The sequence below is a fragment of the Heteronotia binoei genome, chromosome 15 (genome assembly GCF_032191835.1).
Source record: "Heteronotia binoei isolate CCM8104 ecotype False Entrance Well chromosome 15, APGP_CSIRO_Hbin_v1, whole genome shotgun sequence".
Classification (NCBI taxonomy): Eukaryota; Metazoa; Chordata; class Lepidosauria; order Squamata; family Gekkonidae; genus Heteronotia; species Heteronotia binoei.
In genome coordinates, this window is record NC_083237.1 from 6,689,011 (window position 1) to 6,829,860 (window position 140,850).

The 140,850-nt window shown below is 51.3% G+C and overlaps 3 protein-coding genes and 2 non-coding genes across 5 annotated transcripts; 2 read left to right on the forward strand and 3 right to left on the reverse strand.

Annotated features, from left to right (window-relative positions):
- The first annotated feature begins 5,855 nt into the window (after positions 1–5,855).
- On the forward strand, positions 5,856–59,713 carry AP1G2 (adaptor related protein complex 1 subunit gamma 2). The gene is made up of 22 exons (XM_060255360.1): positions 5,856–5,965; positions 7,686–7,890; positions 8,988–9,112; positions 13,854–13,995; positions 17,622–17,718; positions 19,401–19,477; positions 20,849–20,944; positions 22,236–22,316; positions 24,792–24,890; positions 25,294–25,349; positions 27,733–27,846; positions 28,522–28,662; positions 28,772–28,826; positions 30,433–30,555; positions 39,464–39,553; positions 39,676–39,806; positions 43,330–43,434; positions 48,914–49,067; positions 51,756–51,876; positions 56,233–56,399; positions 56,535–56,633; positions 59,566–59,713. The coding sequence occupies exons 2-22, from the start codon at positions 7,687–7,689 to the stop codon at positions 59,668–59,670; spliced, it is 2,382 nt and encodes a 793-aa protein (XP_060111343.1). The 5' UTR covers positions 5,856–5,965; position 7,686; the 3' UTR covers positions 59,671–59,713.
- A 1,533-nt stretch (positions 59,714–61,246) lies between these two features.
- THTPA (thiamine triphosphatase) lies at positions 61,247–66,194 on the reverse strand. Its single transcript, XM_060255393.1, has 3 exons — positions 65,996–66,194; positions 63,406–64,047; positions 61,247–61,533 (listed from the first exon to the last, which is right to left on the reverse strand). Exons 1-3 carry the CDS (start codon positions 66,054–66,056, stop codon positions 61,391–61,393), a joined length of 846 nt encoding a protein of 281 aa, XP_060111376.1. The 5' UTR covers positions 66,057–66,194; the 3' UTR covers positions 61,247–61,390.
- A 21,242-nt stretch (positions 66,195–87,436) lies between these two features.
- Positions 87,437–105,151, forward strand: ZFHX2 (zinc finger homeobox 2). The gene is made up of 9 exons (XM_060255350.1): positions 87,437–89,878; positions 90,383–90,852; positions 91,709–91,964; positions 93,344–93,409; positions 94,817–94,863; positions 97,424–97,624; positions 97,995–98,130; positions 99,691–103,164; positions 104,094–105,151. The coding sequence occupies exons 1-9, from the start codon at positions 87,487–87,489 to the stop codon at positions 104,924–104,926; spliced, it is 7,875 nt and encodes a 2,624-aa protein (XP_060111333.1). The 5' UTR covers positions 87,437–87,486; the 3' UTR covers positions 104,927–105,151.
- Positions 105,152–127,098: 21,947 nt separating this feature from the next.
- On the reverse strand, positions 127,099–127,167 carry TRNAA-AGC (transfer RNA alanine (anticodon AGC)). Its single transcript has one exon. It is a non-coding gene; the product is annotated as a tRNA-Ala (tRNA).
- A 69-nt stretch (positions 127,168–127,236) lies between these two features.
- On the reverse strand, positions 127,237–127,305 carry TRNAA-AGC (transfer RNA alanine (anticodon AGC)). Its single transcript has one exon. It is a non-coding gene; the product is annotated as a tRNA-Ala (tRNA).
- Between the last annotated feature and the right edge of the window lie 13,545 nt (positions 127,306–140,850).

The following is a 140,850-nucleotide window of genomic DNA, read 5'->3' on the forward strand; positions in this document are numbered from 1 at the left end:
CATAGTGTTTTTCCTTCCCAAATTGCTAGACCGTCCGGCGCGTGATGTCACCAGCGCGATGTCACTTCCATGGGATGTCATCACGCCGGCGATGTCAGGGGAAGATCCCCCCACCAGCCCAATGTGGGCTGGTGGGTTAGGAACCTCCAGGGCGGGAGAACTTGGTAGCCCTACATAAGAGGCACATTAAAAAAACATCAGATGTTTGAGAGCCAAAAGACAAGAACGTCAGATGTTTGAGAGATGCAAGACAGGAAGGAAGGAAGGCTAATATATGGGGAAATGAGAGGTAGAAAGAAAGCAACTTTCACTTGAAATGCCTTCTCCAAGCTGGCCGACAGGGTGGTGGGGGCTTTGGGAGCCGCACAATATCTATGAAAGAGCCACATGTGGCTTTCAAGCCGCAGTTTGGCCACCCACCCCTGGTATAGTGCCTGGTATCTTTGCAGCTGAAATAGCTGCTTTAACACATCATAGCCAAAGCTGCAACCCCCTTTTTGATCCACCTCTCTGATTCATCCACTGACGTTTTCTTCACCGATTAAAACGTGGCCCCTTATGACTGGCATCGTGTCGGACCACGGTGCCAATTGAGAACATTCATCGGCACCAAAACACATACTTTTCCTGGAACATAGCATCTTTGCGAAGTGAGTTGCAACCCAGAATCGAAGGGTCAAACGGCTCATCCTGTGGAGGATCCGCCATCCAATGGGCTACCTGTTTTGTAATGTCAGGCAGTCCTCTCGGAGGCAAACTCCAGTGGTTCTGTGGTAGAAGGGGTGAACCGTTCCAACCTATGCCATTTCACCCCATCCACAAACTTCTACCAGTTTCCTAGGAGGCACTCTTTGTATTTCTCCCATGGGACCCAGGGAACTGGGCAAAGGAAGCTCTGGCTCTCCGGTGGACCAGGAGGGGGAGGGGCCTCAGCCAATAGAGGGAAAAGAGGCTTGGCTCAGTAGCTTTGCTGTGGGATTGAGAGCCTGGCAAAGCAAGCTCTGCCTCCCCCCCCTCCTCCCCAAGGGAGGAACCTCAGCCAATGGAGAAAACTGAGGTTTTGCTCTGCAACTTCTATGTGATTGAGCAAGCCTTGCAAAACAAGCTGTCATGCAGAAGCAAGAGGGAGAAGGAAGCAGATGACAGCCAGTTGCTTGGGGACCTGATAGGAGCCCTCCCTTTAGACACCACTCTTGTCTTCAATCGGGAACCCCAAGCGGCTGACGTCGTTCTCTCCTCCATTTGATCCTCACAACAACCCTTAGAGCAGAAATTGAATTCTAGCAGGAGCTCCTTTGCATATTAGGCCACACACCCCCTCATGTAGCCAGTCCTCCAAGAGCTTACAAGGCTCTTTTTTTTGTAAGCTCTTGGAGGATTGGCTACATCAGGGGTGTGTGGCCTAATATGCAAAGGAGCTCCTGCTAGAATTCCAAGCTCTTGGAGGATTGGCTACATCAGGGGTGTGTGGCCTAATATGCAAAGGAGCCCCTGCTAGAATTCCAAGCTCTTGGAGGATTGGCTACATCAGGGGTGTGTGGCCTAATATGCAAAGGAGCCCCTGCTAGAATTCCAAGTTCTTGGAGGATTGGCTACATCAGGGGTGCGTGGCCTAATATGCAAAGGAGCCCCTGCTAGAATTCCAAGCTCTTGGAGGATTGGCTACATCAGGGGGGCATGGCCTAATATGCAAAGGAGCCCCTGCTAGAATTCCAAGCTCTTGGAGGATTGGCTACATCAGGGGGGCATGGCCTAATATGCAAAGGAGCCCCTGCTAGAATTCCAAGCTCTTGGAGGATTGGCTACATCAGGGGTGTGTGGCCTAATATGCAAAGGAGCTCCTGCTAGAATTCCAAGCTCTTGGAGGATTGACTACATCAGGGGTGTGTGGCCTAATATGCAAAGGAGCTCCTGCTAGAATTCCAAGCTCTTGAAGGATTGACTACATCAGGGGTGTGTGGCCTAATATGCAAAGGAGCTCTGCTAGAATTCCAAGCTCTTGGAGGATTGGCTACATCAGGGGTGTGTGGCCTAATATGCAAAGGAGCCCCTGCTAGAATTCCAAGCTCTTGGAGGATTGGCTACATCAGGGGGTGTGTGGCCTAATATGCAAAGAAGCTCCTGCTAGAATTCCATCTCTGCTCTAATTCCACCCCTGCCTAAGAGGTAGGTTCGGCCAAGAGCGTGTGGCTGGCCCAAGACCATCCAGCCAAACATCCGTGGCAGGGTGGGGATTCAAACGCAGGCCCCCCAGGTGATAGTCTGACACTCTACTCACTATGCATTTTGCAGGGGGTGGGGAGGAACACTTGGGTCCATTAACACTACACTAAGCAATGCAATTCGCAGCTGGATTTTTACTGCACAAGGCTCCGATTACACCCACTAAATCAGGGGCTGCCAAACTTGCTTAGCATAAAAGCCACCTAGAATAAACGTCAGATGTTTGAGAGCCGCAAGACATGATTTTCAGATAGATCCAAGCTGGCAGCCGTGTCCGTCTGAAGCAATAGAACAAAACAGGAGTCAAGTTGCACCTTTTAAGACCAACAAAAGTTTTATTCAGAATGTAAGCTTTCGTATGCATGCGTCCTTCTTCGGACGAGGGGAGAGGGTACAGTTTTCAAATGTTTTTAGAGACACAAGACATGAGCGCGGATGTTTGAGAGCAGGAAGGCAGGCGGGCAAAGAGATGAGGGAGGAAGATATGGAAAGAAAGCAACTTGAAATGCATTCTCCAAGCAGCTGTCTGGGTTGCCTTGGAAAAGTGACTCAAACAGAGAAACGGCCTCCCCAAGCTGGCCGAAGGGGTGCTGGGGCCATTGAGAGCCACACAATATGTACGAAAGAGCCACATGGGGCTCCCGAGCCGTAGTTTGACCACCCCTGCACTAAATAACGCACTTTCAATCCACTTTCCAACCGGATTTTGTCAGTTGTTGAGTGGCTTGAAAGCGCATTTATTTAGCGTGCCCGATTGCAAGGTAAGAATAGCAAAAACCCACTTGCAAAACACACTATAGAGCACAGGGTTAACAACGCCCCCTGTTAGAACGCCCCAGAAAGGGCAGAATTCTCAAAGTCGCTGAGATCCTGGACGGGCAGGGGGTTGGGGTAGGGTTGACAAGTCCAAGCCAAGAAACAGCTGGAGACTTTGGGGGTGGAGCCAGGAGCAAGGGTGCGACAAGCAGAATTGAACTCCGAAGGGAGTTCTGGCCACCACATTTAAAGGGACCGCACAGCCTTTGGAAATAAGGAAGGATAGGGGCACCTTCTTCTGGAGCTCATAGGAATTGGACCTCCTGGTCCGATCCTTTTGAAACTTGGAGGGTCTTTTGAGGAGAGTTGTTGTATTCTACGCTGCAAATTTAGCGCCTCTACCTGATAAAACAGCCCCCTCAGAGACCCATGGGTCAATTCTCTATTCTTCCCTATGGGAATCAGTTTCCCTAGGGAATAACAGGATTCCCGGCATTAAATTTCCCTCTCCTCCTCCTGCTTTCTGATTACCCTAAAGGGGGGGGGGGCTCCAAACCGGGGGATCCCCCGCCCCCAACTGGGGATTGGCAACCCTAGTGGGGAGGGGGAGCTGCACGCGCTCTTCCCACCCCGCGCTCTTCCACTTGATCTTTTGCAGCAACGCAACTGCGGGGGGAAAGCACCGCGGCGGAAAACTCTTTTCCTTCCCTGCGCCACTCCTCGCCCCCGCCCGGGCAGTTTGCAAAGGACGCTTCCTTCTAGCCCTGCCTTTTGGGCTACCGAGCATAGGAGAGACGCTCTAGTCGCCTTCCCGGGGAAAAGAGAAACTTTTTTTTTCCTAGGAGGAGCCTTCAGGGAAGAAGAGGCGGGCTTTGGAGAGTCCTAGAGAGGCTCCCTAGGTGGCTCCGCTCTAGGCATCTCTTTGCGGCTTTGTGTGTGTGTCCGGCTGGTCATTGCCTGTCCTTCTCCCAGAGCTGCGCTCTCGCTGTCCCCGCTGGAGGACTGAATCCAGCCGTGCCTTGCTGGCTGCTAGCAGTTCCAAAGGGGTGGCGTGGCGGCGTCCAATAGCTGGAGGGCTGCCGGGTCCAATTCAAGAAATAGCTGGGGACTTTGGGGGTGGAGCCAGGAGCAAGGTTGCAACAAGCATAATTGAATGCCAAAGGGAGTTCTCGCAATCACATTTTTTTGTAAGGGACCAGGCTCCTTTTAAATGCCTTCCCTCTATTGGAAATAATGGAGAGGGGCACCTTCTTTGGGGGCTCATAAAACTGGACCCCCTGGCCCGATCCTTTTGAAACCTGGAGGGTATTTTGAGGAGACGCATTGGATGCTATGCTGAAAATTTGGTGCCTCTACCTCAAAGAACAGTCCCCTCCCAGAGCCCCGGATACTCGCAGATCAATTTTCCATTATACCCTATGGGAATCAGTCTCCATAGGGAATAATGGAGTGCCCAGCAGACATTTCCTTCCACCCACCCCCCACTGCTTTCTGATGACCCTGAAGCGGGGGAAGGGCCTCCAAGCCGGGGGATCCCCTGCCCCCACCTGGGGATTGGCAGCCCTAAGAAGCCCCCACTCAGGATCAAACTTTGGCCATCTAGTGATCTAGATTTCATAGTAGGGGAAATCCCAGCGCTGCCAAGCCCCGTCTTGGTTGCTAACATCCCCTGGAGATCTGGAATTGCAGTTGATTTCCAGAAATAGGGATCTATTTGCCTGGAGTTCGATCTCTGGTGGAAGCTGGATTTTCAGGTAGCTGGCTCAAGGTTGACTCAGCCTTCCATTCTTCCAAGGTGGGTAAAATGAGGATCCAGCTTGCTGGGGGGGGAAGTGTAGATGACTGGGGAAGGCAATGGCAAGGAAAGGAAAGGTCCCCTGCGCAAGCACCAGCCATTTCCGACTCTGGGGTGACGTTGCTTTCACAATGTTTTCACGGCAGACCTTTGACGGGGTGGTTTGCCATTGCCTTCCTCAGTCATCTACGCTTTCCCCCCAGCAAGCTGGGGACTTATTTGACCAACCTCGGAAGGATGGAAGGCTGAGTCGACCTGGAGCCAGCTACCTGAACCAGCTTCCGCTGGGATCAAACTTAGGTCGTGAGCAGAGGGCTCCGACTGCAGTACCGCAGCTTTACCACTCTGCGCCACGGGAACAAATCATACCCAGGGTGGCAAAGAAAGGACATGGGCAGGGGTGAACACTCTGAATTTCAGCCAGGTTTGCAGCTACAAGAGGCACATCGGCTGCTGTTAGGGAAAGGAAAAGGACAAACCGTCAAGTTGGCCGATCAAAACTCAGCCTGAGCAATGGACGGTGGGTGACCGAAAGCCTTCTGTCCGCAAAAGAAGACTGAGGGTGACATTTCTGGACTAAACCAAGATTCCTCCAGTCCTGCATCCTGTTCTGAGAAGTTCACACACAAGGCATCAAGGTGATTCCACCCCACCCGCACCCCCATTTGTACACAGTACCTGACAGGGCTTTTTTTGTAGCAAGAACTCCCTTGCTTATTAGGCCACACACCCCTGATGTAACCAATCCTCCAAGAGCTTACAGGGCTCTTCTTGCAGGGCCTGCTCTAAGCTCCAGGAGGATTGGCTACATCAGGGGTGTGTGGCCTAATCTGCAAAGAAGTTCCTGCTACAAAAAAAGCCCTTCATTTATCTGCATCAGCTCATTGGCACGTCCCTCACTGTATTGTTTTGGAACCGAAAGACGGTGATGCTTCAGTTGATATTTAGCAGGCCCTCCAGATAAAAGTACCTGCACGAGTCCTTTCCCAGATGTGCCCAGCAGAGGGCTCTCCCGAGCCCAGAAACTTTCCATGGCTCAGGTGAGTTCACCTGGCTGGTAAACCGTCCGGTTTTCCGGAAATGCAAGAAGTTGACCGGGCAGAAGGGGGGGCATAGAAGGGGGGGGTGGCCAGCTGCCCGTGTGCCCCACAACCATCGGGAGCCCCGAGAGCAAACTGGACTTCTGGACAGGTGATGAATGGAGGGGAAACCTTGGGAGATGAAAGGAAAGAAAAACTGAATCTTGGTGGGAGTTACAATGGGGAAGTGGAAGTCCTAAAAGAACGTGGTGCTTGCATGGGAATGTGGATTAGCATTCATGGATTGGCATTTGTGGGCCGTGTGTGTAGTGGCCAATCCCACAAACTGTGTAAAATGCTTTATCTGTGTAAAATGCTTAATTTAATATTTTTATGTTAGATTTTATGTGCTGTGAGCCGCCCTGAGCCACCTTGGTGGGAAGGGCGGGATATAAATCATAACTAAACTAAACTAAACACACACTATCTTTGTCTGCCACAGTTTTGCATAAACTGATTCATTCCAGACATGCCAATTTTAATCTGTTCATCAAAACGGAACAAAAACTTCAGAACAGGGAGCAGAAAACCTGTTCAGTTTGACTGAGAAACCCTGGTGGAGACTTGATTTGTGGGCAAAATTCTTAGGGTCCACTGTTTAAGGGAAGAAGGAAAGGGCGGGGGACAGGGAGAAATGTTCTGACTGAGGTTCTGGGGAACAGTCGCTAATTTCTGACGCCGCATGGCATGCGTATCATTTCGCCCTTGTATTGTACTTCAGTTGCTGACGAATAACTACCATCTGCCATTGCCGAACATAAAAAAGGTAAAGTAAAGGTAGTCCCCTGTGCAAGGACCAGTCGTTTCCGACTCTGTGGTGACGTTGCTTTCACAACATATTCATGGCAGACTTTTTTAACGGGATGGTTTGCCGTTGCCTTCCCCGGTCATCTACACATCACCCCCAACAAGCTGGGGACTCATTTTACCAACCTCGGAAAGATGGAAGGCTGAGTCAACCTTGAGCCGGCTACCTGAACCCAGCTTCCGCCAGGATCAAACGCAGGTCGTGAGCAGAGCTTAGGACTGCGGCACTGCAGTTTTTCCACTCTGCACCACGGGACTGCCAAACATACTAGACGATTAAAGTGGATTAGATCCTTAGTGTCTACTGTAAATGTTTTCTGAAAGGGAGGGGCGCTCTGTTGTTTGATCAGAGTAATCTGTGGAATAATCTAGAGCTCCAGAAAATATCAAGTTTGCATCCTAAACAGACAGGGCTTCTGCTTTACTGAAAGTCAGAAACGGACATGGAAAGACAGAGGCACTCTGGACATTCCCAAAGGCACCCGTGTTCCAGCCTGGATTCCTGGGTTTGGAAAGCAATTGTGCCGCTCTGCCTGAATTGCTTCTGACTCCAGTTAGACTGGGAGTGGCCAAAAGCAAAATAGAATAAACGCCAGATGTTTGAGAGCCACAAGATATAAGCGTTAGATGTTTGAGATCCGCAAGGAAGGAAGGAAGGAAGGAAAATAGATGAGAGGGAGGAGAGGTGGAAAGAAAGCAACTTGAAATGCATTCTCCAAGCTGCTGACAGAGGGAGGAGAGGTGGAATGAAAGCAACTTTAAATGCATTCTCCAAGACGTCAACTGGCTTGTTTTGGAGAAGTGATTTAAAGAGATTAAGACATGCCTTCTCCAAGCCAGCAGATGGGGTGCTGGGGTCTTCAAGAGCCACCCAATATGTGTGAAAGACTCACACGTGGCTCCCGAGCCACAGTTTGGCCACCCCTGAGTTAGACCTTCTTCCCCAAATAATGGGGAATCGAGCTGGGGTGTCCCAGGACCGCACTGTGCATTCCCCACACCTTTATTCCACTCCCCCTCTCTAGGATGCCGGAAGCACCATTGACATTACCCATCCTAATCCGGACCATAAGGAATGCCCGGACCCAAGCAGAGGAACGGGAGCTGGTCCAGCAAGAGAGCGCCAAGATCCGGGGGGCCTTTCGGGGTGACGAACCAGACAGCCGGGCCTCCAATTTAGCCAAGCTGCTCTACATCCACATGCTGGGCTATCCTGCATATTTTGGACAGGTACAATAGATATTCCGGCTGCTGATGCCCCGAATAGCATTGGGCGGCTCTGGTTTGGGAAATTCCTAGAAATTTGGAGTCGTTGTCTGGGAAGGGACTTTAGTTTCTTTGAGATTCTATGGTTAAACGTAGAATTTACTCTGTGAGAAGGGACTTCAGTGAGATCTAGGGTTGCCAATCCCCAGGTGGGGGCAGGGGATCCCCTGGTTTGGAGGCCCTCCCCCTGCTTCAGGGTCATCAGAAAGCGGGTGGGGGGAGGGAAATGTCTGCTGGGCACTCCATTACTCCCTATGGAGACCCAATCCCATAGGGCAGGGGTGGCCAACGGTAGCTCTCCAGATTTTTTTTTGCCTACAACTCCCATCAGCCCCAGCCAGCATGGCCAATGGCTAGGGCTGATGGGAGTTGTAGGCAAAAAACATCTGGAGAGCTACCATTGGCCACCCCTGCCATAGGGTATAATGGAGAATTGATCTGCATGTATCTGTGGCCCTGGGGGGGGCGGGGGCCCTGTTTTTTGCACCAAATATTCAGCATAGCATCTGATGTCTCTCCCCAAAATACCCTCCAAATTTCAAAAGGATTGGACCAGGGGGTCCAATTCCATGAGCCCCCCCCAAAAGGTGCCCCTATCCTTCATCATTTCCAATGGAGGGAAGGCATTTAAAAGGTGGGCGGTCCCTTTAAGTGTGATGGTCAACACTCCCTTTGGAGTTCAATTCTGCTTGTCACAACCTTGCTCCTGGCTCCGCCCCCAAACTCTCCTGGCTCCACCCCCAGCTATTTCTTGAATTGGACTTGGCAATCCTAGAAGATACAATGCCCCAGAGCCCTCCCCACCAAAGCTGCCATTTTCTCCAGGGGAACTGATCTCTGTAGTCAGAAATCAGTTGTCACCCTACCTCTCTTGCTCGTGTTAGAGTATTCAGCTGTGGCACTGAAACACAACTTCGGAGGGGAAAGATTGGAATGTTTGCACTTAATTGGAGCCCTACGCCCGAGCTAAGGAATCTCGGTTCTGGCACGGGAATGGTATTTGAGCAGAATAATCGGTGAAATTTGAAAAAACTCTTGCTCTCTTTTCTGCCTCAAATCAGATGGAGTGCCTGAAGCTCATTGCCTCTCAGAAATTCCATGAGAAACGGATCGGCTACCTCGGCGCTGCCCTCCTGTTGGATGAGAAGCAAGACACCCACCTTCTACTGACCAATAGCATCAAGAAGTGAGAGACTGGAATTAAAGGGTGCTTGTGGCGGTGAGGGGGCGGCGGGGGGCGAGATGGCATCCCTAAGTGGGCAAGACCAAACACGGGGAACTGACTCTTCTATTCGTGTTCTGCGGTTTGCTTAAAGAAAGAAATCGGGAATCGTTGGGGAGGGGCAGAAAATTCAAGGGCTCCAGCAGACGGTAGATAGCCCAGGCCAGCCTGATCTCTTTGGATCTTTTAAGCTAAGCAAGACCGGGTTTAGTTAGTACTTGGAGGGAAGTCCAGGGATGCTACACAGAGGCAGGCAATGGCAAAACCATCCTAGTAGAATCATAGAGTTGGAAGGGACCTAGGGTTGCCGAGTCCAATTCAAGAAATATCTGGGGACTTTGGGGGTGGGGCCAGGAGACATTGGGGGCGGAGCCAGGAGCAAGGGGGTCACAAGCAGAATTGAACTCCAAGGGAGTGCTGGCCATCACATTTAACGGGACAGCACACCTTTTAAAATGCCTTCCTTCCATAGAAAATAATGAAGGATAGGGGCACCTTCTTTGGGGGCTCGTAGAATTGGACCCCCTGGTCCAATACTTTTGAAACTTGGGGGGCATTTTGGGAAGAGGCACTGGATGCTATACTGAAAATTTGGCACCTCTACCTCAAAAAACAGCCCCCCCCCAGAGCCCCCGATACCCGCGGATCAATTCCCCATCATTCCTTATGGGAATTGTTCATGGAGGTGGATAATGGCTGTGGGGGTGGGGCTTCCCGCGCTGGCCAGCTGGCTGGGGGAGGGGGGAAGCCTGTAAAACCGGGGGATCCCCCGCTGGGACCTGGGGATTGGGAAGCCTAAAGGAACCGCCAGGGTCAGCTAGTCTGGTCCAAGCCCCTGCACAATGCAGGAAATTCACAAATACCTCCCTTCCCCACACAGCCCTGCTCTATGCCCAAAAGATGGCAAAAAAAACCTCTTGGATCCCTGGCCAAACTGGCCTGGAGAATAATCGCTTCCTAGGGTTGCCAAGCCCCTCTGCTGCTGCGGTGTGGACTCCTCTCTCACATGCACTTTGTGCACAGGGCCCAATGACGTTGCCTGGAAGCGACATCATCGCGCTGGGGAAGCTCTAGGGTTTGCAGTGAGACTCTATGGTACCATAGAGCTCTGCCACAAATCCTAGAGCGTCCCCAGGGCAATGGCGTCGCTACTGGGTGACGTCATCACTCAGGGCACATCGTGCGATGACGGGGCTCTTTGGGGGATGGGGATCCCTCTGGAGACCTGCCCCATGCCGGCGGGTTGGGGACCCCAAAACTGGGGGATCCCCCACCATCTACGGGAGCTTGGCAACCCTATTGTTTCCTGACCCCAAAGTGGCACTTAGCATTTCCCTGAGCTTGTAAGTAATTACAGCATGGAGTTTGGGAAGCCAAGCAGGGTCGGAAACCACCAAGGAAGTCCAGGGTTGCTACGCAGAGACAGGCGAGGGCAAACCACCTCTCGAAATCCCTTCCGGGTCACCAGAAGTCGGTTGCGACTTGACGGTGCTTTCCGCCACCGCAGCAGAAGGTACCTGCAACGTGGGTGTTATTTCGTGAACGATAATTCATTTCAATGATTCTCCTGCTGCCTCATAGCCTAGACTCCTGCAAGGGGGTTCCAATCAAACACACGCTAGGAACGCTCCATCGTCATAATAATAAGAAGAACCCATCCAAGTTCGCGAAAGCAACCGAGCCAACTGTGAATCACTAAAATAATCCAAGCGAGCGGCAGTAAATTTTCTGAAATGCAATCGGGAATTGTTGCAGCTGTTTCCCGGACTCTTCAAGTCCGCTGCCTGGAGCCTAGAGGCAGTAGTAGGGTTGCCAACTCCAGGCTGGGAAATACCTGGAGATGTGTGTGGGGGGGTGGATCCTGAGAAGGGTGGGGTTTGGGGAGGGACTTCAGTGGTGTATTAGGCCACCTTCCAAGGTGACCACTTTCTCCAGGGGAACTGCTCTCTGTCACCTGGCGATCGAGTTGTAACAGCGGGAGATCCCCAGCCACCCCCTGGAGGCTGGCAACCCTATAATTAGCCCTCTTCTCTCCTCCCCTAAGAAGACGGTATTGAAGCTGGCACCTGCTTCCTGGGTATCACCTGGCTCTTCCCCCCTTCTCCCATTGGTCCATCACTGAATAGTTGGTCGGCAGGTGGAGGTTCCTTAAGCATCTCTGCTCAGCTGGGAGACGGACTGGGCACGAAGGGGCCTGTTCCCGGCAGCGGCTGTCAAAACGGGTACCACAGTGGCTTCCCCCACCTCTGGGGTTCCCTGCTAGAGCTCTGTGTGTGTGGATCAAACCACCCCCTAAGAACATAAGAGAAGCCATGTTGGATCAGGCCAGTGGCCCATCCAGTCCAACACTCTGTGTCATATAAGAACATAGGAGAAGCCATGTTGGATCAGGCCAATGGCCCATCCAGTCCAACACTTTGTGTCATATAAGAACATAGGAGAAGCCATGTTGGATCAGGCCAATGGCCCATCCAGTCCAACACTCTGTGTCATATAAGAACATAAGAGAAGCCATGTTGGATCAGGCCAATGGCCCATCCAGTCCAACACTCTGTGTCACATAAGAACATAAGAGAAGCCATGTTGGATCAGGCCAGTGGCCCATCCAGTCCAACACTCTGTGTCACATAAGAACATAAGAGAAGCCATGTTGGATCAGGCCAATGGCCCATCCAGTCCAACACTCTGTGTCATATAAGAACATAGGAGAAGCCATGTTGGATCAGGCCAATGGCCCATCCAGTCCAACACTCTGTGTCATATAAGAACATAAGAGAAGCCATGTTGGATCAGGCCAATGGCCCATCCAGTCCATCACTCTGTGTCACATAAGAACATAAGAGAAGCCATGTTGGATCAGGCCAGTGGCCCCTCCAGTCCAACACTCTGTGTCACATAAGAACATAAGAGAAGCCCTGTTGGATCAGGCCAGTGGCCCCTCCAGTCCAACACTCTGTGTCACATAAGAACATAAGAGAAGCCCTGTTGGATCAGGCCAGTGGCCCCTCCAGTCCAACACTCTGTGTCACATAAGAACATAAGAGAAGCCATGTTGGATCAGGCCAGTGGCCCATCCAGTCCAACACTCTGTGTCACATAAGAACATAAGAGAAGCCATGTTGGATCAGGCCAGTGGCCCATCCAGTCCAACACTCTGTGTCACATAAGAACATAAGAGAAGCCCTGTTGGATCAGGCCAGTGGCCCATCCAGTCCAACACTCTGTGTCACATAAGAACATAAGAGAAGCCATGTTGGATCAGGCCAGTGGCCCCTCCAGTCCAACTCTCTGTGTCACATAAGAACATGAGAGAAGCCATGTTGGATCAGGCCAGTGGCCCCTCCAGTCCAACACTCTGTGTCACATAAGAACATGAGAGAAGCCATGTTGGATCAGGCCAATGCCCCATCCAGTCCAACTCTCTGTGTCACATAAGAACATGAGAGAAGCCATGTTGGATCAGGCCAATGCCCCATCCAGTCCAACTCTCTGTGTCACATAAGAACATGAGAGAAGCCATGTTAGATCAGGCCAATGCCCCATCCAGTCCAACTCTCTGTGTCACATAAGAACATGAGAGAAGCCATGTTGGATCAGGCCAATGCCCCATCCAGTCCAACTCTTTGTGTCACATAAGAACATGAGAGAAGCCATGTTGGATCAGGCCAATGGCTCATCCAGTCCAACACTGTGTCACATAGTGGCCAAATTTTTATATATATATATATATATACACACACACACACTGTGGCTAATAGCCACTGATGGACCTCTGCTCCATATTTTTATCTAACCCCCTCTTGAAGCTGGCTGTGCTTGTAGCCGCCGCCACCTCCTGTGGCAGTGAATTCACCTTTGGGTGAAGAAGTACTTCCTTTTAGCCAAAAAGGAAAAGTGGGGTACAAATACTTTAATAAAGGAACAAATCAACTTTGCTCTATGGAGCAGTAGCATCAGGATAGGATAGGTTTGCCAGGTTCAATTCAAGAATTATCTGGGGACTTTGGAGGTGGAGCCAGGAGACTTTGGGGGTGGAGCCAGGAGCAAGGTTGCGACAAGCACGACTGAACTCGAGAGGGAGTTCTGGCCATCACATTTAAAGGGACTGCACACCTTTTAAACACCTTCCCTCCACTGGAAATCATGAAGGATAGGGGCACCTACTTTGGGGGTTCATAGAATTGGACCCCGCAGTCCAATCTTTTTGAAACTTGGAGGGCGTTTTAAAGAGAGGCACTGGATGCTTTGCTGAAAATTTGGTGCCTCTACCTCAGAAAAACAGCCCTCCCGCGAGCCTCAGATACCCACAGATCAATTCACCATTATACCCTATGGAAATCAGTCTCCATAGGGAATAACGAAGTGCCCAGCAGACATTTCCTTCCTCCCCGCCACTTTCTGATGACCCTGGAGTGGGGGGAGGGCCTCCAAACTGGGGGGTCCCCTGCCCCCACCTGGGGATTCGCTACCCTAGAATAGGATCCCCCTCTCCTGAAACCCCTCTTTCATTCCCACGTGACTCCCCATTCCAACTTTGACATCAGAAGATGAGCATTGGGAAATGTGGACGGTGGGCTTTGGGGCTGGAAGGAGGGCCTGTAGGAAGGTTCTTGGGGGAGATGGGGGCCCAGTGGGGGGCGAGAGAGAGTGTCTGGGAGTGTCTTCCCCCTGGTTCACAGCCTCCCCCCCTTTCTGTCGATTTCAGTGACCTCTTGCACCCCAGCGCGTGGGTGCAGTGTTTGGCTCTGAGCACCCTCGGGTCTCTGGGCTCGGCGGCCATGTTTCAGGACCTGGCTGGAGAAGTGGAACAGCTGGCCCGGGTGGGGCAGCCCTCGGTGCGGAGGAAGGTGAGAGGCTGCAGATCTTCCGTCCATTTAAAAAGCATCTGCCTCGTACACGGGATCGCCATACCCTTCCGCCATCTGTATGTGGTAGTATATGCCAAAGTCTTTCTTTTCACTGAAAAAAAGGAAACCTTGCGGAGAGCAAGTTTGGTGTAGTGGTTAAGTGTGCGGACTCTTATCTGGGAGAACCAGGTTTGATTCCCCACTCCTCCACTTGCACCTGCTGGCATGGCCTTGGGTCAGCCATAGCTCTGGCAGAGGTTGTCCTTGAAAGGGCAGCTGCTGTGAGAGCCCTCTCCAGCCCCACCCACCTCACAGGGTGTCTGTTGGGGGGGAGGAAGGTAAAGGAGATTGTGAGCCGCTCTGAGACTCTTAGGAGTGGAGGGCGGGATATAAATCCAATATCTTCATCTACCTCACAGGGTGTCTGTTGTGGGGGAGGAAGGGAAAGGAGATTGTGAGCCGCTCTGAGACTCTTCGGAGTGGAGGGCGGGATATAAATCCAATATCTTCTTCTGTCCTCCAAGGTATAGGCCAAATTCATTTGTTACGAGAGCCGGATCTGACAGAAACGAGACCTTGTCGGGGCCGGCCATGTGTGTCTTAATGGCCTTAAGGGCCCTGCGGGATCTTTCCACTTTCCGCAGGGCCTGTAAGACCGAACTGTTCCGACAGGCCTGTGATATCTAACCGGGAGAGAACTGCCACCCGACATCATTATAGAGTTCTAGGTGATCACCGTCCGAAAAGAAGGCTTATATTGTAGTGTAGGCTTCCCAATCCCCAGGTCCCAGAGGGGGATCCCCCGGTTTTACAGGCTTCCCCCCTCCCCCAGCCAGCTGGCCAGCAGGGGAAGCCCCACCCCCAGAGCCATCATGCACCTCCATGAACGATTCCCATAGGGAATGATGGGGAATTGATCTGCGGGCATCGGGGGCTCTGGGGGGGGCTGTTTTTTGAGATAGAGGCACCAAATTTTCAGTATAGCATCTAGTGCCTCTCCCCAAAATACCCCCCAAATTTCAAAAAGATTGGACCAGGGGGTCCAATTCTATGAGCCCCAAAAGAAGATGCCCCTATCCTTCATTATTTCCTATGGAAGGAAGGCATTTAAAAGGTGTGCTGTCCCTTTAAATGTGATGGCCAGAACTCCCTTGGAGTTCAATTATGCTTGTCACACCCTTGCTCTTGGCTCCACCCCAATGTCTCCTGGCTCCACCCCCAAAGTCCCCAGATATCTGTTAAGCCAAATGCTCTCAAAATGAGATTGGGGAATTAGTTAGATGGACATCTGGCTTAATAGGAATCTTTTTACCAATGTATACCAGGCTCAACCATCCAGAGAGTAAATGCTCAATAAAAGGACTCTAATTTAATAAAACCAATTGTAATTTATTGTGAAAAATAGTTCTCTCATACAAGATAAAATACAAAACAATCACACATTCACACAGGTCTAGGAAATACAGATAGATTGATAGGGGAACATGTATGGGTAGACAGACAGGGCGATAATTACCTCTCGCAGGCTCCAAGGAAGACTCCGATGGCGACAGTTGAGGGAATGGGGGAGGACCCGAAACTGATCAGGAATCGGGGATGGATCTATACAGCGGGGAGTGGGTTGCTGAATAGAAGCACACCTGAGTGGAGTTGGGTCAGAGGTTAAATAGACTCCCTTAGACCCCTCAGGGGCTGGGAGGTCTTGGGGAGGAGCAGGGGGAGGCTCTGTGATGACCAAGGAGGCTGGACATTAGCAGAGCCAATGGTGAGTTCCTTGGTAACCTGAAGGACCGTCTCTCCCCGTACGAGCCCCAGAGAGCACTGAGGTCAGTAGGAAAAAACAGACTGACTACCCCTGGGCCAAGAGAAGTTAAACTACAGAACACCCGCTCACGGGCCTTCTCGGCTGCGGCCCCATATCTCTGGAACCAACTCCCAGAGGAGGTGCGGGCCCTGCGGAACCTTGATCAGTTCCGCAGGGCCTGCAAGACCACTCTTTTTAAATTAGCTTTTATGAATAGCTGAAGTACAATTTTACAACGAAGAAAATCCGCCATTAGCACTAACTAGAATAGCGTCAATGATAATGTTATAGTTTGTTTTTATTAATGTTCTACTGGTTTTTAAGGTCAAATTAATGCTTAATTTAATGTTCTTAATGTAATTGTTTTATTAATGCACCATTGGTTACTATGTTGTTTATTAATGTTTTATTTATTAATATACCATTGGTCATTGTGTTGTTAGCCGCCCTGAGCCTGCTTCGGCGGGGGAGGGCGGAGTACAAATAAAATTTATTATTATTATTAATTGGATGCCAGCTTTTACCAATGAACTACACCTTAGTCCGGTGAACCTGGAAATTTCCAAGCTTCAATATTGCCTGAGGCGGCTCCAAGGTATTAGACTGGGGTGAGAATGGGAATGGCTGGATACTTGAGGTTAAATGGGATTATCTGGGAAGGTGACAATAGGGAATCAAATATTGACCTAGGTATCCCTGGTGTAGACAAAAGAGCTGGTAATGACAGGAGATGTCCTTCCTCTTATTCCATCATCTTCTGGGCAGGAAACATTGTTTAAGGTTTTGCTAGACAATCAGGAACATTAGTTGAGCTGTTAATCCATTCATGGGGCAGATGGGTTGCTTGCAGGCCAAGGGTGACACAGGGTGTGTACGTGATCTTCCCACTAAGAAGGAATGGAGTCCAGTCTGGCAGGGTATGCTTGGATAAGCTTATGCAAAGCTGAAGCAGATGCTGGAGATGAAATCAGGAAAGCACGATGGATCCTGGTGTTGTTAGCCTTAGGTTCATGGAGGCAGGCTGGAAACATGGTGGCCTGGCGTCTCCCACTGCAGCGGCCAAGACTGGGCACACAAGGAGCAGAGTTCTGGCTAACACGCATCCAGAGGTGTAGAATGCAAAGCTGCCACATAAGCCTTAGAAGCTGTGGGCAAAGTCCACTTCTTAGAGCAGATGTGTGAGATTCAAAACTCCAGGCACCCTGGCAACCATACTGGTGATCACGATGTCCATATGTATGAAAAGTAGGGGGCTTTTCCTCACATATTTCTTAAATTGGACTTGGCAACCCTATTGTAGTGATACAGCGGCACAAAATGTTTTTAAAATCTTAAATTGTAATTATGTTTTATTCGCTTTTAACTTGTGAATACGAATGTTGTCAGCCGCCCTGAGTCCACTTGCGGAGAGGGCGGGATAGAAATTTAAAGTAATAAATAAAATGGAATGCCGGTAGTGGAGGCATGAACTTTAAAAAGGACACAAATGCAATTAAAGATTTTTTTAAAAAAATTAAATAATACATGCTTAAAAGATTAGCACTCTTGCAATATTTCGTTTAACAGTCTCCAGTATCTGAAGGAAGCGAGAGAGAGAGAGAGACGGAAGCAAACTTGCTTGCGGACCTGATAGGAGCCCTCCGGGGGCCTGATTTGGCCCCTCGGCCACACGTTTGACACCCCTGGTATAGGCAGGAGTTCCTGTCCTTGCAGCTGTCACTCATATGAGCTTGCCCCTCCGCTTTAACGGCCCAGTCTGCCCCCCAACCCCATATTTTTTCCCCACTGTAAACCCTTCTTTTCGTTCTGCCAACTTTTGTAGGCAGTGGTCTGTGCTGTACATATTACCCGGAAGGTGCCAGATCTCACAGACAGATTCATTGCACTTGGAGAGCACCTGTTGACTGACCGAAGTCACGGTAAGCGTCCTCATCCCTTTGCTTTGCTAATGCCGCTAACGAGCAACTGACTAGATGCAAGAATAGCCGTTTTGAGCACTGGTTCCAAAATTCAAGTATTGCAGTCGAGAAGAAGTGAATGTCGAAACACGTGATTATCTAGAACAGGGGTGGCCAACGATAGCTCTCCAGATGTTTTTTGCCTACAACAATGTGTGTCCTACTTTGCTCTCTGCTCTGAAGTGGGTCAGTCTTTGGTGGAGACAACAGCCTGGATTGCAGTGTTTAAATTCTGGCTCAAAATTCACTTTAGAACAGATCCTAACAGCCTTCTTGATTGTATGAAAAGAGACCCATATATTTCATCCTGGTCACCAGTTCTTATGCCCCAACTTAACCAGTTGGGGATAGAGGTTGATGATTTTTTTACTTCTGACGAGTCATATATCTTCAGATGTATTAAATTGAGACTGTTGGAGTTGGAGGAAACGAAACTATGTCCAACAGACCCTTATATTTGCTCCTCAGCTTCCTTAGGTCTTTATGCTTTCTGCGGCAAAATGCCCCATTATCTATAAGACTTAACCATTCCAAGGCATCACAGGGCATTTATGTTGGCTAGACTAAATGCGTTTCCCTCCAAAGTTTTACAAGGCAGATATCATCGAGTCCCTTTAGGCGATAGACTCTGTTCCTGTGGAACAAATATTCCCGACTCAATTCAGCATACATTGCTTGATTGTTCCTTTTATCATAATCTCCGTAAAGATTTATTTTGCAAGCTTTCTTTCTCCCCAGATTTGTCTATTCTGCAACCCTGTTATTATTTATTGAACGATACAGAGGGGGAGGTTAGCGAGGCTGTGGCAAAATTTTTGGCCAACATCCTTAAATTTAAATCTGACCACGTATGAATGCATCTGTAAGCTCAGTTTCATTTTGATTTTATCTCCAATGTTTAAATTTTTATATTCTGTGTATTTTTATTTGCAGCTGTTATGCCATTAAAGGTTTGGTATGGTATGGCCTACAACTCCCATCAGCTCCAGCCATTGGCCATGTTGGCTGGGGCTGAAGGGCGTTGTAGGCAAAAAACATCTGGAGAGCTACCGTTGGCCACCCCTGATCTAGAATACGTGTCATCTTATATACTTCAATACGGTTTCTAAGTCCTGTCTATTACAGTACCTTCTTGTTACTTTGGAGAACATTGGGACTCTGGCCCAGCTGTATAGCTACGTCTACTGCAGGATTTATTAAAGTATAGCAACTTCGACAGATGAAATAAGAAGTCTTCAAAGCAAACCAGATATCGAGTACAGACCTTGCTGTCTGCTGGACTCTTCAGCATTTCTTTTTGTTAGCGATCCGAGCGTGTGTGAAATGACCAAAAGATTTATGTGTAAAAATTCGATGGTGATTTTATTTTTTTGGATCAGTATAATCGCGTCGAAAAATTTATAAAAATAAATATTAACTGAACGAGATATTATATCAGGTAACCGTTTCTTAAAATCAATGCCCATTGTTGAAATAATTCCTTGTGCGTAAGAATTTCGGGAGCGCAGGTGTTTCCTTTTTAGCTACCCACCTGGGGACTGGCAGCCCTAGTGAACCGTGAGGGATCTGAAATGTAGTTCTCCCGTCGTGTCAAGTGATTCGGGATCCGGGAAGTGACGGCCTCCTCTCCGATCTCTCCTTAGGCATTCTGCACGGAGCCGTCATGTTGATCGGGGAGATGTGTGAACGAAAACCCCAGGCCTTGGAACACTTCTGCAAGGTGGGCGGCTGTGAACTTAGGCTCCTCCCAGCTTCTCCTGCTGCTAATTCGCCTTGTCGCAACTGCCTGCCAGGAGAGGGGCTTGGTGTAGTGGTTAAGTGCGTGGACTCTTATCTGGGAGAACCGGGTTTGATTCCCCACTCCTGTCAGGAGAGGAGTTTGGTGTAGTGGTTAAGTGCCTGGACTCTTATCTGGGAGGACCCGGTTTGATTCCCCACTCCTCCACTTGCACCTACTGGAATGGCCTTGGGTTAGCCATTAGCTTTGGCAGAGGTTGTCCTTGAAAGGGCAGCTTCCGTGAGAGCCCTCTCAGCCCCATCCACCTCACAGGGTGTCTGTTGTGGGGGGAGAAGATATAGGAGGTTGTAAGCGGCTCTGAGTCTCTGATTCAGAGAGAAGGGCCGGGTAAAATTTGCAAGTCCTGCCAAGCCGTCTTGCTAGGCTTGGTGATGCCTCTTGAAGGAAAGGAAAGGTCCCCTGTGCAAGCACCAGTTGTTTCCGACTCTGGGGTGACATTGCTTTCACAACGTTTTCATGGCAGACTTTTTACGGGGTGGTTTGCCATTGCCTTCCCCAGTCATCTACGCTTTCCCCTCAGCAAGCTGGGGACACCTTTGACCGACCTCGGAAGGATGGAACGCTGAGTCAACCTCAAGCCGGCTATCTGAAAACCCAGCTTCCGCCGGGGATCGAACTCAGGTCGTGAGCAGAGCTTAGGACTGCAGCACTGCAGCTTTAACACTCTGCGCCACGGGGCTCTTCATATACCCTAATAAGCGGGGTAGCTTCCTATGTGCTCCTTCCATACCTTGCTACATTCAGTCTAAGGCAGGGTGGCCAAACTGGCTTGGAAGCCACATCTGGCTCTTTCACACATATCGTGTGGCTCTTGAACAGGGCCGGATTAAACCCTGTGGAGGCCCCTAGGCAGTCAAAAATCTCAGGGGCCCCTTGCAGATTTTCTCAGCCTGCAGGCACCTTCTCAAAAGTGACAAAGCTGCGGGGGAGAGGCAGAGAGAGGCAAACTTGGCGAGGACGCCAGCAGCAGCCGCACCAGGCAAGTCGAAGAAAGATCGGCTCAATTGCTGGCTGCGTGTGCAGGCTGGGAGGAGGGGAGAAACCAAGGGGGAAAGCCGCCCAGGGTCCCTAAAGGCATGGGGGCCCATAGACCAGTGTCTACTTGGCCTAATTGTTAATCTGGCCCTGCTCTTGAAACCCCACCCCCATCTTTGGGTGCTGTGAGATCCCCTGGGGAGGAAACTTGAGGTCCCCAGAGGAGAGACCACCAAGTTTAGATTGTGGCTTTGAGGACGCCCATGAGTATCTACAGGGACTCACCAGCTCCATCACCTGTCTCCACGTTTCCTGCAGTGCGTGTCCCGGTTGGTAGAAATCCTGCGCAACCTTGTGGTGGCCGGTTACTCTCCGGACAACAGCATCTCCGGCATCAACGACCCCTTCCTTCAGGTAACAGCATCCTTCTCTCCTTGCAAACACCAGTCTTCCTCGTCGTTTCCTTCAAGAGGAGCAAATGTTATTACATTCAACAATGTGACTCGCACCCCAGACAATCAAAACTCTTCAAGCGGTCTCATTCATCAGCTTCGTTGCAACCCACGACTTTCAACCTCACAATTCAGGCTATCTTAAACTGACTTATCTCTAATATTCATCCTTTCGTCCTGATTTTCTTTCCCTTGTTCTTCACTTGGGCTAGCTGCAGTCTGAACGCTGATACAGAACCCTCATAAAGTACTTTGTTATCACTGGGTTTCAACTTCCTCTCTACACAAATTTGTTGTTATCTGTTATAGTAGCATTTAGGGCTTTTTTCCTGGGGGAACGTGCCGGAAAGGAGTTCCGGAACCACAGTTGCTTCAAAGGTCATCGTTCAGCGTCAGACACCAAAAGTAAGATCTGAGGAAGTTGGTGGCAAGTTTAAAGCCTGGAAACTGCTTTAAAGTAGGGGCACATGGAAATAATATTGTTTCAAAGAATCCAGTGTGCATTTCTCCTTTATTTCCCTCTTGAGAGTTCCGGTTCTGGCACCTCTTTTTCAGAAATAAGAACATAAGAGAAGCCATGTTGGATCAGGCCAATGGCCCATCCAGTCCAACACTCTGTGTCACACAGTGGCCAAAATACACACACGCACACACACACACACACACACACTGTGGCTAACAGCCACTGATGGACCTCTGCTCCATATTTTATCTAATCCCCTCTTGAAGCTGGCTATGCTTGTAGCCGCCACCACCTCCTGTGGCAGTGAATTCCACGTGTTAATAAAGCCAAATTACAGTTTAATATGGACTTTGTCAACATTGTTGGCACTTATTTTTCATCAATAGACCTATTCAGTAGCGGCTGCAGGTACACAGTATCAAATTGTTCCCCCTTCAAGCTCATAATCTTTTTGCTGTATGTGAATATATGCTTATACGATACTGTTTATATAACTTCTAATTTCAAAATTCAATAAACGGTGAATTACCAATAGGAGCAAACGTTAATCCTCAGTGACTGCCTCAGAGGACGATTCTCAGTTTTGCACGTTTTTTGCACACACAACAGCATAAGCGGACAAGGTGGAAAGGAAGAAGACAGGGAGGGACCACAGCTCAAAGGGGAAAATTATACATCATATACAGAGAGCTCCTATCCAAGTACAAGGCCCCCACTGAAGACTAAATAAGACAAGACAGAGTTCCTCCCTTCATGGTCTAATCCCATCATTTATCACCACCTCTTTCAGGTCCAGATCCTGAGGCTGCTAAGGATTCTGGGACGTGACAACGAAGAGATTAGCGACGCCATGAATGACGCCTTGGCCCAGGTGAAAGCAGATAGGGATTTGGGATTTGGAGCAAGGGACCAAGGCAAGAGAGAAATGCTCAGGCCTAGAGCAAGGGTCCTCAACCCTTTTGAGCCTGTAGCATGTTTGGAATGCTGACACAGTGACAGGTGCGGCCACAAAATGGCCGCTGCAAGAGGCAGAGCCAGCTACAAAATGGCTGCCGTAGCTTCAGTCACACAGTGAAGATTCTTGTGCTGTGGTGGCAGCTGCCGTCAAAGCAACCTTCTAAACAAACTAAACAGCCAATCAAATCTCCAGTGACCAGTTAGAAGACCCGCTGGGCAAAAGCCCCACCTGAACCTGCCCTTTTTCTAAAAACACTTGTTGGGCACAAGGAAAGGCTTCAGTAGGCTCTATGGTGCCTCTGGCCTAGAGGGCTTTTGAGAGCAATTCTTTCTCTGAGGAGCAGATGGACTTATCCTATTTTGAATAGGGTTGCCAAGTCCAATTCAAGAAATATCTGGAGACTTTGGGGGTGGAGCCAGGAGACATAGGGGGTGGAGCAAGGGTGTGACAAGCAGAACTGAACTCCAAAGGGAGTTCTGGCCACCACATTTAAAGGGACCGCACAGCTTTGTTTGGTGTCGTGGTTAAGTGTGCGGACTCTTATCTGGGAGAACCGGGTCTGATTCCCCCACTCCTCCACTTTCACTTGCTGGAATGGCCTTGGGTCAGCCATAGCTCTGGCAGAGGTTGTCCCTGAAAGGGCAGCTGCTGTGAGAGCTCTCTCAGCCCCACCCACCTCCCAGGGTGTCTGTTGTGGGGGAGGAAGATAAAGGAGATTGTGAGCCGCTCTGAGACTCTGAGATTCAGAGTGGAGGGCGGAATATAAATCCAATATCATCATCATCATCATCATCATCATCATCATCATCATCATCATCTTCTTCTTCTTCTTTAAATGCCTTCTCTCCTTTGGAAATAATGAAGGATAGGGGCACCTTCTTTGGGGGCTCCTAGAATTGGATCCCCTGGTCCAATCCTTTCGAAACGTGGAGGGTATTTTGGGGAGAGGCACGGGATGCTATGCTGAAAATTTGGTGCCTCTATCTCAAACAACAGCCCCTTCAGAGCCCCCAGATACCCGTGGATCAATTCTCCATTATAACCTACGGTAATCGAGCCAGTTTGGTGTGGAGAGCCAGTTTGGTGTAGTGGTTAAGTGTGTGGACTCTTATCTGGAAGAACCGGGTTTGATTCCCCACTCCTCTACTTGCACCTGCTAGCATGGCCTTGGGTCAGCCATAGCTCTGGCAGAGGTTGTCCTTGAAAGGGCAGCTGCTGTGAGAGCCCTCTCAGCCCCACCCACCTCACAGGGTGTCTGTTGTGGGGGAGGAAGGGAAAGGAGATTGTGAGCTGCTCTGAGACTCTTCGGAGTGGAGGGCGGGATATAAATCCAATATCTTCATCTACCTCACAGGGTGTCTGTTGTGGGGGAGGAAGGGAAAGGAGATTGTGAGCCCCTCTGAGACTCTTCGGAGTGGAGGGCGGGATATAAATCCAATATCTTCATCTACCTCACAGGGTGTCTGTTGTGGGGGAGGAAGGGAAAGGAGATTGTGAGCCCCTCTGAGACTCTTCGGAGTGGAGGGCGGGATATAAATCCAATATCTTCATCTACCTCACAGGGTGTCTGTTGTGGGGGAGGAAGGTAAAGGAGATTGTGAGCCGCTCTGAGACTCTTCGGAGTGGAGGGTGGGATATAAATCCAATATCTTCTTCTTCTATCTTCTTCTTCTTCATAGAGAATAATGGAGTGCAGACATTTCCCTCCCCCCTCCTGCTTTCTGATGACCCTGAAGTAGGGGGAGGGCCTCCAAACCGGGGTATCCCCTGCCCCCACCTGTGGATTGGCCGCCCTAACCTGCCCGGCTCTTTCTAAAAACACTCGTTGGGCCCAAGGAAAGGCTTCAGTAGGTTCCATGGTGCCTCTGGCCTAGAGGGCTTTTGAGAGCAATTCTTTCTCTGAGGAGCAGATGGACTTATCCCATTTTGATTACAGCGTGGAGAGGTGCTGGGTGGGGCTAGATAAAATGCATGTGGGGAGGGCTGACGTGGGCCGTGGGCCACCTGGTAACTGTTGCTGGTCTAGATCACGTATTTTGCAAAGTCTTTGGGAAGGGAGCGCTGTCATTTTTGCCACACTGTTGGCCATATAGATCTGCCATGGGCTCCATATTCAGAGGTAGTCAACCTCTGAATTCCTTTGCCAAGAAGCCACATCAGGGGAAGGCCTTGGCCTCTGTGCCCTGCTTGTTTGATCTCCCAGGGCGACTCGTCGTCCACCGTGTGAGACAGTTGGACTAGACAGACCACTGGTCTGATCCAGCAAGGCTGTTCTGATGTTCACAAGGAAGTAAAAGAGGAAGATTTGAAGGCGAAGCTTTGGAGGAGGAGAGAGAGAGGATCCTGATGGCAAGGCATTGATGCCCCGTCTTCTCTGCTTTTCCTCAGGTGGCCACCAACACGGAGACAGCACGGAACGTGGGCAGCGCCATCTTGTATGAGACGGTTCTAACAATCATGGGCGTGCACTCTGCCAGCGGACTCCGGGTAAAGTGAAATGGCATGATACAAACCTTGACTCTTGAGTCTTTTCTGAGATCCATCTACATTTTGGTGGATCCTTTGCCGACAGCCGTCTTGAAGGTCCCGGAGATAGAAATCAAAAATTTCAGATACTGCCTGGTGTAGTTGTGGTGGTGCCCACTTCTAGACCTCCCTGAATAGAACAAACCAGAATTTACTCAGGTTGGTGACAGGTCTCCAGTTTCCAACTGCTGCCGGAGCCATCCTTGGTTCCTTGCACCTGATTGTGTTGCGCTACGATCAAGAGTCAGGTAGTTCCAGAGACTAACACCAGTTGGCTTGCAGCTCAGTCTGTTGCTGTCTGCCCTTACTCTTTCGCTTCTAAACGTGGTCATGTTTTTAAGGCTTTTCTCTTTTCCACACACAGGTTCTTGCAGTCAATATCCTCGGCCGATTTCTCGTTAACAAGGATCGGAATATCAGGTAAAAATAAAAGGAGTGGCTGGTGGGGAGGGGTGGAAACTGGACTCCTGCTGGCCTGACATTTGTGATTAGCACACAGGAATGTGGTTTTTGGGGTTTTTTAATGGTTCCTCGGCCTCTGGCTTTGTAAAGGTTTGAAGTTGTTCCCAGAAAGTGGAAGTGTTTTTGAGTTTGAGACTCAGGACAGCGTTTCATGAGCCAGGAAGGGGGGAAATCTAATAAGAAATAGTCACTTGAGGCATTAAACAATGTCTTGACCCTCCAATCCTTCGGAGAGGGGATGCCTCAGCTTCTTTTGGGGTAAATTACACACCAGAGGATGTGATCATAGAAACCTCTCCCTCAGTGTCATGTGAAATTTCACCAGAGATCTTTGTTTCTGGGGGCAGAAGATCTCTCCCCTTGCCAGTCTATTCTGGATCCTGCTGATCACCGGTGTAAGTATGAGGAAGGGCCAGCATCTTTGGGCCCACCGGTCACCTCACACTGGGATTCCCAGATCCAGGTTGGGAAGTTTCTGGAGATTTTGTGAGTGGACCTGAGGAGGGCATGGCTACGGGAGGGGAAGGAATTCAGTTAGGGTTGCCAATCCCCAGGTGGGGGCAGGGGATCCCCCGGTTTGGAGGCCCTCCCCCTGCTTCAGGGTCGTCAGAAAGCGGAGGGAGGGGAGGGAAATGTCTGCTGGGAACTCTGTTATTCCCTATGGAGATTTATTCCCATAGAAAATCATGGAGAATTGATCCACGGGTATCTGGGGCTCTGGGGGGCTGTTTTTTCGGGTAGAGGCACAAAATTTTCAGTATAGCATCTAGTGCCTCTCCCCAAAATACCCCCCAAGTTTCAAAAAGATTGGACCGGGGGTCCAATTCTATGAGCCCCAAAAGAAGGTGCCCCTATCCTTCATTATTTCCTATGGAAGGAAGGCATTGAAAAGGTGTGCCGTCCCTTTAAATGTGATGGCCAGAACTCCCTTTGGAGTTCAATGATGATTGTCACAGCCTTGATCTTGGCTCCACCCCTAATGTCTCCTGGCTCCACCCCCAAAGTGGACTTGGCAACCTTAACTTCAGTGGAATATAATGCTGTCAGATCTACCTTCCCAAATGGCCATTTTATCCATGGGAACTGATTTCTGTTACTTGGAGATCAGTCGTAATAGCTGGAAATCTCCAGCCACCACCTGGAGGTTGGCAGCCATACTTCAAGCTTGTGAGGCGCGTGTTCCCAGATGCTTAGGAAGGCCTAAACTTTTTGGGTGGGGAGACTGAGGGAAGAATCTGTTTCCTGACATAGAGCCAGTGTGAGGCAGGGGTTCGAGGGTCATACCAAGCATGTGGAGGCTACATGGCAGACTGGAGATTCAAACCTGGGAGCTGGCAGGGTGACTTTGGGTCAGTCTCACACTCTCAGCCTAACCGCCCTCAAAGGGCTGCTGTGAGATAAAATAGAGGCAAAGGAAATGATGTAAACTCCCATGGGGGAGATTGGAAGACTGGATATAAATGAATTAAACAAATCGATAAATCCCCTCAGAAGAGAGTGGCAGGAGACAGTCATGCAAGGAAAAGGAAAGGTCCCCTGTGCAAGCACCAGTCATTTCCCACTCTGGGGTGACGTGGCTTTTCACAACGTTTTCACGGCAGACTTTTTACGGGGTGGTTTGCCATTGCCTTCCCCAGTCTTTGACACTTTCCCCCCAGCAAGCTGGGGACTCATTTGACCGACCTCAGAAGGATGGAAGGCTGAGTCAACCTTGGGCTGGCTACCTGAACCAGCTTCCGCCGGGGATTGAACTCGGGTCGTGAGCAGAGAGTTTAGATCACAGTACTGCTGCTTTACCACTCTGCGCCACGGGGCCGCTAAAGTATAGTAAAATACACACAGTCTCCTACTCTTTTTCTGAGGCATCTTTTGCTGACAAGCGAAATTGCATAATTTACCCAGCCTTTCCTAGAATTTGGCTGAAGCTTGAGGGTCACAGTCCATCCCTGCCTCAGAGTATCTCCTCCTCTTCTTCCTGAAAGAACCACCAACATAGATGAAACATCTTCAGGGAGGGAAGCAAAGCCACCGAGTTGTCCTGACAGACCTCTGAGAGAGAGTCCATGTCCTGTAGTGGCTAGAAAGTCCAACTTTGACTGGGAAAGACCCAGGTTCAAATCCAGGCTCATTTGGCCCAGTCCCCCTCTCTCAGGCTCCCTATTTCTCAGGATCGTTGTGAGGATAAAATGAGGGTAGAGAGAATTACCTGTGCCACACTGAGCTGCTTGAATGAAGGCTGGGATAGAAAACGTTGTGGGCCATCTCATTTCAAAAGCCCAATTCTGAACCTTTGCTTGTTTCCCATTCGAAATACTGTATCTTTGGGGGCACCCCCCTTTAGGTACGTGGCCCTAGCATCCCTACAGAAACTGCTGCAAGCAGAGAGTTCTGCTGTCCAGAGGCACCGGTCCACCGTCTTGGCGTGCCTGACTGACCCAGACCCAACTGTGAAAAGGTGAGGCGGGGAAAAGTGGGGAAAGGAGACAATGAGCAAATTTCTTGTTTTAAACCAATTTTATTATTCTGCAATATATTGTAATAATACTCATCATCTATCATTAAAAAGTTAATACAAATACATTACACTTTTCTCCTCCCACCCCCCCCTTTTCATGACCCCCGACGGTGTATTTTAATTAAGTTGCTAAAAATAAAAGGTAATTTTATCAATTAAAGAATCTTCATAAAAAAATCTTAAAACAAGAAGAGGAAAAACCATATATTATAGTTATAATCCATTTTCATTATAATCCTTTAGTCCTTATCAAAGAAAAGTCGAAAGAGAAAAAAATATGTTCCCCTATTCTCGCTTTTTGACTGTAGCCCATTTATTATTCCTCTAAAGTTCAACTATTGCCAAAAATCACCAAGTATCCTTTTTACCTTCCATTGTTTTTCAACATATTTTTGAAATTTCCCCCACTCCTTTTTAAACTTCTCTAAGTCATGTTCTTTTAAGATTCTTGCAAGCTTGTCCATTTCACTCCAATGCATAACTTTTAAAGTCCAGTCCCATTTTTTTCTGGTATTTTATCTTGCTTCCACATCTGCGCATATAATGTCCGTGCAGCTGAAAGCAGACGGTGAGCAAATTTCTGAGGAGAATAACACATCTGTCCCTTCTCCTCAGGCGAGCGCTTCAACTTAGCCTTGCCCTGGTGAACAGTAGCAACGTGAGGGCAACAGTCAAGGAGCTCTTGGATTTCCTCAGCACCTGTGCCCCAGACCTGAAGTCGGATTGCGCTTCTGGAATATTCCTGGCTGCCGAGAAGTGAGTGACCCTTGGCCGCAGGTGGTCGTGTAGAGGCCTGGGTGTGGAGGGCAGTTGTTTGGAAAGAGCTGAACATGTCTCAGCTGGTCTACATTTTTTCCCCCTTCAGGTTTGCACCCAACAAGCGATGGCACATAGACACCATCCTCCAAGTGCTGACTATGGTAAGATGGAGGAGGATAGCAGAAGAGGTGACAGGATTCATAAGGAAGTGTTGGCGAGCAGTCACGAACAAACCTTTCTTTAAGTTCCCTCAACAGATGCACTTCAGGCATTTTTCATAAAATCATAACGTTGGAAGGGACATCCAGGGTCACCTAATCTAACCCTGTGCACAATGCAGGAACTTCACAAATACCTCCCCGCCACACACACACCTCTAGTGACCCTTGTGTGGTGCCCAGAAGAAGGCAAAAAACTTCCAGGATCCCTGGCCAAACTAACCTGGAGAAAAATTGCTTCCTGGCACCAACAACATTTGTACAACATTTCTTCAAGAGCTTATGGACTAGAATCTTAATTTTAGGGAAACATATTTGATGGCTGAGTATCTCGAAAAACCAAATTCTCTTCACACTATAGCTTGTCCAGCTGCTACAGTCTCTGTGTTTTCTTCCAATGATGTGATGTATTTTCCCTCACCATCTGTGTTGCCTTTGGAACGGTCAGCTATGTGCGTTGGTTGAAAAAGTGAATTTTGAGACCCTACTTAGAATTAGGGTTGCCAAGTCCAATTCAAGAAATATCTGGGGACTTTGGGGGTGGAGCCAGGAGACTTTGGGGGTGGGGCCAGGAGACTTTGGGGTGGAGCCAGGAGACGTTAGGGGTGGAGCCGAGATCAAGGCTGTGACAAGCATAACTGAACTCCAAAGGGAGTTCTGGCCATCACATTTAAAGGGACGGCACACCTTTTCAATGCCTTCCTTCCATAGGAAATAATGAAGGATAGGGGCACCTTCTTTTGGGGCTCATAGAATTGGACCCCCTGCTCCAATCTTTCTGAAACTTTAGAGGTATTTTGGGGAGAGGCACTAGATGCTATACTGAAGCTTTGGTGCCTCTACCCCAAAACACACACCCCCCCCAGAGCCCCAGATACCCGCAGATCAATTCTCCATGATTTTCTATGGGAATAAATCTCCATAGGGAATAACAGAGTTCCCAGCAGACATTTCCCTCCCCTCCCCCCGCTTTCTGACGACCCTGAAGCGGGGGGAGGGTCTCCAATCCCGCGGGATCCCCTGACTCCACCTGGGGATTGGCAACCCTACTTAGAATGTATCCCTCCTCCCCACACAGTAGCTGTCAAGCCCAGAGGTGGCCAAACATGGTTTATGTAAGTGCCACATAGAATAATTGCCAGATGTTTGAGAGCACACAAGACATGAGTGGCAGATGTTTGAGAACTGGAAGGAAGGAAGGCAAATAGATGAGGGGAGAGAGGTGGAAAGAAAGTAACTTTAAATGCATTCTCAAAGCTGCCAGCTGGCTTGGCTTGGAGAAGTGATTTAAAGAGAAAAATACCTTCTCCAAGCCAGCCGATGGGGCAGTGGAGGCTTCAAGAGCCACAGAATAAGTGTGAAAGAGCCACAGTTTGGCCACCCTTGTTCTAGTTTTTTTACTGTTTCCCCAGTAAGGAAAAGTTGGGCGACTGGAGGTGGAGGAGGAGCCTTTTTAATGGTTTTGGGGGAAAGAATGAGGGATCACAGAAAACATCACTGAAACTGCAGCAAACTGAGTTCTTCCCGTCCCTCTCCTTTCCCATTGCAGGCTGCTTCTTACGTACGGGACGATGCAGTCCCAAACCTCACCCACCTCATTGCAGGCGCGAAGGAGCTTCATAGTTATACCGTGCAGCAGCTCTACGAAGCACTGGCTCAGGATATCTCACAGGTAAATTATATTATAAATTACACTGGAAGGATAGGGAGGGAAGGTGAAGGTGGAATGGCTCTGTATGTCAGAGAGGGTATACAGTCCAGTAAGACTGAGGATGTAAGAGAAATAGATTCATTTACAGAAGTGCTTTGGGTGGAACTAGCGTGCTTAGCTCTGGGAGCCCACCAGATCAGAGTTTAGAGGATGATTTGAAAACAGGAACGTAATTAAGGAGAGCAGTTAAATTAAATAATTAAGAACACAAGAGCACAAAGAGGCCGTGTTGGATCAGGCCAATTGCTCATCCAGTCTAACAGTCTGTGTCACACAGTGGCCAAAAAAACCCCAGGTGCCATCAGGAGGTCCACTAGTGGGGCCAGGACACCAGAAGCCCTCCCACTGTTGCCCCTCCCAAGCACCAAGAATACAGAGCATCACTGCCCCAGACAGAGAGTTCCATCTATACCTTGTGGCTAATAGCCACTGAGTGAGTGCTCCAGATGTTTATCCAATCCCCTTTTGAAGCCAGCTATGCTTGTAGCCGCCACCACCCTCTGTGGCAGTGAATTTCATGTGTTAATCACCCTTTGGGTGAAGAAGGACTTCCTTTTATCCATTCTAACCCGACAGGTCAGCAATTTCCTTGAGTGTCCATGAGTTCTTGTATTGTGAGAAAGGGAGAAAATTGTCATAAGAAGTGATTTTTAACTACCCACACATTGATTAGGTCAAAATGTGTTCAAATCAGGAGAAAGAGATTGGGTTTCTAGATATCCTCAATGACGGTTCCATGGAGCGGATGGTCACTAAACCTAACGGAGGGAGATGATCCTGGACTTATCTATCTATATATCTATCTGTCTATCAGATTTATATCCCGCCCTTCCCTGACAGGCTCAGGGCGGCTAACAACAGTTTAAAAAACATTAGCAATTTACAAACATGTTAAAATTAGATCTATAAAAACATTTCCAGAAATATTAAAAATCCGAGATGGCGAGCTTCTGATTTCCGTTATATTAATTCAGTGAGATTGTCGATGCTGAAGGCAATAGCCACCTCCCCCTAGCTATTAAAGGCGAGTCTGAAAAGTTCAGTCTTACAGGCCCTGCGGAACTGTGGCAGGTCCCGCAGGGCTCTGATGTTTTCGGGGAGGGCGTTCCACAAAGTGGGGGCTATTACCGAGAACGCTCTGACTTTAGTGCTGGTCAGTCGAGCGTCTTTTGGTCCAGAGATCTTAAGGAGATTTTGAGACCCTGAATGTAGTGCTCTCTGGGGTATGTATGGGGAAAGGGGGTCCCGAAGCTAGACAGGTCCCAGGCCATATAGGGCTTTAAAGGTTATAACCAGCACCTTGAAGCAAATTCGGAACGCCACAGGCGACCAATGTAATGCTTTCAGCACAGGTTGAATGTGCTCCCGTACAGGTAGCTCCATTAACAACCTGGCTGCTGCATTTTGCACCAGTTGCAGCCTCTGAAGTTGTGTCAAGGGCAGCCCCATGTAGAGGGCATTACAGTAGTCTATTCTCGAGGTGACCGTTGCATGGATCACTGTTGCCAAGTTGTCGCGCTCCAAGTATGGAACCAACTGCCTTATCCGCCTAAGATGGTAGAATCTGGATTTGGCAGTGGCTGCTACCTGGGCCTCCATAAGAACATAAGAGAAGCCATGTTGGATCAGGCCAATGGCCCATCCAGTCCAACACTCTGTGTCACATAAGAACATAAGAGAAGCCATGTTGGATCGGGCCAAAGGCCCATCCAGTCCAACACTCTGTGTCACATAAGAGAAGCCCTGTTGGATCAGGCCAATGGCCCATCCAGTCCAACACTCTGTGTCACATAAGAACATAAGAGAAGCCATTTTGGATCAGGCCAATGGCCCATCCAGTCCAACACTCTGTGTCACACAGGGGCCAATATATGTGTGTGTGTGTGTGTGTATATATATATACACACACATATACATACATACATATACACACACATATATATACACCCACACACACACTGTGGCTAATAGCCACTGATGGACCTCTGCTCCATATTTTTATCTAAACCCCTCTTGAAGGTGGCTATGCTTGTGGCCGCCACCACCTCCTGTGGCAGGGAATTCCACATGTTAATCACCCTTTGGGTGAAGAAGTAATTCCTTTTATCCGTTTTAACCTGACTGCTCAGCAATTTCATCGAATGCCCACGAGTTCTTGTATTGTGAGAAAGGGAGAAAAGTACTTCTTTCTCTACTTTCTCCATCCCATGCATAATCTTGTAAACCTCTATCGTGTCACCCCGCAGTGGACGTTTCTCCAAGCTAAAGAGCCCCAAGCGTTTTAACCTTTCTTCATTGTCAGCGAAGGCTCCAGGAGCACCCCCAAACTCTTGACCTTCGACACTGGCGCTAACAGCGTCCCATCAAAGGCCGGCAAGGGGACTTCCCTACCCAGACTCAGGCACAGGATCTCTGTCTTCGCTGGGTTCAATTTCAGTCGACTCTGCCTGAGCCGTTTCACTACGGTTTGCAATGCCAGGTCCAGATCTTCCAGGGCGCAGCTGGACTGGCCCCCCAACAATAGATAAGAGCTGGGTGTCATCCGCATACTGGTGACAACCCAGCCCGTATCTCCGGACAATCTGGGCAAGGGGGCGCGTGTAGGTGTTAAACAACATCGGGGAGAGGACCGCCCCCTGAGGGACCCCACATACAAGAGGATGCCTCTGGGACAACTGGTCCCCTATAGCCACCCTTTGTCCCCGGCCTTGGAGAAAGGAGGTAAGCCACTGAAGGGCAGACCCCTGAATCCCCATGGCAGCGAGGCGGCGGGACAGAAGCCGGTGGTCGATTGTGTCAAACGCAGCTGACAGAACTAACAACAACAGCACTGCCGGGCCACCCCGATCCAGATGTCTCAAGAGATCGCCGGTACCGTCTCCGTCCCATGGCCTGGCCGGAAGCCGGACTGAAATGGGTCTCAGACGGAAGCGTCGTGCAAGAATCCCACTCCAGAACTGCCCATTCTGGGAGGGAAGTTGAAAGACCTGGGTTGGATTGAGGTGATGAGAGAGGAGATCCGATGACTGATGGACTGATGGGGAGGGACGGTGGCTCAGTGGTAGAGCATCTGTTTGGGAAGCAGAAGGTCCCAGGTTCAATCCCCGGCATCTCCAAAAAAGGGTCCAGGCAAATAGGTGTGAAGAACCTCAGCTGAAGACCCTGGAGAGCCGCTGCCAGTCTGAGAAAACAATACTGTCTTTGATGGACCAAAGGTCTGATTCAGTATAAGGCAGCTTCATATGTTCATATGACAAATTAAAAACTGACAAATCACCAGGCCCGCATGGCATCCATCCAAGAGTTCTGCAAGTGGTTTTTGGCCACTGTGTGTCACAGCGTTGGACTGGACGGGCCCCTGCCTTATCCAACATGACTCCCCTGATGTTCTTATAGGTGCAAGAGAGGGTAATTTCAAGGCTGAGAGGGGGGCAGGGTCACCAATCCCCAGGTGGCAGCAGGGTATCCCTTGGTTTGGGGGCCCTCCCCCTGCTTCCGGGCTGTCAGAAAGTGAGGAGGGGGGAGGGAAATATCTGCTGGGAGCTTCATTGTACCCTGTGGAGATTGATTCCCATAGGGTATAATGGAGAATTGATCTGTGGGCATTGGCTGTTTATTTAGGCAGAGGCACCAAAGTTTCAGCATAGCATCCAATGCCTCTCCTCCAAGCACTCCCCCAGTTTCAGAAAGATTGGACCAGGGGGTCCAATTCTATGAGCCCCCAAAGAAGGTGCCCCTATCCTTCATTATTTCCAGCGGAGGGGAGGCATTTAAAAGGTGTGCTGTCCCTTTATATGTGATGGCCAGAACTCCCTTTGGAGTTCAATCATGCTTGTCGCAACCTGGCTCCTGCCTCCACCCCCAAAGCCTCCTGGCCCCACCCCCCAAAGACTCCTGGCTCCACCCCCATAGCAGGGTTGCCAATCCCCAGGTGGGGGCAGGGGATCCCCGGGTTTGGAGGCCCTCCCCCCGCTTCAGGGTCATCAGAAAGTGGGGGGAAGGGAGGGAAATGTCTGCTGGGAACTCTATTATTCCCTATGGAGATGTATTCCCATAGGAAATAATGGAGAATGGATCCGCGGGTATCTGGGGGGCTGTTTTTTGAGGCAGAGGCCCCAAATTTGCAGCGTAGCATCTGGTGCATCTCCCCAAAATACTCTCCCAAGTTTCAAAAAGATTGGACACGGGAGTCCAATTCTGTGTGCCCCAAAAGAAGGTGCCCCAATCTTTCATTATTTCCTATGGAAGGAAGGTATTTAAAAGGTGTGCAGTCCCTTAAAATGTAATGGCCAGAACTCCCTTTGGAGTTCAATTATGCTTGTCACACCCTTGTTCCTGGCTCCGCCCCCAATGTCTCCTGGCTCCACCCCCAAAGTCCCCAGATAGTTCTTGAGTTGGACTTGGCAACCCTAAAAGAGGGGGCGGGGCATAACTGTCCACTTTGATGTGACCCAAGTAAAGTTCGCATCTTCCAGGCAGGGCTTAGAGAACTCCCCGAAGTTACAACTGACTTCCAGCGATCAGTCCTCTTGGAGAAACTGGCTGCATCAAATTTAAAAACCAACAAATCAGTTTGATGCTCCACCCCCAAATTGCCGGAGAGCAGCTGCGCGTTCCCTTCTGCAATAGGTTGCGCGGTCCTCTGAAACTTTATAAAGTTTAGAGGGCCAGGAGGATCCCTATTGGCTCCTTGGATGTCACCTGACAGGTCTAGGCTGAGAAGCTGGAGGAGTTCCTTCTAGGCAGCGGCGTGGGTGGGGCTTGCGAGAGAGCAGGCCTGCAGCGCCCTCTTCTGGCAGGAGACGGTTCCTGCTCAATCACGCTCCCCGCTCCGAGTTCCTTTATGGAATTGCTCATCATTGATAGAACGTGATCCCGCGATTCCTGCTATATATGCAGCATCGCTTATTCCAAACACAGCTTCGGGTTTCACAACTGAATGCAGGCTGATATTGGCATTTGCAAGACCTAGTCGAACCACCTCATTAGCACCGCCGTCGAATTCTCACTCGGCTACAAAAACCACTGGGTGACGGTGACCTTGAACATAGTGTGCAATTACGGTTGCCAATCCCCGGGTGGGGGCAGGGGATCCCCCAGTTTGGAGGGCCCCCCCCCCGCTTCAGAGTCATCAGAAAGCGGGGGGGAGGGGAGGGAAATGTCCGCTGGGAACTCTTGTTATTCCCTATGGAGATTTATTCCCATGGAAAATAATGGAGAATTGATCCGCGGGTGTCTGGGGCTCTGGGGGGGGCTGTTTTTTGAGGTAGAGGCACCAAATCTGCAGCGTAGCATCTAGTGCCTCTCCCCAAAATATCCCTCAAGTTTCAAAACGATTGGACCAGGGGGTCCAATTCTATGAGCCCCCAAAGAAGGTGCCCCTATCCTTCAATATTTCCTATGGAAGGAAGGAATTGAAAAGGTGTGCTGTCCCTTTAAATGTGATGTCCAGAACTCCCTTTGGAGTTCAATTATGCTTGTCACAGCCTTGATCTCGGCTCCACCCCTAATGTCTCCTGGCTCCACCCCCAAAGTCTCCTGGCTTTACCCCCAAAGTCCCTAGATATTTCTTAAATTGGACTTGGCAACCCTATGTGCAATAACCTCCTATCTGGGTCGGGACAGACATCTCCAATATGCTTTTCCATGCTTCTTAGTGAACAGATGAAATAGAAAGTAAGATCTGACTCCTCCCGCATGAATCGGGGGTGGCTAAACTTGCTTAACATAAGATCCACCCAGAATAGACGTCAGACGTTTGTGAGCCCAAGACATGAACATCAGGTGTTTGAGAGCTGCAAGACGAGGAAGGAAGGAAGGAAGGAAGGAAGGAAGGAAGGAAGGAAGGAAGGAAGGAAGGAAGGAAGGAAGGAAGGAAGGAAGGAAGGAAGATAGATATATAGATGGGGAGGGAGAGATGGAAATAAAGCAACTTTAACTTTAAAAGCATCCTCCAAGCCACCAGCTGGCTTGGCTTGAATAAGTGATTTAAAAAAACAAAAGCGTTCTCCAAGCCAGCTGACAGGGTGGTGGGGGCTTTGAGAGCCACACATGGGGCTCTTTCACACACACAATATGTGTGAAAGAGCCCCATGTGGCTCCCAAGCCACAGTTTGGCCTCCCCTGCATTTACCCAAACACTGAAGATCAGCTTTAAAGATCTGTGCACCATTCTTGACTGAAATAATGTGGGAGGCCCCAAAGGTCAAGGCTTTCTCTGTAGTGGCACCTTGCTTGTGGAACTCCCCACCACTATACATCTGGTGCCTTCTTTGTGAAGCGTTTAAATCCCAGGTACAAGCATTTTTATTCTCTTGGGCTTGCTGTGATTCATTTTTACGTGTGCGTGTGTCTGTCCCGCTTTCTCAGCCATCCAGTTTCTTGGGGTTTTATTGCTTGTAAATCAGTTTTGTGCTGACACGTCCTGCTATTTTTGGCCAGACTGCAGACTGGCCAAAAGACTGCAGTCCTTATTTAGCAACTGATGCTGTTCTTGATGTCCGTAGTGGCTGTCGCTGTTATGGATTGCTTTTATCCTTGTGCGCCTTCGTGAGAACCTCGCGGCTCTGACGCGGAACACAAATAACTTAAGGGCATGAATAACTGTGAAGGGAAGAAACAAATAAATTACGCTTTGATCTGAAACTGAGGCTCAGCAAAGCTGGAAGGTTACTTTGCTTTCATCTAGCACAGGAATCCCCAACCTGGTGCCCACCAAATGTATTTAGAAAGTGGACCTGCTCCTTGACATTTTGTGAGTTAGCTCCACCTCCTGCGGCCGCCATTTTGTGATTGGCCCCACCTCCTGCAGCAGCCATTTTATGACTGAGACTGCCACCCTGTGTCAGAGTTTCAAAGCTGCCCGTAGGCTCCGAAAGGTTGGGGACGCCTGATCTCGCAAGGTCAGCGCTGGCAAAACTCACATTCCTTCTGGATGTCTTGAAGTACAAACGAATCTCCAAGCTTTGCGGTTTCCAAAATGCTGTGTTATTTTTGAGGATGCTGCTGGAAGGGGTGTTTTCATAAACCATACAAATCGTCTGGAGGGAGGGGGAGATGTAGGAGAGGAGGTGATCTGTAATCTAGAAGAGACGCAGGGCTTTTTCTGTAGCAGGAACTCCTTTGCATATTAGGTCACACACCCCTGATATGGCCAATCCTCCTGGAGCTTACAGCAGGCCCTGTACTAAGAGCCCTGTAAGCTCTTGGAGGATTGGCCACATCAGGGGTGTGTGGCCTAATATACAAAGGAGCTCCTGCTAGAATTCCATCCCTGGGCCACACCCCCTAATTTAGCCAATCCTCCTGGAGCTTACAGTAGGCCCCGTACTAAGAGCCCTGTAAGCTCTTGGAGGATTGGCTACATCAGGGGTGTGTGGCCTAATATACAAAGGAGCTCCTGCTAGAATTCCACCCCTGGGCCACACCCCCTAATTTAGCCAATCCTCCTGGAGCTTACAGTAGGCCCCGTACTAAGAGCCCTGTAAGCTCTTGGAGGATTGGCTACATCAGGGTTGGGGGGTAGGGTTGCCAATCCCCAGGTGGGGGCAGGGGATCCCCCAGTTTGGAGACCCTTCCCCCGCTTCAGATTCATCAGAAAGTGGGGGGGGGAGGGAAATGTCTGCTTGACACTCCATTATTTCCTATGGAGACTGATTCCCATAAGGTAGAACGGAGAACTGATCCACAGGTATCTTGAGCTCTAGGGGGGGCTGTTTTTTGAGGTAGAGACACCCAATTTGCAGCATAGGATCCGACGCCTCTCCTCAAAACACCCTCCAAGTTTCAAAAGGATTGGACAAGGGGGTCCAATGCTATGAGCCCCAAAAGAAGGTGGCCCTATCCTTTGTTATTTCCAAATAAAGGGGAGGCATTTAAAAAGAAAGGTTAAAACACTTGTGGCTCTTTAGCTTGGAGAAACGTCGACTGCGGGGTGACATGATAGAGGTTTTCAAGATAATGCATGGGATGGAGAAAGCAAAGAAAGAAGTCCTTTTCTCCCTTTCTCACAATACAAGAACTCAAAGATTTCAGGTTTTCACGGCCGGCATCATCATTAGGGTTTGTAGAATCTTTCAGGCTCAAGTGCCGTGTTCTACTGGAAAAAGTTTTTCCTCCAGACGTTTCATTGAGAACGAAACGTCTGGAAGAAAACGTCAGCTGAGAATGAAACGTCTGGAAGACAAACTTTCTCCAGTAGAACACGGCACTTGAGCCTGAAAGATTCTACAAACCCTAATACAGGAACCCATCAGCATTCAATGAAATTGCTGAGCAGTCAGGTTAGAACGGATAAAAGGAAGTACTTCTTCACCCAAAGGGTGATTAACATGTGGAATTCACTGCCACAGGAGGTGGCGGCGGATACAAGCATAGCCAGCTTCAAGAGGGGATTGGATAAAAATATGGAGCAGAGGTCCATCAGTGGCTATTAGCCACTGTGTGTGTGTGTATTGGCTGCTGTGTGACACAGAGTGTTGGACTGGATGGGCCATTGGCCTGATCCAACAGGGCTCCTCTTATGTTCTTATGTGACACAGAGTGTTGGACTGGATGGGCCACTGGCCTGATCCAACATGGCTTCTCTTATGTTCTTATGTGACACAGAGTGTTGGACTGGATGGGCCATTGGCCTGATCCAACATGGCTCCCCTTATGTTCTTAAAAAGTGTGCGGTCCCTTTAGATGCGATAGCCAGAACTCCCTTTGGAGTTCAATTCTGCTTGTCGCAACCTTCCTTCACTCCTCCAAAAACCCCAGATATTTCTTGGACGTGGCAACCCTAGGTCTAATACGCAAGGGAGTTCCTGCTACAAAAAAAAAAAAAGAGTATAATGTATCTTCTGAACTCCATCTTTTTCTCCCCCAGCAACCCTTGGTTCAGGTGGCCACTTGGTGTATTGGGGAGTATGGCAACCTCCTATTAGCTGGGAGCTGCGAAGAAGTCGAGCCTAAGCAGGTGAGAGGTTGGGAATTCAGGGTCTGGATGAATTGGGGAATGGGGAGGAGCGGAGGAAGTTTGCTTGTGCCGCGTCTCCCCCTCGATCCAGCTGAGAGCCTCCTCTCTTTCGCCCCCTGCAGGTAGACCCGGAAGAGATGCTGTCCCTCTTGGAACGTGTGCTCCAGTCGCACCTCTCCCTGCCGGCCACCAGGGGCTACGCGCTCACTGCTGTCATGAAACTCGGGACTCGTCTCCAAGGCAACAGCATCAAGTGAGCTCCCGGGGCAACCGCCCTAAAGGCCCGGACCTTCTCCTTGACCTCTGTTCAAGTCAGGGTCATTTGTTACGAGGGCCAGATCTGACATAAATGAGACCATGTCTGGCTGGGCAGTGTGTGTTCCTATTTCAGATTAGGTAGCGGAGGTATAAAATGAGCCCCGTGGCGCAGAGTGGTAAAGCTGCAGTACTGCAGTCGGAACTCTCTGCTCACGACCTGAGTTCGATCCCGGCCGGAAGCTGGGTTTTTAGGTAGCCGGCTCGAGGTTGACTCAGCCTCCCATCCTTCTGAGGTCGGTCAAAGGAGTACCCAGCTTGCTGGGGGGAAAGTGTAGAGGACTGGGGAAGGCAATGGCAAACCACCCCATAAAAAGTCTGCCGTGAAAACACTGTGAAAGCGACGTCACCCCAGAGTCAGAAACGACCGGTGCTTGCACCGAGATACAAACTTTAGCAGAGATATAAACTTTATAAAAGACACAAGCAAATGCAATTAAAGATTTTGCATGTTTCCCATGTGATCCAGGGAACTGGGCAAAGGAAGCTCTGGCTCTTTCCTTCCTTCTACTTTGGTGTAGTGGTTAAGTGTGTGGACTCTTATCTGGGAGAACCGGGTTTGATTCCCCACTCCTCCACTTGGTGGCTGCTGGAATGGCCTTGGGTCAGCCATAGCTCTCGCAAGCATTGTCCTTGAAAGGGCAGCTTCTGGGAGAGCTCTCTCAGCCCCACTCACCTCGCATGGGGTCTGTTGTGGGGGAAGAAGACAAAGGAGATTATAAGCTACTCTGAGAAGGGCGGGGTATAAATCTGCAGTCTTCTTCTTCCTCCTCCTCGGGACCAGGAGGGGGAGGATCCTCAGCCAATGGAGAAAATAGAGGCTTTGCTCTGTAAAACAAGCCTGGCAAAACAAGCTGTGATGCAGAAGGGAGCAAGAGGGAGGGAGAAGGAAGCGGATGATAGCCAGTTGCTTGGGGGCCTGATAGAAGCTCTCCGGGGGCCTGATTTGGCCCCTGGGTCACATGTTTGACACCCCTGGTTTAAGTCATCTGGAACAACAGTCGGTCGGCTCTGTGCCTGCAGTGGCCCGCAGTGCACTGGGAGAGCTAGTGTGGTCTAGCAGCAAGAACAGGGGTGTCAAATATGTAGCCTGGGGGCCAGATCAGGCCCCCGAAGGGCTCCGATCAGGCCCACAAGCAAGTCTGCTCCCTTACCCCTTTCTCTTTTTCCCGTGTCATAGCTTACTTAGCCAAGATTTCTCAATTGCACAGGAGCTACAGAGCAAAGCCTCTATTTCCCCCATTGGCTGAGGCTCCTCTCTTGGAGAGGAAGTGGAGGGGAGGGAGAGCTTGCTTTGAAACTGACCACACTATTGCAAATGTGCTAAGACTTTAAGCATGTTTTTTAGGGGTTTTTTTTAAATCTTTAATTGCGTTTGTTTATGTCCTTTATAAAGTTTATATCTCTGCTACCTGGCATTACATTGTATAACCAAGGAAAAACAAAGAAGGGAAAGAAACTTAACCCAAAAACTGGAGTAAGAAACCTGAAAGGTTAATATGCAATTGAAGGGCCAAATATTAAGAGCCAATTTGGTGTAGTGGTTAAGTGTGCAGACTTTTATCTGGGAGAACCGGGTTTGATTCCCCACTCCTCCACTTGCACCTGCTGGCATGGCCTTGGGTCAGCCATAGCTCTGGCAGAGGTTGTCCTTGTAAGGGCAGCTGCTGGGAGAGCCCTCTCCAGCCCCACCCACCTCACAGGGTGTCTGTTGTGGGGGAGGAAGGGAAAGGAGATTGTGAGCCGCTCTGAGACTCTCTGGAGTGGAGGGCGGGATATAAATCCAAAATCTTCATCTACCTCACAGGGTGTCTGTTGTGGGGGGGGGGGGGGGGGAGGGAAAGGAGATTGTGAGCCGCTCTGAGACTCTTTGGAGTGGAGGGCGGAATATAAATCCAATATCTTCATCTACCTCACAGGGTGTCTGTTGTGTGGGAGGAAGGGAAAGGAGATTGTGAGCCGCTCTGAGACTCTTCGGAGTGGAGGGCAGGATATAAATCCAATATCTTCATCTACCTCACAGGGTGTCTGATGTGGGGGAGGAAGGGAAAGGAGATTGTGAGCCGGTCTGAGACTCTCAGGAGTGGAGGGCGGGATATAAATCCAGTATCTTCATCTACCTCACAGGGTGTCTGTTGTGGAGGTGGGGGGGAAGGTAAAGGAGATTGTGAGCCGCTCTGAGACTCTCAGGAGTGGAGGGCGGGATATAAATCCAATATCATCATCATTTTCTTCTTCTTTTTTGCCTACAACTCCCATCAGCCCTAGCCATTGGCCATGCTGGCTGGGGGTGATGGGAGTTGTAGGCAAAAAAAAACATCTGAAGAGCTACCGTTGGCCATCCCTGGCATAGACAGCTTGCAGCACTGAAGGGGAGGAGGGAAAAAAATGGGGTGTGCCGAATGAGGTCCACTCACCCCCTCGATATCTTCTTCTTCTAAAACAAACTGTAAAATAAATCATAAACCAACATACACAGGCACCTAAACCAACATACATTGGCACATAGGCTCTGACCTTACACCTATCTTGATCAATTCTGGACCATGCGGCATACAATAAGACACTGGATGCAATATGTATGCCCTCGATTAAGACATAAGGCTGTAGAACAAGAGGCCTCAAGAATATCTTTAAGCTGTTGTCACTTCATTAAATTTCCTTGACATTACATTGTTCTATTGTTTTATTCTGTTCTGTATTGTGAGCCAATATGTGTACTTACCTTTCTGACCTCTGAAGGAGACCTATTTAGGTAGAAACGCGTCAGGTCAAGTTGAGTGGCTTCCCATTGTGGTTTTATGAGTGTACATAGGATGGAGGCTTATGATGGGCCCTTAAATGGCTTTCGCTTTCTGCAATAAATACATGTATGTTGGTTTATGATTTATTTTACAGTTTGTTTTTAATGTTTGGTGCTTTAATTGCATGTTAACCTTTCCGGTTTCTTATTACATTTCATGACACATGGCCTTGCTTGACATGGTCTCAGTTATGTCAGATCCGGCCCTCATAACGAATGGGTTTGACACCCCTGGGCTAGAGTGTCGAACTAGGACCTGGGAGTCCCGAGTTCGAATCCCCACTCTGCCACAGAGACTTGCTTGGGTGACCTTGAGCGGTCTCGCTCTCTCAGTCTAGCCAGCCTCACAGGGGTGTTGTGGGGATAAAACGGATAATTATTGTAAGCCACCTTGGGTCCCATTGGGGAAAAAGGTGGGGTATAAATGGAAGAATAAAATCAGATGAATCTGTGCTGTACCCTTAAGGGAGAGGAAACAGAACGGCCTTTAACACTCCGAAAATATCCTGACAATCTTGTTGGTCTCAGGGGCTACTGGCCTTGAATCTGGCTCTTCCATCTCCTTTTGCATTCTACCATTCGGATTAAAACTACATCGATTTATAAAATTCCTCCCCTCCCCCCCCCCCTTTTAACTTCTTTTCTTTCCCCTCCCAAGCCGGATCCGCAGGCTGGTCTCAATTTACTGCAGCTGCCACGACATCGAACTGCAGCAACGTGCGGTGGAATATAACGCCCTTTTCCGGAAATACGACCATCTGAGGTGAGTTCTCCAGGTGGCTACAGGGTGGAGGTGGATCTAAGGAATCTTAGCGGGGATTGGATAAGCGTATGGAGCAGAGGTCCATCAGTGGCTATTAGCCACAGCATATTGTTGGAACTCTCTGTGTGGGGCAGTGATGCTCTGTATTCTTGGTGCTTGGGGGGGTGGGGGACACAGTAGGAGGGCTTCTAGTCTCCTGGCCCCACTGACTCTTTTAGGGCCTCTGATAGCACCTGAGTTTTTTGGCCACTGTGTGACACAGAGTATTGGACTGGATGGGCCATTGGCCTAATCCAACATGGCTTCTCTTATGTTCTTATGTCTAGGGCAGTGTTGCTCCGTATTCTTGGTGCTTGGGAGGGGACACAGTGGGAGGGCTTCTTGTGTCCTGGCCCCACTGATGGACCTCCTGGTGGCACCTGGGTTTTTTTTTTGGCCACTATGTGGCACAGAGTGTTGGACTGGATGGGCCATTGGCCTGATCCAACATGGCTCCTCTTATGTTCTTATGTGACACAAAGTGTTGGACTGGATGTGCCACTGGCCTGATCCAACATGGCTTCTCTTATGTGACACAGAGTGTTGGGCTGGAGGGGCCATTGGCCTGATCCAACATGGCTTCTCTTATGCTCTTCTGTGACACAGAGTGTTGGACTGGATGGGCCACTGGCCTGATCCAACATGGCTTTTCTTATGTTCTTATGAGACACAGAGTGTTGGACTGGATGGGCCTTTGGCCTGATCCAACATGGCTTCTCTTATGTTCTTATGTGACACAGAGTGTTGGATTGGATGGGTCATTGGCCTGATCCAACATGGCTTCTCTTATGTTCTTCTGTGACACAGAGTGTTGGACTGGATGGGCCATTGGCCTGATCCAACATGGCTTCTCTTCTGTGACACAGAGTGTTGGACTGGATGGGCCTTTGGCCTGATCCAATATGGCTCCTCTTATATTCTTATGTGACACAGAGTGTTGGATTGGATGGGTCATTGGCCTGATCCAACATGGCTTCTCTTATGTTCTTCTGTGACACAGAGTGTTGGACTGGAAGGGCCTTTGGCCTGATCCAACATGGCTTTTCTTATGTTTTTATGTGACACAGAGTGTTGGACTGGATGGGCCTTTGGCCTGATCCAACATGGCTTCTCTTATGTTCTTCTGTGACACAGAGTGTTGGACTGGAAGGGCCTTTGGCCTGATCCAACATGGCTTTTCTTATGTTTTTATGTGACACAGAGTGTTGGACTGGATGTGCCACTGGCCTGATCCAACATGGCTTCTCTTATGTGACACAGAGTGTTGGGCTGGAGGGGCCATTGGCCTGATCCAACATGGCTTCTCTTATGCTCTTCTGTGACACAGAGTGTTGGACTGGATGGGCCACTGGCCTGATCCAACATGGCTTTTCTTATGTTCTTATGAGACACAGAGTGTTGGACTGGATGGGCCTTTGGCCTGATCCAACATGGCTTCTCTTATGTTCTTATGTGACACAGAGTGTTGGATTGGATGGGTCATTGGCCTGATCCAACATGGCTTCTCTTATGTTCTTCTGTGACACCAAGTGTTGGACTGGATGTGCCACTGGCCTGATCCAACATGGCTTCTCTTATGTGACACAGAGTGTTGGGCTGGAGGGGCCATTGGCCTGATCCAACATGGCTTCTCTTATGCTCTTCTGTGACACAGAGTGTTGGACTGGATGGGCCACTGGCCTGATCCAACATGGCTTTTCTTATGTTCTTATGAGACACAGAGGGTTGGACTGGATGGGCCTTTGGCCTGATCCAACATGGCTTCTCTTATGTTCTTATGTGACACAGAGTGTTGGATTGGATGGGTCATTGGCCTGATCCAACATGGCTTCTCTTATGTTCTTCTGTGACACAGAGTGTTGGACTGGATGGGCCACTGGCCTGATCCAACATGGCTTCTCTTATGTTCTTATGTAATCTTCATGCCCCTTGGGTGACCGTGAGGGACAAGGGCATAGCCAGCCTTTTAAAAGTCAGGTGGCTTTTTTTAAAGTTGGGGGGCTCCCTTTTCAATCCACTGAGGGGATTCCTGCTTCTGATAAGCTTTTTTTTCTGGCAAAAAAAGAGGGGGGGGAAGCAGGCTGCACCCTGAAGGGCCTCTGGAAGTCAGGCGGCAGTGCCCCCACAAGCTGCCCTGGGGCTACAGGGCTGGAGAGGGAGATCCAGGATCCCCAGGTTCTGCAAGGGAACCAGAATCTGAGAACAAGTACCAGGTCAAAGTTGTGTGGACGCGTAAGGATAATGGTGAGGCTTATGCTGGCCAACGGGATGGTGGGAGCTTCGAGAGCCACGCAGTATAGAAGAAGAAGAAGAAGAATTGCAGATTTATACCCCGTCCTTCTCTCTGAATCAGAGACTTAGAGCGGCTTTAAAAGGTAAAGGTAGTCCCCTGTGCAAGCACCAGTCGTTTTCGACTCTGGGGTGACGTTGCTTTCACGTTTTCACGGCAGACTTTTTACGGGGTGGTTTGCCATGGCCTTTTCCAGTCATCTACAATTTTCCCCCAGCAAGCTGGGGACTCCTTTGGCCAACCTCAGAAGGATGGAAGTCTGAGTCAACCTGGAGCCGGCTACCTGAACCCAGCTTCCGCTGGGATCGAACTCAGGTCATGAGCAGAGGGCTCCGACTGCAGTACCTCAGCTTTACCACTCTGCACCACGGGGCTCTCTTGGAGCAGTTTACAATCTCCTAGATTTTCTTCCCCCACAACAGACACCCTGTGAGGTGGGTGAGGCTGAGAGGGCTCTCACAGCAGCTGTCCTTTCAAGGACAACGCCTACAAGAGCTCTATGGCTGACCCAAGGCCATTCCAGCAGCTGCAAGTGGAGAAATGGGGAATCAAACCTGGTTCTCCCAGATTAGAGTCCATGCACTTAACCACTACACCGAACTGGCTCTCACTACCGACTCTGGGGTGACGTTGCTTTCACGTTTTCACGGCAGACTTTTTACGGGGTGGTTTGCCATGGCCTTTTCCAGTCATCTACAATTTTCCCCCAGCAAGCTGGGGACTCCTTTGGCCAACCTCAGAAGGATGGAAGTCTGAGTCAACCTGGAGCCGGCTACCTGAACCCAGCTTCCGCTGGGATCGAACTCAGGTCATGAGCAGAGGGCTCCGACTGCAGTACCTCAGCTTTACCACTCTGCACCACGGGGCTCTCTTGGAGCAGTTTACAATCTCCTAGATTTTCTTCCCCCACAACAGACACCCTGTGAGGTGGGTGAGGCTGAGAGGGCTCTCACAGCAGCTGTCCTTTCAAGGACAACGCCTACAAGAGCTCTATGGCTGACCCAAGGCCATTCCAGCAGCTGCAAGTGGAGAAATGGGGAATCAAACCTGGTTCTCCCAGATTAGAGTCCATGCACTTAACCACTACACCGAACTGGCTCTCACTACCGGCTCTCTTAACCACTACACCATATTGCCTCTTCTGTACCATTTTCCGACCTGCATCTGCTCCAATGGTACTGAAGCAGACCCCAGACTGGGAATCAGACCAGAGCAGATTCACCCATCCATCAACACATGCTGAAACTGTGTGTAGCTCTGACCCAGGGAGGGGGGATGCGACATCTCGTGCAGCTTTTCCTCCTCACTCTGTATAATATAGCGCAGGGGTGGCCAATGGTAGCTCTCCAGATTTTTTTTTTGCCTACATCTCCCATCAGCCCCAGCCAGCATGGCCAGTGGCTGGGGCTGATGGGAGTTGTAGGCAAAAAGACATCTGGAGAGCTACCATCGGCCACCCCTGATATAGTGGGTTCATATGTGTGAAAGAGCCATATGTGGCTCCTGAGCCACAGTTTGACCCCCTCTTGTCTGAAGCAAGTGTAAAGAAGTGTGGCTCAGTGGTAGAGCATCTGCTCGGGAAGCAGAAGGTCCCAGGTTCAATCCCTGGCATCTCCAAAAAAGGGTCCAGGAAAATAGGTGTGAAAAACCTCATCTTGGGACCCTGGAGAGCTGCTGCCAGTCTGAGAAGACAATACTGACTTTGATGGACCAAGGGTCTGATTCAGTATAAGGCAGCTTCATATGTTCATATGTGCAGAGATACAAAGGCTTATACTCAGAATTAAACTTTGTCGGTCTTCAAGGTGCCACTTTGTTCTGTTTGCAGGTGTGTTATGGATGGCCAATCCAACAATTTCTCTCGTGTGCTGTATATACCCCCAAGCAATCCTCGCCGGGTGGGGGTGGGGGGTGGGGTTGTGCATAGACCAGGGGTGGCCAACGGTACCTCTCCAGATTTTTTTGGTATAGTTTGGTGTAGTGTAGTGGGAGAACTGGGTTTGATTCCCCACTCCTCCGTCTGCAGCTGCTGGAATGGCCTTGGGTCAGCCATAGCTCTGGCAGAGGTTGTCCTTGAAAGGGCAGCTGCTGTGAGAGCTCTCTCAGCCCCACCCGCCTCACAGGGTGCCTGTTGTAGGGGGAGGAAGGGAAAGGAGATTGTGAGCCGCTCTGAGACTCTTCGGAGTGGAGGGCGGGATATAAATCCAATATCTTCATCTACCTCACAGGGTGTCTGTTGTGGGGGAGGAAGGGAAAGGAGATTGTGAGCCGCTCTGAGACTCTTCGGAGTGGAGGGCGGCATGTAAATCCAATATCTTCATCTAGCTCACAGGGTGTCTGTTGTGGGGGAGGAAGGGAAAGGAGATTGTGAGCCGCTCTGAGACTCTCAGGAGTGGAGGGCAGGATATAAATCCAATATCATCATCATCTTCTTCTTCTTCTTCTTTTTTGCCTACAACTCCCATCAGCCCTAGCCATTGGCCATGCTGGCCAGGGTGATGGGAGTTGTAGGCAAAAAAAACATCTGAAGAGCTACTGTTGGCCACCCCTGGCATAGACAGCTTGCAGCACTTGCAGGGAAAAAAATGGGGTGTGCCGAATGAGGTCCACTCACCCCCTCGACTCTTAGCTATTCTATCTGACTCTTAGCAATTTTACCTGAGAGCCAGTTTGGTGTAGTGGTTAAGTGCATGGACTCTTATCTGGGAGAACCGGGTTTGATTTCCCCCACTCCTCCACTTGCACCTGCTGGAATGGCCTTGGGTCAGCCATAGCTCTTGCTAAGTGGTTAAGTGCACGGATTCTTATCTGGGAGAAGCAGGTTTGATTCCCCACTCTTCCACTTGCAGCTGCTGGAATGGCCTCGGGTCAGACATAGCTCTTGCTAAGTGGTTAAGTGCGTGGACTCTTATCTGGGAGAACCAGGTTTGGTTCCCCACTCCTCCACTTGCAACTGCTGGAATGGCCTTGGGTCAGCCAGAGCTCTGGCAGAGGTTGTCCTTGAAAGGTTAGCTTCTGTCAGAGCTCTCTCAGCCCCACCAACCTCACAGGGTGTCTGTTGTGGGGGGAGAAAATATAGGAGATTGTAAGCTGCTCTGAGTCTCTGATTCAGGGAGAAGGGCAATGTATAAATCTGTGGTCTTCTTTTAGGGCCTCTGTGTTGGAGAAGATGCCCCTCATGGAGAAAGCCAGTGACACCGAGGAGGGAAGTGAGAGAGAGCAGCCGGGAAGAGAGATAAGCATTGCCACAGATATCCCACAGGTGGAGCCGTCGGGCAGTTCCAAACCACCGGAATCTAGCCAGGTGAGGGCAGCATCTGCAAAGGGCTGAGTTTCTGGAATCAGCATGACTCCCGTCAACATCGTTTGCACTGTCCTAAGGAAGAAGAAGACATTCGATTTGTATTCTGCCCTCCACTCCAAGTCTCCAAGTGTCTGAGCTGCTCACCATCTCCTTTACCTTCCTCCCCCCACAACAGACACCCTGTGAGGTAGGTGGGGCTGAGAGAGCTCTTACAGTAGCTGCCCTTTCAAGGACAACTCCTGCAAGAGCTAGGGCTGACCCAAGGCTGTTCCAGCAGCTGCAAGCGGAGGAATGGGGAATCAGACCCGGATAAGATAAGAAGAAGATTTTGGATTTATATCCCACCCTCCGCTCCAAAGAGTCTCAGAGCAACTGACAATCTCCTTTACCTTTTCCCCCTCCCACAACAGACACCCTGTGAGGTAGGTGAGGCTGAGAGAGCACTTGCAGCAGCTGCCCTTCAGTTGTGTTTTTTTTTGTTTCTTTTCTATTTACTAACACTTTTTTATTTCTCTCTTTTTCTACCTTCCTTTTCTTTTCCTGTGCTAGTCGTGGATCGCATCTAATTATAATTACCAGATGGTAAATTTTGGAATAACATGTAATAGTTTGCATAGAGAATATTTAGGCAGTTAAGAATTAATAGCAATGCATCGTTAATAGTTTAATGATAACATGGGTTCAATTAGATTAACTGTGTTTTGATACAGGAATCATTGCCTTAATCTTAATTTTGTTTTCATCTTGACCTCTCTCCTTGGATAGAAAAGGGTCTGCATATCTAGACACATCTTTATAACTTAAAATCCTTACTCGGTATTTTATTGTATGCTTGTAAGCAGTTATGCTTGTTTACAACCTGATTCCATGAGTTTAATTGATTGCACATTGATATTAATGTTGATATTAACTTGCATATTTTTAAAAAATTCAATAAAAAATATAAAGAGTGACATGAGACATCTTGCACAGCTTTCCCTCCTCGCTCCGTTTTCTGTCTCTGCCGCCCTTAGAGAGGGGAACCTCACCTTGTCAGAGAGCCAGTTTGGTGTAGTGGTTAAGTGTGCAGGCTCTGATCTGGGAGAACCGGGTTTGATTCCCCACTCCTTCACTTGCACCTGCTGGAATGGCCTTGGGTCAGCCAGAGCTCACTTATCTGGGAGAACCGGGTTTGATTCCCCCCTCCTTCACTTGCACCTGCTGGAATGGCCTTGGGTCAGCCAGAGCTCACTTATCTGGGAGAACCGGGTTTGATTCCCCCCCTCCTCCACTTGCACCTGCTGGAATGGCCTTGGGTCAGCCAGAGCTCTCTTATCTGGGAGAGCTGGGTTTGATTCCCCACTCCTCCACTTGCACCTGCTGGAATGGCCTTGGGTCAACCATAGCTCTCTGATCTGGGAGAACCGGGTTTGATTCCCCCCTCCTTCACTTGCACCTGCTGGAATGGTCTTGGGTCAGCCAGAGCTCTCTTATCTGGGAGAGCTGGGTTTGATTCCCCACTCCTCCACTTGCACCTGCTGGAATGGCCTTGGGTCAACCATAGCTCTCTGATCTGGGAGAACCGGGTTTGATTCCCCACTCCTCCACTTGCACCTTCTGGAATGGCATTGGCTCAGCCATAGCTCTCTTATCTGGGAGAACCGGGTTTGATTCCCCACTCCTCCACTTGCACCTTCTGGAATGGCCTTGGGTCAACCATAGCTCTCTTATCTGGGAGAACCGGGTTTGATTCCCCACTCCTCCACTTGCACCTTCTGGAATGGCATTGGCTCAGCCATAGCTCTCTTATCTGGGAGAACCGGGTTTGATTCCCCACTCCTCCATTTGCAGCTGCTAGAATGGCCTTGGGTCAGCCAGAGCTCACTTATCTGGGAGAACCGGGTTTGATTCCCCACTCCTCCATTTGCAGCTTTGGGAATATCCTTGGGTCAGCCATTAGCTCTCTTATCTGGGAGAACCGGGTTTGATTCCCCACTCCTCCACTTGCACCTGCTGGAATGGCGTTGGGTCAGCCATAGCTCTCTTATCTGGGAGAACTGGGTTTGATTCCCCACTCCTCCACTTGCACCTTCTGGAATGGCATTGGCTCAGCCATAGCTCTCTTATCTGGGAGAACCGGGTTTGATTCCCCACTCCTCCACTTGCACCTGCTGGAATGGCGTTGGGTCAGCCATAGCTCTCTTATCTGGGAGAACCGGGTTTGATTCCCCACTCCTCCACTTGCACCTTCTGGAATGGCGTTGGGTCAGCCATAGCTCTCTTATCTGGGAGAACCGGGTTTGATTCCCCACTCCTCCACTTGCAGCTTCTGGAATGGCCTTGGCTCGGCCATAGCTCTCTTATCTGGGAAAACCGGGTTTGATTCCCCACTCCTCCACTTGCACCTTCTGGAATATCCTTGGGTCAGCCATTAGCTCTCTTATCTGGGAGAACTGGCTTTGATTCCCCACTCCTCCACTTGCACCTTCTGGAATGGCCTTGGGTTAGCCATAGCTCTGGCAGAGCTGTCCTTGAAAGGGCAGCTTCTGGGAGAGCTCTCTCAGCCCCACCCACCTCACAGGGTGTCTGTTGTGGGGAGAGAAGATAAAGGAGATTGTCAGCCGCTCTGAGTCTCTGATTGAGGGAGAAAGGCGGGGTATAAATCTGCAATTCTTCTCCTTCTCTTCGGCACTGTCTCTTTTCCTCCAGGTCTCCGATCTCTTGTGTCTCCTTGGGGAGCCTGCTGAACCGTCTCCTTTGCAGCCTGTAATGGACACCCCGGTGGCGACAGGCTCTGTCCTGGACTTACTCAGGGACCTCAAACCCCCAGGTAGGCTGTAGGGTTGCCAAGTCCAACTCAAGAAATATCTGGGGACTTTGGGTTGGAGCCAGGAGACTTTGGGAGTGAAGCCAGAAGCAAGGGTGGGACAAGCACAATTGAACTCCAAAAGGAGTTCTGGCCATCTCATTTAAAGGGACCGTGCTCCTTTTAAACGCCTTCCTTCCGTAGGAAATAATGAAGGCTAAGGGCACCTTCTTTGGGGGCTCATGGAATTGGACCCCCTGGTCCAATCTTTTTGAAACTTGGGGGGTGCTTTGAAGAGAAGCACCGGATGCAAAGCTGAAATTTTGGTGCCTCTATCTCAGAAAACAGCCCCTCTGGAGGCTCAGATACCCACGGATCAATTCTCCTTATACCCTATGGAAATCAATGTCCGTAGGGAACAATAGGAGTGCCCGGCAGCCATTTCCCTCCCCCCCTTTCTGATGACCTTAAAGCAGGGGGGGGCCTCCAAACTGGGGGATCCCCTGCCCCCAACTGGGGACTGAGAACCCTAGTAGGCTGACACAGGAGATTGGGGTCAAGGGGCAAAAAACCCGTCAAAGTTGCCTTCCCTTCAAAAGCTCGCATCACCACACGTCCACTGAGTGGCTTGCATTCCTCCCCGGTATATCGTAAAGGGTCCCCCTCCTCTCTCGACATCCCCTGCAATGCTCTGCAGGTTCTGCAACCCTGACAGCAAAAAAAGACTGTCCAGGTCCCGGTTTCTCTGGGCTTTCTTTTGACTTTCCATGAGTAGGTCTGGTTAAGCACTGTCTTTGTCCTGTCTGACACAGCGGCCGACAGGTTTCTCTGGAGGTCTAACCGCAGGGCGCAGGGCTCTGATAAGAGCCTCAGAAGAGCTCTGCTGGATCGGCTCAGGAATCCATCCTCCTGTCTCACACAGTGGCCAACCAGTTTCTCTGGGGGGCCAACAACAGGGCAGAGAGGCTGAGGCCTTCCCCTTAGAAGAACATCAGAAGAGCCCTGCTGGATCAGACCAGGGAGGGTCCGTCTAGTCCAGCCTCCTGTCTTACACAGTGGCCAGTCAGTTCCTCTGGAGGGCCAACAACAGGGCAGAGAGGCCAAGGCCTTCTCCTGAGAAGAACATCAGAAGAGCCCTGCTGGATCAGACCAGGGAGGGTCCGTCTAGTCCAGCCTCCTGTCTTACACAGTGGCCAGTCAGTTCCTCTGGAGGGCCAACAACAGGGCAGAGAGGCCAAGGCCTTCTCCTGAGAAGAACATCAGAAGAGCCCTGCTGGATCAGACCAGGGAGGGTCCGTCTAGTCCAGCCTCCTGTCTTACACAGTGGCCAACCAGTTCCTCTGGGGGGCCAACAACAGGGCAGAGAGGCCGAGGCCTTCCCCTTAGAAGAACATCAGAAGAGCCCTGCTGGATCAGACCAGGGAGGGTCCATCTAGTCCAGCCTCCTGTCTCACACAGTGGCCAACCAGTTCTTCTGGGGGGCCAACAACAGGGCAGAGAGGCCGAGGCCTTCCCCTGAGAAGAACATCAGAAGAGCCCTGCTGGATCAGACCAGTGAGGGCCCATCTAGTCCTGTCTCCTGTCTCACACAGTGGCCAACCAGTTCTTCTGGGGGGCCAACAACAGGGCAGAGAGGCCGAGGCCTTCCTCTTAGAAGAACATCAGAAGAGCCCTGCTAGATCAGACCAGTGAGGGTCCATCTAGTCTCACACAGTGGCCAGTCAGTTCCTCTGGAGGGCCAACAAAAGGGCAGAGAGGCTGAGGCCTCCATAAGAACATCAGAAGAGCCCTGCTGGATCAGACCAGTGAGGGTTTATCTAGTCCAGCCTCCTGTCTCACACAGTGGCCAACCAGTTCCTCTGGGGGGCCAATAACAGGGCAGAGAGGCCGAGGCCTTCCCCTTAGAAGAACACCAGAAGAGCCCTGCTGGACCAGACCAGTGAGGGTCCATCTAATCCAGCATCCTGTCTCACAGTGGCCAACCAGTTGCTCTAGGGGGCCAACAACAGGGCGGAGAGGCCAAGGCCTTCCCCTTAGAAGAACATCAGAAGAGCCCTGCTGGATCAGACCAGTGAGGGTCCATCTAATCCAGCATCCTGTCTCACAGTGGCCAACCAGTTCCTCTGGGGGCCAACAACAGGGCGGAGAAGCCGAGGCCTTCCCCTTAGAAGAACATCAGAAGAGTCCTGCTGGATCAGACCAGTGAGGGTCCATCTAATCCAGCATCCTATCTCACAGTGGCTAACCAGTTCCTCTGGGGGGCCAACAACAGGGCAGAGAGGCCGAGGTCTTAATAAGAACATAAGAGTCCTGATGGATCAGACCAGTGAGGGTCCATCTAGTCCAGCCTCCTGTCTCACACTGTGGCCAACCAGTTTCTCAGGAGGGCCAACAACAGAGAGCCCCGTGGCACAGAGTGTTAAAGCTGCAGTACTGCAGTCCTAAGCTCTGCTCATGACCTGAGTTCAATCCCCGGCAGGAGCTGGGTTTTCAGGTAGCCGGCTCGAGGTTGACTCAGCCTTCCATCCTTCCGAGGTCGGTTAAATGAGGACCCAGCTTGCTGGGGGAGAAAGTGTAGATGACTGGGGAAGGCAAGGGCAAACCACCCCGTAAAAGGTCTGCCATGAAAATGTGAATGCAACGTCACCCCAGAGTCAGAAACGACTGGTGCTTGCACAGGGGACCTTTTGTTTTTCCTTATCGGTCTACCAGCCATACTGACTAAGAGGAACCTTCATGTTCGGAGGCCAGAAACCTCTGAAACCCAGAGCCAGGAGGCAGCACCAGGGGAAAGCTTCAGCCTCTCTGCCCTGTTGTTGGGCCTCCTGAGGAACTGGTTGGCTACAATGTGAGACAGATGCTGGACTAGATGGACCCTCACTGGTCTGATCCAGCAGGGCTCTTCTGATGTTCTTCTCAGGGGAAGGCCTCGGCCTCTCCGCCCTGTTGTTGGCCCCCCAGAGGAACTGGTTGGCCACAGTGTGAGACAGGAGGCTGGACTAGATGGATTGCTGAGCCGATCCAGCAGAGCTCTTCTGAGGCTCTTATCAGAGGAGGGCCTCGGCCTTTGCGCCCTGCAGTTAGACCTCCAGAGAAACCAGTCGGCCGCTGTGTGAGACAGGATGCCGGGCTAGGCAGACTGCAGGTCTGATGTTCTCTGCCATTATTTTCTGGGAAACGATGAGGATGGGAAAGCTGGTGCTCCTAATTTTAAAAACAAATGTAGCAGTTCCTACTAGAACCAATGCTGCCCTTAATGATGCTTGTGGCATTTTCAGGGTAGACAAAAGGTATGCTTTCCCCTCCACCTGCTCACGTAGCAGGAAGCCCAGGTGTAGATACTGATCCTTGTTAGCCGTATTGATCGCAGAGTGATCTCTAGAAAGAGGAATGGTCAGGGTCAAACTGACCTTGACCACACCCTTCTTTCCCAGAATTCCACTTCTCCCCAGTGTGGAACATTGACGTGGAAGCTGGTTCCCCTAAGGCAGGGGTGTCAGACTCATTTGTTATGAGGGCCAGATCTGACATAAATGAGACCTTGTTGGACCGGGCCATGTCGGGTTGGGCTGGACCAAGTAGGGCCGAGCCATGTGTGTACCTATTTAAGATCAGGTAGCAGAGATATAAACTTTATAAAGGACACAGACAAACACAAATATATACAGTATATATTTTTTAAAACTTTAAACACGCTTAAAACGTCAGCATTCATTGATCTTAAAGGTGTTTTCTTTGCATTTCTCCCAAGGGATCCAGGGAACTGGGCAAAAGAAGCCCTGGCTCTTTCCTTCCTTCCCCAGGGGACTGAGGGAGGGAGGAGCCTCAGCCAATAGAAGAGGCTTGGCTCGGTAGCTCTGCTGTGCGATTGAGAGAGCCTGGAAAAACAAGCTCTGCCTCTCCCCCTTCCTCCCTCAGCCAATGGAGAAAATAGAGGCTTTGCTCTGTAGCTCTGCTGTGCATTTGAGCAAGCCTTGCAAAGCAAGCTGTGACGCAGAAGGAAGCAAGAGAGAGGGAGAAGGAAGCAGGTGACAGCCGGTTGCTCGGGGGCCTGATAGGAGCCTTCCGGGGGTCTGATTCGGCCCCCGAACCGCATGTTTGACACCCCTGCCCTAAGGGCTTGTGCTGATTACTCAGCTCAACGGGGAGCCCTCTGTACATGCTTAGATGCATTCTGTAACTGTGTCACCTTTCCAGGGCTGAGTCTTGGCACCGAAGACACAGCTCCAAGTTGAGCTCCAAAGGTCTTAACTGGGATTCATGTTGGATAAGTTGCATCCCCCGTTGCTTGGTTATCGTGGTGGGGGGTGAAAGGCAGGGGAGAAATACCCAATAGGACACTAAGAATTTACTTATCCACTGGCTTCCCTGTTCCACCAGCCTCCGCTCTCTCCCGCCTGGTCGTCTACAGCCGAGATGACCTGCTGGTCGAATTCTCAATGGAGCGCCCCCCGCTGGAAACCACGTTACTGCTTATCACAGCCACGGTGTCTAACAGGGGCTCTGGTGACGTGACCGCCTTTTCTCTGCAAGTGGCTGTCCCCAAGGTGAGGTGGGCCAGAAGCCACGGCCAGCAGCTCCGAGGGCTGCCCGGGATGCGTTATTGTGCTTTTAACAGAAATCTGAATTTATATGGAAACACGGCCGGCTTGAACTTGCTCATCTTTTCCCCTTCCTGACAGTCCTTTCAGGTGGAGCTCCTGGCTCCCAGCAGGTCCACAGTCCCGGGCCAGGATGGTCCCCCCGTCACTCAGCTAATTCGCATCTTGAACCCCAGGAAGGTAAGAATGAGGGTCGGGGTCCTACCCCGCAGATGGGAGTGGCCTGCAAAGATGGCTGTGAGGAATCCGGTCAGAGGCTTTACTCAGGAGGCGACCACTTCAAATTTCTCCCCGGTCACCTTCCCTCAGTAACACTCCCAGAAATCCTGTCAGAACTATTAATAATTGGCACCAGATGGTTTTAACGTTAAAATTCACAAAGTATTTATTAAGGAACAAAAGGCAAGGGAGAGGGATGAAATGATATTGATTATGACTGTTCACTATTAAAAAGGTAAATCAATTGGCAGCTGGTTGGCAGAATAATTCAATTACAGAGAGTAGAGATTTTTCAGGCTGAGGTAAAAATATAACAAGACTTTGGCAGAATATCTTCAAACTAAACAATAAACCAGGCAGGTTTCAGAGTCCCACTAGACTCCACACAGGCTGTCTGTGCCTTCTGGGCACTCAGAATGCTGTTTCTTCAGATGTTTTACCCTAACTTAGGCAATGCCAAATCATAAAAATAACAAACTTCAATCACTCTCCCACACACACATAGAGAACTCCTGACTGGTGTCAGTATTCTCCCTCACAGACCCTTTCACACTGTCTTCCAGGACTCGCACCCCTGAATACCAATGCGTCTCAGCCCCACAGCTAGTCCTCTGGTCTGAGTCTTGAGCAACCCTGCTGACCAAGAATCCAGTTCTCCCCTCAGTGTATATTTGTGTGATTTAGTTTGTACCTGGAGATTGCCTGATGCACTGGCAAAATCTCCCTCAGAGAGTTTCAAACCATCTGAAAACTCCCTCTTCCAGACAGAGTCCACTCAGCTCTGTCTCCCACAAGGAGCTCAGCCACTCTAGCCGCTCTCAGCCCCTCGTCCAGTTGGTTTTACAACTGCCCAGTCTAAGCCCACTGTCTTCACTTCAGATTGGTATACTGAAGACTTCTTTCGAAGATCCGCTGGCTAAGACTAAAAATCCTGAGGTGATTTTCTGCTGAGCAAACCTCCAAAGGATACTTTTCCGTTGCTTGGGCAACGTTCCAGCCAATCACTGCAAGCCTGTTTCTCAGCTACTCAGGCTAAGGGCCTGAGTCAGGCTAAGGGCCTGAGTCCGTCACAACGGCCTTTGTCATCTGGCCCTCAAGGGCCATTCCTTTCAGCAGAGTAGTAGATAGGGGGCCCCTATCATCATCAAGCCACATTCCAAAGCGACAACTGCCCCACCCACACATGCGCGCACACACACAAAAAACGAACGCCGTATGTTTCCCTATGGGGAAGTGACGCAACAGTCCCCAATGGGAGGCTAGGGATCCGCCCACCCCAAGGAATGCTGGATGTTTCCTAAGGGGGAACGGAGGGTCAGCCACAGGTGTAGCAGGCTTCGTATTGTTTGGGAAAGCGTGTTTTGCAACACAGACGTTATTTTGAGAATTGTGGAGATGTAACGGTTCTAAGCGGACATAGTTTGAAGAAGAAGAAGATGATATTGGATTTATATCCCGCCCTCCACTCCGAAGAGTCTCAGAGTGGCTCACCATCTCCTTTCCCTTCCTCCCCCACAACAGACACCCTGTGAGGTAGATGAAGATATTGGATTTATATCCCGCCCTCCACTCCGAAGAGTCTCAGAGCGGCTCACAATCTCCTTTACCTTCCTCCCCCACAACAGACACCCTGTGAGGTGGGTGGGGCTGGAGAGGGCTCCCACAGCAGCTGCCCTTTCAAGGACAACCTCTGCCAGAGCTATGGCTGACCCAAGGCCATCTCAGCAGGTGCAAGTGGAGGAGTGGGGAATCAAACCCGGTTCTCCCAGATAAGAGTCCGCACACATAACCACTACACCAAACTGGAGAGGAGACATACCCAGCGGATAAAATGATGGCTTTAAAACTGAACACGGCTAACCTTATACGTGTAACACGTCCCTTTAACATCAGGTTGCGTGTCGATACAACTCATGCTCTTTAACTTGTTCATTAATGATCCGGAGTCGGGAGTAAGCAGCAAAGTGGCCAAGTTTGCAGATGACACTAAATTGTTCAGGGTGGTGAGAACCAGAGAGGATTGCGAGGCACTCCAAAGGGGTCTGTTGAGGCTGGGTGAGTGGGCGGCAACGTGGCAGATGCGGTTCAATGTGGCCAAGTGCACATTATTATGATCTGCAACTTGTGTTTCCCAACTCGGCGCACGCTTAAAGTCACTGTTACTTACTTGATCCCTTTTTAAGATTGGCAGTGTGTGGTGTTTAACATGTAGAATTAGGCATATATAGGCATGATCCAACACTCTGTGTCACACAGCGCCCAATATATGTGTGTGTACATACACACACACACATATATATACACACTGTGGCTAATAGCCACTGTTGGACCTCTGCTCCATATTTTTATCCAATCCCCTCTTAAAGCTGGCTATGCTTGTAGCTGCCACCACCTCCTGTGGCGGTGAATTCCACATGTTAATCACCACACACTGCCAATCTTAAAAAGGGATCAAGTAAGTAACAGTGACTTTAAGCGTGCACCGAGTTGGGAAACACATGTTGCAGATCATAATAAGAACATGAGAGATGCCGTGTTGGATCAGGCCAACACTCTGTATCACACAGTGGCAAGAAAACCAAAACAAAACCCAAGTTCCATCAGAAGGTTCACAAGTGGGGCTAGAAGCCCTTCCACTTTGCCCCCCCCCCGCAAGCACCAAGAATATAGAGCATCACCGCCCCAGACAGTTCCAACAATAGCCGCTGATGGACCTCTGCTCCATATTTTTATCCAATCCCCTTTTTAAAAAAAAGCGGTTTCCCCAGTACTGAATTCTGCATCAAGGCTTATGCCAAGTTTGCAGCGGTTCAGGATTACCCTTTTCCCTGTGCCGAATTCCAACCAGGGCAGCAGCAGACTAACGTTGCGTCTCTCCCTTTTCGATTCCCAGCTCCCGCTCCGGATGCGGCTGCGTCTTGCCTACACCCTGCCCACCGGGGTGGCCGTCCAACGGATTGAGGAAATCAGCTCGTTCCCAGAGGCCGCGTGGCAATGACCGCCGAGCAACCTGGGAGATCCACCTCCGCTGTATGTTTTCCAGGAAAAACTCAGGCCTGTCTCCCCCCCCCCCCACCACCACCCCAGAAAAAGCAAAGCCCTTGCAGTGACAACAGCCGACCACCAGGTGGTATCTTGGTTCCACCTGGAGTCTATTAAAACACGCAAGTTAGGGGGTCCCCTATGGCTGTTGGCGGGGGGGGGGGGGGGAGCGGTGACCCTAGATCACTGCACTGGAGGCAGACGGGGGAGGTGGAAGCCACGTCACCATCTTGCAGCAGAGAGCCTCCAAACTAAAAAGGGAAACCCGGTCAAGTCAGGACAGGGGGGCGGGGGGAACAGAAAGGGGCATCCCCCCACTGCCTCTTGGCGGCTGGGAAATCAATGCAATTGATCAGCTAGACGGGGAGATTCCACAACAACTGAGCGCAACTAAGTGGAAATCGATGAAGATAAAGAGCGGGGGCGGGGGGGGGATCAAAATCCTCCAGTAAAATAAACACACCGCCTTTTCCTCGCCGTCGCCCAAACCCGCCATCCTGCTACAGGGAAAACGGAGAAGTCCGGGGGAGGCCGTGGCCGTGCCTCCCAGAGGCCAGTCTCCTCCTCAGCTGAGTCAGACCAAAGGGATGCCCCATTCAGTATTCTGTCTGCCAACCGTGGGTTACAGGGAAGGGTGTCCGAAGCACGGTGTGGTAGTCGTGACCCTCCCTGGCTGATTATCCTTAGCCTCCCATAACTGGGGCTGCAAAATGTGAAGCCGCACTTCTGGCTATCGCAGCTTGGAGAAGACATTTAATGTTAAAGTTGCTTTCTTTGCACCTCTCCCTCCCCCGTTTTCCTTCGTTCCTTCCCTTCTCCTGCCAGCTCTCAAACATCTGACGTTCAGGTCTTGCGGCTCTCAAACGTCTGATGTTTATTCTATGTGGCTCTTACGTTAAGCAAGTTTGGCCATCCCTGCTCTAGTTCATGGGTGCCCCCCCCGTATGTTCCTCTAGTCCACGGGTCCTTTAGAAAGGAGGCAGGGCAGGGAAAGGCGTGGCTTTTGCCCAGAAAGACTTTTGATTGGCCAGTGGAGATCCGATTGGCTGCACGGGTTTTTAAAAAAACACTGCTTTGGCAGAAGCTGCCCCCACAGCGCGAGGATCTTCACTGTGACGGAAGGGGAGCTGCCATGTTGTGGCAGTGCCCACCGCACTGTGTCCAGAGTTCCGAAGATGCCCGCAGGTTCCAGAAAGCTCAGAAACCCTGTTCTAGTCTCTCTTCAAGCCCGCTGAGGCAACTGGCCGCGAATTCCACAGATTTACAGTGTGTTGTGTGAAGAAACAGTACCGTTACTTTCATTGTGGTGTTTTTCCCCGGCGTCTTAAATTTGCTTCCTGTTACTCTTATGGAATGACCTTGAGTTTTAAGTGCAAATAAATTTTTCCTGTCTTCTTTTTTTCTGCGGTACGCTGTTTCTCCGCTAAATGCCCCCTAATTGGTTATGGCCTGGCTTGCTTTTCCCCACAAACCTCCAGCCGTTGGCTGAACTGCGGCGATGTCCCCCCCACAGGTCAGCCAAACAGGACACATCTGGGGCATCTCTATTTTATTCGCATGAACTCATCTTTCCTTTCTTCTGAGGATGATGCTGGAGTAGACTCATCAGGGACAGAGAGACAGGGGGAGGGTCTCCCATCCAAGAATGGAGCCCCCCACCCACATCGGTTCTGTGCTCAGTTTTTCTCCCCTCTTGTAGCTCCTGGGTCCCCTACTTTCCGCAACCTCCCAGCTCGCACGAGGCTCTCGTAGTGCGCGGGCCTGAATTTGTGCAGGTAAACGGACATCTTTCCCGGAACGCGGGTTTTCTCATCAAAGCCTGCTGGGAGAGAGAAAAAGAAAGTGAATTTTGGAATCCTGTAGATCCTCAATTGATGGTAAAGGGAGAGAGGTCGCTTGAAGGATCCAGACAGCACAACCGAAGTTATAGTGACCAAATAACTAAGAATGTATTGAAACAAAATCATACAAATATGTTCAATGGAAGACTAAATAGCAATAACAATTCCCCCAAAATTTCACAGTTTCATCAAGAGGGGCCTGGAGACCTATGAAGAAAGGCTGAAGGAGCTGGGCATGTTTAGCCTGGAGAGGAGGCAGCTGAGAGGTGACATGATCACCATCTTCAAGTTCTTGAAGGGCTGTCCTACAGAGAATGGTGTGGAATTGTTTTCTGCGGCCTCAGAAGGTCGGACCAGAACCAACGGGTTGAAATTAAATCAAAAGAGTTTCCGGCTCAACATTAGGAAGAACTTCCTGACTGTTAGAGCGGTTCCTCAGTGGAACAGGCTTCCTCCTCAGGAGACGGAGGGCTCTCCTTCCTTGGAGGTTTTTAAACAGAGGCTGGATGGCCATCTGACAGCAGTGAGGATCCTGTGAATTTGAGGAGAGGTATTTGTGGGTTTCTTGCATTGTGCAGGGGGTTGGGTTAGATGACGCTGGAGGTCCCTTCCAACTATATGATTCTAAAGGAGTCCCAATGAACGGGAGGTCAGCTTGCTTATTTCTGCTTCAAATCCTCTTCTAGCGTAGGGTGTTCCAACCACATATCTCAAACAAAGGCAAAAGCTCAGGGAAAAAAGACTATGTGCAGTCTTTGGGGCCACTGGAAAGGAATCTTGTAGGTTTTGCAACTTTTTGCAACTTTACTGATGCATCAGAAAAACTTTGTTATCTTTTCTGAGCTTTTGCCTTTGATTGAGATAAGAACATTAGAGAAGCCATGTTGGATCTGGCCAACGGCCTCTCCAGTCCAATACTCTGTGTCACATTAAGAACATAAGAGAAGCCATGTTGGATCAGGCCAGTGGCCCATCCAGTCCAACACTCTGTGTCACAGAAGAACATAAGAGAAGCCATGTTGGATCAGGCCAATGGCCCATCCAGTGCAATACTCTGTGTCACATAAGAACATAAGAGAAGCCATGTTGGATCAGGCCAGTGGCCCATTCAGTCCAACACTCTGTGTCACAGAAGAACATAAGAGAAGCCATGTTGGATCAGGCCAACGGCCCCTCCAGTCCAATATTCTGTGTCACATAAGAGCATTAGAGAAGCCATGTTGGATCAGGCCAACGGCCCCTCCAGTCCAATACTCTGTGTCACATAAGAACATTAGAGAAGCCATGTTGGATCAGGCCAACGGCCCCTCCAGTCCAATACTCTGTGTCACATAAGAACATAAGAGAAGCCCTGTTGGATCAGGCCAATGGCCCATCCAGTCCAACGCTCTGTGTCACACAGTGGCCAATATATGTGTGTGTGTATATATATTGGCCACTGTGTGACACAGTGTTGGAGAGATGTGGTTGGAGCCCCCATGCTAGAAGAGGATTCGAAGCAGGAAGAATCCAGTCGGCATCCTGTTCATTGGGTCTCCTTTGATGGAAAGGTAGGATTTGGGGGGAACTGTTATTGCCATTTAGTCTTCCATTGAACATATTTGTATGATTTTGTTTCAATACATTCCTAGTTATTCGGTCACTATAACTTCAGTTGTGCTGCCTTGATCCTGACTTGATCGCAGGAAATGAATTCGCAAGCTTTTTTGATTTCTAACATTTCAAATGAATTTTTTTTCCCCATGACGTCATCTGGGCCTTGTTGAGTCGCCACGGTGTGGGGGAAAACCCAGCCGTGGGTGATGAAGAGAAGAGTGCCATACCCACGGACACCCTTCGGTACAGCTTACCCAGCTGCCTGCCTAGCTCTTGTATCCTCTCTAGAGCCTCCGGCACGTCCTCCTGCCGTCTGACCACGGCCTCCACCTCCCCCACCGCGTAGCCAAAATCTGCCTCGTCGAGGTCCACGCACAGCTCCCTCACGCGATATTTGCGCCGGCGGGTCACAAAGCTGGCAAACTCCTCCAGGCCGAGCTTCTCCACCGCTCTGGCCACGTCACCGCAGCAGCTCGCCGCCAAGTCCACACCCAAGAGACCACAGACGTGGGCCACGATATCCCGGGGGCATGTCACTTCCTGGTATTGCGTGGCCGAGTCCGGCCTGCCAGCTCCCCCTAGCGGCTGCAAAGGGAGGGGTGCAGCAGGCACCTGCGTAAGGCCTCGTGGGTTCCGGCTTTCTGCGGCCGGGCTCGAAACGGTGGCGCCCTCCAGGGGCCGCGGGGGACATTTCAGCTCCCAGCCGGTCCCCTCGCGCTCCCGGAGCCAGTAGTCAGCCAGGGTAAGGCGCCAGTCAGGAGTGTCAAAGTACTGGTCCCGGAAGGAGACGTTTCCGGCCAAAGATGCCCCCAGGGCCGCCAACTTCTCCTCCGTGCCAGGCTCAAAGAGGAACTTCTGTTCTACCTCAATGGATCCCGAAGCCGGGCTCCCAGCATCTGCAGGAGAGAGGAGACGCAATCAAAGGCGACGAAACTCAAAAAGCATTCGGACTTTGGCCTGATTATCGGCTTCCTCCGCGCCGCTCCTAATCCTTTTTTAGTATTATTCTTTCCCCACGAAAACGGGCGAGGAATTCCAGAGACCAGCCTCCCCTGAAAGCTGCTGCCTGCAACCCGGATGGAGTCCCTTTCCCCCAGCCCCAGATGTGCACGTCCCCGCCGTTCACTCAGCCAGCGGGGAGAGTCTCTGCGTGTGCTCAGAATCAGATCGGGGGGGGGGGGGGGGGCTGAGGCCCGTCTTGCAGAATCCGCCACGCAGCCCCGTCGGAAGTGCTGGAGCCGAGCAATCTCTTCTTTCGTCTGCTTTCCATATTGGGTTGCAGCCCAACGCCCCTCTTCTCTCTCCGCATATGCACCTTGCTTCCAGAAGGCCCCGGGGTTCAATCCCTGGCATTCCCTGGTGCAGTAACGTCACTCAGAGGAGACGGGGCCAGACAGTCTTGCTCACGATTAGGCTGTTCTGTCTATCTGGCTGGACCTTTCCCCCCCTCCTCCGCCTCCAGCACTCGGGCCTCTGTCCTCCTCAGTCACTTTAGCCAGTCTTATTTCCTTGAATGTGTCTCTGGGAAGGGAGGAGCTGCTGCCCCAGAAACGGTGCCCACTCTTCAGGGACGCCCTACGCAGCCACCTAGGGCACAACTCCACCTGGAGCAAACGGGAAGGAGGCAACTGCCTGGATGGGTCTTGAGTAGGGATGCCAGCCTCCAGGTGGGACCTGGGGATGCCCTGGAATTCCAGTTTGTCTCCAGATTACAGAGATCGGTTCCCCTGGAGAAAATGAATGCTCCAGAGCAAGGGTGGTCAAACTGTGGCTCGGAAGCCACATGTGGCTCTTTCACACATATCGTGTGGCTCTTGAAGCCCCCACTGCACCGTTGGCCGGCTTGAAGAAGGCATTTGTCTCTTTGAATCACTTCGCCAAGCCAGCTGATGGCTCGGAGAATGCATTTATAGTTAAAGTTGCTTTCTTTCCACCTCTTCCTCCCCCCCAATCTATTTGCTTGCCCTCCACCTTTCTTTCCACCTTTCCTTCCTTCCTTCCTTGTGGCCCTCAAACATCTGACGTTCATGTCTTGCGGCCCTCAAACATTTGACATTTATTCTATGCGGCTCTTTCCTTACCAAGTTTGGCCACCCCTGCTCAAGAGGGTGGACTCTAGGGCACTGTACCCCACGGAGGTCCCTGCCTTCCCCAAGCCTCCAGGACGTTTTCCAACCAGGATCTAGCAACTAGGGTTGCCATCTTCCAGGTGGGACCTGGAGATCTCCCGCTTTGACAAACTGGTCTCCCACTGGCAGAGATCAGCTCCCCTGGAGAGAACGGCTGCTTAGAAAGGGGGGTGGTGGTGGTGGTTCTGCGGCATTGTACCCTGCTAAGGCCCCTCCCCTCCCCAAACCTCACCCTCTCTCGGATCCACCCCCAAAGTCTCCAGGTATTTCCCAACACAGACCTGGTTTTGGGGGCCCACAGGCCACCTCCTAACCCCACACCACCCTAATCCCCTTGCCATTTCCCCAGTTTTTGCTTGCTTTAATAGCCCCCCCTTTTTTTAAACTGCCCCCTTCCCCATACTGGTAAAGATGCCAGCTCCAGCGTGGGAGATTCCTGGAGATTTGGGAGCGATGCCCCGGGAGTGGTAGGATTCGGGGACCTTAGTGGGGTACAATCCCATACACTCCACCCTCCAAAGCAGCCCCGGGGGGGGACTGCTCTCTGTTACCTGGAGATCAATTGCAATTGCAGGCGAGCACCAGGCCCTGACGGGGGGTTGGCAACCAGAACTACTGGTCCTTCCCCTCCCCTCCCCCCCAAGGCAGAGCGCCCCCTTCGGCCGCAGCGAGGCACTGCTCAGTGTGCGCGTGGCGGGGATTGCACAGCACTCACCTTTCCCTGCGTGGGAGCCGCAAACCGCAGCCGCAGCACTGCAAGCTACGCCTGTCGCCATATTTGACGCCGGCACAGCGATTGAAAGGACTGCATCTCCCAGGCGCCTTTGCGAGTGGGGCGAGCAGAGAGAATTGCGATATCCAATCTTCTTAATTCATATAAGACTGTTATATCTGGGGTTCCCCCCCCCTTGGATTTGTGAGCTTTTGTGCGGGGGGGTGGGGAGAGAACCCCAACAGCAAAGCCGATCGGAGCGCAAAGGCGCCTGGGAGTTGTAGTCCTTCCTTTCTCTCCCCCCCCCCGCCCTCCAGAAGGTGCATCTGGAGTTCGTCGTCCTTTGATTCCCTCCTCTCCGCGTGCTATTTTTTATTCCTCTCCCCCGGCGACTGTCTCGCTCCCTCGATCGCCGTTGCCAGGGCAACCGGGAAGCTGCAATTAAGAGCCGCGGGGGGAAGGGGAGCGAGAGCGGGGCAAAAAGAGGCGGGGGGGGGGGGCGCGCAAGGCTTAACCCCTTCCGAGCCAGGCTCCAGGACGCCTCCGGGCGAAGAATGGGGAGCAGCAGGCCGAGTAGCAGGACGCCTGGGTAGTCCCCCCTGCAGCAATGTCCCCTCTATGCTGCAAAGTCTTGTGAGCAAAGATTCTGCTTGGTGAGCTGCTGGCCTGAAAGCTGCGAGCAGATGATTTGGCTATGGCATCAAATTAGCTTGCTCTGAGGCAATGTCCCCTCTAAGCTGCAGAGTCTTGTGAGCAAAGATTCTACTTAGTGAGCTCCTGGCCTTAAAGCCGTGAGCAGATGATTTGGCTATTGCATCGAGTAGTTTGCTCCCGAGCAAGGTCCCCTCTGAGCTGCAGAGTCTTGTGAGCAAAGATTCTACTTGGTGAGCCCCTGGCCTGAAAGCTGTGAGCTGCTGCGTCCATGTGTGTGCTCCGGGGCCATTTTTCCTGAGCTGAGCCAAAAATGTGTGAGCCGGAGGCTAAAAGCCTGTGAGCAAGCTCACGCTTAGAGGGAACACGGGAGGGGACCCAGGATCGTTGGGACCGGGCCTTAGCTCTCTTTGCAAGGGCCCCTTTGAAGAAAGGAGGGGGGGGGATGACTAATCCCCGGGCTAATATTTAGGACCGTGGAGGAAGGGGGGACTGAGAGACCCGGAAGCGCACCAGCTGAGCCCCTTCTTTGGCTGGGCTTGGTAGGCTGTTTCACTGCAAGGAAGGGAAGGAGGGCAAAAATGGGGAGCAATCTTGGAAGTGGGGGGGGGGGCTTCAAGGCAAGACTAGAAAGCAGCTTCAGGCAAACCGCCCCGGAGCCAGGGCTGGTGCTGCAAGTAGACAAACTAGGCAATTACCTAGGGCACCCCCCCCATGTGACTGTTTCGCTGCAAGGAGGGGAGGGAGGGCAAATGATGCTAAATTGGGAGGGGTTGCAAACACAGAAGAAGACGGAAACAGGCTACAGGATGACCTTGACAGGCTGGAAAACTGGGCTAAACCCAATAAAATGAACTTTTAACAGGGATACATGTAAAATTCTGCAGTTAGGTAGGAAAAATCCATTGCATGGTTATAGGATTGGGGAGACTTGTCTTAGTAGTATGTGCGAAAAGGATCTAGGGGTCTTAGTGGATCATACGCGGAACATGAGTCAACAGTGTGATGCGGTGGCTAAAAAGGCAAATGCGATTTTGGGCTTATCAACGGAAGTATAGTGTCCAGATCGCGTGATGTGATGGTATCACTTTACTCTGCGATGGTAAGACCTCATCTGGAGTCTTGTGTTCAGTTTTGGGCACCACATTTTAAGAAGGATATAGACAAGCTGGAACTGGTCTAGAGAAAGGCAACGAAGATGGTGAGGGGTCTGGAGACCAAGTCCTATGAGGAAAGGTTGAAGGAGCTGGGGATGTTTAGCCTGGAGAGGAGGCAACTGAGAGGTGATAGGATCACCATCTTCAAGTACTTGATGGGCTGTCGTCTAGAGGATGGGGTGGAATTGTTTTCTATGGCCCCGGAAGGTAGGACCAGAACCAACGGGTTGAAATTAAATCAAAAGACTTTCCGGCTCAACATTAAGAAGAACTTCCTGACGATTAGAGCTTCCTCAGTGGAACAGGCTTCCTTGGGAGGTGGTGGGCGCTCCTTCCTTGGAGGTTTTCAACAGAGGCTAGATGACCATCTGACAGCAATGAGGATCCTGTGAATTTAGGGGGGAGGTGTTTGTGAGTTTCCTGCATGGTGCAGGGGGTTGGACTAGATGACCCTAGAGGTCCCTTCCAACTCTATGATTCTATGACTCTGTGACGTTACCCGTGCAGAGGGGGGTGCCAGAAGTTATCCTTGCCTAGGGTGCCAGACAGTTTAGGGCCAGCCCTGCCTGGAGCCTGGCTTAGAGGCCTGAAATCTGCCCCCCCCCGGCCTGAAATTGACCAGCCAGTTCTCCTCTCCCCTCCCCACCTGCAAAAAGGAGGTGTGTGTCAATAAAGCTGGCCTGCCTTACAGGGCCCTGGTAAGGATGACAACAAGATCGTGTTGGGACCAGTGTTCCCTCTAAGCTGAGTTTGTGTGAGCTAGCTCACAGTTTTTTAGCCTCCGCCTCACACGTTTTTGTCTTCGCGCCACTATTTGGGCACCGCAGATGACCCCAGAGCAAACTAATGGATGCAGTAGCCCACAACTTGAATGCCAGTAGCTCACCAAATCGAATTTTTGCCCCTAAGACTCCACAGCTTAGAGGGAACGTTGGTTAGGAAGTGCTTTGAACTTATACGCTACCTGTTTTTACTGTTAGACATCACAGAATACCCAGCCGGGATGAATAAGCAGGTTTCTTCCAGGGTCTTAGTGGCAGAAAGCGTAGGGTTCCCAGCTCTGTGTACCTGGAGACTTTGGGGGTGGAGCTGGGAGAGGGTGGGGTTGGGGGAGGGGAGGGGAGGGGCCTCAGCATGGGACAATGCCTTAGACTCCACCCTTCCCAGCAGCCATTTTCTCCGGGGGAGCTGATCTCTGCCTGCTGGCGATAGGGTGTAAAGGCAGGAGATCCCCCAGGCCGCACCTGGAAGCTACCACCCTAGAGAAAGGGCCGTCAAGTGACAGCCAACTTATGGCAACCAACTTATGGTTCTTTCAAGGCCAGAGACTAACAGAGGTGGTTTGCTGTTGCCTGCCTCTGCGTGGCCACCCTGGGCTTCCTTGGCGTTCTCCCACCCAAGTACTCGCCAGAGCTGACCCTACTTCGCTTCCGAGATCTGACGGGATCAGGTGGTCCTGGGCCTCTTAGGTCAGGGCTTGGGATAGGTTTAAAAGGCTAACGGATCTTTTAATCCCGCATCAGCCTTCAGACTCAAATGGGGGGCGGGAGCATGTCTTCCATAAAACCAGGGACTCCCCGACTTTCAGTTTCGTGCAGGGGTGGCCAAACGTGCTCAGTATAAGAGCCACGCAGAATAAACGTCAGGTGTTTGAAAGCTGCAAGACAGGAACATCAGAAGTTTGGGAGCAGGAAGGGAGGGAGGGAAGGAGGGAGGGAGGAAAATAGATGGGGGGAGGGAGGTGGAAAGAAAGCTACTTTAAGGTTAAACGCATTCTCCAAGCTGCTTGGCCGGCTTGGCTTGGAGAAGTGATTTAAAGAAACCAATGCCTTTTCCAAGCTGGCCGAAGGGGGAATGGGACGTTGAGAGACACACAATATGTGTGAAAGAGCCACAGTTTGGCCACCCCTGGTTTAGTGTAACAAGGAAAGGATCTCAAAGGTGCGCCTCCCCTCGAATCAGCTACCCTCCCGAACTGTGTTTTCCCTGATTAGCTTCACATCACCACGTTTCAGCCTGTTTTTCTGCATTCCGTGGCCCCTTGGCCTTGCTGGTTGCATCATGAAATGCGGGAGGGTTCTCTCATAGAAGAGTGAAAACATACATCGGGATAAAATCCTGGCCATCTTCAAGGGGACGCAAAACCCAGTGCTTTTTGCTAATACGGCTGCCTGCCTGAAATTGTTCTCCTGAAAGGTGATGGCAAAAAAATAAAAAGGATTGCCATTTCCACCCCACCCCCTTGTCCCTGCAACTTGGTTGTGCCACCCTAAGTCTATGAGGTTAAGCTAGGGGAGGGAGGAAGGGAAGAGATAGATAGACAGACGGATAGATAGATGGGTCGTTTTGTAGGAAAAAAGGTGGTGCAGCTCATCCAGGGATTGTTATGCAGCTGCACTTACTATTCAGTGGACAAGGTGGGAAGGAGGAGGTGGAACTGTCAGAAAGGTTCAGGAGCTATGGTCCTGTGAGCTCCCGCTGAATCTGAGGCCTGGATAGATGATAGATAGATAGACAGACAGACACACACAGATAGACAGACAGATAAGACAGACAGACAGATAAGACAGATAGATAGACAGACAAGACAGACAGAAAGACAAGACGGATAGACAAGACAGACAGACAGATAGATTGACAGACAGACACAGATAGATAGACAGACCGATAGGCAGACAGACAGACACAGATAGATAGACAGATAGACAAGACAGACAGACAGATAGACAGACAGAGATAGGCAGACAGATAGACAGAGACAGAAAGACAGATAGATAGACAGACAGACAGATAGATAGACAGACAGACAGACATAGACAGATAGACAAGACAGACCGATAGACAAGACAGACCGACAAGACAGACCGACTAGACAGGTAGATAGACAGATAGACAGATAGACAGACAGATAGACAGACAGATAGACAGACAGATAGACAGATAGACAGATAGATAGATAGATAGATAGATAGATAGATAGATAGATAGATAGATAGATAGATAGATAGATAGATAGACAGACAGACAGACAGACAGACAGACAGACAGACAGATAGACAGATAGATCCCAGAACTGAATGCAGCTTATGTCTGGTGGTCCAGCAAGTGAGTTCACAGTTCCTTGGCCTGCCTGAACTGTACAGCCAAGGGGATTGTCCTTATCTGGAGAGGCCACGAAACCTGGCTGTCAGACAGCGTTTGGCAGGTTTGCTTTCCGCACAGTCACATAGCAGTAAATCCCACCGAATCTGATAGGCCTGACTTCCAAGCAAGAGTTTGTGTGTGTGTGTGTGTGTGTGAGTGGTGAGAGAGAGAGAGAGAGCGTAGCCCAAACGTCTCTGTGCCAAACTGCAAGACCAGAGCACAGAGCGCCGATGCTATCTGGCTCTTCTACACGGCCGTGGGGCTGAATTGCCCCTCTGCCTCTCCTCCCCCCCCCCCCCCCCGCCTGCCAGTATTTCCTGTTCTTCTGCTTTCCAAAGAAACAGGCCAGCGTCCTCCCCAAAGTGTCCAACTATCTCTGTAGGTTTAAGGTCTTCCCGAAATTGGAATCCAGAACTGCTCCGTGGCTCATACCCAGCCTGCCCGGTCTACCTTTTTAACATCTACATCTCCTCACCTCCCCCTCTCCCAGCTTTAAAAGGCCTATCTGTTTATTTCTGTGGCTGTCCCGCAGGTGTATCCCGCTTCACAGCTACAGATGCCTTTCCCCCTTTAATGGCATCCCGGATCCACCTGGCCTTAGGATGTGGCTGTGTTGGGTCTCCGGAGTTGCCGGGGGTCAGTTGACTTGGGGCCCGCTGAAGCTAAAATTCAGAATGCCTTTTTTTCCAACCCTGGAACACGAGGTAAAAAGGTCTCAGGGGGCACATCCCGACTCCCTTCTCTCCTCCCGCCTTCTGACTGGTATAGAAAGGCACCTGGATCTCCATTGTATCTGACGAAGGTAACTCCCAGAACGGAAGCCCCTTTCCATCCCTTGTAGCTGTTCAAGAGAGGTTCGACGCTCGAAAGCTCACACCTGGAAATCCTCATTGTTATCTAAATTGCTGCTGGTCTTCCACCTTGCTTCACTGTAGGTCTAGCAGGGGCTACTAGCCATGGTAATGGAGGAGAACCTCCATGGTCAAAGACAGTCAACCTCTGAATCCCAGAGCCAGGAGGTGGGGAAGGCCTCAGCCTCTCTGCCCTGCTATTGGCCCTCCAGAAGAACTGGCTGGCCATGGTGTGAGACAGGAGGCAAAACTAGATGGGCCACTGGTCTGATCCAGCAGGACTCTTCTGATGTTCTTATGAAGGCCTTGGCCTCTCTGCCTTGTTGTTGGCCCTCCGGGGAACTGGCTGGCCACTGTGTGAGACAGGAGGCTGGGCTAGATGGGCCACTGGTCTGATCCAGCAGGGCTCTTCTGATTTTAGGTTCTTAACATTGGGAAAGGGCTCTTCTGATGTTCTTAAGAAGGCCTCAGCCTCTCTGCCCTGTTGTTGGCCCTCCAGAGGAATTGACTGGCCATTGTGTGAGATGGGATGCTGAGCTAGATGGACCACTGGTCTGATCCAGCAGAGCTCTTCCAATGTTCTTCTGAAGGTCTCATCCTCTATGCCCTGTTATTGGCCCTCCAGAAGAACTGGCTGGCCATTGTGTGAGACAGGATGCTGGACTAGATGGACCACTGGTCTGATCCAGCAGGGCTCTTCTGATGTTCTTAAGAAGGCCTCATCCTCTATGCCCTGTTATTGGCCCTCCAGAAGAACTGACTGGCCATTGTGTGAGACAGGATTCTGGACTAGATGGACCACTGGTCTGAGCTGCTCTGAGACTCTTCGGAGTGGTGGGCAGGATATAAAGCCAATATCTTCATCTACCTCACAGGGTGTCTGTTGTGGGGGAGGAAGGGAAAGGAGATTGTGAGCCGCTCTGAAACTCTTTGGAGTGGAGGGCGGGATATAAATCCAATATCTTCATCTACCTCACAGGGTGTCTGTTGTGGGGGAGGAAGGTATAGGAGATTGTGAGCGCTCTGAGACTCTTCGGAGTGGAGGGCGGGATATAAAGCCAATATCTTCATCTACCTCACAGGGTGTCTGTTGTGGGGGAGGAAGAGAAAGGAGATTGTGAGCCGCTCTGAGACTCTTCGGAGTGGAGGGCGGGATATAAATCCAATATCTTCATCTACCTCACAGGGTGTCTGTTGTGGGGGAGGAAGGGAAAGGAGATTGTGAGCCTCTCTGAGACTCTTCGGAGTGGAGGGCGGGATATAAATCCAATATCTTCATCTACCTCACAGGGTGTCTGTTATGGGGGAGGAAGGTAAAGGAGATTGTGAGCCGCTCTGAGACTCTTCGGAGTGGAGGGCGGGATATAAAGCCAATATCTTCATCTACCTCACAGGGTGTCTGTTGTGGGGGAGGAAGGGAAAGGAGATTGTGAGCCGCTCTGAGACTCTTTGGAGTGGAGGGCGGGATATAAATCCAATATCTTCATCTACCTCACAGGGAGCCTGTTGTGGGGGAGGAAGGGAAAGGAGATTGTGAGCCGCTCTGAGACTCTTTGGAGCGGAGGGCAGGATAGAAATCCAATATCGTCTTCTTCCTCAATGACAATGGGAGATGGCTTCAATATATGTAATGGGACAAGCAACCAAAGTCCCTGTTTGAGAGCGCGGATGCAGCTCAAAGAGAAATCCATTGGGCAGCGATGTTCTTGTCCAGCTAATTTACTTTTTAACCTGTAAACATCATTCCAGGAAAAAGGAATACACTAAAATGCAGTGAAAACGGGCAAAGCATATGTCACGAGATACGCAGCCAATATCCCTGTTTGATGTCAATGCAAAGCATTCCACCGCTGCACGTTTTGTATGTGGCGTTTTGAACCCCCCTAACCCTGGACTACATTTCCCACCTTGCCCTGCCCGGGCTGCTCCTCCCCATGGCGGGCGCGAGCTGCCCTGTGTGTGTGTGTGTGTGTGTGTGCACGCGCGCGGGGCTGGCTGGCGTGCCTGCGGGCGGGCGCGCGCGGAGGGAGGGGAGGGCAGGGGAGAGGAGGGAGGGAGGGCGGCATTGATTATTCCATTGTGTTGGGAGGCAGCAGGAGCCGCCGCCGCCGCCAGGTCCGGGGCGCGAGGGAAGGCAGGCAGGAGAGGCAGGCAGGCAGGCGGGGAGGCGGCCGCGAGCGTCAATCAATGGGGAAGCCCCGGCGCGGCGAACCCCATCGATTTTTGCTCGCCTGAGCCCACGACGAGAAGCCGGCGGCGGAGGAGGGAGGAAGGCAGCAAGGAGAAGCCGCCGAAGCTGCAACTGCGAGCCCTGCGACTGCCCCCGCCCGCCCGCCCCTCCACCACCCACCCACCCACCCACCCCGGCGGCCGGAGCGTCAGCGGCGCCTGCTGCTGCTGCTGCTGCTGCTCCCCTCCTCGTCCTGCCCGCCCGCCTGCCTTCCCGCGGAGGTGTAAGTGCCATCGATTTCCCATCGCAGGCAGCCGGCGCGCGAGCCCCAGCCGCGAGAGCGAGCCCAGCGCAGCCGGCGCTGGAGGGAGGGAGGCGGGCAGGGCGAAGGGGGCAGAGCGCGGCAGTGGGGCAGCCCGCGGCGGTGGCGAGGGAGGGAGGCGGTCTCGCAAGCCGGGCATCGCCGCTGCCCTCCAAGGGAAGCGAGGCAGGGGGGCAGAGCGCAGCAGTGGGGCAGCCCGTGGGGAAGGAGGCGGTCTTGCAAGCCGGGCATCGCCGCTGCCCTCCCGCCCGGGGAGTGAAGACAGGGGAGGCGAGGCAGGGGGGCAGCGCGCAGCAGTGGGGCAGCCCGTGGGGAGGGAGGCGGTCTTGCAAGCCGGGCATCGCCGCTGCCCTCCTGCTCGGGGAGGGGAGGGGAGGGGGGGCAGCGCGCAGCAGTGGGGCAGCCCGCGGCGGGGGGTGGGGTGGGGGGCGGTCTCGCAAGCCGGGCATCGGCGCGGCTGGGGGGGGGGCAGCATGCAAGTGGGGGGGGGAGCGAGCAAAGAAGGAACAACCCCCCCCAATCTTTCCACACCTGCTTTCCATCTCCCCCCCCCGACATCCTGGCTTGTTGGGGGGCTCGATCCCTCCCCCTAAGTCGCGCCCGGCTTGGCGTGCCTCCCGGCCCCGATCCCGCCTGCCTTCCACGCCGTCGACCCCCCCCCCTTGGCCTGGAACCCCCCCCCCCCCCCCGGTGGCTTGACGGACGGCCTGGTGGCAGCAGCGGCTGGCGGAGGTGCGCGAGCCGGGAGTGCATTTGGGCAGCTCATATTTTGCACCCGGCGACAGATTGTCGACACGACGCTCCGTTAGCAACTCATTTAATTGATTTTACAATCTTTCTTCCTCCCCCCGCCTCCGCCTCCCTCTTCCCTGCCTTCCTTGCCAGCGCTCGGGCTTTGCTCGCCTCCAACTCTGCCTCCATGCCGGAATGTGCTCGAATTTGGGAAAGGCGGCTGAGAAAAAAAAAAAAAGGGGGGGGGTGGGGATGGTAGAAAGTGGGGCTGGATGCGGTGGAGTGGGGTGGGGGTGTCTGGAAGCAAGGGAGCTTTACAGACCTGCGAGAAGAGCCTTGCTTTTTCCCCTGGCCTGGGAGATTACAAAGGGAAGCGCCTCTCGGGTTTGTGGGTCCATGTTCCCTCTTAAGACTCCTGCGAGCAAAAATGCTGCTTTGTGAGCATTCCAGTTGTGCATGGATTAGTGTGCTCTGGTGGGGCGGGCGTCATCCTTCCCGAGCGAAGAAAAAAAAAATGGTGTGAGCTGGAGGCTAAAAACCTGGGAGCTAGCTCACGCTAACTCATCATAGAGGGGTCACCTAACTCTGAGTCCCTCTGCAGGTATTGGGGTCTGGGATTTAATGGGTCAGCCTCCCCCCCCTTCCTTGGAGGTCATGCTCTCTGATCTGTCCCTGTCCTCAAAATGGGGTACCTTGTGCGGTGATGCCAAGCGCACTCTGCCCATGTTCGAAAGTGTGGGGGCCTTGCCTTTTATTTTGCACACCCTGGCTCTGGTACGGAAAATGAGATTGTCTGGGGCCTTGATTCCGTTCGTCCCCGAGAGGAATCGTCTGCCGGGTAGCGTCTGGGTCTTTAGCTGGCCGTTTTCCAAGCAGGCAAAAAGAGATTGGTGATTCTGAAATTGGGGTTTGCCCATGCGGCGGTGGTACCTTGTGTGTGGTTGGGGAAACTGAGGTGGAGAGGAGAGCTGATGTGCACAGAGGGGTAGCGTTGGGCGTTTGGCTGCGGCTGCAGGTGAATATGATCTCAGGCGCAATCCCTTAATTGGGAATTTCCACTAAAATCTGGAATTCTTCCTCCCTTTCCTTGTTTCCAATTCTAGACACAGCTGGATTTCAGTGCTGGGTGTGCGTGTGCAGGGGATCTGCATTTGTCAAGATGATGTTTGATATTTAAAAAAAAAAAAAAAACCTTCAAAGCCGCTTTAGAAATGAAGTTTGAAATGGTGTGAAATTTAAGAGGGGAGGGGGGCCCTCCGACCACATCGTCAAGTTTCAAAACAGCGTGGACTTCCCATTTCTAGTTCTTCTTTTTTCCTGGGCCACGTGTCGTAAAACTCTGGATTTCTGAAAGCCGTGTCAGGAATTTGTCATGCTGAGCGCGGGGAAGATATGAAGTGCGTTTTGATGTACGGGCTGGGCGTTTGGGAGAGAACGCTGCTTCGGGGATGGTCGCTGATGGGCTGGGGGTTATACGGGCACCCACAAACACCTCCTGGATCTCTGGCGCGCCGCAAATCCCGCTCGCCTTTGAGTTGTATGTTGTACGCGATGCGTGGAGCTTGGTGTATCACCTCTCGGTGTTGGGAGTAGCTTCTACAGGGCATGGCTTGTGAGAGCCAAGTCTGTGTAATGGCTGGGTCAGAGGCAATACCCCAGATGGCCCCAGCCAACAACGTATTGGACTCTGTCCCCTGATGAAGTGGCAGCCGCCAGCTTAGAAGAGACCAGGGGTGGAATTCTAGCAGGAGCTCCTTTGCATATTAGGCCACACACCCCTGATATAGCCAATCCTCCAAGAGCTTACAAAAAAGAACCTTGTAAGCTCTTGGAGGATTGGCTACATCGGGGGGGTGTGGCCCAATATGCAAAGGAGCTCCTGCTAGAATTCCACCCCCGGAAGGGACCCTAGAGACATCCGTGGTCTAGTGGTCGCCATTACCCAGGGTGGCTGCCGGGTCCCTGAGCATCGCTTGCCAGAGAAGAATTGTGGCATCATTTGGGGGAGGGGCTCCCAGAAGGCCCCTGATTGGCCAGCGAAGGAGGCAGGGGGGAGGGCTCCTTGGGCCTTTGGTCTGATCCGGCCGGGCTCTTCTTAAAAGTCCTTCGGATGATTTCCGAAATAAGTGACGTCAGGACCCACTGGGACTTCAGTCCCGTACGTAGCATGCGTGGAGGCTGGTCTCAAGGCAAGCGAGCAGATGCACGTGACAAGCCAATCCGGTGTTGGGTTTCAGGCGTGTGGTTCCTTTGTAGGCCACTTCCCACTTGCAAAGTTTCTGAGAATCTATGCGACGAGTCTGCGAGGTAGACTGCTTTTATCCTCATCGCAGATTTGGGGACCGGGAGCTGAGGACGAGGGACTTCCCCAAGGCCGGGCGCCGAGTCTTTGGCACATCCGAGTCGAACTCAGCTCTCAAGCCGGTTCTTTTTGATTGCGGGCGCCCCCAAAAGCTTGTGAAGCTCGCAATACATGCGCGTGGGCCGGCTGGGACTACCCAGTCGCAGTGAAGCTGCGCTTTGCGGGTGGTCGGAGGCCGTTTTTTAAATCCTTATCGTGACCCCGTCCTTTAAAAGTTAGTTTGTAGGAAGCCGAGGCCTGACAACTGTAAAATCCCACGCCGGGTCAATAAATCAATGACATCAAGCGTGCAGTGCAATACTTCCAACCCCTTTATAGTGCTCGCCTGCTCTTTTTTGACCTAAGGTCTCCTAAAGAGATCCTTTGGTTTCCCCTGGAAGGGCATTTCTTGCACATAATTCAAATCCGAGGGAGGGATATTCTGATTAGACCAAAATGCACTTAGGAGATCCAAACAGGTGCCGCAATTTCTCACACAGAAGGACAGCCTCGGTTGAAAGCCCTGGATGAAACATGCATTATGCACTAAGCACGCAGCACGCAAGCCCACACAACTCAGCCAAATGACAGAACCCCCACACGATAAGTCATAAACAAATATGCGCAGGATCTGGCAGAGTTTGCATGTGCCCCACGGAGAATGCACCTAGTGCATAGCTGGACGGCAGATACACCCACATCACCATGCAGAGTCTATCCCCCCCAACTCCAGCCGTGAATGCTTCCAGTTGCCCACAGCACAATAACAAACTTGTTATTCGGGGATTTAAAAAATGATTTATTAGCAACAACCCAAATAGTGGTAGCAGACTTCTAAGTCCCACAGAAATCTTCATCGGTGCCACGAAAAAAAGGGAGGAAAGGAAAACGTCAGAAGAACTCCAAACTTTGGAGCTTTCTTTTTTGTAAAAAAATACGAACAAGTTAGGCCAATCCTGAGACACAGCCTAGCAGAAGGGGAGAAGTTAAACCAGAACGACAAAATCCACGCCGTGTGGTGCTGCCGCAGTTAGGATCTTAAAATCTTTTGCGAAAGTTTGTGTCTTTGTGAGTGTGCAAAAGTGAGAGTCTTAAGATAGAGACGTTTCTCTGAGATTGGAGCAACTCGCGACGTTTGCATGATAACAGGCTGGTTCCGTGTACCCTAAAAGTGTGTCTATAGTTATTGGGAGGGGTTAATATTTATGCAGCGTTTTCAGAGGGCATCAGGGCAAAAGAGACTCCTGTCCGCTTCCTTGTGTGTGAATAACAATAGAGTACAGCCTGCAATCCCATAAGAACAGCACACCGTCTTGCTCATTGGGTTTCTAGTCCTCATCGAAGCAAAGATGGGCTTGAAAGTGGGTGAGCCAACCTCTGCTGAAATACTAGAAGCTAGGTGGGCATGGCTCCAGAGGACTGGGGGAGGGGGTAAGCCTGTGCCTCCCCCCTCCCCCCGTCATGCAGATCGCAGAAATCTGCTCTTGGTGCAGAATGTAGATTTGCTGTTTTAGAATGTAGAAGAGACAACCTCTGTCCTTTGTTTGACGGTGCATTCCTGTCTGGCTAAAGGAGGGAGAAGGAAATGGGGCAGCCCCCTGTACCCAGTTTGTTTGAGCTCACGCCTTCCACACTCTGGTCTGCCTTCAGACTTCTTTGGGCCTTGGGTGGCAGCGGGGACCCGGCGTCCCTGCAAAAAACAGAGCGTGTGCCTTAGAGTCCTCGGGTATCGCAAAGGATTCTGGGCTAGGGCCGAAGAGAAAGGTAACCATAACTGGAAGCGGCAGGAACGCCTGGGCCTTGTGCCCTGCTTCTTATGAGGCAGCTGCTCCTAAATCAAACTGACCCTGCCCATCAGGGTTTTTTTTTTTGGTAGCAGGAACTCCTTTGCATATCAGGCCACACACCCCCTGATGTAGCCAATCCTCCAAGAGCTTACAGTAGGCCCTGTAAGAAGAGCTCTGTAAGCTCTTGGAGGATTGGCTGCATCCGGGGGGTGCGGCCTAACATGCAAAGGAGTTCCTGCTACAAAAGAAGCCCTGTGAATAAGCCATCCATAAGCGGATATCTTTGGGCCCTCCGGGTTATGCCGCTCAGGACGCCACGTTCATTCCCACAACGGCCCTGTGAGGTTGGCTAGCGTTAATTTGCGTAACGGAGTGAAGATTAGCACCCAGGCCTCTTAATACTATGCCAAGCTGGATCTTGCTATCCACACCCTGGGCGTGTGAAGCAATTTGGCGCGTAAGGTGGCTTTCTAGCAACGCCAAGCAATGGAGCACTTTGCGGATTTTCAGGAGGCGTTCACACAGGGACAGTAGCCAAAACAGAGAACAGCCGGAAGAGGCAATCGTGCCTAAATGTTTCATGACCCCTTGTCCCGGGTGATAGCTTGGCTCATCAAAGGCAACCAAGGTTTAAGCCATGCCCAACTGAAATGAAAGTAGATTCCAGTCTTTTGTTATCTCCCTCGTGTCAAACTTCCAGCTGTGAACAGCACAAGGGGAACTAACTTACCATCCAGGTGAAATGGCATTCACTCCACGGGCCTTAAGGACTCAGTGCTTGCACAGGGGACTACTACCTTTGCTTTTCAAATACGTGGTTAGCGTCGAAAGGAGTTCTTTACACGGGTTCCTGCCCCCAAGGAGGTTCCAAGCAAAAACGAGGACAGTCTGAATTTCTGGGGGAGAAAAATACTCCTCAGTGAAAGGGCTTCATTCAAAAAACGTGGCGTAGCTGTGTGCGCGCGCGTTAAATGACGGCCATTGTATATGTTCCGCGCACACCCCCACACGCATATTCTCGCCTCTTATAATGGATACGGCCATTATACCCCCGTGCTGCTCTCTTCGCTTGCGGTGCCACGCAATTGTGCGCTGATTGTGTGGAGATGCCCTTGGGGAGAGGACGGCGCTTCAAAGCGAAGTGAACCGTACACACCACAACATTTCGGGCCGGTCCAAAACTCAACACCACCCCCGCCGTTCTGATTCGCCTTTCCCCTGGCAACTCACAAATGTCAGTACTGAAGTGCAAATTTTAAAGAAGGGGTGGGGTGGGAAAAGACCTTTTAAGCCACAAAACCGTTCCCCCCCCCCGCAAAAAAAAAAAGGCTTCTGTCTTATTGATGAATTGTTAAAGTAATCATGTGGAAACCTCAGCCTGTGAAATTCAATACCTCCTAAATCCAGTTGTATCCATAATTGGTAAAACGCCTGGGGTGGGGTGGGGAATAAAAATGAAATCCAATTAGGGGACCACAAATCGGAATTTTCTCACAAGCAAAACTCCCGGAGGCCCTTCTCTGAGAGTTGCGCCCCCTCCACACACGCAGCCCCCCAAACCCCTCCTCTGGTTCTGGCAGATTTGGCAAAGATTGGTTTTGGGATGTTGGGCTAGCGTAATTGAAATGGATGCGCGGGGGTGGGGGGTGGGAACGCTGTTTGTTTGGACCGCTGAACTAACTTTTGCCCCTACGCACCGACCTCTAGGGCCACTGAGGCGGGGAAAGTAGATTTGCATACCCAATTTTTTGTGGGGGGGGAAGCTGAGCTCCCCCATCTCTGCTTTCTTTCTCTCCTCTCCGCCCCCCCTCATTTTTCCTCCCCCCACTCCCTTCGCGAGGCAGCAGATTGGAGGGTGCCGGAGACCCCCAGCCGCCTCTGCTCCAATATTGTATGCAAATCACATCCAAATGAAACCCTAAATGCGTCTCCCGGATTAAACAAAAGCGAGGAGGGAGGGAGGGAGGGGGAGGGAAAGTGGCAGACCCATCAGGGGGTTTTCTCTCTCTTTTTTTTTTGGGCCCAGCCCCCTCTTGCCAGTCCCCCCCCCCCACGAAAAAACACAATCTGCAGCAATCGGGCGTCCTTCCTTTGCATCTCTCCTACAAAAGCCACCCTTGTCAAAAGCAATCTTCCTCCCCCAGGAAAGGAACGTGGCTCCGATTGACCAGCTTAACAAATATTTGCTGGATGGGGGGGGGGGCAGAGAGAGAGAGAGGAAGAGAAAGCTGCAACCGGCCTGGGCCAGCCTAGAGAGAGAGGAGGGGGCTGCAACATTTGCGGGAGGGGGGGGAGGCTTGGTGGAAATGCAGAGTGGGGCAAGCAGCAGCCCGCCCTCGGCTCTGGGCTCTTCTGCTCCCCCCCCCCCCCCCCCGCTGCGCAGGGTAATTTAAAGCGCTGCCTGTCACCGGGGCTGCTCGTTTTATTGACTCGCGCTGCCTCCCCTGTCACCCCTCGCCATTAATCTCCCCGTTAATCGCCCTGCACGGAGCCCCTCCCCGTCCTCGGGCTGCCTTCTCTCTCCCTCTTTTCTTTCTTTCCCCTGCCTTTCTCCCCCCCCCCGGCTCCTACCCCGGGCACCGGCTCACACCGGGGTGGGCCCCGTCCTGCCCAGGATCCAGGCCTAGCACCCCCTCGCCAGCATCTCCTCCACCCCCCCCCCCGCACCTGTCAGCCAAGCCACCGCTGTCTTGCGCCTCCCCCCCTCCTGTCTGGTCCTGGCCCCCTTTCTCTCCCCTGGAAGCGAGCCCCACTGCAATCGGTGGGGCTGACTTTGGAGGAAAAGGGGGCTTTGGGAGGGGAAAAGGGGGGCTCTCCTTATCTCCCATCCCTGGCGGCTCCCCCTTCCTGTCTGCTCCCGCCTCTTTCTCTCCCCTGGAAGTGAGCCCCACTGCAATCTGGGGCTGGCTTCCGAGGAAAAGGGGGCTTCGGAGGGGAAAAGGGGGGCTCTCCTTATCTCTTGCAAGACTGCCTGCTCCCTTCCTCTCCTGCGTTATCTCCTCTCTCTCCTTTTTTCATTGCTTTCCTTCACAGCTCATTTTTCATGCCTCCTCCTCTTTCCATCCATCCATCCATTCTCTCTCTTTCCTTCCTCCTTTTACACTTTCTCTCCCCCCCCCCACGCCTTTGTGTCTCCGGCTCCCTCATAATAAATATGCAGCAGCCGCTTAATTACGTCTCCCGCCTCCTTTTCTCCTTAATGAGACAATTTGCATCGACTAACCACGCTCCGAAGGGGGGGCGGGAAGGGAAGCAAGAAGGCGGGGGGGGGGGGAGGAAGGACGAGAGCAGTTCTCTCTCTTCTCCCCCCCCCTTTCCCCATTCTTTCCTCCCATCAAGTGCAGGAATGAACAGAAAAAACACTAAATGTTAACTAGGTGCCTTTATTCCAGATAATGACCTCAGAAGGGGGAGGGAAAGGAGTGTTGGGTTGGGGGGGTCTCTGGTTTTTTCCCCAGAAGCGATGGATGGGTTGGGGAGAGGGCACTGAAGACCGATCCAACCGCTCTGATAGGAACAAGGCATAAGACATCCCCACCCTCCATCCCTTTGGAGTCTCGACACCAAGCTGAAACCAGCTTTCAGAGCTGTTTAACTGGGCCTGGCTCCTAAAGCGAGGAACTCTGGGAGCCGTAGTTCTGTGGCGGGGTTGGGCCCAAAATTCTCAGCCCCCTGGATTCTCAGGAAGGACCATGCCAGCTAACTCAGGTTTAACGGCGTTATTTAGATGCGCTAGAGATCTTTGTAGAGAGGTGACCTTGCTTTTGACCTGTGCGGGGTGTAGCCCGATAAGGCCAAGGAGTGTAGCGTAAGGATGGGATGGCACGTTGTCTTACCCAACTGGGCCAGCCGGCGATCCTGGCACTTGCGCGACCATTTCCTGAATCTAGGTTCATCCTCGATTGGCCCTCTAGCACAGGGAACGCTGGTTACGCGCACCCATCCTTACATTCTTCTGTGGAGGCTTTGGTGATGAGTGGGCAGGTGTACGGTGTTGTCCTGGAGATAGGAGAAGACAGGAGTTTGGTGGACAGGTAGACAAAGGGAGTTCCCAAAATTAAGGCTGCAGTTGCTAGACTGAAAAATTAGGGGACACTACCGGAAGTACCTTCTCCCTACACGCGTAGTGCTTTGTTAATCTGCGGAACTCGCTGCCACAGGATGCAGTAGTAGCCACATAGCTGTTTCCAGGGCTTTTTTTTCCCAGCAGGAACTCCTTTGCCTATTAAGCCACACCCCTCTTATGTAGCCAACCTTCCTGGAGCTTACAGAGCTCTGCATACAGGGCCTACTGTAAGCTCCAGGAGGATTGGCTACGGCAGGGCTGTGTGGCCTAATATGACGAATTCATTTGTTAGGACGGATCTGACTGTGACCTCGTCAGGCTGGGCCACGAGCATCGTAAAATGTAACGCCAGGAAGCGGAGATATAAACTTTGTAAAGGGCAAAGCCAAACAAGATTTTTTAAAAACTCATAACATGCTGAAAACATTAGCATTTGGTCTTAAAGAGGCCTACTTTGGACCTCTCCTAAACAAAGCCGTTTGGACCATTGGCTGTGATAGGCCCTAGGGGAACGTCCATTTTCAGGAGCCTGACCCCTTTCAAATGAAGAAGCAGACAGACTTAAAAAGGTAGTCCCTTGTGCAAGCACCAGTCATTTCCGACATTGCTTTCACAACGTTTTCACGGCAGACTTTCTATGGGGTGGTTTGCCATTGCCTTCCCCGGTCATCTACGCTTTTCCCCCAGCAAGCTGGGGACTCATTTGATCGACCTCGGAAGGATGGAAGGCTGAGTCAACCTGGAGCCGGCTACCTGAACCCAGCTTCTGCTGGGATCGAACTCAGGTCGTGAGCAGAGGGCTCCGACTGCAGTGCTGCAGCTTTACCACTCTGTGCCACGGGGCTCTTGGCAACCTCTATATTTGTAGGTTGCCTAGGGTGGCCACCAGGGCTATTTTGTAGCAGGAACTCCTTTGTATATTAGCCCCCCCCCCCCATGAAGCCAATCCTCCTGGAGCTTTCAGTAGGCCCTGCACTAAGAGCCAGTTTGGTGTAGTGGTTAAGTGCATGGACTCTTATCTGGGAGAGCCAGGTTTGATTCCTCACTCCTCCGCTTGCAGCTGCTGGAATGGCCTTGGGTCAGCCATAGCTCTCGTAGGAGTTGTCCTTGAAAGGGCAGCTTCTGTCAGAGCTCTCACAGCCCCACCTACCTCACTGGGTGTCTGCTGTGGGGGAAGGAGTTAAAGGAGGTTTTAAGCCGCTCTGAGACTCCGATTCAGAGAGAAGGGTGGGGTATAAATCTACGGTCGCCGCCTTCTTGGAGAACTGGCTACATCATGGGTGTGCGGCCTAATACGCAAAGAATTTCCTGTTCCAAAAAAAGCCGCGGTGGCCGTCAGTGACTGAACGGATGCTGTAGTTAAATTTCAGAGCCACGCCTGAAATTGAACCTACCGTGGATGCTTATTGGCACACACTCAGGGACTCTTGACGTGTTCCATGACAGATGCAGGTATTCGGAGCCCAACCGGGGATTCACGCCTGGTCTGAAATGGCGCAGAAGCGGAAGGTTACAAAGGGCAAGAGGGGCATAAACCTGTATGGAGAAATGAACGGAAGGGGGCGGAGTTAGCTGCAAGACACACCGTCTTCAAGTACTTGAAGGGCTGTCATACGGAGGATGGCGTGGAGTTGTTTTCTGCGGCCCCCAGAAGGTCAGACCAGAACCAACGGGTTGAAATTAAATCAAGAGTTTCCGGCTCAACATGAGGAAGAACTTCCTGAGCGCTAGAGCGGTTCCTCGGTGGAACAGGCTTCCTCGGGAGGTGGTGGCCTCGCCTTCCTTGGAGGTTACTAAACAGAGGTTAGAAGGCCATCTGACAGCAATGAGGATCTTGTGGATTAAAGGGGAGGCGTTTGTGAGTTTCCTGCACTGTGCAGGGGGGTTGGACTAGATGACCCTGGAGATTCCAACTCCTTATGATTCTATGAAGACAGTGTAAGGGAGGAAGCGGCATGAGGTGCTGTGTGCGTTTCAGAGCGGAGGGATCCCCCCACCTTTCCTGTAGTTTCTCAGCTAGCAGCAAGCTAAGCTATTAATTTGCATTGCAAATCCCTTCCCAGCCCAAATCCAGAAAAAAACCCCACACATTCTGCAGGGCTTTGGTAATGGAGGCTGAGAGGGCTTGCATCGCCAAGACTCAAATCCCCTCCCCAGCAAAATAAAAAAATATACTGTCCATCTGATACCCCGTTTCCTTGACCTCGTGTTCCCAGGGGTGGAGCTGATTCACATGGAAAGGCAACATTCCTTAATGGCACACAGGGCTTTTTTTGTAGCAGGAACTCCTTTGCATATTAGGCTCCACATTCCTGATGTAGCCAATCCTCCAAGAGCTTGGAATTCTAGCAGGAGCTCCTTTGCATTTTAGGCCACACACTCCTGATGTAGCCAATCCTCCAAGAGCTTGGAATTCTAGCAGGGGCTCCTTTGCATATTAGGCCACACACCCCTGATGTAGCCAATCCTCCCAAGAGCTTGGAATTCTAGCAGGGGCTCCTTTGCATATTAGGCCACACACACCCTGATGTAGCCAATCCTCCAAGAGCTTCCACGGCTCTTAGTGCAGGGCCTGCTGTAAGTTCTTGGAGGATTGGCTACATCAGGGGTGTGGGGCCTAATATGCAAAGGAGTTCCTTCTACAAAAAAGCTCTGAATTGCCAGTTTGGTGCAGTGGTTAAGTGTGTGGACTCTTTTCAGGGAGAAACGAGTTTGAGTCCCCACTCCTTCACTTGCACCTGCTGGCATGGCCTTGGGTCAGCCAGAGCTCTGGCAGAGGTTGTCCTTGAAAGGGCAGCTGCTTTAAGAGCCCTCTCAGCCCCATCCACCTCACAGGGTGTCTGTTGTGGGGGAGGAAAATAAAGGAGATTGTGAGGTAGTCATCATGGCACATTGGAACGTAAGAAAAGCCATGTTACATCAGGCCAATAGCCCATCCAGTCCAACACTTTGTTTCACACAGTGGCCAAAAAACCATTATTAAAAACTGGGTTTGCTTGGCTGCTTCATACATGCAAGATTTAATGTTGCATTGAGTGGTAAAAGCAGCTGTGTGAATCTCCCCTCAGGATAATCTTAGAATCATAGAGTTGGAAGGGACCTCTTGGGTCATCTAGTCCAACCGCCTGCACAATGCAGGAAACTCACAAACACTTCCCCCTAAATTCACAGGATCTTCATTGCTGTCAGATGGCCATCTAGCCTCTGTTGAAAAACCTCCAAGGAAGGAGAGCCCACCACCTCCCAAGGAAGCCTGTTCCACTGAGGAATCACTCTAACGGTCAGGAAGTTCTTCCTAATGTTGAGCTGGAAACTCTTTTGATTTCATTTCAACCCATTGGTACCTTCCGGGGCCACAGAAAACAATTCCACACCATCCTCTAGATGACAGCCCTTCAAGTACTTGAAGATGGCGATCCTATCACCTCTCAGCCGCCTCCTCTCCAGGCTAAACATGCCCAGCTCCTTCAACCTTTCCTCATAAGACTTGGTCTCCAGACCCCTCACCATCTTTGTCGCCCTCCTCTGGACCCGTTCCAGCTTGTCTATATCCTTCTTAAAATGTGGTGCCCAAAACTGAACACCAGACTCCAGGTGAGGTCTTACCAGAGCAGAGTAAAGCGATACCATCACATCACATGATCTGGACACTACTGTGGGATGGACGGAGGTGGTGTTTTAGATGTTCCTCACGGCCTCTTGGCAACCTGGATGCAGCTTCCAGAGGCCCACCAAGAGGTTATACGTACATAGGTGCCGTGAGGTCACAACTAAAGGTGGCCCCAGCATGGCACGTGAAAAGCAGAGGTGGTTTGTCTTCCTCTGCTGAGTCTCCTTGGTGGTCAGCCATCGGGGAGCCAACCATACTTAGCTTCTGAGATAGGGCTGCCAAGCCCCCGGGATGGGTGGGAGTTTCCCTACCCTGGAGGTTCTCGCAGGGGGAACCGCCCCGACGTCACAAAGACGTCACCTGCAAGTGATGTCATTGCGCTGGAGACGTCGGGTGCCAGCTGCTCTTGGTGTTTCCTGGAAAACTCTTACGGTTTTCCTGGACACTCTAGCAATTTGGGAGGGAAAACTCTATGGTACCATAGAGTTTTTCCCCTTTCCCAAACTGCCGGAGGCCGCAGGGGACTTGGCAACCCTATTCTGAGATCTCATGAGACAGGGGGAGGGAATTAGTTACCCACATTTGTGTTTTCTTCTGTTTCCCTACAGGGTCTCGGCTCTCGTGCTGAGATGACCCCTCCGCCCCCCTCGCGCCCGCACCGCCATGGACGCCCCCTCTAACTCCGCCTCCTCCTCCAGTTCCACCGCTGCTGTCCTCCCGGCCGACGGGCAGGATGACCGGGCTTCGGTTTGGCCCACTCAGGACTCTCCCGCCTCTCCAGCCACCAAAGAACCCCCCCTCGCGGACCCTCCCCTCTCTGCCTCCGCCTCTCCTGATGAAATCGTTTGGCCCGGCTCCAGTTCCCAGGCAGCAGCCGCCTCCACAAAACTCCCGGCGGCCATCTTGTCCACACCACAACTCCAAGCTGACTTTGGCCTAGTGATACCAAACCCGTCCCCCCTCCCTCAGCCGACACGCCCTGGAGAAGATGGGAATAAGGAAGAAGCAGCAGCAGATGTTAATGATGACGATGGAGAGGATGGTGGAACTGAGGCCCAGCTCTTCTTCTCTGCCAAAGGCTTGGCCTATCTCCTCAGCGGTGGCCACGTTCTCTTACCAAAGGGCTCCCCTAGCACCACAGCTCCCCCGGTGTCTATCCTCCACGTCCAGTGCGGTGGAGGCCCTAACCAAGGCTTTATGTCTACTGACCAAATGTCCCAGAATACCTCAGCGCCAGCCGAGTGGACCCCTCGTGGCGCCTTCTACACTTACCGACTGGCTGGGGCCCCCGCTCGAACCACATCTGCCAAAAACGTTCCCTCCAAACCCAAAGATGCCCCCACCGCCCACGCGGAGGATGAGGAAAAACCCCAAGGGGAAGCCAGTCTTGGCCAAGAAGAGGAGCTACCAAGGCCACCCATCTGGCTGTGTCTCATATGCCGCCTTTCTTTCCACCGGGGCCGTTCCTTGGAGACCCATGTTCTTGTGGCTCACGGGGTGCAGCTGAGCGCCAACCAATGCCAGACCTTGTCCAGAGGGGCTTCTGCCGTGTTCCAGGGTACCACACTTGGCTTCCTCGAACCAAATAACCCCACCACTGAGGCAGACCTCAATGCCAGAATGTGTAGCAGATGGGTGAATGTATCAGAAGAGAAGGAGGAGGAGGAAGAGAAGAAAGGAAGCTCGGAAGGACAATGCGAGCCACCCGATGCCAAAGATTCAAGGGTCGGCGGTGCGCACTGGGCAAAGGGGGGCTTGGAGGACAAACCAGAGGATGGAAAGGAGGAGGAGGAGGGGAAAGAGGAGGCTGACGAAAAGAAAGAGGAAGGAAGGCATCTCCCAGACCAAAGCTCACATGGCCAAAGCCCACTCATGGGTGCTAACGCCCCCCTCTCGGAGACGCCGCAGACCAAGGTTGATAGTGACGTCGACATTGGGTTGGCCAAGGAAGACGTCAATGTGGAGATGGCCAACAAAGTTGCCGGCTCGACCAATGAGGTTGTCAGCGTTGGACTGGTTCAAGACAGTGCTCAAGTTGAACTAGCTGGCAAACCCAACGACGCTGGGTCGGCCGCCAAAGGGAACAGCGAAGACCTTACCCACACTGCAGAAACCAACAATGCCGGGTCGGCTCCTGACGCCGGCGCTGCCGAGCTAGCCCACAGCATCAGTAACATGGGGATGGCCAACGACATGGCCAGCGTCGGGTTCGAGGTGAACAGCAGCCACAACGGATCGGCTCCGCTCAGCTTCGGGGAAGATTTTACAGCCATGGCCTATTCCGGCTTGAGTTTATCCGGCCACATGTCCCTGCTACATTCACGCAACTCCTGCAAGACTCTGAAGTGTCCGAAGTGTAACTGGCATTACAAGTACCAGCAGACTCTGGACGTGCACATGAAGGAGAAACACCCGGAGAACAACAGCCACTGCGCCTACTGCAGCACGGGCGGCCCGCACCCCCGCCTGGCCCGGGGCGAGAGCTACAACTGTGGCTACAAACCATACCGTTGCGAGGCCTGCAACTATTCCACGACCACCAAGGGCAACCTCAGCATCCACATGCAGTCCGACAAGCACTTGGCCAACCTCCAAGGCTACCAGGCCACGGGGGGCAACGGGACCCCTTCGGTGGTCCCCGCCGCAACTCCTACCCCGTCCTCTCCCGAGGAGAAGGAATCAAAGGGCAAGTCCTCTTGGCAGTGCAAAGTTTGCAGCTACGAGACAAACATCTCCCGCAACCTCCGGATCCACATGACGTCTGAGAAGCACATGCAGAACATGCTTCTGCTCCATCAAGGGCTGCCCTTGGCCCTGCCCGGACTCCTAGGACAACCCCAGCCCTCGCAAGGAGGCAAGCCACAGCCAGAGCTCTTCCAGTTCTATGGGGCCCAGGCCCTCAGCCACTCCCATCACCCCCATCCGCACCACGCTCATCCCGGGGCCAGCCCAGCTCTGCGGGGGGACAAGCCCATGGAACAAACTCAACTTTTACTCAACGGAGCCTTCCCGCATCTCAGTACCCCCGGCCGGAAGATAGCTACCTTGGGGTCAGGTAAGGAAAGCGGCCTTTCCCTTACTGTTCTGGGGCCATTTCCCATCCTCTGACTATCCTCAGTCATGCCAGGCTATGTGGGATCAAGAGGTTGAACGCATTTTGGCCCCCTAGCATTCCCATTGGGATTAAGCAGAGAACATCCGTTCCCAGGCCCTTGTTCATGTTTTATTGGGATTTCCTCCTCGTCTTCTTCCTTCCTGTGCTCCTCTGCCCTTCTCCATTTGCTGCCTGGGTTTCCTCCTCCTTGGCTCATGCGCCCGTCCTTGTTTTCAGGCCCCGTTTGGATTTCCGTTTCACTCCCCCGGATCGTTGGCTGACGCGATTCTCTTTCCTCCGGCCCCTTCCTTCCATTCCTGCCCTCCCGTTTTCCTTTGTTCCATTCCCTCGCCGCGCTCTCTCTCATCCACCATTTATATTTTATGCACCTCATTCATCCAGGAGGAATCGTTTATATTCACCCACTCGTTTTCTTTTTTTTTTGTTCTCCTTGCCTCCGCGCAGCCCCGGCGTCGCTCTCTCCGGAGCCTGCCCCACCTTCCCCGCTGCCGCCCCACTCCGGATCAGACCTGGGGTCTCCCCAGAGGTTGTTCACATGCCTGGTGTGCCAGGCGTTCAGCACCGACGGCCTGGAGGCACTCCTGCGGCACGCGTCAGCCCCGCGCTCGCTGCCCGAGGGGGAATGGAAGGAGGTGTCGGGGGATTTGCATCGATGCAGGCTGTGCGCCTACGGGACCCAGCTAAAGGCCAACTTCCAACTGCATCTCAAGACCGACAAGCATGCCCTGAAATACCAGCTGGTGGCCCACTTGCGTGAAGGAGGCAACAGTGGAGCCCACCTGGGGGCGGAGCTTCCTCTGGGCCCGCCCCTTCACCTGCACTGCAACCTCTGCGAATATGAGACCAACAGCAAGGAAAAGATGCGCCTGCACGTAGCTGGAGGAAGCCACCAGGAGGCGCTGCAAGGTTACAAGGTATTAAGCGGAGCTGGAGGGGGCAAAACCCAAAGGGGAAATAGGTGGAGCCCCAAGATAAAAGGACAGGAAAGGGCTGATGTCTGCAGGCTGTGAAGGCAGCTGTTGGTGGGCTGACATGGACATGGGAGGGGTCAAACAGAAAGTGGGCGGAGCCCCAGGAAGGGGAGGGACATTAGAGGAACATGAAACAAAAGGATCTTATGCAAAACCTCCAAGAAAAGAAGGGGGATCTGTTGGAGTAGTTAGAGCACCTGTTTTGCATGCTGAAGGCCTCAGATTCAAGCTCTGGTGTCTCCGTTTAAAGGCAAGGGTTTTCTCTTCCTGAGATGGTGCCAGTCATGGAGACGAGCCACCGTAGAGCATCTGCTTGATGTGCAGATCTCCCCAGGTCCAATCCCCGGCATCTCCAGTTTACAGGATGGGATAGCAGGTGATGTGAAAGACCTCAGCCCGAGACCCTGAAGAGCCAGTCGGAGTGCTGACTTTCAGTACAGTAAATGTGGGGCCGTGGCTCAGTGGCAGAGCATCTGTTTGGCAGGGCAGAAGGTCCCAGGTTCAATCCCCAGCATCTCCAGTTGAAAGGACCAGACAGGAGACGATGTGAAAGACTTCTCTCTGCCTGAGACCCTGGAGTGCCGCTGCCAGTCTGCGTAGACAATGCTGACTTGGACGGACCCAGGTTCTGATTCTGTGGAACTGGGTCCGTACAGCGGCGTGTGACTCAATCGGAGACAAGATGGACGTAGCTGTCAGGTCCAATCAAGGAAGGGGAGGGGGAGGGGACAAGGAGGGTTTTAATTACCGGGTGGGACCATCGGCCTCTTGCACTCCACCATTTCCTCTCTCCTGCCAGTTCCTCCTAGAGCTGGAGGCCACGTCAGCACCACCGCCGGCCCCGGAACCTGCCCCGTTCCGCTGTCTCCTCTGCAACGTGGACGCTCCCAACCGCCTGCTGATGATCCAGCACCTCCGCTCCCCCCAACACCGTGACACCCACGGCCAGTGGCGCCTTCAGCTCTTGCAGAACGGGGAAGGCACCCCCAGCCTGGAGAGATACATCTGCTTGGCCCCTGCAAACCCCGCCGGTAACTGCCCCGTGGACTGCGCAGGTACACGTGGCTGCGGGTCTACCCCAATGTGGAGAACTGCCTATCTTTAATGGGGCACGGTTGGGTTGGGGGTACCGAAGGGGCTGTCCATCTAGAGCTGAGAGAGGTGCAGAGAGAGGGGATAGGAAATCGGGTGGGGGGGGCGCAGCAGAGTGGGATTAAGGTCACGGGCCACAGGGCCCGCATCCTCTGTCATAACTCCACCCCGCCCCCCCCCTTCGGCACTTAATGCCTGCCTGTGTCCGTGGATACTGAACCGCGAAGCTGCTGAACGTGGTTTCCTCCTCCTCCTCCCTCTTCTGCCGCCAACCTCCGCCCCCCCCCTTCATAATGGATTATGACAGATACTGGGGCTGTTGCCTAGCAACCCCGTAGAAAGAATGAAGGAGAAGAGAAATGAGAAAGATGTAGGGACCGCAGCTGTGGGGGGGTGGGCGAGAGAGAGGGTGGGGGAGGAGAGAAAGAAGGAACGGAGGAAGGATATATATATATATATTTTCCCCCTCTTCCTCCCCGCCCCCCCAGCCAGTAGCTGCCCCTACCCCCTCCACGCCCTGGGGAACCCTTCCAAGGGATGCCAGTTGGCCCCGTTCCCAGCCTCAATTTATCTTTCAGAACACCATTGACCCAGGGCAGGTCCCTCCCTGTGTACAGAAGTCAACAAGGATCAGGCGTCTGAGATAAAAAGGGGGAAAAGGGAAAGGGAGGGGGGCGGAAAGAGGAATGGCAGCAGCCGGGGCGTTTGGGAAAGGGCAAAAAGCGCCGAAGCCGGGATGAGGAAAGAATATGGGTGACATTGAGTAAAACAGAAGGGTAAACCAGGGACGATTGGAAGGGTTCTGCGGGGGATGCCCGGGGGAGGGTCCGGAGACTCAAGGGAGCCGGGACCCCCAAGAACTGGAATCGGGGAAGATGTTTGGGGGGGGGGGGCGGGGAGAGACGGACGCTCGGCATGGTGAGAAATGGAGGTCTTAACATCTTGGCGGGCGTATTGAATAGTGTTAATTGAGTTGCCAATGGCAGTGAGGTTGCTACCGCTGGGCGGGGAGGCGAACCCGTTCGATATTAACGATCCCACTTGGGTTGAGAGTTTAATTAGTATCTGACGAAGATAAAGTCCTGGATCGTGCGTCATTCCCCTAACATTGTTACGGAATTCCCCTTTTCAGTCTCTCTACCTTTTTTTGTTTGTTTGTTCGTTTCCCACCTTTCAAACTCCTGAACGAAAGAAAAGGGATGAATATTCGCCCAATATGGGCCTTTAGAAAGTTTACAGCAGTCATAACACCTGGGAGGGTTTACAGCAGTCATAACACCTGAGGGCGTCCCCCCCCACCACCCCTTTTCACTTCTTGTTTTGGCTCCTTCCTTACCTCTAGGGAAAGAAATGGTGTCGGAAAGCCAATCCCCAGAGAAAGAAACACTGAATAAAGCCCAAATGCCTGGTGAGTGGGGTCTCTCTCTCTCTCTCTCTCACACACACACACACACACACACAAACCCTACCCCTTTGTATGTTTCTTCCACAGACACACAGTCCCCCATGAGTCCAGCCTCCAACCCCTCCTTCGTTGGTTCCTTTTCCAGTCTCATTTCTTATCCTTTCCCCTCAGGGGAGCCCTGTCTCCTCCACCCCTGCTCAACTCCCGCCTCAGTCCCCTAAGCAACACCCCACTGAAAAATTCCCAAAAACTCCAAACAAATTTCTGAGGGACCCTGGCACAGACGTCAAGTGCTCCCACTTCACCCACAAGAACATAAGAGAAGCCATGTTGGATCAGGCCAGTGGCCCATCCAGTCCAACACTCTGTGTGGCCAAAAAACCCAAGTGCCATCAGGAGGTCCATCAGTGGGGCCAGGACACTAGAAACCCTCCCACTGTGCCCCCCCAGCACCAAGAATACAGAGCATCGCTGCCCCAGACACAAGAACATAAGAGAAGCCATGTTGGATCAGGCCAGTGGCCCATCCAGTCCAACACTCTGTGTCACATAAGAGAAGCCATGTTGGATCAGGCCAGTGGCCCATCCAGTCCAACACTCTGTGTCACATAGTGACGAAAAAACCCAGGTGCCATCAGGAGGTCCACCAGTGGGGTCAGGACACTAGAAGCCCTCCCACTTTTATCCCCCCCAGGCACCCAGAATACAGAGCATCACTGCCTCAGACACAAGAACATAAGAGAAGCCATATTGGATCAGGCCAGTGGCCCATCCAGTCCAACACTCTGTGTGGCCAAAAAACCCAGGTGCCATCAGGAGGTCCACAAGTGGGGCCAGGACACTAGAAGCCCTCCCCCCCCCAGCACCGAGAATCCAGAGCATCACTTGCTCCAGACAGAGTGTTCCAACAATACGCTGTGACTAATAGCCACTGATGGACCTCTGCTCCATATGTCGATCCAATCCCCTCTTGAAGCTGGCTATGCTTGTAGCTGTCACCGTCTTCTGTGGCAGTGAATTCCATGTGTTAAATCACCCAGCTGCATTATGCAGCCTCCAAACTTCTTTTGGAGGGACGCATGGTTCAAACTTTGTAGAACAACACAGGGCCACCTGCAGACCAAACCCTTGTGCCTCATTTTCCCCACCTTGAATAGCAGAGTGGGTTCAGCGGCACGGTGCAGGGCTGGCAACTGGTTTGACGCCACCCACCCAACCCGGGAGTCAGGGCTGGTTCAAGACGTTTGTTGCCCCAAGTGAGGTATACCTTCCTCTTCTTGGGCCTGGGTCCAATCCGAGCCCAGCGTCTCGAACTCGTGGGCGGCAGTGGCAGTGTCCGCCCAGAGCTGCTTACTGTGTTGAGTCTCCACACTCCCTTTTTGACAATCTCTCCCCCCACCCCCCTTGCAGGTTCGGACGAGACTGAAGCAAAAGCCGGAGCGGCAGCCAATATTACGGTAAGCGGGGCCAGGGGCTATTTTATGGCATAGACGGCTAAGTGGGGTCGGCCACGTTTAGCATTTGGACAGGAGACCCGCAAGGAAGGAGACGTTTGGACAGGAGATTATCCCCTCGCTGGCAGTCTTTAAGCAGCGGCTGGACGAACGTTTGTCGGGGATGCTCTAGGCTGATTCTGCATTTGGGCAGGCGGTTGGGCTAGATGGCCTCTAGGGCCCCTTTCCAGCTCTTATGATTCTAAGACCAGAGCCTTTCTTTGTATTTCTCCCATGGGATCCAGGGAACTGGGCAAAGGAAGCTCTGGCTCTTTCCTTCCTTTCCCAGGGGACTGGGAGGGAGCCTCAGCCAATAGAAAGAAGAGAGGCTTGGCTCAGTAGCTCTGCTGTGCGACTGAGAAAAACAAGCTCTGCCTTCCTCCCCAAGGGAGGAGCCTCTGCCAATGGAGAAAGTAGAAGTTTTGGTCTGTAGCTCCTTGCAGTTGAGCAAGCCTTGCAAAGAAAACTGTTATGCAGAAGGAAGCAAGATATAGGGAGAAGGAAGCAGATGACAGCCAGTTGCTCGGGGGCCTGATAGGAGCCCTCTGAGGGCCTGATTTGGCCCCTGGACTGCAGGTTTGACACCCTTGCTTTAGATATTTACAGACACCTTTTGTCCCCAATGGAAACGCAAACCAGCTCATACCCTCATTTTCTCCTCCTAAACTGTATCTTTGCCAAGTACCACTCTGTGAGGTAGGTTTTGGCTGAGACAGCAAGAGTGACTGACCCAAGGTGAGCTTCCATGGCAGAGTGGAGATTCGAACCTATGTCTCTCTGATCCAGGGGTGGCCAAACTGAGGCTCAGGAGCCACGTGTGGCTCTTTCACGCATATTGTGTGGCTCTTGAAGCCCCCACCACCCTGTCCGCTGGCTAAGAGAAGGCATTTGTCTCCTTAAATCACTTCTCCAAGCCAAGCCAGCTGGCAGCTTGAAGAATGCATTTAAAGTTGCTTTCTTTCCACCTCTCCCCCCTCCCCCATCTCTTTGTCTTCCATCCTCAGTTCCTCAAACATCTGAAGTTCACGTCTTCAGGCTCTCAAACATCTGATGTTTATTCTATGTGGCTCTTACATTAAGCAAGTTTGGCCACGTCTGACCACTATGTCACATTGTCTCTCCAGGCGTTAAGCTGGCATTTAAATGACACTCAGATTGATCTGACAAAACGTGCTTTGATTCACGCAATTTTCTTGGGTCTCTAAGGTGCTACTGGGCTCCTGTTTTGTTCTACTCAAAATGCAGTTGTCCATAGCAATCCCTTTCTCCAATCTCAAACACCACTGTGGGAGGAATATACTCCCTGCCCCGACATATTTAGAGCGTCATTGCCTTGAAATCCCAGCGAAATTTTCAGCAGATTACCTCAGAATTTCGTTCCTGCTTGGAGTTCGTCACTGAATTAAAATAGCAACAATATCTGAAGGCTTGCGGTAGGGGGAAGAGAAAGAGAGAGACACACACACAATCCACTCGCAGGACACAAATTGAACACAACCTATTAAGAATGCAGTAGAATATTAATAACCCAACCACTTAGCCGGCATCACACAGTGACTAAGAGAATAAGTTCCGATCCGGGAAGCTTCCAGGGCGAATCTCAGCTCTGCCGCGAGCTTGTTAGGTGGCTGCAAGCAAGCCACGTCCTCTCTCACATCTGCAAATTGGGGATGAAAACACCGGCCTCCCTGACTGGACTTTTGTGAGGGTTACAAGACAACAGGAGAAGCAGCTGGAACACGGAAAACCCTATATGTTATCACTAAACGTGCTCTTTCGATAGCCTGACTCATTAATCTGCGTTCTGTCAGGGTAACCAGTCCAGGAAAACCAATACGCTTTTGCGGTTGTCAAGGTGAAATCAAAAGGCAATGCTCTGCCCCTACGTTCTCTGAGCGGCCCGCAAAAACAGCCCTGAAAGATTCTTATGCCCCCCCGTCGCCCATGACGACAAAGACAGAGAGGTTTCCCGGCTCTCAGGCACTGCGGTCTTTCGCTAACTCTCGAAAAGCAGAAATGGAGTCCGCCCCTAGGCCGAGGCCTTGACTGTTTGTACTTCCCAACTGACGGGCGGCCAGAAAACTGAGCAGTCTCCGTCTGGAGGTGGAACTTTGACAGATCATCTGACCGGGCCCCTCGGCGGCAGCCATCCCTCGCTCGGCCACACGGGGCACTTGCCTGTTTGTTTATAAGGAAGAGGGAAGCCGAACGGTTGTGTGGGTGGGAAGGTGGTGGTGGTGGTGGGGGAGGCATTTTGTGCCGACATGGCCCAGAAGCGAGACAGACAGGTGGGAAGACGGAGAGCCGAGAGCTTTTACACACCCTTGCAAGTTCACCCCTCAGAAAACATCTGATTTCTGTTTCTCTCCTTGGCTTTCTTCGGATTTCTTGCTGTTTGTTAAGATTTCCACACAAATCCCTCCCCAGGCCTGGAATCAGGGCTGTGAGCTATCCTTAACCCTCCCCTGGCCTATCCTTTCCCCCCCCACCACCCCTTTAACTTTTCTCCTCTTCCCACACGCAGGTGTACTGCTGCCCGTACTGCAACTTTGTCGACCCGTCGGCCGAAGCGGTGCGGGCTCACACCATCTCCCAGCATGCCGTGCAGCCCAAGTTCCGTTGCCCGTTATGCCAAGAGCAGTTGGTGGGCCGGACTAACCTCCACTTTCACCTCAGCCACATTCACAACGTGGTGCCCGAGTGTGTGGAGAAGCTTTTGCTGGTGGTAAGTACAAGCGTTTTTTGGGGGGAGGGGCTCTTCTCCCCTTTTGTCTTCTGGCAGGGCTGCTGTGATTGGCCAGGAGGAATTGCAAAGGGCACTGCCTGAAGATGCAGTGCGGGGGGGGGGGGGGGGGGCGGCTTGACCGGTCAGATGGGACCAGAAAACCCCACGGCAGCTAGGAAGGGGGTGAAGTCAGCACGCCACGCGGGAACCGTGGGAGGGTCTTGCCGATGGCAGGATTGGGGCGGGGCCATCACGGCTTCGTTTCCTTCATGAGAATCGGCCTCTTTCGGGACAGCTCTGCAGAGGGTCAGCGACAATCTTGATTTTTGCGCTCTAGTAATTCCGCTTTTCCTCTCTTCTCTTTCTCTAGGCCACCACTGTGGAAATGACCTTCGCCACCAAAGTTGTACCAGGCCCCACCCTCCCTCTTGACCCACCAAAGCCAGATGGGACTCCCAGCCCAGAGCAAGGGGGTGCAAGCGAACCCCCCCAAAGCCCACTTGTCGGTAAGTTTTGACTCCTGCGGACAGCTTGGGGGCCTTCGTGGTTTGTTTTGTTCGGAATGGTGCCAATATCTCAGGGATCGCTCTCTTTATCTTATTCATTGAGCTGGTTGGTATTTTAATCGCATCCTTCCTCCCTAGTGAGAGTTTATGGCTCCCCGTGCCCATTTTCACCCTCTGAAGTGAGGCTGGGAAAGACTGGTCGGCTAAGCGTTACCCAGTTATCTTCATGGTTGAATGGGGATTCGAACCAGGCTCTCCTGAATATTAATCCAACACTAACTACTGCACCGTACTCCCCTCTGCCTTTTAGTTAAGCTCTTTACAAGCCGATTGGTCTCTCTGACTGCGGCCCCTACAAAAAGAGGTAGAAAAAGCCCAGCAGGAACTCCTTTGCATATTAGGCCACACCCTTGACACCAAGCCAGCCAGAACTGCGTTCCTGTGCGTTTCTGCTCAACAAAAGCCCTGCTGCTAATGTTAGGCTAGGCAACAGCTCAGTGATTCTTCGAAGATGCCATCAATGCAATCGGCGCTAAATGAGCAGTTGTGGAGATAACACAGTACAAATAGGAGCACTTAGCACACGACAGCAGCAAAGGGATATATGCTAAGGATGAAGAGAAGATCGATTCTTCTGTGTCCCAAATGCAGTCAACCAAATGCAGATGCAGATTTGTATATGCTTTTGACACGACAGAAGTTCTTCTCATCTGGGTGTTAGCTTTCACAGGAGTTGTCCTTGAAAGGGCAGCTGCTGTGAGAGCTCTCTCAGCCTCACCCACCTCACAGGGTGTCTGTTGTGGGGGAAGAAGAAAAAAGGAGATTGTAAGCCACTCTGAGGCTCTGAGGGATGGTGGCTCAGTGGTAGAGCATCTGCTTGGTAAGCAGAAGGTCCCAGGTTAAATCCCCGGCATCTCCAACTAAAGAGGGTCCAGGCAAAGAGGCGTGGAAAACCTCAGCTTGAGACCCTGGAGAGCCACTGCTGGTTAGGGGAGGGGCTGTGGCTCAGTGGTAGAGCATCTGCTTGGTAAGCAGAAATCCCCAGGTTCAATCCCTGGCATCTCCAACTAAAAAGGTCCAGGCAAATAGGGGTGAAAAACCTCAGCTTGAGACCCTGGAGAGCCGCTGCCAGTCTGAGTAGACAAGACTGACTTTGATGAACCCAGGGGGGTCTGATTCAATAGAAGGCAGCTTCATATGTTCTGATTCAGAGAGAAGGGCGGGGTATAAATCTGCAGTCTTCTTCCTCATCTGCATGCTAAGCGCATGCTCTACCATTAAGCCACAGCCCAAAAATTCTTTAGGTGGCAGATTCTGTGCTTCCGTAGCTACCCGGACAATTGTTAACATGACCCTGGGTGTCTCTGGTGCACCCCATCCAGCCTCAGAAAAGTCCTACTGTGCCAACTGGAGGCTCTCATTCAACCAGGGCTTCCTCTCTCAAGAGCCACATGCCCTCTGTTCTGTGCTGCACCCAAGATCTGTGGTGAGGGGGAACAGGATGCTACCAATGCAAATATCTCTTAACAATCTCATTTCCTCCTCCTGTCCCTTTCCCAGCGCCGTCCACTGGGGAGAAAGTTGCTTCGGCTCCAGCCCTGCGCCCTGAAACGCCCCCTGCTGCTGCTCCTTCCCCAGCGCCACCTGTAGACCCTCCAGAAAAGCCACCACCTCCCCCCTCTTCGCCCCCTCCCCCACCTGCTCCTCCCGAGGCTGAAGACGAAGACCCTCCTCGTCCAACCGCCCCACCTGAGGAGCAGCCGCTGCCCCCGTCGCAGGCCCCGATGGATCTTCCGGAGTCCTCGCCACCTACCCAGCCGAGCCCGGATCCCCGGCACCCGCTGTCCTACCGCAAGGCAACCAATTTTGCCTTAGACAAATTCCTGGACCCAGGCCGCCCGTACAAGTGCACGGTATGCAAGGAATCCTTCACTCAGAAGAACATCCTCTTGGTGCACTACAATTCCGTCTCCCACCTCCACAAGATGAAGAAGGCTTCGGCCGACCCCTCGGCGCCCTCCCGAGGTGAACCGGGCGCCCCGGGAGCTCTCCAGCCATCCTCTGACAAGCCTTACAAGTGTACCACCTGCCGGGTTTCCTACAACCAGAGTTCCACGCTAGAGATACACATGAGGTCAGTTCTGCACCAAACCCGCTCCCGCGTCGCCAAGATGGAAGCCGCCGGCAAAGCTGAGAGCGCGTCTGTTGAAGCAGAGCCCCCAAGTGAGGCACCCCCGGAAGCGGAGGCCCCTAAGCTCTTAGAGGCTGGCTGTATGCCAGTACCGGCTCTCCCCTTTTTGGCACCGCCGACGGCAGAGCTGCAGCGCTTCCCCACGCCCATATTTACGCCACCGCTGCTGCCGCCCTTCCCCTTGGTCCCCGAGTCCCTCCTAAAACTGCAGCAGCAACAGCAGCAGCTTCTGCTTCCCTTCTATTTACACGACCTCAAGGTGGCCCCCAAACTGGCTTTAGCGGCGCCAGCGCTGACCCTGCCCACCACACCACCCGTACTGTTGCCACCTCCTCCGGCTAAGGAAGAGCAGGCCCCCGCACCGAGCAGTTCCAAGCCAGAGCCGGCAGAAGAGGCGGAAACGGAGGAGGCAGAGGGGTCTCAGACAGGGAGTGAGGCGTCCCGCACGGCAGCCAAGGCCCTTCTGGAGAACTTTGGGTTTGAGCTGGTTATCCAATACAACGAGGGCAAGCAACCAGCGGTGGCTGCAGCTCCAGCGGTCCCCCCTCGACCACCGGCAGGCAAGCTGCAGTGCGGCACGTGTGGGAAACAGTTCTCCAACATGCTCATCCTGAAAACACACGAAGAGCACGTTCACCGGCGCTTCCTACCTTTCGAGGCGCTCAATCGTTACGCTGCCCAGTTCCGGAAGAGTTACGACAGCATGTATCCACCCCCACCGCCTGCGCTCCCTGTTGAGACCACCACCTCTGTGGCTGCTCCCACAACCACCGTTGCTGCCGCCGCCGCCACCACCACAGAGACCTCAACTGTCACTGTCCCGACACCACCCTCCATTCCTCTGGATATTCCTTCCCTCTGCCCTCCCTTTTTAATGCAACCCATGCCAGTGGCAGTTCCGCCACCCGACAGCGAGACTCCCCGGGTGTCTCCAGAGCGCTTGAAATCTCTGTGGTTTCGGGGTGAGGACGAGGAAGGTGGCAATTTGCCTGTGGGTCTTGATCCTTCCCGAAGTGGCTTTCACGCCACTCGGCGCTTCTCCCGCACTAAATTCACCGAGTTCCAGTCTCAAGCTTTGCTGTCCTTCTTCGAGTCCAGCGCTTATCCCAAAGACGGTGAGGTTGAGCGACTGTCCGTACTCTTGGGCTTGCCAAACAGAGTTATCGTGGTCTGGTTCCAAAATGCTCGTCAGAAGGCCCGCAAGTGCGGCAGCGAAACTGGGGTGAGCAGCGGAAGCACCGGGGCACAGCCCACCTGCAAGAAGTGCCGGACGTCTTTCCGCTGCATCTTTGAGCTGATCCGCCATCTCAAGAAGTGTTACAATGACCAGCACGAGGAAGGGGACGCTTACTGTGCCGAGGAAGAGAATGAGGCTCACGAGGAAGAAGAACAGGAGGAGGAAGAGGAGGAGGAACAGCAGCAGCAAGAACCTTCAGCAACTGATGGAGACCCTAAGACAGATGGAGCCGGAGAGAAAGTCCCCGAGGAAGAGCTACCATCTCCAGAGGCCCTGCCAGAAAGCTCAACCAATCACCCCTGTGAGCAGTGCCCAGCCAAGTTCTCTAGTGCTGACCTCCTCAATGCCCACCATGTTAGTCATCTGCCAGCAGCCGCTCCTTCATCAGCTGCCGCTAGCACCATTGGACCTCCCCAACACCTCCTGGATTTGCCTCCCTTGGTGTTTGGCGAGCGTCCTGCTCACCCCGATCCCTCCCGTGCCCAGAAACGGAAACATGAAGATGGGAGCTTGTCGCCCACTGGCAGCGAATGCGCCAGCATGGCAGGAGGGGATAGTGAGCCTCCTCGGGATAAGCGCCTGCGCACCACCATTTTGCCCGAGCAGCTGGAGATTCTGTATCGCTGGTACATGCAGGACTCTAATCCGACCCGGAAGATGCTCGACTGCATCTCAGAAGAAGTAGGGCTTAAAAAGAGGGTCGTCCAGGTGTGGTTCCAGAACACAAGAGCCCGCGAGAGGAAGGGCCAGTTTCGCTGTAACACCAGCACCGCTGTCCCAACCACCAAGCCCTCAACGGCACTCTCTACCACCTTCCCAAAGTTCAACCCTTCGCCTCGAGACCCACCCATCCTTTATGGAGCTGCCTTCGCCCCCAGCCTCCCTGCAGTCTCTGCCCAGCTGCCGCCGCCACCACCAAGCAAGCCAGAAGCTCCTGTGGATTCACAAACGCAGGATGAAGCAGCTGAAGAAGAGGTGTCCAAGGAAAACGAAGACAGAAGCTTGTCAGGAGGGGAGTTGAGCGATTCATCATCCTCGTCATCTTCTCTGGCTGATCTGGATTCCCCAGGCAGCCGACGAAGTCGAGCAATGGAGGGCGGTCTCGGAGGCATCCACGACCCTCTGGGTCAGCGCCGGTACCGCACTCAGATGTCCAGCCTTCAGCTCAAAATCATGAAGGCTTGTTACGAGGCCTACCGAACTCCCACCATGCAAGAGTGTGAGGTGTTAGGGGAAGAAATCGGGCTGCCCAAGCGAGTGATCCAGGTGTGGTTTCAGAATGCCAGGGCCAAAGAGAAAAAAGCCAAGGCAGCCTCCGGCAGCACCAGTGGTGGCGATGAAGGGCCCCCCAGCGCACAGGCTCAGTCCGAATGCCCCTATTGCGAAGTCAAGTACGATTTCTACGTGTCCTGCCGTGGGCACCTCTTCTCCCGCGGCCACTTAGCCCGACTTAAAGAGGCCATCAAGGCCCAGCTCAAGAGCGAAAGCAAGTGCTACGAGCTGGTGCCAGACAAAGGGACGCCATCCCCGACGAGGCTAGGCGCCTCTATGCCCCCCACCACCACCATGCCGCCATCCCTTGGGAGTATGGCCTCCTTTGTGCCAGGTGAGTAGTAAAAGAGGTAAGGTACGTTGAAGGTGAAGATGGTAACGCTTCTTTGTTTTGCTCTCCTCGCTCTCTCCTGACATCTCTGTCCCTAATCATTCATGCTATCTATCACTTTGAGTGTAAGGCCCAAAATGGCTTCTCCCTTGCAGGATTCGCCTACCTCATTTTTATTCCCGGTATCAGCCCCGCTTGTTGACTTCTTCCACCTCCCGCTTTTCCTTCACTCTCTCATTGGCTTATTCCCACCTCCTTTGACCCTCCCATCCCAACGTATTGGGGGAGTTTTGGGGATGCAGACAGAACAGGATGTTCATCTTCCAACAATGCTGCCGGTGTCCATATTGGCCAAAGATTCTAGACCGAATACATAGCCGGAAACAAAACGGTTATCTATCCCAGCAGTGGAAGGAAGCAGGTATTGGACTGGAGAGGGATTTATCTGTCACCTAATGAAGATGTAAGCCTTAGAACAGGGGTCCTCAACTTTATCAAGCCTTTGGGCGCCTTTAGAATTGACACAGAATTGACCCAGGAAGTGAAGCTTTACCACACTGTCAGGAAGTGAGGTAACTTTTGATAAAACTTCTCAACGTTTCAGGAAGAGGCTCCGTTTTAGAATTAACATTATCGAAGAGGCTTGAGTGGTGGCGGCTGCTGCTTCTGAAGTAATTTTTTTAAAAATCCACTTGGCCAATCAGAAGCCCTGCGGATACAAGCCCCACCTGGTCCTGCCTACTTTCTAAAAACACGTGTCAGGCACCAGAGAAGGTGTTGACAGGTGTTACGGCACCCATGGGTACTATGCTGGGGATCCTTTAGAACATCCGTAGATATTTGTGCCTGGAAGATGTAGGTTGTGGAGGGGGGGGGGGGGAGAGGAGAAGGATGACAGCTGACGCCGCTTTCCCCCCCTGCTTTCCCAACAGGCCCTTCCTCTTCTTCCTCTGGTGTTTTGAGCACCCCGTTGGCCTCATCCCAGCCAGGCCCGCCCTTACCTCAGCGCCTCACACCAGAACCGGCTCAGCTCGATCCCTCGACGGAGCCCGCTCCTGCTCCAGAGACCTCTCCGACTGACAGTCAGGTGGACCCGACTTCAAGTTCAGCCCTGGAACCCTCCTTGTCCTCCACTGCCACGCTGAAGAACCTCAAGACGCTGAAGGCCACAGTGCCGGCCCTGCTGGGTGGCCAGTTCCTGCCCTTCCCGTTGCCGGCAGCAACTGCGGCAGCCCCCTCGCTCTTCGGAGCCCAGCTGCCCGGGGCCTACTTCCAGCAGCTTTACGGCATGAAGAAGGGGCTCTTCCCTATGAACCCTGTCATACCTCAGACACTCATGGGGCTGCTGCCCAACCCCTTGCTCCCGACGCCTGCACCCGAGCCACCTGTCGAGGTGTCTGAGGCCCCTGGCATCTCTACGGTTGACGTGACTCACCAGTACCTTTGCCGCCAATGCAAAGCAGCCTTCGAAAGCGAGGGGGCGGCTGCAGCCCACCAGGCCGCCTTCTGCTACTTTGGGCGCCAGCCGCCGGCAGCCCCGCCCCCCCTGCGCGTGCCCGTGTGCACCTACCACTGCCTGGCCTGCGAGGTGCTTGTGAGTGGGCGCGAGGCACTGGGGGCTCACCTGCGCTCCAGCGCTCACCGGCGCAAAGCCGGATCCAACGCAGCAACCGCATCGGTGTTTGCCAAAGAGGAATCCAAATTACCTCACTCGGACTCCAACCCAAAAAGTAACGCTACCTCTACGACACTTCTAGCTTTATAGAGACGGATGCCACACTGCCACCCACTGAGAGAGAATGACTAAACCAACCAGCCAGTAGAGGGATGGGCACCCACTCGGGTGTCTCTCCTCTGCCCAGTACCCAAGAACCAACCCTCAACACCCTACCCAGCCATGACCCTTCCTTGTGGCCAGCAAAGATAAATGACCAATAATTTTGAGAGACAGCCTCTTGCCACTCGTCCGAAGTCACATCCACTGCCCTAAAGTAGCCTACTGGCATTTGTATGGGCAAAATAGATTTAGCTTTGCTGCCCTCCAGCCCAAACCTCACCCATCCCAAGAGAAGACCACTTGACCTTCAGGTGAATAGACATAATCTCTTCTAAGAACCCCAGACCCTAGGGATGCTAGTTTTCACGCAGCCTTGTACCCTCTATGAAAGGGTGTGTCTATTTCCTTCAACCGTTCATGTCTTCTTGGATTGGTCTGTTGCCCTCCTCCCAAACCCTTGCCAATATGGCTGCTGTATGGCTAAACCTACCCCTTCCATGACCCACCTTACATATCAACTAAATGAAGATTCCTTACCCCTCCTCTCCTCGACCCAGAAAAGGATAAATGGGTTTTACACAGATATCGATAGCTTCCCAAATCCGACAGGGATTCCAAATTCATGCTCTTTGCCAGTCCTATTTTCTGCCACCTACCTGTGTATTCTGGTCTTCCATCTCCTGTGGCATACCCATGTGATTCAGATGTGAGAGAGACACACAAGAGACTTTACCTCTCTCACGTCTTTATGTTATGGACTCCTAATGCCCCGTCGCTGTCCCTCAGAGACTGTTCACATATTCTCTCAGGAATGTCTCAAGATGATCTCTGCCAATTGAACACCTTCAGATGTTCCTCAAAAGTTGGGCTTCTCACCTTAGAAGGTGAACACTCTCTTCCTTCGTAAGCTTTTGTATGTAAAGATGGCACTGTCTCTCTCTCTCTCTCTGCTTGTGTCAACATAAGCACTCTAAAACTCAGTTTCCCTGTTCGCTCTCATACCAGCACATGTGGTCCAAAGCCCTCTCTTTACCACGTGTGCGCGCCAGAGTCGCACCTCTCTCTTCACCCCACCCAACAGCTGCTGGCACACTCTTCACACATGTACCCTTGTGCACCCAGGCTCCTCTCTCTCACACACTTTTACACACACAAACACACCGCTTGAATTCCCTCTCTCACATTCACCTCCTACTCTTTTACTGTGTTACTGACTGAGAAAAAGGCCAAAAAAAAAAAAGCGCAAAGCAAACAAAAGAACGGACAGAAAGAAAAAGAAAAAAAATTATTAACCCAAGGAGACAAAACTTAAGGGGGGAGGGGGGCAAAGATGAGAAACTGAGTCCCCCCCCACCCTGCACCCCTCCCAGAGCATGCTCTACCCATTGTGTATAAAAAAAAATTACCGTCAAAGACGGATGGACAGATTCCCGAACTGTTGATGGATTTGAACGACTTGAACAGCAACCAAACAGGGAAAGAAGGAAGGCGCCTCTCTTCTTTCCCACCATTTTTCCTCTCTCTCTCTCCTTCTCCTCCTCTCCCCAGGTGGGTCTTTATGTCCACTGGGGAACCAAATAAAACCAACAACCTCGCTGTCTTTTTCCTCCTGATAGACGTGACTTCCGTCTCTGCGCGGGAAACGACACAAATCTACTCCGATGGCTTTAAAAGAAAAAAAGAAAAAAAAACAAGAAGGAACCTCCCGTCACACACAAACTTGTACTCGTGTGCCGACGTCCTCGCAAAAAAAGAGAAAAAAAAGAACACAAACCCTCTTATGAATCCAAAGCTCTTAAAAAAACTTCTTTACAATAACCAAAAAAAAAGAAACGAAAACCAACCGTGAGAGAGAGAATTACCCACCAACAAAAAAAAAAGGAATAATAAAAAGCAACCTGGATTTTTTTTTTGTTTTTTTCAAAAAGACATAAGATGAAGAAAAACAAGAAAAGAAAAAGAAGAACCCCTCACGTTTTCCTTCCTCTGTGTCGATTCTTTTGGGGTTTCTTTTCATATTCTTTTCATCCTTCCCTCAAGTCCTTTTTGATGCCCTCCCGCCCAACAAAGATGGACGTGAATTTTAAGAAGTTGATGAAACATGGAAACCTGTGGGGGTAAAGAAGGGGTTACAAAACAAAAAACCCCCACAAATAACCAAACGAACTACATGTGGGGTGTTAAGGAGGGATGGGGGTTTATACAACGACTCACCCTCTGGACCACTCTGTTTTTCTCAGACGCCCTTCTCCCTACAACTCTACACCCCAAAGTGGGGGGGGAAATGTCTTTCTGTTGTGTATTTAAAAGGGGGGGTTGGGGAATGATTAAAAAATAAAAAGAAATAAAAATTATATTAAAGAAATGATCTGGAAAAAAATCCAAAAAAACCCCCAAAACCCCGTGCTTTTGGCAGGAGGTGGCGGCTCCAAAGAATAACATTATTGATCTTCTCCAAGTTTGGTATGTCTTTTGTAAAGTGTTGCGGATTGTTTTTAAAAATGAGCTGCCAAAGGTCTCCTCTTGATTCCACTTTCTGGTACATCGCCACATGCTCTGCTTTTATTTAGTTTGAAGTACACCTTAGATTTGTCTACAAAGCTAGTTCCTTCTGTTTTGATCTTTATTAACCAACAGGACACGTTCCTGGGAAAGCCGGAGTCTGAGAGAGTTGCCAATTCAATGAACGAGCCCATTCAATGGATCCCGGTCTCCGTGTGTAGAAATCGAAAGTGTTAATTTGCGGTTAATGAGTCCTGACTTATCAGCTCTTCATTAAGACAAAGCTAGACGCGCTCCCTTCTGTTTTCTCTCTCAGATTCTTGAGTTTTTGACTAGAGGATCCCTAGAAATATATATTTTTTTCCTGTAGAACATCCCAAAAGGAAGCAGCCTTTGTGTAGAGGGGGTGTGTGGAAAATCTGTTTCAGTCAACACAAATGTTGAGGTAGACAATCCACACAAAACTACAAGAATTGAGGAGGGAAACTTATACTACTGGCATAAATTAGGTATGTGTCACGAAGCAGGCACCCTTTTCCCATCCACCCTTTTGGACTCAACTTGACAATCTTTGTAGATCTATAACAGCAGCTTGGTAGTGAGGGGCATTTCCTACAGCCTAGATATGAGCATTTTTACTCCATGGCCAAAGATACCACAAAAAACCACACTGCCACCAACATGTTTACATGAAACTATCGTGGGGTGACAAATCTCAAGAGGGCAAAAGCAAAATGGAGTCTTGTGGTACCAGAGGCCATTTTGTCAAGAGAATCTTCAGACAGGAAACCTATATAAATGGATATTGAGGGAGAAAATTGTGAACTCCACCATTGACCTTTCCTCCCTCTGTATCCATGTGTGTGACTGTGGTTTCACTTCAGACCTTTAGCTCACAAAAAGATTTATCAAAATAAGTCTTCCAGGTGCCATAGCTAAGGTTCACAATCTACAGGTGGAGGCTGGAGCTCTCCCAGAATAGCTTGCTTTTTATATATTTAAAATATTTACTCCTGGAGAAAATGGCTGCTTTAGAAGGTGGACCGTATGGCATTTATAGCCTCCTGAGGTCTCCCCTAAACTCCAAATATTCCTAAACTCAAATCTCCAGGTATTTCCAAACCCAGAGTTGGCAACCCTAGCACAGGACACCTTTCCATTGATGTTTGTCAAAGGTTCTGGTCCTTACCACATGTGAGACACGTGCCAGCGTGCAACATGGGCCAGCCCTAACGGCTTTATTCCCAATACTTGTGTTCAGGTGAAATCCTATTTCCTTTACTGCTCTCAAAGCCAGGAAAAGGGGCCTCCAACAGCCATCTTTGCTTTGGGTCCCTTGCCCTTCAGGGTTGCCTTATGCACTTGGTCTTAGCTACCATTACTCATCTTTCCCTACCACCTCAACTCTGCTACCTGTCACATTTTACTAATGCATACTGAACCAACCACGTCGACCTGTGTGCTGCTAGGCGGGGAAATGACCTGTCTCCTCTTTCTCTTGCTGTGGAAACGGCCGCCATCTTGGGAGCAGTGGGAAACTTAAAAAACCCCTTCACGCTTTTAACTGGCCAGATAAGCTCTCTTCGACTGTGACAGATGTACCTGTATCCTGCCCCCGGACCCGCATACCTGACCCATTTAGGCCCACAAAAAGGGTAATAAGCAGAGCACTAAGACTAGCCAGGAAGCCCTAAATCCAATCCCTGCTTGGCCATGGAGTTCTTTGGTCAACCTTGGGCTCCTAACCACTCGCCTCTGAGCCTATCTTACAAGGGTGTTGTGAGGATAAAATAGGGCAACTCCATAACCCTTCAACTTAAGCACCTCAGAGGAGGGATGGGGCATTCCTGCATCCTGGCATGGGTCACGCCAGTTATGAGGTAACTGCATGTTCCAGTGGCCCAGCAGATGTTTTTCCAGCAACAGTCAAGATCCTAAATGGGGAGGGGGCTGGGGGAAGAAGGAAGTTTAGCCTGTCTCCCACTGCCACAGTTTGATGAGGGGGACTTGGGGGGCAGAAGTTCTAATCAGTGTCTCACCAGAGGCGGAAGGAAGCTACCTCAGGCCTACGGAGACCTGCTCCAATTTAAGTGGCTCTTCCCTCCGCTCACGACCTTGAGTTCGATTCCAGCGGAAGCTGGTGCAGGTAGCCGGCTCGAGGTTGACTCAGCCTTCCATCCTTCCGAGTACCCAGCTTGCTGGGGGGAAAGTGTAATGACCGAGGAAGGCAATGGCAAAACCACCCCGTAAAAAGGTCTGCCGTGAAAACGTTGTGAAAGCAGCGTCACCCCAGAGTTGGAAACGACTGGTGCTTGCACAGGGGACCTTTCCTTTCCTTCCCTTAGAGGAGGAAGGCTTCAAGCTTTGCTTACTGGAGCGGCAGGGTACAGGCCACCATGTTTTCAGCTGGCATGTGCCAAAGAGCCCCCCTCCCCTCTTCTCCAAGCTTAGTTCTTATGCACGGCTTCCACACGGCTTCATCATTACCCCAATGAGAAAGAGAGCGAGCCCAGACAGCCCATGGGGCGATTATGATGCTGGACTAGGGCCTGGGCGAGCAAAATTTGAATCCCCATGCTGCCATGGATGTTTGCTGGGTGACCCAGTCACATTCTTTCAGCCTAACCTACTTTACAGGGTGGTTGTGAGGATAAAATGGACGAGAGGAGGACCACGTAAGCCACTTTGGGCCCCAGCTGGGGAGAAAGATGGATACCAACTGTGAGCTTTAGTCAGGCACAGCAAAGATGTTGCAGAGAGGCAGGGAATTCTGTTACAGGCTGCTTCTTAGTTAGGTAACTCAGCCTTTACTCCCATCGCTCATTGCTGCAGTCTTGGCCCCACAATATCGGCCTATTAAACTCCTGGTCTGTCCACTTTTCCCTTCCCAGAAGCATACAAGTCCCATTTTTCTTTTGGTCCTGTGAAAGCCCCTCTGCTCCTGGTGTAATGGAACGGGAATAGTCCCGCTGATCTCTTTCCAAGCCTATATCCGCAGCACCTCCCCTCACAAAATGGCCCCCACTTCCGTCTTGCACATATGTACAAATCCAGTACTCTGGGGTTTAGTTCAGACAAGCTGATGAATACAACTTTATCACACCATCACTACCCAGCTAGGAATTAGAATCAAGGTAAAGTCACCTGGCGCGGATAGCAAAAGGTATTCTTTTTCTCACTTTCAGAAGCACAAAGCATGACACTGTCTCTAGTGGACTTTGGTTTTTTAACAATTTCGAAGTCCTGTTTTCCAGCAAGTTTCTAGTCCTCAGGACTAGAAGTGCATTGTTTGGCGTATGTGAAAACATTGTTTGGCGTATGTGAAAACAGAAATGACCATGAGGGACAGGTTTCAGGTTTGGAATGTTCCTCATTTAAAAAAAAAAACCCTCCTTGTTCATGATAAAACCAGCATGTCACAATGAACGGTTCTAATCTAAATTCCCCCTCAACATGCTAGATAAGGGATCACCAACTTTTCTGAGCCAGTGGGCACTGTTGGAATTATTGCACAGCGTGATAGGTGCAGCCACAAAATGGCTGCCGTGAAATAGTTCCTGCAGGAGGTGGAGACAGCCACAAAATGGCTGCCGCATCTTAACTCCAGTCACACAGTGAAGATCCTTGTGCTCTGGAGGCGGTGGCAGCTGTCAAAGCAACCTCATAAAAAACCTGCACAGCCAATCAAATCTCCAATGAGAGCCAGTTTGGTGTAGTGGTTAAGTGTGCGGACTCTTTTCTGGGAGAACCAGGTTTGATTCCCCACTCCGCCACTTGCAGCTGCTGGAATGGCCTTGGGTCAGCCGTAGCTCTCGCAGAGTTGTCCTTGAAAGAGCAGCTTCTGGGAGAGCTCTCTCAGCCCCACCTACCTCACAGACAATGTTCCCTCTAAGTTGAGTTAGTATGAGCTAGCTCACAAGGGGTTTTGCCTCTGGCTTACACATTTTTGTCTTAGCTCCGGAGAAATGGCCCCAGAGCAAGCTAATTTATGCAGTAGCTCACAATTTTAGCGCCTGTAGCTCATGAAGTAGAATTTTGCTCACAGGACTCCACAGCTTAGAAGGAGTATTGCACACAGAGTGTCTGTTTTTCTGGGGGGGGGAAGTAAAGGAGATTGTGACCGCTCTGAGACTGAGATTCAAAGTATAGGGCGGGATATAAGTCCAATATCATAATCATCAATGGCTAATCAGAAGACTTGCTGGGCAAAAGTCACCCCAACTTCCCAAATGCACTTGGCAGGCCCTAGGCGGGTTGGGGGCCTCTATGTGAGATTGATCAACCGTGCCCCCTTTGAGAATCCTGCAGGCGTGGAATATTCCTTTCCCGCAATGAGACCGTCTGTGCACATACAGCAGCTCTCCAGTTGAAATTGCCTAGAGGCATCCCTACTGTTTCCTGCCACGCGTTTCCGAGGTCTGCCCCTGCCCCTGAAAACAAGCGCTGGCCACGAACAGTTCCAATTAAGCTCCGCTTCTCAGCAATAGAAATTTCAGGCTCTCCCCGCCGTTGTAAGGAAATAAGAGACATACATTCGCTGACAGCTCCTATGAGACAGCTCACCCACCTCGGTTCCAGGGAAACAGCTTTCTCTCCCGCCCACATGCCCACCCGCCGTTCTCTCCCAGGTTCCTGTGCCAAAAGCCCTCCCTCCCCCTCAAGGGTCCTCACGGTGCTACGAGATTGCAGAATCATTAGCGGTGTCAATTAACAAAAAGTATGCGCCGCTTACCACAGAGTGATTAAAAGTCGACCCGGTTCACCCTCCGCAAGTCAACGGGCTCATCGGTGCTTCTTCCGCTGTAATCAACGACGGGCAAATCAATTAGGATGCGACACCCCTCCTAATTTTTTTTTTTGACCTCTTCAAACCCTACAAACTTTCACAGAATGCGGTCCATCGTCTAAAAGTACGTGCAGGTCTGCACCTGTTTGCAAAACTGTTCCGCTCTCACGGATTTCCCCCCCAACACTTCCGTTGAACTGCAATCTCCTGACGGAATTGAAAATTCTGGTCCCTGGAATGACTGCTCCCAGGCAGAGCCGGATTAAAAATTAGACCAAGTAGGCCCCAGGCCAGCTTTCCCCCCGCTTGCGGCCCTCCTGGCCTGCGCACACAGCCAGCAACTGAGCCGCTCTTTGCCCGGCTTGCCTAGTGCGGCTGCTGCTGGTGTTGTCGCCAAGTTTGCCTCTCTCTGCCTCTCCCCCGCAGCTTAGTCAAAGGGTGCTTTTAAGAAGGTGCCTGCAGGCTGCGGTGGGGGCCGTAGGCCGGGCGCTCAGACTCTGAGGTAATTTGCGAGGGCCCCCCAAGATTTTGACAGCCGAGGGGCCTCCGCGGGGTTTAATCTGGCACTGCTTCCAGGGTTTTCTGGTTGGATGTCACAATTGTGAAACAGGTTTGAAACCAGTTTAACATCAGGAATAACCGTGGACAGGTCCCGGAAACGTCTGTGCTGTGGATGGCAGTCACTGATTCCGCACCAAAGGAAACCCTGATGGCGTGCGTGCAGATAACTGCTGCCGATAAACATTGATTTAGCTCCATTACTGATAAACATTGATTTAGCTGGGAGTACTTGCTGAAGTCAATCACTTCTCTCTAGAGGGTCAATCAGTGTATTGGCATGACGCCTAACACACACACACACACTCTCTCTCACACACACACACACACACACACACACACACAATGGGCCTTGCCAGCGTAGCATTTCCCTTCCGCTAAAAGCCTTTCCTGCCTCTGGAATCGGCAAACGGTTTGCATTTGCTGTTGAGAAAAGTCTAAGGGGCTGCTCTGATCCTGAAGGGTGCCAAGGGGAGAAAAGCCGAGGAAGCAGGAAGTGATGTAAAACGAGAGACCCGATTAAGAGGAAGAGGGGTCAAGGCCCTGATCTTTAAATGCAGGGGTAGCCAAACTGTGGCTCTTTCTCACATATTGTGTGGCTCTCAAAGCCGCAACCACCCTGTTGACCGGCTTGGTGAAGACATTTGTCTCTTTAAATCATTTCTCCAAGTCCAGCCAGCCACCGACTTAAAGTTAAAGTTGCTTTCTTTCCACCTTTCTCCCCCTCCCCCATCTATTCGCCTTCCTGCCTTCCTTCCGACTCGCAGACATCTGATGTTTACTCTAGGTGGCTCTTACATTAAGCAAGTTTGGCCATCCCTGTTTAAATGCAAAGCTTGAGAGGATCTTATCAGTTTGGACTGTGACTATTTGTTTACTAAGAGCCTCGTGGCGCAGAGTGATAAACTGCAGTGCTGCAGTCCAAGCTGTGCTCACAGCCGGCTCAAAGTTGACTCAGCCTTCCATCCTTACGAGGTCCGTAAAATGAGTACCCAGCTTGCTGGGGGGAAAAGTGTAGATGACTGGGGAAGGCAATGGCAAACCACCCCGTTAAAAAGTCTGCTGTGAAAACGTGATGCAACATCATCCCAGAGTCGGAAACGACTGGTGCTTGTACAGGGGACTACCTTTACCTTTATTTGCTTACTGAACTGGCTGATTAGTTCTGTTTGTCTCCCCAAAGAGCTACAGTTAAAGAACAAAAACAGTTTGGTGTAGTGGTTAAGTGTGCGGACTCTTATCTGGGAGAACCGGGTTCGATATCCCACTCCTCTACTTGCACCTGCTAGCATGGCCTTAGGTCAGCAATAGCTCTGGCAGAGGTTGTCCTTGAAAGGGCAGCTGTGAGAGACCTCTCCAGCCTCACCCACCTCACAGGGTGTCTGTTGTGGGGGGGGGGGGAGGTAAAGGAGATTGTGAGCCGCTCTGAGACTCTTCGGAGTGGAGGGCGGGATATAAATCCAATATCTTCATCTACCTCACAGGGTGTCTGTTGTGGGGAAGGAAGGGAAAGGAGATTGTGAGCCGCTCTGAGACTCTTCGGAGTGGAGGGCGGGATATAAATTCAATATCTTCATCTACCTCACAGGGTGTCTGTTGCGGGGGAGGAAGGGAAAGGAGATTGTGAGCCGCTCTGAGACTCTTCGGAGTGGAGGGCGGGATATAAATCCAATATCTTCATCTACCTCACAGGGTGTCTGTTGTGGGGGAGGAAGGGAAAGGAGATTGTGAGCCGCTCTGAGACTCTTCGGAGTGGAGGGCGGGATATAAATTCAATATCTTCATCTACCTCACAGGGTGTCTGTTGTGGGGAAGGAAGGTAAAGGAGATTGTGAGCCGCTCTGAGACTCTTCGGAGTGGAGGGCGGGATATAAATCCAATATCTTCCTCTACCTCACAGGGTGTCTGTTGCGGGGGAGGAAGGGAAAGGAGATTGTGAGCCCCTCTGAGACTCTTCGGAGTGGAGGGCGGGATATAAATCCAATATCTTCATTTACCTCACAGGGTGTCTGTTGTGGGGGAGGAAGGTAAATAAGATTGTGAGCCGCTCTGAGACTCTTCGGAGTGGAGGGCGGGATATAAATCCAATATCTTCATCTACCTCACAGGGTTTCTGTTGTGGGGGAGGAAGGTAAAGGAGATTGTGAGCCACTCAGAGACTCTTCGGAGTGGAGGGCGGGATATAAATCCAATATCTTCATCTACCTCACAGGGTGTCTGTTGTGGGGGGGTGGGAAGGTAAAGGAGATTGTGAGCCGCTCTGAGACTCTTCGGAGTGGAGGGCGGGATATAAATCCAATATCTTCAATAAAAATCAGCTAGCTCACACATAACTCATTTGTCACTGATCTATTGCCACAACTAGACTTTGCAGGTCACGTGATCTTTTGGGTGATGTCAGGTCACATATTTCATGGCAAACATCAAGAAATCATGGGCCCAGCCACCCACGTAGCTATGAAACAGACTTAGAATCAGGTGCGGAATTCAGGAAAGCAGCTCCTTTGCATATTAGGCCACACACCCCTGTTGCAGCCAATCCACCAAGAGCTTACAAAAAAAGAGCCTTGTAAGATCTTGGAGGATGGGCTACATCATAGGTGTGTGGACCAATATGCAAAGGAGCTCCTGCTAGAATCACACTCCTGCTTAGAATTAATTAAAATTAATTCGGTCTTGGTCATTAAATGTTTGGCTCAAGCGCCAAACAGAAGGCGCAGTTCAGCAGCCCCCAACCTTTTGGGGCCTGTGGGCAGCTTTCAAATTCGAACACAGGGTAGGCACAAGAACAAAAATGGCTTCCATAGAGGGCGGAGACAACAACAAAAAGGTCAGGGAGTGAGGTTGTGCACAACTCCGATAGGAACTCTTTCAAGGCAGAAGCTCTGTTTAAGAGGATGCCTTTTCCTCTGCATAGCCAATCAGAAGCTGTGCTGGGCACATGCCCCACTAGGCCCTGCCCACTTTCTAAAAACACTTGGTGGGCACCAGGAAAGGTCTTGGGAGGGCATCGTGATGCCTCTGGGTACGTTGGGGACCCCTGGCATAGTTTAATCTTGCCGATCCATTACAGAACCGCTTTCCCCAAAAGCTGCTTCTGCTAGGGGAAGGCTTTGCCTTTAGTGGAACGCCTCTGGAGAATCTAACCCAATGGTGTGGAACTCATTTGTTATGAGGGTTGGATCGGACATAAAAGAGACCTTGTTGGGCCAGGCCATGTCGGGTTGGGCTATCCGTGTACCTACTTGAGATCAGGTACCAGAGATATAATTTTTATGAAGTACACAGACAAACACAAATATATAAATTTTTAAAAAACTTAAAACATGCTTAAAACGTTAGCACTCATTGGTCTTAAAGGTGCTTTGTATTTCTCCCATGAGAAGCAGGGAACTGGGCGAAGGAAACTCTGGCTCTCTCCTTCATCCCCCAGGAATGAAGAGGGGAGAGCCTCAGTCAATAGAAGGGAGGTTTGGCTCAGTAGCTCTGCTGCGTGATTGAGAGAGCCTGGCAAAGCAAGCTATTCCTCCCCAAGGGAAAAACCTCAGCCAATGGAGAAAACAGAGGCTTTGCTCTGTAGCTCTGCTGTGCAATTGAGCAAGCCTTGCAAAGCCAGCTGTGATGCAGAATGAAGCAAGAGAGAGGGAGAAGGCAGCAGACGACAGCCACTTGCTTGGAGGCCTGATAGGAGCCCTCCGGGGGCCTGATTTGGCCCCCAAACTGCATGTTTGACACTCCTGATCTAACCCATAATACTTAAGCATGGCTAGTGCGAGCCATGGTTTGCTGCCTTCAACCCTGGTTGTGATCCCTGGTGCTAACCTAAGCTCTGGTCCCAACAGACACTGAGACCAGCTACTGTGGCTTGCAGATGTCATCCTTAACTAGCAATTATTGCAGACCACTCAAAACCAGGGCTTTACAGAGACAGCTCCCATCAAATCCTTAGCTACGGTTTAACTATTTGGACATTTGTTTAATTGATTTATAGACCGCCCTTCTGGTGTCCTGGCCCCACTGATGGACCTCCTGAGGGCACCAGGTTTTTTTGAGCCACTGTGTGACACAAAGTGTTGGACTGGATGGGCCATTGTCCTGATCCGACATGGCTTCTCTTATGTGACACAGAGTGTTGGACTGGATGGGCCATTGGCCCAATCCAACAGGGCTTCTCTTATGTTCTTATGTGACACAGAGTGTTGGACTGGAGGGGCCATTGGCCTGATCCAACACGGCTTCTCTTAAGTTCTTATGTGACACAGAGTGTTGGACTGGATGGGCCATTGGCCTGATCCAACAGGGCTTCTCTTATGTTCTTATGTGACACAGAGTGTTGGACTGGATGGGCCATTGGCCTGATCCAACATGGCTTCTCTTATGTTCTTATGTGACACAGAGTGTTGGACTGGATGGGCCTTTGGCCTGATCCAAGATGGCTTCTCTTATGTTCCTACGCCAGTGAGGTGGTGGTGGTGGGTCAGCAAATCACGGTTGACTGTGGGGGACCCGTCAAGTGGATTTAGAAAGTGGGCAGGACCAGGTAGAACAAAGCAGCCAGGAGAATTCTGATTGGCTGACCAGATTAAAAGGCAAACAGAGCTTGGCCCTAAATGTTGAAGAGGCCACAATCAAGAGTTCTGTATAACTCCATGAAATTTTGTGATTGGCTCCGCCTTCTGAGACAGCCGCATTTTTGCTGTGGCTGTCCTCCTGTGTCAGAATTCCAAAGGTCCTCACAGGCTCAGAAAGGTTGGGAACCCCTAGAATGGACGTTTTGACGGCAAGTACGAAAGCCTTAACAGGTCTCTGTTAAAGAATCTCCTTCTTTATCACCTGCTCTTCCCTGGCTTGCTGGATTTAGCGAGAGCCAGTTTGGTGTAGTGGCAAAGTGCGTGGACTCTTATCCGGGAGAACTGGGTTTGATTCCTCCCACCTCCACTTGCAGCTGCTGGAATGGCCTTGGGCCAGCCACAGCTCTTGCAAGAGTTGTCCTTGAAAGAGCAGCTGCTGTGAGAGCCCTCTCAGCCCCATCCACCTCACAGGGTGTCTGTTGTGGGGGGGAGAAGATATGGGAGATTGTAGGCTGCTCTGAGTCTCTGTCCTTGAAAGAGCAGCTGCTGTGAGAGCCCTCTCAGCCCCACCCACCTCACAGGGTGTCTCTTGTGGGGGGAGAAGATATAGGAGATTGTGAGCCGTTCTGAGTCTCTGTCCTTGAAAGAGCAGCTGCTGTGAGAGCCCTCTCAGCCCCACCCACCTCATGAGGTGTCTGTTGTGGGGGGGAGAAGATATGGGAGATTGTAAACTGCTCTGAGTTTCTGATTCAGAGAGAAGGGTGGGGTATAAACCTGCAGTCTACTTCTTCTTCTCCTCTAAAGAAAGACTTACCTTCCCAAGGCAGTGCCCAGAAATGCTTTCCTATGATGCTTGAAATTGGTGTGGGGAAAAGGGGTTGTTTTGTAGAAAAATAGTTGGTAGAGCTCATTAGCATAACTCATTAGCGTATGCCGCCGCCCTCCCCCAGCCAAGAGTAACCCAATGCAAGAAAGGAGAGCCCTGGGTGAGTGAGGCCTGCTTGGACTGGCAAGAGCCTCGCTCTGGCAGGCCTCGCTCACCTGGGGCTCTCCTTGGCCACCTCCTCCCCCAGTCAAAAGGCCAGCAAGTCACCCACCGCCCAAAATCACATAAGAAGTGGAGAAAGGGGGAGGGGGCTTCTCCAGGGGTTAACGAGGGCTGCTGGGGGTGTGGCAAAGCCCCTGGTGGCTGGCTGGTTGCCCGCTCTCCTAATCCAGGGATAGTTATGCAGCTGTACCTACTATTCAATGGGCAAGGTAGGTGGGGAGGAAGAGGGGGAACCCTCAGAAAGGTTCAGGAGCTGCGCTGTGAGCTCCTGCCAAATTCGAGGGGACAATATAATCAAGAGGCATTGCAGGTAGATTTTCTTCTTGGTCTCTAGGTTCCAAGTCATTTAAGGTTTTAAACGACAAAACCAGCACCTTAAACTGTGTCTGGCAGGGGCCGCTGTGGAGAGCTAACGCAGCGAGCTGTCTCACCAGCCACGTCTGCCAAAGAACACAAATATCCCACAAGTCGCCCTGAGATAAGGTGGGGTGTAAATATTTGAAATTAATTAATTAAGTTTTATGAAACCTCTGAACACAAATTTAGCCTTGTAACGTTCAGAGGAATGTTTACCTGTAAAACACATTATTATAAAACCTACCCAAGGAAAGTGATTTGCAAGTTCTCTTTGCGCTGGGAATACGTGGAAAATAAACACCCACTTTCTCTTTCCGCCCGACGAGCAAACCCTTCAGTGAATGTCCAATGAGCAACAAAGGCATGGGAATTTGGAATTCTGATAGGGCGCAGGACTGGATGGAAACTAATCCTTTCACGTGCGGGGAGAGAATGTGTGGATTGTGGCCAATTGCCCGCCAACGCAACAGATTTTGGGTTGAAGCTTTTGGAAAACGAGAATAATTCTCCTTGATGAAAATTGTCTCTGAGTCTATTAGGGCTTCTGACCCGATAGACATGATTAATCAAGTAATTTATTAATCATAGATTAAAATGTGCGGTTTTAATCAGATTTTAATCAGAGCTGTCTGTGTAGGCTCCTTTGTTTTAAGCCGTCTACGTGCGTCTCTTGACTCAGGCAGCAAATTTTAAATCACTTCCCAACCAATAAGGAGCTGTCGTTAAGCCTGCTTAAATCCCATGAAGCCTTGTATCGTGCTTATTGGAGGGGTGACGCCTTTGGCACCCATAGGCTGACCTGCAGCGATGGCAATGAATGTTCACAAATATTCCGAGTGCTCAAGGAACAAAGTGATTCCAGTTGGTTTTTGCGAGAAGTTAAGTTTTCTACCTGGAATTTAAGCCTTTTGTAGGTTCTAGGAACCGTAGCTTTCTGGGACAGCCTGAAGAATAGCAAGAGAAGCTGGGGAATTAGGGGGGCTAAAGGGTAGGAAGCACAGTGGCAAAGATGGCTGAAACTAGGGAAACCGGAGGCAACCCATTGAAGAAGAAGAACAAAGAAAGAGGAAAAAAGGAGAAAGAAGGAGAAGATGAAATTAGATTTGTATCTCACCCTCCACTCCAAATCTCAAGAGTGGCTCACAATCTCCTTTACCTTCCTCCCCCACAACAGGCACCTTGTGAGGTGGGAAGGGCTGAGAGAGCTCTCACAGAAGCTGCCTTTTCGAGGACAGCTGTGTGGGAGCTATGGCTGACCCAAAGCCATTCCAACAGCTACAAATGGAGGAGTGGGGAATCAAACCCGGTTCTCCCAGGTAAGAGTCCACACACTTAACCACTACATCACATTGGTTCTCACTAAAACCAGGGAAGAGCAGGTGATAACGAAGGAGATTCAAGGAAGAGGGCAGAGAAGACCAAGAATGAGCTAAGAAGGAAGATTACAGCTTCAAACGAAATTTCACAGATTTGAATGAACCCGCTAATCCTTTGACTGAGGGCCCAAGCGGAACATACCAGATCAAGTCTTCATGACGTGACCTTGCGGCACATAATTTTCATCAAAATGCTTTTGTAACTGCATTTCCAGGGAGTTCCCCCCACCCCGACAGTAAAGGCACCCAGAGTGGTACAGTATGTCACCTCAAATTCTCATAGAACATAAACATCAGGATTTCTCTAAAATAAAATATAGAAGGAGCTACAGGAAGAAATTTATCCATTAAAAAAGCCTTATTTATCCATTTAAAAAGCCTCAACATTTCAAAATCTTTTATATTAAATTTAATCTCAGAGTCAATATATCTGAGGGATATGTAACGGAAACATTTGATTTTTTTCTCTTTTACTGGCAAATGGAAAAAAACCCACAAAACGGACGAATACGGAACCATTCGGCGTCTTAAAAAGAAACCTAACGAATTCAACAAAAACCTCAGAAAACTGATATTTTCTCTGTCTTGTTTCCATTCCATTCCTCCACTGGCCACTGCCATTAGATTAAAGGGATGATTCAAGCCCCGCCTTCGACCATAACCTACCTGGGATAGTACAAGCCTCCACCAATCAGAAAGAAGCATTTCCTTGGGGGCAGGTCAGCGATTTGTTCTCTCCGCCATGCCGAAAAACGATGAGGGAGCCATCTTGCCCCTACGTACAAGCACAAATTAGATTCCCCCCAATGGCTACCTGGGAATTAACAATTTTATTCCAGAAGGCCTAGAAAAAACTGGAGTCTCACCTTGGTCCTTCATGAAGGGGATGGGAAGAAGATTCCAGCTCCTTGTGTCGACCTGCGGACAACCTTGATCCAGTGGTAAAAACGTGCAGGTGAAGACAGCTGAGAACGAAAGGCGAGACAGGAAAGGGCAGGAGAGAGAGGTCTTCCCAACCCAAACCCACTCCACTTCCAGTGCCATGACAATCCCATGCCCGCCAACTCCAAAATCTGTGCCCGAACGACGGTGATGGCAACGACTTATCAGTCTCTTCCTCTCCTTCCTGCTGCTTGCAACAGCGCCGAGATCAGCGGCTCCGTTCACGCGCCAATGGGGGCTGGTGCCAGCCTCAACCAGCTTTGACTGGGTGCCAAGCTCAAACGGGCACAGGTGTGCCAGCGCGAGAAGGGCAAAAGGGGAAAAAAAAAGAAAGAGGCATAGAATGAAAAATGGATCGGGGTATCCCAATATCTGCGTCTCGATGGTTTGGTCGGGCAGCTCCCCCCCCCAGGCGACACACCCGATACGCTCCCGGTCTCCCCCCCCCCACGTCAGCTGCCCTCTTTGCCAACCTCCCCCCAACTGGCTTCCCAAATGGGATTGAACGGCGTACCGTCTCCCCTCCCTCCAAACCCCATTCTTATTTCGTTCTCGGTCTCTTGTCCCAAGTGCCCGCAGCTCTGCCCGGGTCCTGTCTCTGATGCCCGTCGCCATCAAAGCCCGCCGAGTCTTCCTCTCATCTTCCCTTTCAGCTCTTTCATTCCCCTCCATGCCTCCTGGTCCCTCGGCCCTCGCTGGCGGGTGCCAAGCAACGTCGACGGGGCCAGGGGGCTCGGTGCCAGCCGTCGAAAGCTGCCACAGACACAAGGCATCCCGCGCCAACCTCCACCCCCCACCCGGTGCCAGTCAGTTGCGCTGGCCCTCTCTGCCTCCCTCTCCCCGCGGGCACAGCCTTGCCAGCTGCTGCCTCCTTCCCTGCCTTAGTCCCACCCTGCACTGCAATCATGCACCAACCTGGCATCTCTCACACTCAGCCTTCCCCGCCCCCACCCCGTCCGGTTGGCATTAGAGCTGGCGAGCACAGCAAATACCGCAGAGGGAGAGGAGGGTGGCAAGGCGGGCGGCTGCTCTGTGCCAGCTGTCATCGCCCCTCCCCCACTCAGAGTCGCTCCGGGTATCGGGCTGGCATATGCCACGTCCTCCCTGCCTCCCCCCTCCATCCCTCCCCAAGCGTCGCTTCTCCATTCTGTCCATCTTCAGCCTTTTCTTCCCCTCTAACAGCCCTTTGCTTTCTCTTCTTTCTCCATCACCCTTTCCTCCTCTCTCTCTCTGCCTTGCTCTCACGCTCTTTCACCAGCGCCAACCTCTCTCCAGCACCCATGCCATCTACCTCCTCTGGAGCAGGTGTCCTGCTCTTTATGCCAACCACGGCCGGGGGGGGGAGCGTATTGGGGGGGGGAGAGAGACAAGGGCTGTGTGTGCACATCCAAGACGGGCGTCCCTTCCGGAGAACAGACTTCTCTCTCCCCCCCCCCCCGCACCCGATAGATGCACACGGAGACTCCTCATCTCACCCACCCCAACCTTCGTAGAAAGTGGCACTGTGCCAACCCGTAGAGAACCATCTGTGCCCCCGTCTGCCTAACCCCTCCCCCCACCTCAGCACTAATTGGCAGCTGAATTAATTAAATCCCGGATGCTAATTAACATTCCGACAGTGTGATTGCGGGGGTGTGGGGACGGGAGAAAGGGGCTGTTCGGGAAAAATCCGAACCGGGCACCACGACCGGGGGGGGGGGGGGGGGAGGGAGATGAAGGGGCTGAAAAAAACAGAATGCAGAGCCGATAGGAACAGATAACCCTGAGTCTTCTTTCCAGGGGGCAGGGGGAGCTAATGGAAGCTCTGCCTTTCGGGTGCCAAGAGACGAGGAACCCCAACGAGACATTTGGGGAGAGACCACGGTATCAAAAAAAAAATTAATGATACTAAACAGTGCATCGATTTGAAAAGTTTTCCAAATCAAACGTCCGCGTGTCGTCGGTTTTCGCTTAACCGATCGTTCTTTCGAGAGGGGGTGGGACACTGAAGCAGCCGCATTTCAAAATCAAGCCGGGATCGCAAGCCATATTGAAACGGCAGCTTTGGGGGGGGGGGGGGGGATGAACAGTTCCCACCTCCAAACGGAGAAAATGGAAAATGGGTGTGTGCGATTTTTTTCACTGATTCCCAGATCCCATTACAAAACCTTTCCCCACCCAACACTGCTATGCAGTGCTTCCTCTAAGCTGAGTGAGCGTGAGCTAGCTCACAGATTTTTTTAGCCTCCGGCTCACACATTTTTGTCTTCGCTCAGGTTGATGCAGGAACCACAAAGTAGAAATTTTGCTCACAAGACTCTGCAGCTTAGAGGGAACACTGCAGTCATCATATGAAGCTGCCTTATACTGAAACAGACCCTCGGTCCATCAAAGTCAGTATTGTCTACTCAGACTGGCAGCGGCTCTCCAGGGTTTCAAGCTGAGGTTTTTCACACCTATTTGCCTGGACCCTTTTTAGTTGGAGATGCCGGGGATTGAACCTGGGACCTTCTGCTTACCAAGCAGATGCTCTACCCCTGAGCCACCGTCCCTCCATCTCCCTCACCTACTTGCCTGTACCCTTTTAAGTTGGAGATGCTGGGGATTGAACCTGGGACCTTCTGCTTCCCCAGCAGATGCTCTACCACTGAGCCACCGTCCCTCCATCCAGTGCCATGATATTCCAGGCATGCTATTCCCGTCAGAGAGAACTGGTCATTCAGCTTACCAGGAAAGTTCCTAAAGATGATCCCAAAGAAGCTGACCGCTTGCACATCCGTTTTATTCTTGGGTGGGGAGTGGTCTCAAGCAAATATTTCATTCTGTTCCTTAATCATCAATGAGTTTAAATCTGACTAAACAGTACCATGGGGGAATTAATAAGCAAGATTACCTCAACACTCTTGTCTTTAATCAGTTTATTGCACCATGCATCTGCGCTTTTTTGTTTTTAACTGTGTCCCTTCAGCTATTTTTAAGGCAAGTTTGTACTCCTTTTGACTGCATAAATCATGGAATGATAAGAGTTGGAAGGGACCTCCAGGGTTATAGAGTTGGAAGGGACCTCCTGCACAATGCAGGAAACTCACAAATACATCCCCCTAAATTCACAGGATCCTCATTGCTGTCAGATGGCCATCTAGCCTCTGTTTAAAAACCTCCAAGGAAGGAGAGCCTACCACCTCCCGAAGAGGAAGCCTGTTCCACTGAGGAACCGCTCTAACGGTCAGGAAGTTCTTCCTAATGTTGAGCTGGAAACTCTTTTGATTTCATTTCAACCCCTTGGTTCTGGTCCTACCTTCTGGGGCCACAGAAAACAATTCCACCCCATCCTCTCTATGACAGCCCTTCAAGTACTTGAAGATGGTGATCCTATCACCTCTCAGCCGCCTCCTCTCCAGGCTAAACATCCACAGCTCCTTCAACCTTTCCTCAAAGGACTTGGTCACCAGACCCCTCACCACCTTCGTCATTCTCCCCTGGACCCCTTCCAGCTTGTCTAGATCCTTCTTAAAATGTGGTGCCCAGAACTGAACACAATACTCCAAGTGAGGTCTTACCAGAGCAGGATAAAGAGATACCATCACTTCATGTGATCTGGACAAAATGCTTCTGTGGATACAGCCCAAAATTACATTTGCCTTTTTATCCACCGCATCACACTGTGGACTCATGTTCAGCGTATGGTCCACTAAGACCCCGAGATCCTTTTCGCACAGACTGCCGCTAAGCCAACTCTCCCCCATCTTTTATCCATGCATTGGGTTTTTCCAACCTGAATGCATAACTTTACAAATAAGCTTCAGTAGGCAAGCAGCGCTCGGTGAAATACAGAACCTGTGTGGAAACAAATGAACGGGCATCTTAAAAGGACGCACCAAAGGACCTGTGAATTTTCAAGGGATCGGCTAGACATGTAGAAATCGATGGTGCGGCCTCATTTGGAGTACTGTGTACAATTCTGGTCACCGTACCTCAAAAAGGATATTATAGCATTGGGGAAAAGTACAGAAAAGGGCAACTGGAATGATTAAAGGGTTGGAACACTTTCCCTATGAAGAAAGGTTGAAACGCTTTGGGGCTCTTCAGCTTGGAGAAATGTCGACTGCAGGGTGACATGATAAAGGTTTACAAGATCGTATATGGGATAGAGAAGGCAGAGAAAGAAGTACTTTTCTCCCTTTCTCACCATACAAGAACTCGTGGGCATTCAACGAAATTGCTGAGTAGTCGGGTTAGAACTGATAAAAGGAAGTACTGCTTCACCCAAAGGGTGATTAACATGTGGAATTCACTGCCACAGGAGGTGGTGGTGGCTGCAAGCATAGCCAGCTTCAAGAGGGGATTGGATAAACATCTAGAGCAGAGGTCCATCAGCGGCTATTAGCCACAGCTTATTGTTGGAACTCTTTGTCTGGGGCAGTGATGCTCTGTATTCTTGTGCTTGGAAGGGGGGGGGGCAGTGGAAGAGCTTCTAGCCCCACCGGTGGACCTCTTGATGGCACTTGGTGTGTTTTTTTACCACTGTGTGACAGAGTGTTGGACAGGAGGGGACACTGGCCTGATCCAACATGGCTTCTCTTCTGTTCTTATGTGACACAGAGTGTTGGACTGGATGGACCATAGGCCTGATCCAACATGGCTTCTCTTATGTTCTTATGTGACACAGAGTGTTGGACTGGAGGGGACACTGGCCTGATCCAACATGGCTTCTCTTCTGTTCTTATGTGACACAGAGTGTTGGACTGGATGGGCCATAGGCCTGATCCAACATGGCTTCTCTTCTGTTCTTATGTGACACAGAGTGTTGGACTGGATGGGCCATAGGCCTGATCCAACATGGCTTCTCTTATGTTCTTATGTGACACAGAGTGTTGGACTGGAGAGGCCTTTGGCCTGATCCAACATGGCTTCTCTTCTGTTCTTATGTGACACAGAGTGTTGGACTGGATGGGCCATAGGCCTGATCCAACATGGCTTCTCTTATGTTCTTATGTGACACAGAGTGTTGGACTGGAGAGGCCTTTGGCCTGATCCAGCATGGCTTCTCTTATGTTCTTACATTGGATCCAGGCGCCTTGAGACCTGTACTTGGAAGGCCAAAGGGTTTGAAGAGAAGCTGGGCAAACTCAGCAAACCCTCAGACCTGCCCTGATCCAGATAGCTACCGAGTCAAACCTTCGCTCCATCTCTCAGCAGAATCATCTCCTGTCAGGTACAGAAACTTCCCCTGGAGACAACAGGGCCTGAATTCAGGGCCTTGAGCACAAATAACTTGGCTCCACCACTGAGCTAGACCAAAACACTTGTCCATCAAGTTCAGACCTGTCTCCTTTGAGAGGTCAAGGCTCTCAGGTAAAGAGAAGCTCCTTCATACTGAAGCAAACCATCAATCCATTAAGGTCAGTATCATCTACTCAGCCTGGCAGAGGCTCTCCAGGGTCTCAGGCTGAGGTCTTTCCCATCACCTCCTGCCTGCTCCTTTTAACTGGAGATGCCGAGGATTGAACCTGGGTCTTTCTGCATGCCAAGCAAAGGCTCTGCCACCAAGCCACAGCCCTTCTCCATTAGCCTCCAGGGTCTCAGGCTCAGGTCTTTCCCATCACCTCCTGCCTAGTCCTTTTAACTGGAGATGCTGGGGATTGAACCTGGGACCTTCTGCATGCTGAGCAGATGCTCTACCACTGAGCTACGGTCCTTCTCCATTAGCCTCCAGGGTCTCAGGCTGAGGTCTTTCCCATCACCTCCTGCCTAGTCCTTTTAACTGGAGATGCCGGGGATTGAACCTGGGACCTTCTGCATGCTGAGCAGATGCTCTGCCACTGAGCTACGGTCCTTCTCCATTAGCCTCCAGGGTCTCAGGCTGAGGTCTTTCCCATCACCTCCTGCCTGCTCCTTTTAACTGGAGATGCCGGGGATTGAACCTGGGACCTTCTGCATGCTGAGCAGATGCTCTGCCACTGAGCTACGGCCCTTCTCCATTAGCCTCCAGGGTCTCAGGCTGAGGTCTTTCCCATCACCTCCTGCCTAGTCCTTTTAACTGGAGATGCCGGGGATTGAACCTGGGACCTTCTGCATGCTGGGCAGATGCTCTACCACTGAGCTACGGCCCTTCTCCATTAGCCTCCAGGGTCTCAGGCTGAGGTCTTTCCCATCACCTCCTGCCTAGTCCTTTTAACTGGAGATGCCGGGGATTGAACCTGGGACCTTCTGCATGCTGGGCAGATGCTCTACCACTGAGCTACGGCCCTTCTCCATTAGTCTCCAGGGTCTCAGGCTGAGGTCTTTCCCATCACCTCCTGCCTAGTCCTTTTAACTGGGGATGCTGGGGATTGAACCTGGAACCTTCTGCATGCTGGGCAGATGCTCTACCACTGAGCTATGGCCCCTATTCAATGTTAGCTGCTACAATGAATCGGAGCTGCCGGGAACTGAGACAAAGGCCTTCCACATACCTTGCCTCCAGAATGGAATTGTCCGGCTCAGAGCTCCCCTAACAATTCGCCTGTTAGCAGTGTTCCCCCTAAGCTGAGGTAGCATGAGCTAGCTCACATATTTTTCGCCTCCGGCTCACACATTTTTGTCTTCGCTCAGGAATAATGGTCCCGGAGCACAATAATTTATGCAGTAGCTCACAACTTTAATGCCCGTAACTCACAGAGTAGAATTTTTGCTCACGAGAAGAAGAAGAATTGCAGATTTATACCCCGCCCTTCTCCCTGAATTAGAGATTCAGAGCGGCTTACAATCTCCCATATCTTCTCCCCCCACAACAGGCACCCTGTGAGGTGGGTGGGGCTGAAAGGGCTCTCACAGCAGCTGCCCTTTCAAGGACAACCTCTGCCAGAGCTATGGCTGACCCAAGGCCATTCCAGCAGGTGCAAGTGGAGGAGTGGGGGATCAAACCCGGTTCTCCCAGGTACTGGACACAAACTTTGCGTTTCTACTGCCGACCAACACAGCTAGACTCCCAGAACTATCATACGAACAGGGGGTCTATCTTATGTCTTTTTGGCTGGCTGGAGGAAAACCACTGGTGTCCCGCAAAGCGAGACTGTATCCTTTCAGAAAAATCTGAAAACTTCCCCTTTGGAATGTTCCAGCCTGCACGACCAATTCCTCCTCTGCTGTTTTCTAACCACATTTTTATTCTGTTCTTCCTGCCCAAGTCTCAGAGCTGCGTCTTTGGTTCTCCTCCTCTCTCCCTTGGAACCTAATAACAGTGAGGTTGACGGCACGTGACTAGCCCACGGCCGACTTCCCAAGGCAAACATCCAAGGCAGGTATCTGGGTCTCCCAGCTCCTATCTAACACTCGAGCCCAACTTGCTTAACACAAAAGCCACATAGAACAAATGTCAGATGTTTGAGAGTAGCAAGACATGAACATCAGATGTTTGAGAGCTGCTGGAGGGAGGGAGGAACATGGAGGGGAGGGACGAAGGAGGGTGAGGCAGAAAGAAAACAACTTTAAACGCATTCTCCTAAACACCAGCTGGTTTAGCTTAGAAAAGTGATTTAAAAAGAGAAATGGCTTCTCCAAACGATGGGGCGGCGGGAGCTCAAGAGCCGCACAATATGTGTGAAAGAGCCACAGTTTGGCCACCTCTGGTCTAGCCAGTACACTGCATTGGCTATTGAAGTAAGGTAATGAGAAAATTGGGGAAAGTCGAAAGAACACTCCCCAAATTCCACCTCCGGTTCAACAAGGGGATCTGGCAGGTCTCTAAATGCTCCACCCATTTAATTTCTTTCAACTTGCCTCAGGAAGGCGGCCTTGGAAAAGTCACATGTAACGTAGTGGTTAAGTGCGCGGACTCTTATCTGGGAGAACCAGGTTCCCCACTCCTCCACTTGCAGCTGCTGGAACGGCCTTGGGTCAGCCATAGCTCACGTAGGAGTTGTCCTTGAAAAGGCAGCTTCTGTGAGAGCTCTCTCAGCCCCACCTACCTCACAGGGTGTCTGTTATGGGGGAAGAAGATAAAGGAGATTGTGAGCCACTCTGAGACTTTGATTCAGAAAGAAGGACAGGGTATAAATCTACGGTCTTCTTCTTCTCCCTCTAAGCCGTGGAGTCTTGTGAGCAAAATCTCTGCTATGTGAGTTAATGGCATTAAAGTTGTGAGCTCCTTCATCTATCAGTTTGCTCTGGGGTCATTTTTCCTGAGCGAAGACAAAAATTTGTGAGCCGGAGGCTAAAAAACTCTTGAGCTAGCTCACACTAACTCTGGCAACACTGATCCCATCTAGGCATACCTCGCTGTGGAGACGTGGTGAGGATAAAACATAGGGGAGGAGGACGTTAACTTTCTCCGGGTGCCCAACGAGGAGAAAGGCAGGGTATAAATCAAGTAAATAACAAAATTAAAATACCCTTGATTTGTTTTCCAATAAATCCGTTTTTAACAGGCGAGAAGCACGCCCCGATGGGCGTTGCGTTCGTTAACTAGAGGCAAAGTGCGGGCCCACTGATGAAAAGGCAATTGAGTATACACAGTTTTTAAAAGGGATTTATTTGACCTAATAAAATGTACCAAATTCATTTTTAGAGGTGGGGGGGTTCCCCACCACATACCTGACAACTAAGGGTGTGGGAAACATCTGTAGGATTATGTGGAAAGAGGGGAGAAAGATAAGAGAGAACTCCTCATAAGAGAGAGCCAGTTTGGTATAGTGGTTAAGTGTGCAGACTCTTATCTGGGAGAACCGGGTTTGATTCCCCACTCCTCCACTTGCACCTGCTGGAATGGCTTTGGGTCAGCCATAGCTCTGGCAGAGGTTGTCCTTGAAAGGGCAGCTTCTGTGAGAGCTCTCTCACCCCACCCACCTCACAGGGTGTCTGTTGTGGGGGAGAAGATATAGGAGATTGTGAGCCGCTCTAAGTCTCTGATTCAGAGAGAAGGGCGGGGTATAAATCTGCAATTCTTCTTCTTCTTGTTCTTCTCATTGCTCCTAAAATACAGAAATTCAGAGGCGCCTAACAAAACAGATTGACAGTAGTTTGATGAAGCACATATAATTTCGTAGCATTCAGGGCTGGACGAATAAGGTGCGGCTTAGGCTGGAGAGGAGGCGGCTGAGAGGTGATATGATCATCACCTTCAAGAACTTGAAGGGCTGTCCTAGAGAGGATGGTGTGGAATTGTTTTCTGTGGCCCCGGAAGGTAGGACCAGAACCAAGGGGTTGAAATGAAATCAAAAGAGTTTCCGGCTCAATATTAGGAAGAACTTCCTGACCGTTCGAGCGGTTCCTCAGTGCAACAGGATTTCTTGGGAGGTGGTGGGCTCTCCTTCCTTGGAGGTTTTTCAACAGAGGCTAGATGGCCATCTGGCAGCGATGAGGATCCTGTGAATTTAGGGGGAGGCGTTTGTGAGTTTCCTGCACTGCGCAGGGGGTTGGACTAGATGACCCTGGAGGTCCCTTCCAACTCTAGGATTCTATGATTCTTTGCGCTATTCTATCATTCACAGAACCAGATGGACTTAGCTTAAAAAGCAGATTCGGCAAAGGCCCGGAAGAGAAGCCTGTCAAAGGCCATGAGCCACAGCAGCTGAACAGAACCTCCATACTTAGAGGCAGCCTACCTGTGAATTCCAGTGGGCAGAAGGAAGGACTTTTTGCCCTTTAGGCCTTGGTTGCTGTGGCAAAAGAGGAAACTGGAGCAGACAAGGCTTGGCCTGGCCTAGTGAAGGTCCTCTTTAATTTTGTGAAAGGCATAGTGATTTAGATCAGGGGTGCGAAACATGCGGCCCACGGGCCGGATAAGGCCCCTGTAGGGCTTCTATCAGGCCTGTGAATAACTCACTGTTGCCCACTTCCTTCTCCCTCTCTTGCTTCCTTCTGCATCACAGCTTGCCTGGCGAGGTTTGCTCAATCAAGCTACAGAGCGAAGCAGCTATTGTCTCCATTGGCTGACCAGCATATCAAGCAGCTTATGTACAAAAGCTCACAATGCCCAGCCATTTCATGTTTTCCTCTGGGTCTTAGGCTCAAAGCATGGACCATAAAATTTCTGTAGTGAATGTCAGTAAATCAAAAGTAGGTTTGCAATGAACAAATACACACCTGAACAACACCAGAACAGCATACTCAAGATTGTTACAGCACAGACATTGTAAGCACAGCCAGCTTCAAGAGGGGATTAGAAAAACTTATGGAGCGGAGGTCCATCAGTGGCTACTAGCCACAGCATATTGTTGGAACTTTCTGTCTGGGGCAGGGATGCTTTGGATTCTTGGCGCTTGGGAGGACAGACAGTGGGAGTGTTTCTAGTGTCCTGGCCCCACTGATGGACCTCCTGATGGCGCCTGGTTTTTTTGGCCACTGTGTGACACAGAGTGTTGGACTGGATGGGCCATTGGCCTGATCCAACATGGCTTCTCTTATGTTCTTATGTGACACAGAGTGTTGGACTGGATGGGCCACTGGCCTGATCCAACATGGCTTCTTTTAAGTCCTTATGTTTGGGGCAGTGATGCTCTGTATTCTTCGTGCTTGGGGGGTCAACAGTGGGAGAGCTTGTAGTGTCCTGGCCGCACTGAACATAAGAACATAAAAGAAGCCATCTTAGATCAGGGCAACGGCCCATCCAGTCCAACAATCTGTGTCACACAGTGGCAAAAAATTTTTTATATATACACACACATTGTGGCTAATAGCCACTGATGGACCTCTGCTCCATATTTTTATCTAAGCCCCTCTTGAAGCTGGCTATGCTTGTGGCCGCCACCACCTCCTGTGGCAGTGAATTCCACATGTTAATCACCCTTTGGGTGAAGAAGTACTTCCTTTTATCCGTTTTAACCTGTCTGCTCAGCAATTTCATCGAATGCCCATGAGTTCTTTGTGAAAAAGGGAGAAAAGTACTTCTTTCTCTACTTTCTCCATACCATGCATTATCTTGTAAACCTCTATCATGTCACCCCGCAGTCGACGTTTCTCCAAGCTAAAGAGTCCCAAGCATTTCAACCTTTCTTCATAGGTAAAGTGTTCCAGCCCCTTAATCATTCTAGTTGCCCTTTTCTGGACTTTCTCCAATGCTATAATATCCTTTTTGAGGTGCGGCAACCAGAACTGCACACAGTGCTCCAAATGAGACCGCACCATCGATTTATACAGGGGCATTATGATACTGGCTGATTTGTTTTCAATTCCCTTCCTAATCATTCCCAGCATGGTGTTGGCCTTTTTTATTGCAAACGCACACTGTCTTGACATTTTCAGTGAGTTATCTACCACGACCCCAAGATCTCTCTCTTGGTCAGTCTCTGCCAGTTCACACCCCATCAACTTGTATTTGTAGCTGGGATTCTTGGCCCCAATGTGCATTACTTTGCACTTGGCCACACTGAACCGCATCTGCCACGTTGACGCCCACTCACCCAGCCTCATCAGGTCCCTTTGGAGTTCCCCACAATCCTCTCTGGTTCTCACCACCACGAACAATTTAGTGTCATCCGCAAACTTGGCCACTTCACTGCTCACTCCCAACTCTAAATCATTTATGAACAAGTTAAAGAGCATGGGACCCAGTACCGAGCCCTGCGGCACCCCACTGCTTACCGTCCTCCACTGTGAAGACTGCCCATTTATACTCACTCTCTGCTTCCTATTACTCAGCCAGTTTTTGATCCACAAGAGGACTTGTCCTTTTACTCCATGACTCTCAAGCTTTCTAAGGAGCCTTTGATGAGGAACTTCATCAAAAGCTTTCTGATGGACCTCCTGATGGCACCTGGGGTTTTTGGTCACTGTGTGACACAGAGCGTTGGACTGGATGGGCCATTGGCCTGATCCAACATGGCTTCTCTGATCTTATGTTCTCCTTAGTACACCTGTGGCTTTTGGCCACAAAGGGTCCAACGTGACCCCCAGCACATCAGTCTGTGGTGAACACTGAGATTCCTCCTTTCTCACCCGCAGCAAAGCCAGTCGTGTCCCACCCCGCCCTCAAAGCGTGTGCTGACTCGCACTGCGCGGAGGCATTTGCCAAGTCAGGCCTTTCGGGGGTCCGAGGCTGGGGCTTGAATGCCACGCCTCGCTCTTTGTTCTCTCCTTGCAATTAAGCCGGAGGCGCAATCGACAGGGAATGGCTACAAGTCGCAAAACAACATCACGCCAGAGGAAAGGAAGGCCGCTCCTCAGCTCCATTCACAAAGAGTGCAGAAACCGAGGCTTCCTTTTTAAGCCCACGACCCCAACCTAGCTGGGCAAGAGACCCAGAACATTTTTAAGCTGTTTTAAGCTGGGCAAATCGATTGTCGGCCTCTGGCCAACGATAAGCCTGGGGCCAGCCCGGCCAGCCTCCCCTCCCAAAGTTAATACAGACGAGGGCTTTTTTTTGGAGTGGGAACTCCTTTGCATATTAGGCCACACACACACCCCGATGCAGCCAATCCTCTAATAGCTTACAGGGCCCTGGTTCATTCGTTCGATTTTAATACGGTCAACAACCAGCACAAATCAGAAAAAAATTACAAAAGCTAAAAAAGCAAAGCTAAAATATTCAAAGATTGCGTAAGGTAACAGTAGAAGAAGATGATATTGGATTTATATCCCGCCCTCCACTCTGGAGAGTCTCAGAGTGGCTCACAATCTCCTTTCCCTTCCCTCCCCACAACAGACACCCTGTGAGGTAGATGAAGATACTGGATTTATATCCCGCCCTCCACTCCAGAGAGTCTCAGAGCGGCTCACAATCTCCTTTCCCTTCCTCTGCCATAACAGACACCCTGTGAGGTAGATGAAGATATTGGATTTATATCCCGCCCTCCACTCCGGAGAGTCTCAGAGTGGCTCACAATCTCCTTTACCTCCCTCCCCCACAACAGACACCCTGTGAAGAAGATGGAAGATATTGGATTTATATCCCGCCCTCCACTCCGAAGAGTCTCAGAGCGGCTCACAATCTCCTTTCCCTTCCTCTGCCATAACAGACACCCTGTGAGGTAGATGAAGATATTGGATTTATATCCCGCCCTCCACTCCGAAGAGTCTCAGAGCAGCTCACAATCTCCTTTCCCTTCCTCTGCCATAACAGACACCCTGTGAGGTAGATGAAGATATTGGATTTATATCCCGCCCTCCACTCCAAAGAGTCTCAGAGCGGCTCACAATCTCCTTTACCTTCCTCCCCCACAACAGACACCCTGTGAGGTAGATGAAGATATTGGATTTATATCCCGCCCTCCACTCCGGAGAGTCTCAGAGCGGCTCACAATCTCCTTTCCCTTCCTCCCCCACAACAGACACTCTGCGAGGTGGGTGGGGCTGGAGAGGGCTCTCACAGCAGCTGCCCTTTCAAGGACAACTCCAGCGAGAGCTATGGCTGACCCAAGGCCATTCCAGCAGCTGGAAGTGGAGGAGTGGGGAATCTAACCCGTTCTCCCAGATAAGACTCCGCACACTTAACCACTACACCAAACTGGCTCTCTAATAGGAGATGAAGTATATAAAATAGCAATTAAAATTTGGCTTCTGAACATAATATATCTTTGCAAACTTTAGATGCAATTGAAAAGAACCTTGCACAAGGGCAGGGCTTTTAGTACCGTAAGCTCCAGGAGGATTGGATACATCAGGGGGGTGCAGCCTAATATGCAAAGCAGTTCCTGTTACAAAAAAAGCCCTGCTTTCTATTAAATGCTAGAGTTATAACCAATGTTCCCTGTAAGCTGTAGAGTCTTGTGAGCAAAAATTCTACTTTGTGAGCTACTGGCACTAAGGTTGTGAGCGACTGGCATAAATTAGTGTGCTCTGGGGTCATCCTATCTGAGCTAAGACAAAAATGTGTCAGCTAAACTCATGCTAATTCAGCTTAGAAGAAGATATTGGATTTATATCCCGCCCTTCACTCTGAATCTCAGAGCGGTCACAATCTCCTTTCCCTTCCTCCCCTGCAACAGACACCCTGCGAGGTAGGCGGGGCTGAGAGAGCTCTCACAGAAGCTGCCCTTTCAAGGACAACTCCCACAAGAGCTCTGGCTGACCCAAGGCCATTCCAGCAGGTGAATGTGGAGGAGTAGGGAATCCAACCCAGTTCTTCCAGATAAAAGTCCGCACACTTAACCACTACACCAAACTGGCTCTCTGAGGGAACCCTGGTTATAACCTCCACATTCAAAGGTGTGATTCCTCGGCATCCCAGAACCAAGAGGGAACATCGGAGAAGGCCTCGGCTGGGGTCTAACCCACACCGGCCACAGATCCTGACGTGCGGTGAAACCAAGACACAGCCACAGGTCAGGCTGGGGCTTTGCATGAACTGAAATCGCACCCAAATCCATTGAAGCACATCAAGGTTCCGGGGCACTGGGAGGACAGCCACGTTGGTCTTCAGGAAAAGAGCAAGGTTCCAGGCTAAGAGCGTGTTCGAGACGGACCAGATTTCCCCGGGTATAACCTTTCAAGAGTTAAAGCCTAGCTTGACCTTGGCCCAAGAGGACTCTGGGAAACACCACAAGGAGCACACTCTGTTTGCATGGGACCCAGACGTGGCCCTTAGGGTTCCACAGTCCCTCTGGGGGAGCCAAGCTGTAGCCTGGAACATCACCAAGGTTCCCTACGGCTGGGGAAGGGTGTGCTTTTGGGGAAGCGCACCATTTTTCAGGGAAGCCCACCCGCCATCCTTCCAAGAAACCCCACAGTCCCCAAGGCAGGGCTTCAGCTTCACAAATATTAGCCTGCAGGCAGGAAGGAGACCCCATTCGACTCAAGGGATGGACGAGACCGTTCCCCAAGGCCCCGAGAGGAAAGAATGATAGTGGGTGGATGAAGATTGTTGTTGGAACTCTCTGTCAGGGGCAGTGATGCTCCGTATTCTTGGTGCTTGGGAGGGGGGCACAGTGGGAGGGCTTTTAGTGTCCTGATGCCACTGGTGGGGGCGTTTTTTGGCCACTCCGTGCCACAGAGTGTTGGACTGGATGGGCCATTGGCCTGATCCAACATGGCTTCTCTTATGTTCTTATGTGACACAGAGTGTTGGACTAGATGGGCCATTGGCCTGATCCAACATGGCTTCTCTAATCTTCTTATGCGACACAGAGTGTTGGACTGGGCGGGCCACTGGACTGGTCCAACATGGCTTCTCTAATGTTCTTATGTGACACAGAGTGTTGGACTGAATGGGCCATTTGCCTGATCCAACTTGGCTTCTCTTCTGTTCTTATGTGACACAGAGTGTTGGACTGGATGGGCCATTGGCCTGATCCAACATGGCTTCTCTAATCTTCTTATGCGACACAGAGTGTGGGACTGGATGGGCCTTTGGCCTGATCCAACATGGCTTCTCTTGTGTTCTTATGTGACACAGAGTGTTGGACTGAATGGGCCATTTGCCTGATCCAACATGGCTTCTCTTATGTTCTTATGTGACACAGTGTTGGACTGGATGGGCCATTTGCCTGATCCAACATGGCTTCTCTTATGTTCTTATGTGACACAGTGTTGGACTGGATGGGTCACTGGCCTGATCCAACCTGGCTTCTCTTATGTTCTTATGTGACACAGAGTGTTGGACTGGATGGGCCATTGGCTTTATCCAACAGGGCTTCTCTTATGTTCTTATGTGATACAGAGTGTTGGACTAGATGGGCCACTGGCCTGATCCAACATGGCTTCTCTAATCTTCTTATGCGACACAGAGTGTTGGACTGGGCAGGCCACTGGCCTGATCCAACATGGCTTCTCTTCTGTTCTTATGTGACACAGAGTGTTGGACTGAATGGGCCATTTGCCTGATCCAACATGGCTTCTCTTATGTTCTTATGTGACACAGTGTTGGACTGGATGGGTCACTGGCCTGATCCAACCTGGCTTCTCTTATGTTCTTATGTGACACAGAGTGTTGGACTGGATGGGCCATTGGCTTGATCCAACAGGGCTTCTCTTATGTTCTTATGTGATACGGGGGGGAGGGATATAAATAGGGGTAAAAATGGTGTCATAAGAGACTTGGAAATGTATTCTATGTAATGTAATATTTGAGACACAATAAAATAAAAAAAAAAACCGTGAAAAAAAAATGTTCTTATGTGATACAGAGTGTTGGACTAGATGGGCCACTGGCCTGATCCAACATGGCTTCTCTTATGTGACACAGAGTGCTGGACTGGATGGGCCTTTGGCCTGATCCAACATGGTTTCTCTTATGTGACACAGAGTTTTGGACTGAATGGGCCATTTGCCTGATCCAACATGGCTTCTCTTATGTTCTTATGTGACACAGAGTGTTGGACTGGATGGGCCACTGGCCTGATCCAACATGGTTTCTCTTACATTCTTATGTGACACAGAGCGTTGGACTGAATGGGCCACTGGCCTGATCCAACATGGCTTCTCTTATGTTCTTATGTGACACAGAGTGTTGGACTGAATGGGCCATTTGCCTGATCCAACATGGCTTCTCTTATGTTCTTATGTGACACAGAGCGTTGGAGTGAATGGGCCATTTGCCTGATCTAACATGGCTTCTCTTATGTTCTTAAGTGACACAGAGTGTTGGACTGGATGGGCCCTTGGCCTGATCCAACATGGCTTCTCTTATGTTCTTATGTGACACAGTGTTGGACTGGATGGGCCACTGGCCTGATCCAACATGGCTTCTCTTATGTTCTTAAGTGACACAGAGTGTTGGACTGGATGGGCCCTTGGCCTGATCCAACATGGCTTCTCTTATGTTCTTATGTGACAAAGAGCGTTGGACTGAATGGGCCATTTGCCTGATCTAACATGGCTTCTCTTATGTTCTTAAGTGACACAGAGTGTTGGACTGGATGGGCCCTTGGCCTGATCCAACATGGCTTCTCTTATGTTCTTATGTGACACAGAGCGTTGGACTGGATGGGCCACTGGCCTGATCCAACATGGCTTCTCTTATGTTCTTATGTGACACAGAGTGTTGGACTGGAGGGGCCATTTGCCTGATCCAACATGGCTTCTCTTATGTTCTTATGTGACACAGAGTGTTGGACTGGATGGGCCATTGGCCTGATCCAACATGGCTTCTCTTGTGTTCTTATGTGACACAGAGTGTTGGACTGGATGGGCCATTGGCCTGATCCAACATGGCTTCTCTTATGTTCTTATGTGACACAGAGTGTTGGACTGGATGGACCACTGTCCTGATCCAACATGGTTTCTCTTACGTTCTTATGTTTTTAAGATGCCTTGCCACAAAACGGATGGAAGGAACCGGAGAAGGCAAACCCCTCAGAGAGAGAGAGAAAATGGGGATTTTTTTTTGGGAGGGAGGCGGCTTGCACCCTACCAGCGGCGAGCCTTTTTTTTTTTAAGCCCAAAAAATCAGCAACGGCCCGCAGCAGACAATGGTATCCTGCTGGGCACGGTCTTGCCCGGCTGATAAATTATAAAATGACTTTTGATCACGCCGTCTTCCCTCCCCCCCCCCGCCCACTTCACAATTGCATTCTCAGTTGGGGAATTTAACACAGTGTGTGTGTGTGGGGGGGGGGGGGAAACCCGTGCATTCAGCAAGAAGACACAGAGAGAGAGAGATTCTGGGGAGGGAGGGGGAGGGACGGACAGAGAGAAGCCGGTGGAAAGACAGCGAGCCGGGCAGGCGTCGGGGAAGGGAGCTAGCGAGAGACACTGCAGCAATACACAACTCCAAATTAATTTGAGGACGGGAGCGGAGAGGCTGCGTGGATGGAATGAAAATGAGGGGGGAGGAAGGGAGCCGGGATGGGGGGGGCCTCCCAACAGTGCCACCTGGAGGCCGAGCTGAGGAAGCACATCACCATTACTTGGGGGGGGGGTGTCTCACAAAAAAAAAAAAAAATTGAAGGCAGGCGGGCATGTCCGCGCCACACAAAGGCAGGAGCTGACCCACCAACCTCCCCCACCCCTAGTCAAAAATCCTGTTGTGGCCCTGGAGACTCTAACTCAAAGAGTCAGCGATCCCCTCCGCCTAGGCTTAGGAACGTAAGAGAAGCCATGTTGGATCAGGCCAATGGCCCATCCAGTCCAACACTCTGTGTCACACAGTGGCCAAAAAACCCAAGTGTCATCAAGAGGTCCACCAGTGGGACTAGAAGAAAATGAAGAAGATATTGGATTTATATCCTGCCCTCCACTCCGAATCTCAGATGCGGCTCACAAGCTCCTTTACCTTCCTCCCCCACAACAGGCACCCTGTGAGGTGGGTGGGGCCAAGAGAGCTCTCATAGCAGCTGCCCTTTCAAGGACAACCTCTGCCAGAGCTACAGCTGACCCAAGGCCATTCTAGTAGGTGCAAGCAGAGGAGTGGGCACTCAAACCCGGTTCTCCCAGATAAGAGTCCACACACTTCACCACTACACCAAAGTGGCTCTCTAGAAGCCCTTCCACTGTGCCCCCCCCAAGCACAAGAATACAGAGCATCACTGCCGCAGACAGAGAGTTCCAACAATTAGCTGTGGCATAAAAACATTAGAGAAATCTCCTTCAGGTGGGGCCTGGAGATTTCCCGGTTTCCCTGGAGGAAATGGCGGCTTTGGAGGGCGGGTCCTGTGGCGTTATAGGCGGCCGAATTTCCCCTTCTCCCCAAATCCCATTCTCTCCAGGTTGCATCCCCAAATCTCCAGGCACTTCCAAACCCAGAGCTGGGAAGCCGGCTGCTGACCCCTTTCTCCTCCTCCTCCCATCTGATCTCCCACTCTAGATCAGAGAGCCAGTTTGGTGTAGCGGTCAGGTGTGCGGACTCTTATCTGGGAGAACTGGGTTTGATTCCCCACTCCTTCACCTGCACCTGCTGGAATGGCCTTGGGTCAGCCAGAGCTCTCGCAGGGGTTGTCGTTGAAAGGGCAAATTCTGTCAGAGATATCTTGGCCCCACCTACCTCACAGGGTGTCCGTTGTGGGGGAGGAAAGTAAAGGAAATTGTGAGCGGCTGAGACTCAGATTCGGAGTGGAGGGTGGGATATAAATCCAATATCATCATCACCAGCGCCACCATCATCTAAAAATACTGAGAGCCAGTTTGGTATAGTGGTTAAGTGCGCAGACGCTTATCTAGGAGAACCGGGTTTGATTCCCCACTCCTCCACTTGCAGCTGCTGGAATGGCCTTGGGTTAGCCATAGCTATTGCAGGAGTGGTCCTTGAAAAGGCAGCTGCTGTGAGAGCTCTCTCAGCCCCACCCACAACACAGGGTGTCTGTGGTGGGGGAAGAAGATATTAGACAGGGGTGGCCAACGGTAGCTCTCCAGATGGTTTTTTTGCCTACAACTCCCATCAGCCCCAGCCATTGGCCACGCTGGCTGGGGCTGATGGGAGTTGTAGGAAAAAAAAAAACATCTGGAGAGCTACAGTTGGCCACCCCTGATATACGAGATTGTAAGCTGCTCTGAGTCCTTCACTCCTTTATACCAGAATCGAGTCCACTGAGCCTTTAAGAGACTGGCGGTGTTTTCCACCCCCCTGGGATGGGCTTTTGAGAATGAACACTCTTGTGGTATCTGACGCAGGGAGTCTTGCCTCTCAAAAGCTTCTGTCCCCAAAACCAGGTTGTTCCTTAAGGGGGTACTGAATTTGAATCTCGCCGCCCCTACTGCAGACCAGCGTGGCTGCAACCCCGACATTATTTCACCCCTAAAGCTGCCAATTCCACTTCACGCACGCGCCCCCACCCGTTTATACCTCAAGGCCCAATTCGGCCAGATGGGATGCCATTCAAATTTACATCTGCCATGCCTCACTATTTCAAAATCACCCCCCCCCAATGCCTTCCTTCTCCCTTCCCTTTGAACGTGCTAATGAATTAATCTCTTTCTCCTTTAGCCTTTGTGAAAGGTCCCGG

Excerpts from the sequence above, each read along its gene's own strand:
- AP1G2 (XM_060255360.1), top strand. The coding sequence starts at position 7,687 with ATGCCGGAAGCACCATTGACATTACCCATCCTAATCCGGACCATAAGG. Across the intron at positions 20,945-22,235 it reads TCAACGACCCCTTCCTTCAG|GTCCAGATCCTGAGGCTGCT; the intron begins GTAACAGCATCC and ends CACCTCTTTCAG. Across the intron at positions 51,877-56,232 it reads CAGGGACCTCAAACCCCCAG|CCTCCGCTCTCTCCCGCCTG; the intron begins GTAGGCTGTAGG and ends CTGTTCCACCAG.
- THTPA (XM_060255393.1), bottom strand. The coding sequence starts at position 66,056 with ATGGCGACAGGCGTAGCTTGCAGTGCTGCGGCTGCGGTTTGCGGCTCC. Across the intron at positions 64,048-65,995 it reads CGGCTCCCACGCAGGGAAAG|ATGCTGGGAGCCCGGCTTCG; the intron begins GTGAGTGCTGTG and ends TCTCTCCTGCAG. Across the intron at positions 61,534-63,405 it reads AGAGCTAGGCAGGCAGCTGG|GCTTTGATGAGAAAACCCGC; the intron begins GTAAGCTGTACC and ends CTCTCCCAGCAG.
- ZFHX2 (XM_060255350.1), top strand. The coding sequence starts at position 87,487 with ATGGACGCCCCCTCTAACTCCGCCTCCTCCTCCAGTTCCACCGCTGCT. Across the intron at positions 89,879-90,382 it reads GATAGCTACCTTGGGGTCAG|CCCCGGCGTCGCTCTCTCCG; the intron begins GTAAGGAAAGCG and ends GCCTCCGCGCAG. Across the intron at positions 90,853-91,708 it reads AGGCGCTGCAAGGTTACAAG|TTCCTCCTAGAGCTGGAGGC; the intron begins GTATTAAGCGGA and ends CTCTCCTGCCAG.